This window comes from Rhodamnia argentea, chromosome 6 (genome assembly GCF_020921035.1).
Source record: "Rhodamnia argentea isolate NSW1041297 chromosome 6, ASM2092103v1, whole genome shotgun sequence".
NCBI lineage: Eukaryota > Viridiplantae > Streptophyta > Magnoliopsida > Myrtales > Myrtaceae > Rhodamnia > Rhodamnia argentea.
The window spans coordinates 3,934,054-4,035,052 of NC_063155.1; the positions used below are offsets into that span (position 1 = coordinate 3,934,054).

Consider the following 100,999-nt stretch of genomic DNA (forward strand, 5'->3'; position numbering starts at 1 on the left):
GAGCCATCTATGGTCATGAGTCCTTTTAAATATACTGATATGGATTCAATATGGTAGTGTGGCAAACAAATAACACCTCACAAAATAGTGATTCTTTATGTGTTATCTCCTTTATCAGTCATATTCTCTCTCCTTAAGTGTCACGAGACTTGATGTGCTACTTGAGATTATCCTTATAGTTCCAATGAGCTTACATATATCTTATCATTATGGTTAACTTTACTTTATGTGTGTCAAGATATAACCATAAGGCTAATAACTGAATGGCCTTGCCATTACTCAAGGTCTTCACATACCTTGAGATTTTCACTAGATACATGTATTCATAAACAATTTATTAAATGCAGAAGAGTTTTTACATATCTAAATGCTATAAAATGCAACGAACAAAGTTATAAACTTCATTAGAGCAAAACCAAAGCAACTCCCATTAACAACAGCATCCAATGGTGCCACAAAACCCATGCTAAGGACATGTCATCCATATATGCGAGGGTGAAGAGCTTCAGTCAATGGATCTACGACCACATCATTTGTGGAAATATGCTTTATTGTAATATCACCATTTTGAGCTAATTCCTTTATGGCAAAAACATTGACAGCCATGTGCTTAAACACCTTAAACCTCTGTTGTTTTTAATAAACAACACAGTAGAGTTATTGTAATAAGTTAACTCTATAGTCCTATCCACAAAATCTAATACGATCAACTCGCTAATGATGGTCCAAAGCCAAATAACCTGAATAGTAGCCAAAAAGCATGCTATAAACTCCGCTTACATGATAGAGGATAACATAGATTTCTTTTTATCGATTTTCCATGATATCACACCTCCTACTTAGATAAAGATGTACTATATTGTTGACTTCTTGTCATCTTGATAGCTAGCAAAATCTGACTCTAAATACTCTACTAGTTGCAAGTCTTGAACTTGTTTGTAAATTGGCATATAGTCTCTTATCCTCTTTAAGTACATCAAAACCCTTTTGGCAACGACCCAGTGATTGTGTCTTAGATTTGACTAATATATGCTAGAAGTCCATTTGCAAAAGCAATATCTAGTCTAATGCAAGCTTGACCATACATGATACATCCAAGTACACTTGAATAGGGTATATTTTTCATTTGGAAATTTTCAATATCGAATGAGGAACTCGTGACAGACTTTGTTTATCACCCTTAATGATATGAGCAATTCTTGGTTTGTAATGTTGCATACTGAACGTTCAAACATATGATCAGCATATGCCCTTTGAGACAAACCCAATATATGGCGAAAATGGTCCCTATAGATATCTATGCCAAGGAGAAAAAAACACCTCACCAAGGTTCTTCATGTTAAAATGCTTCGACAACATCTAGTTTGTCTCATGCAAAAATCCATGATCGGTGCTCGCAAGTAAGATATCGTATACATAAAACACGAGAAGAATAAATTTTCTCCCATTGACCTTCTAGTATATATGTTGATCCACTTGTTCTCAACAAAACCGAATAAAGTGACAACACTACGAAACTTCAAGTACTGTTGTCTAGAAACTTGAGGCCACAAAATAATTTTTTAAGTTTACACACAAGCTTACCTAAATTATCTACTTAAAGCCTTCCAATTGTGCCACATAGACTTCCTCAACAAGATCTCCATTCGGAAAGGCAATTTAATATCTATCTAGTGTAACTCTATATCAAAATGAGCTACTAATGTCATAATCACTCTGAAAAAATATTTAAAAGAGAATAGCAAAAAGGTAGGGATAAGCGGTTCCAAGTTCTAACCCGTCGGAATAGGTTCCTCCTTGTTTAAAACCTAAAACTTGCCATGTAGACCTTGAAACTTAGAACCTACACTATCTTAGGTTCTAAGATCGGTTTCGGGGTCTATACAAGTTTCACCTATAATCTTAATTGAACGATTGCAATGAACCATCAACTTTAATGATCACCATTTACTGCTACCACCGCTAACCACAACTCATAGTTAGACACACAAATAAATATGAAACATTAAAAAAGTAAAAGTCTCAATCATAAACATCATCGAAAATGGAAGCTCGGACTAGTGATTCCAAATTACACACTCATTATCAGACGCCATGGAATACTGCGGGATCATACGAAGAAATATACCAAGAAAAAACACAATAACTTATTACATATTACATAACAAGTTACAAGTTCTAAGTTCTACCTACCTGGAACTTGGAGCCTATCTGTCGGGATAAGTTCCCTAGATTTTGGAACCCGGAACCTACCCTCCATGTCTTGAAACCTCGAATTGGACAAGTTCCCTACCGGTCCAATTCCAGGTTCCAGATTCTACCTTGGAACCACGCTCACCCCTACAAAAAGGTGGCTTCATAGTCCGCTCATTTTCTTTGAGTGAAACGCTTGGCGACCAGCCTGGTTTTAAACTTCTCAATCTTTCTCTTAAAGTCCCTTTTAGTCTTGTACACCCATTTACAAGTAATGGGCTTATGATCTTCAGGCAATTTAACAAGCTCCCAAACATTGTTATTTTTCATAGATTATATCTTGTCTTTCATCGCATCCAACCACAAATCTGAGTAAGGACAAGAAATAGCTTCTGCATAAGTCACTAGATCAACCACATTGTCGATATCGTAGTCATGCTCTTCTAGATAGATTAATCGTCTCTACCTAAGGGACCTCCTAAGTGGAACAACTTGAACCTCATTATACGCCTCAAGGGCCTGGGTAACTTCTTCAAGAGTTGTCTCAATAATAGGATCCAGGATCTCAACATACTAAGTATGTAGTGTAGGAGGCTCTATAATCATCTATATAGGCAGCCACCGAATTGTTATCCTCAATAGTTTGTGAGTAGCTCATCTCTTTGGCCACATTAAACTCTAGAAACTTCTCTATTTGTGATTCCACAATTATTGTACCTCTAGTGGGATTATAAAATCGTTATCTTTTCGAATGATCGGGGTAAGATATGAAGTAACATCGAGTGGTTCTGGAGTCAAACTTACTTAGCATTGGATAATATAACTTCACTTCTACTAGACAACCCCTAATCCTAAGATGGGTCAAGTTAAGTTTAAGTCCAATCCATAACTCAAAAGGAGTCAATAGAGCAACTTTGGTGGGAACACGTTTATAATGTAAAGGGTTGTTTTCAAAGCTTTACCCATAGGAAATCAAGTAAATTGGTCCTCTTAATCATACTCTTCATCATATTCATAAGGGAGTGATTGCACCTTTCAACCACACTATTTTGTTCTGGACTGCCAAGTATAGTGAATTAAGCTACAATCCCGGAATTCTATAAGTATTTGGCAAATGGCCCTTTAAGCTGTCAAGCATCGCCATGCCTACCATAATCGGACGACCCTAGTCGAGATCGACAACCTTTATGACTTTTCCCAATTGTTTCTCAACTTCGATCCGAAAATTATTAAACTTGTCAAGAGACTTAAACTTTTCCTTAATCAAGTACGGATAGTCATTTCAAGAATTGTTGATAATAAATGTGATGAAATAAAAATTTCTACATACGGTCCCCATATAGGGTCCATTGTTATTAGTGTGAATAAACTTCAATATATCAAAATTACGGATTGCGGTTTTCTTCTTTATTTTAGTCATTTACCTCTATAACAATCTACGCAAGTTTCAAGTACACATTTAAAAGCAGGCAGAATGTCGGCCTTTATCAACATGTCCACTCTTTCTCTAAAAATGTGACCAACTAGTTTATGTCACAATGCATAAGACTGTTCTTTAGATAGTATTGATACCTCATTTTTAGCCGACATCTCATTAAAGGTAAAAATTCAAGATTTGGGTTTTTGATCGCAATAGAATCTATTTCTTTGTAAAAAAAAAAGTCATTTACCACTTTAGATAGTTTTAGCATTTCATTTGCAAGCTATTTGCACCTTTATTTTGAAAAGTCAATGTTGACTTTTCAGTTGTCTTTTTGGTCAACTTTGACCCAAAAGCCAACCTTGGTCAAAATTTGCTTTTTGGCACCAAATCATCCAAAATAGTGTCAATTTCACTATTGCATTTTCAATTTATAGAAAATTGACCTCACTGTTGGTTAACCTTTTTCTAAAAATAAAAATAAAAAATGTGAAAATCTCAAGATCAACCCTTTTACCTTAATTTGACTTTAGCATTGTCCGTCTTACAAAAATCGATCCCAAATCAACTTTTTCCAATTTCAGAATTTCGATACCTCATCAGCAAAATTCAAAATTCAATCATTTCCAATCATTTTTTAGGTTAGATTCCTTCATAACATTTGATCTAGAGGTCATTACACATTCATTCCCAAACCAATTTGAGATTCCATGCCAATTGCAAATTTTTCCCAATTTCAAGGCTGTACAGTGATCTGATTTAGTCTTCATGATCAACATACAAGTTCTGGTGTTCAATATAATTGAGTGAATAGAGCATGAAATCAATATTAATTTTAAGAAAATTCACAAGAATGCAAGTTCAATTGACTCAGTTTAAGGCAAGCTTAGTGCAATTGACTTGATTTCACTCAACCCATGCTAGAGTATCATCTAATTTGAGTAATTGAAGTTCAATATGATCAGTTATACATGTTCAAAATTGGTCACATGGCCCATGAGGTAATTCTAATAGAAATTGACGGAATTAATGGATTGTATGTCAAATTCACCATCACAATTTAATTAAATTCAATCAACTTGTGCTCAATTTGATCTAATTCAATTTAGAACTTTTTCATTCAGCAGAATTGGATAGACATTGGAAGATTTGAGCAAAATAGAAGTCAAACTGAACCGGTTTGACACCTGGTTCGACTGGGCTAAACCGATTCAACCAATCTCACTCAGCCGGCGATCTCCGGCCATTGTCCAATGAATTTTCAGCAGCCAACAATGCCGTCCAACCATCTAAGGCCATGGCCAGAGTCCCTCTCCTCGCTTCATGAGATAGAACAGGTGCTCATACACAAATGCTTTTATTACACGATATTTTCTCAGACAGAGAGTTGGTCTAGGACACGGACACTTTATTATGCATAAAAGAAAAGGCACGTAACTCTTTCTTTGAGTTTAAACGTTCCATGAGAGGTAAAGAAATGCTCAAGGCCGAACGGTGAAATCGAAGTTTCCACATGAGCTCCCGAAGGAGGACAAGGAAGAACTGAATCCCAATCTCGACTGGACTAAATCAAATTGCAACATTATGTTCTCCATTTGGTATGTCCCGATCACCACAGCATGCTCTGCTGAGTCTCCTCCGTCAACGAATGCCAAACATGCCACATCGTCGTTCACTTGTTTCAGTAAATTAGATTCGTGAATTGTCCAGTGCCCGCCGTCGCCTAGCACTAGATCGATTTGAGGAATGCTCTCGTCCTTCTTCTCTTGCGTGATGTTCGTCTTGAAGCAAAAGTCGAGCGGACTCATCCTCTTTCCTCGAGGGATGCCTTTCAGAGCCTTCTTGAATTCGCTTATAAAGACACTGTAAATGTCCCTCCTTAGGGTAGTGTAGGGCACTGTAGTACTGAGCTTCACACCTCCATTAAAGTCGAGCGCAAATGCGTTCGCTGGAACACTAATGGCCTGTTGGTCTATGGATATCCCTGTCACGTTGATAAAATATCCCAGTGTCGTGGGATTCTTTATGAGTGGAGTGTAGGAAAGTACACTTGAAGCATCAAAGTTCGCTGGAGGTTCAATATAGTATGGACCATCACCGAAGAAAATGACCCCTTGGTCATCACTTGAGCTTGAGAGGCAAATGGAGAATTTCTTTGCGACGTCGAGGAAAAATGGGGTGAATTGATATAGTAGAGAGAGAGTGGACCATGACAATGAAGCTACACCGATTGCTTGTGCTGGAAGAGATTGCAAGAGAGACGATGGAGCACACGATACGTACCGATTGAAGTACTGTATCCTGTATGTAGAGAGAGATCTACCAGCGGTCCAATATACTGTCAGAACATTGCCACTTAAATAAGATGGGGCACATGACCCGGTGATTGGGTTCACAGGTGTAATATAGCAAGAGTAGCCATATGTGTTATTCGCCTCGGGGCATAGCGGAGAGATGTAATTGCGAGCGGTCGAGCACTCGGGATCATCAAAAGAAACCATGGGTTGCGGAAAATCGCATCGGTTCCAGATGAAAGGGGCGTCGAGGTCAACGAGATATTGCTCAGAAGGGTTCAGTGTGAGGGTGACGGTGTGAAGGGAAGTGTTAGGGTCCTTGTGGAGGGACGTAACTAGAGTGTGAAAAGGTTGAGCCAAGACTTCCAGAGACGAAAGACCCAAAACGAAGATGAGCAAAGCAAGTATAAGATTGCACATTTTGGTGAACTTTGGTATGTCAATTAGAGGACACATGAGATTGATGATTGAGAAGTGGAGATTTTATAGAAGAAAAGCATCGTCTTTTCAGCTTCATCAAGGGCTCTATAATGCTTAATTTGAAAGTTGATTGAGGATCAAGATATGAATTTTCTAGATTTGAGTAAAGTTCAGACATCAAATAACAAGTACAATTTGAATTGATTGGATCATGTGCTTTAGTACACAATGTATGGGAGACATTGTACCTTGGACTAGATTTCCTCGAGATCGAGAAGGAGCTCGCTGTATTTTTGCCTTAGCCGTGTGCAATATGGAGTTCTTAATACTCATGCATTGCGTTGACCACCCACTGAAGAGTACAAAGTACAAATTAAAGGACCAATTGCCCAAGAAGACTAAATCCAACTTGAAACTATTACTAATAGTAACTTTTTCAGTCTAAATCCAAATGCATGGAGTCACGATAGAGCTAGTCAAACATTCGGCAGACAACATTGATAACTTTGAGTTTCTTTTTTTTTTTTACCAACTTTGATGATTTTGTGATGTAAAAGATGCATTCTAAGTCAAATTTGATGTGCATAAGAGGATAAATACTGTTAGAATATGTATCGAATTTGAGCCCGAAGTGAAAAATCTAAATTACGGAAATTAAAGAAAAGTTAGATATTTGGATATTTTGCAGATGTTCAAAAATTGTTTCTTCGTTGGCATTGGCTTTTGATATTTTGGTGTGAAACTCCTAATTTGGAATTGCCGTGAAAAGCAAATCTGTTATTGATAATGTCAGAGAAAGAAGAAGCAAAACAATCCGTGTTGGATTCACTTTCCTAACGCAAGCTGAAGTCACGGTTAGGAAAAGAGAAGTCCACGTGGAACTTTGTTGACCAAATCCTATTCCTAATTCTCTGGGCGGTGGCTACTTAAAAGGATAATGATGGAGTCGTCTTTTGTGTCTAGGAGACGTAACGAAGAGAGGAATCCTTGAAGCGCCATTTTCAAGTGAGTGCTTGGCATTGCGTCTTCGTTTTATTCGTCATATTACATCAAGCAATCAAGTGTCGAACCCGCTTAAATTCTTGTGGTAAAAATTTGTATATAATTCCTTCGTGAGATTAAGAGATTATATCGTGAGGAATTGGAGTTAAATACTATGTGCGTTATTGGTTGTATTTGGAGCTGGAAAATACTGAGAGTGTTTGAGTGACTCGAGAGTGGTTTGTAATCTCCGATTGTATCGCTTGTTCTATAGTGGAATTGGTTATTGCTCTTCCCGTAGACGTAGGTCTCTACGACTGAACCACGTATATTTGATATCCAATTTATTTTATTATTCTATCTATTTATTATTCGATCGCTTGCTCCATGCAACAAATAGTATATCCCCAAGGTTATCCAAGACAAGTCTTGATCGGTTTAACGGCGTGTGAGCTGGTCCAAATTTGGAGATACCACCATGATCTGGTCAAACAAGGGTTAGTATCCATTGTGTTGCATGAAACACACTATCAAACAATAAAATAGATAGAATAAGAAAATGGATCGGATACTAGATTTATGTGCTTCAATCATACAAACCTACATCTACGAGGAGAGCAGCAATGAATTCTATGATAGATCAAGTGATACAACGAATAATAAAAATCATATTTGAAGCATTCAAATACTCTCGGTGCTTCTCAGCCCCCAATTACATTGAATAACCCACAAGTGTTGAACCCACAATTCCTCACGAAATAATTTTTCAATCTCACAAAGGAATTTAAAAATTTTACCAACAATATTTAATTGGCTTCAAACACAAGGGATATAATTCAATAGCAAAAGCTCCTCTTTGATACTCTTTACAAAGAACATCCACTTTTTATTTATAGGCAAAGGTTGGATCCAAAATAAGCAACGTTTTCCAACTAGGAAACCATGAATTAGGAAACCTATTCAAAGCAGGAAACCTAATTAGGAAATTTACTTGTCGGGCTCAAATCCAAGACATATTTTCAACAGATTGTAACCTGCATCTACATTCATTAATGTTGCTATCAACTCGATTTGTTCTATTTTCATCTAATTACCTTAGTTGTATGTACTATATAATTTACCAGATGCTTGTGCTATAATGGCAAACCACATTTTCATCTATGTTGCTTGAACCTTTGCTTCCATTGCGTACCTCTGAAAATTCCTCAGCTCTAACTGTCTTATTATGTATCTCGAAACATTTCATGAATCATTTGAACTCACATGAGAAATTCAAAGTATAATTAACAGACGTGTCAAGTATGTTTATTACTGATTCACCTGGAGAAAGATTCATGAGACCAGATTAAATTTGTGTCACGCATTACATCTTTTTCTGACCAGTTTGTTTTTACCAACCCTTACTTTTACCAACTCATTTCCCCTTTTTCTCTCCTCTTCCGATTGCGTAGAAATATGAAAAAGTGAAGAAAATCCGGTTTGAGGAGGATGATTTCGGGTGGGGGAAGCCGGCGTACGGCAGCGTCGCCGGTGCATTTAAAACAAACTACATCACTACCTTCCTCCTTGTCGCTGAAGGCCTTCTCCTGTACGTACTGATTGAAGTTCTTCTTGCCTTTGAAATTTTTCCCTTTCTTGGCCTTGTACAAGCTCTTCATCGTCCTCTTCATCTTTACCTGGACCTGTTTCATCATAATCAATATTGGTTCTCAAAGCAATTAACGTCTTACCTTTAGAGTCTTCATCTTTATTTATTCACTCTATCTCATATTGGTTGAATGGTGCTAATGAGTTCATCAATAGTAAGTAAATAAATTCTCTGGGTTTCATGGGTGGAGGTTTTGATGTGATTCCAATCCTTTGAAAGTCCCCGTAATAATTTGTTCATTTTCATTGGTCCTGTGACTGAATGCCTTCGATAAGAAAGACCATTTACTATCTTAGTGAATCTGTTGGATATCTCCTTCACTGGTTCATCTGGTTTCATCTTGAAGGATTTATAATGACCAAGAAGAATATGAATCTTGGTTTCTTTGACTATGTATGTTTCCTCATAACTCACTCGCAATTTGTCCCATATTTCCTTTACTGAATCACATTCAACCCCTCATTTGAATTCAAAAGGAGATAATGCACAATATAGAGAGTAAATAGCTTTAACATTTAAAGTATCTCGTTTTATCTAATTCTGTAGTAGAAAGAGTAATAGCTAGAGTGTTGTTATTGTTTCCTTCATTGTTGGCTGTTGCATTTGTCATGGGATTAACTCCTCTTCGCACAAATCCCACATCTTAGTGTCTTGGAATCTGATATATGTGACATCCTGAAAATTCCTGCGTTAATTAATATTATGTAGGAATTCGTAGGCCATAAATGTTGCAAGTGAAAATTTTAGTTAAGTGATTTGCATGGTAATAGCGGAGATAGGAAACATATTTTCGTGTCCATAAGACTATAGAAATATGTCTAGTAGAATTGGATTGCCGAATATCGTTTTCATATTAATTTTATAGAGTGGCAGTTAAACACGTAACGCCATCGAGTTTATGAGTGATGTTAGAAAGTTACTGAGTTAAATATTTTCTCGTGCTCAGTAAGTTTTACGAAACGTTTGATGACTTTAAATATTTTTCTGAATTACCAATATTTGAAACAAACGTTGATTTCCTCGTGTACGAACTGATTTATTTGTTATCTTGGGTAATGTATCAAATATCAATTCTGGAACTATTTGATTAAGCTATTTGCATCTCTTATAAACATGGCGCCTCTCTTAATTTCTCACCGACAATTCAACTCACATGCTCTTGTTGATATCAAGCCTTGCATCATCTAGTGCATTTAATGCACTTAATGATTCATTCCATTGGTTTACCGATGAAACATTCATTCCTTGACTTGCCGATGAAGTTTTGTATTAATAATGTCATGGTTTACTTCATGAACTTTGGCTTGAGTAATTTAATGCATGTAATGATTCACTTCTTACTTGGTCGATGGAGAACCACTCTTTTTTTTATTTGACCCAAATATCTCCTCTTGTGGCGAATGAAATGAAGCCATATGCACCCCAGCTATAAACATAGGGGCCACTTGAAGCGATTTCACTGGACCACATACCTCCGTTAATCATTAGTTTAACCCTACGTTGAATCTCTTTCACTCTTCTTACTGCCGAAAGGGAAGGAGCTCTAGGCAATGAGGTCTCCACTCCCTTCGCTTCACTCATTAACTTTAAATTACTCTCTTTTATCTTTCGCTTTCAATTCCACGAGTAAAAGAAAAGGCCCCATGCTCTATGATTAAAGTTTCTATCTTGGTCGTAATATTTTAGACAAGGTATATCTTGATTCTCATAACTTTCTGTAAATGTGTTTTTGTCGTATATTCAAATAAAATATTCATTGATTTTCGACTCTATTTATCTTGTTTGAAGGAAACATAATCTTTGAATTTTACTTAGGTCATTTTTAAGGTAAGTGAAAACTCTAAGCGCTAAGTTAGCATGATTTATTTAGTGCTCTTGAGTTGATTGATTAGTGGTTGCTATTTTTAGTTGCACTTAATGGTAAACGTGAAAATGGATCAAGTTTGGAAATTGAAGTTAGTATTCTGAGTGGTTAGGTTTTGATTTGTGTTTTTTAGTAAAAATGGATGTTTGACTATCTTCTACGAGAATCGGTGTGACATTGGAAGAAAGAGTGAAAGATGAGTGAAAACTAGCTTTATTGTTGATGTAAAGACTAAATAGTGCTGAAGTCACTAAAGTTTTCCATGAAAGTTTTCCATTTTATTCACTGGAAGTCGCAGAAGGAGAATTGGTGAAGTCAGGAAGTTGCCGACTTAAAACCGGTGTAGTATGATTTGCTGATTTGTGGTTTAAAAAAAAATTTACCGACAAAATGAACTTATCGATTCTGTGATAAATCGTTGGTCAAAGAGTTGAACATCGGTCCACACTGCTTACCGATTGTTATAAAACAAATATAATATTATATAATATAATAATATAATAATTTTATATTAATGAAATATCATTATATATTAAAAAAAGAAGAAGGAAAGATAAAAAAAAAAAAAACCCTTCTTGCTTTTTGGTGTTGCCGACATGTGGTCTAGTTATAATAATAATAATAATAATAATAATAAAGTACCGATTGCATGCAATTAGTTACAACTCTGATGTGCTCATTTCTTGGGTTGCCAAAGTCATGTATGAAAATGCATATGCTTACTGAACTGATGCACGAACATGATTATGCATGATGAATTGAGAAACATGATGTGACAATGTGGAATTTGAACATTTTCATGAGCAATATCTTGCATGATAATTATGTAAAAATGATGAAAGTATTCTGCCGTCTACATGATGGTGGCAACGATGCCGTAGAGTTGCAATGCCCCTTCGGTGTGATCCGGGATGCTCTGTGGAGTGTTTTAGGATGCCTAGGGAGTCGAGATGCCCATGATGTGCGATCTTGGATGCCCTTGCTGTGTGCTCAGGGATGCCCCGAGAGAATTCGGGAGGAGAAGTAAAAGATGATAATGCATGTTCATGTGCATACATATATTCATTTTGATAAAATACTAGGTGATACCGGTGCATTGTGAAATGATTTGCCAACCGATTGCCTTAATGAGCAATATCATGCAATACTACTACTGACATGAAAAGAGATCATGCGTATGCTCATGCATTTATGTATTACTTTGAATGCTTGTAGTTGTAAATGCCAAGTTGAGCGATAAGAAGATTACTTACCTTAGACTTAGAGATTTCATTTACTGGGCCTCGGCTCACCCATTTATTTTTCAGATATGTAGGATGTCCCTACTACCGCCGCCGCTATTTGGAGTACCGATGCATGTTTATTACGCATTTGAAGATGTCAAGTTTTACCTAATTTAGTTTTTGTTTATACCAAGTGTACTACCATAGTATGGGTAAACGTAGGATTCGTCAAGTGGGTTCTTCATGGGTTCGTAGCCTAGTAAGCGATGTTCGATAGTGATATGCTTGGACCACTTTAGGATTTTAATGGTCCTCGCGGTGTCGGCGATGATGACCCATCGATGGGTGAAGTTATCGACCCTTAGTTGTAGCCGATGTTTGTACATGTAGGTTTTTGGTGTCGCTGGAACAAAGTAGAGGAGATAGGTGACCCGAACCCTCTTCCCAAGACTGTGTTCTTTTGTATGTGGTATGATGTTGCCGACTAGGCTTGTAATATAAAGACTATGTTATGTATATTTGGTAAACTAGTGGTACAAAATAAATGATGCACATGTATTTAGTAAACTCGTGCGTCAATGTGTCGGGGATGATGATGTGAAAAATTTTATTACGTTTCCGCTTGCTATAAAGTATATAAAAGATAAAGATAGAAAGGATACATATAGCGCGTGACGTTCCGGGTCGTTACAATATATGCTTTCATTTTTACTTTCCGATTGTTGTATTCCTTTCCATCAAAGTTGGGAGGTGTGGTATTGCTTCCTCCTTCAACGACACTTTGTCCAAGATTAGTAGCCACAACAGATCGTTAACTCATAAGTAAAGCACTTCAAATATAAAGAACCTTGCTCTGACTCCAATTGCTGTTATTAGTAAAATCGCCTAGAGGGGGTGAATACATGAATTCAAAAACTTTATACATTATTGCAAAATTGAAATTACAAATTTTAGAACCAAGTTCGAATTAATGCATGAACAACAATATATTCAGATTCGTGTATGTGTAAAGTTCATCAAATGCAAAATGTAAAAGTTCAGAGGCAAAAAAAGATTGCACACAATATTTATAGTGGTTCAACTTTAGATCAAGCCTACGCCAACTCTCTATGCTGACAGCCTACTGACTAGATTTCACTATTCAATTGTTCAAAGGTTACAATGAGTGATGATACTCTTGTTGAGAAATCGTACTATCTAACACAATCACTCTAACACCAACCTCTCAAAATTATAATTTAAAGCTCAACAAAGACAAGTATAGGATCGAAACTCTCTTCAAACTTTGGAATTTTAGACTCTTGATTCTCTATTCTCTTTAGCACCTTGACGTTCTTTTATACTCCTCCACTTCCAAACTCCCTGTTGGACAGTGTTAAGATGATCAATCTCCAATCACTCCGTTGGAAAGAATTGCCACAAGAAGATAAGATAGCCATTGAAAATTAAGATTAGAATCTCCCATTGATCACATAGCCCATGCAACTTGAATCTAGGTTTCCATAAGTAGAGTTTTTCGTTTGGAAAATAATCTCGTCTTTACCAGTTAATAAAGTCTAACTGTGAGTTTGGTATCTCCCTGAGTCAAATGTCTTGAGAATGTACGTATCTCACCTTTTGAGCATATCCTGGAAGGCTCACAGGACCATCCTCATCATGTATGATAATATTAATGAGCATACTGTTGGGGTGCATAGGTGTGTATCAAACTCATAAAGTTTGAAGTCACAAACAGAATTGACATTTTCCTTTCTTCTGAAGTTGTCGCCTGCATATAAATATCTGGATGCATTTATCAAATTCATATGATAAGGATTATTTTGTCATTGTCAAAACCTATTTGGCAGTTTTCTTCAACACAAAGCTTTTGGGTAAAAGTTGCCCCAAACGACTCAAATTGAGATCCCTAAAAATAGGTCTCTTCGCTTTATGAGATGGAACAAATGGTCATACACAAATGCTTTTAGTACACGGACACTTTATTTTGCATAAAAGAAAAGGCAAGTAACTCCATAAGAGCAAAGAAAAGCTCAAGGACGAACGGTGAAATCGAAGTTACCACATGAGCTCCCGTAGGAGGACAAGGCGGAACTGAATCCCAATATTGAGTCAGCCCAATCAAATTGCAGCATTATATTCTCCATTTGGTGCGTCCCAATCACTATGGCATGCTCCGCCGTGTTTCCGCCGTCGATGAATGCCAAGCACGCCACATCGTTGTCCATTTGTTTCAGTAAATTAGATTCGTGAATAGTCCAGTACCCTCCATCTCCTAGCGCTAGATCGATTCGAGGAATGCTCGAGTCCGCCTTCTGTTGTGTAACATTCATCATGAAGCAAAAGTCGAGCGGACTGACCCTCTTCCCTCGATGGATGCCTTTCAGAGCCTTCTTGAATTCACTTACAAAGACACTGTAAATGTCCCTCCTTAGGGTAGTGTAGGGCACTGTAGTACTGAGCTTCACACCTCCATTTACATCGAGCGCAAACGCATTCGCTGGAACTTTAATGGCCTGTTGATCGATCGATATCCCTGTAACGTTGATAAAATATCCCAGCTTTGTTGGACTCTTTATCAATGGAGTGAAGGAAAGTACACTAGAAGCATCAAAGTTTGCGGGAGGTTCAAGATAGTATGGACCATCGCCGATGAAAAACACCCCTTGATGGTCACTTGAGCTCGAGAGGCAAAGGGAGAATTTCCTTGCGGCAAGATTGAAAGGAGGGAAGCATTGATCTCGTAAAGAGAGAGGGGACCATGACAACGGAGCGACACCAATTGCTTGTTCTGGAAGAGACTGCAAGAGAGACGATGGTGCACATGACACGGCCCGTTCGTTGTACTCCATGCTGTATTCAGACAGAGACCTACCGTAGGTCCAATGTATTGTGAAAGTATTGCGAGTCAAATAAGATAGGGCACATGACCCTGTGATAGGGTTCACAGGTGTGTCATAGCAAATGTAGCTATACGTGTTGTTCGTCTCGGGGCATAGCGGAGACATGTAACTGCGAGCGGTCGAGCACATGGGATCTTCAATGGAGGACGTATAATGCTGCGAATCGCATCGGTTCCAGATGATAGGGCCATCGAGGTCGACAAGATATTGGTCGGAAGGGTTTAGGGTGACGGTGATGGTGTGGAGGGAAGTGTTGGGGTCCTTGTGGAGGGATGTAACTAGAGCGTGAGGAGGTTGAGCTGGAGGTGGAGCCGGAGGTTGAGCCGAGACTTCCAGGGACGAATGACCGAACATAAAGATGAACAAAGAGAGTATAAGATTGCACATTTTGGTCAACTTGGGTATGTCAACTAGAGGACACGTGAGATTAATGATTGAGAAGGGGAGATTTTATAGAAGAAAAGCATCGTCTTTTCAACTTCATCAAGGGCTTTATAATGCTTAATTAGAAAGTAAAGTAAGGATAAAGTTATGAATTTACTATATTTGAGTAAAGTTCAGGCATCAAATAACAAGTGCAATCTGAATTGATTGGATCATGTGGTTTAGTACACGATGCACGGGAAACATTGTACCTTGGAGTAGATTTCCCCGAGATCGAGAAGGAGCGCGTTGGATTTTTGCCTTGGTCATGTCCAATTGGAGTTCTTTGTACTCATGCATTATATTGACTCATTCCGGTTTTTCTTCATCGCTCATGTGCAAGATGAAGTTCATAGTACTTGTCTAAATAGTACCGATACCGCCACGTGACACAACACGACACGATACACCGACATGTCATTTCTCAAAAAATAGAGAATTTCAACATGTTGGGACACGTTGTATATTAAATGTATATTTTTATATATACATGATAAATTATGATTATTTCAATCAAATTAATTTGATTTAAATTCACAAATAAAAAAATATCAAAAAACGTAGAATTGGCCTCATATCGATGGTGAGGGAGAGAGACAAAAGCAAAATGACTTAAGAGGATACCGGACACCTTGAAAACAACATCTAACGGTACCACATTTAATCCGGACGGCCTAACAAACCGATCCGCAACAAAAGAATGCGTAAAACTAGGGTTAAATAAAGCATAAGCTATGCTATTGTGCAAAAGGACCGTACCTGTAATAGTCGGCAAATGCTTCACCTCTTCCCCGTGTGACGGTAAACACCTATCCTTGCGCCTAGGATCTATTTTGGTAATTACGTGGTGCATTCCTTCCAACTTGGCCTTCCAGTGCCCTGGTCTGTTGCCTCTACGGGCAGTCCATCACAAGATGGCCCTATTAGCCACATCCAAAGCAAGCTCCACGCATTAAACGCGGAGCGCACCCATGCATCCGGTTACATAGGCGACGGATGTCATCTCGACGGGACATTGGCTTACCGATCGCTCCTTGACGATTGGGTGAAATGGGGTATCTGTTACCAAGCATCGGCCTCTTTCCTTGCCTCTTGTCAAACCTACTCGAGGGCGCGAACATCGATCCAGGAGCGGCAGCCCTTTCAGCCAAATCTTGTTCTATCATCCGAGCTCTCTCATTAAGATAATTGTAGTCCTTTAGGTTGAAAGACACCAGTACACTCCTAATCTTGGGCTTCGGCCCATCTCTAAACCTTCTAGCCCTATCCATAGTGTCTTCGACCGGTCTCGAGGCATACTTAAACAGCTCAACAAATTTGGCCTCGTACTAATTCACTTGTCGTTGATTCCGATGCGATCGAAAGAACTCCGCCATCTTTTGTTACCTTGTTGTGTCCGAAAAGTACTTTCCATTAAAAGCTCCCACGAAAGTATCCTACGTCGAGACCATTCCCTTGAAAATGGTATACAGCTGGGGTGACCTTATCCTCATTGGTGCACCTTAGTAAGTCAAAAGCTTTCTCTAGTTCCTCAATCCACGAAGTGGCAGCTTCGGGATCTCCGCACCCGGCGAACTTAGACGGGTTGCAACTTCAAGAATTGCTCCACCGGTCTTTGAGCCCGGTGCCCATCAATCACAACTCCAGCTGGTGGATTCACAAGTGGGGCTTTAGCAGCAGCTGTGACACTAGCGTTTTGATTCATCACTTGCTGCCCCATCAAATCCCCAATCGTCTCAAGAGCTTGCAGAATCCCAGCCATGGTCGGCTATTGCCCAACCGGCCCGGCGGCATGCGATGCTCTTTCTCCTTCCAGAATTTCCTCTATTGGCCCGACAAGCCTAACTCGGAGTCCTCGGAGTGCTTTCCTACTGCATTCGCTCACCTTGTAGGTAAATTTCGGAGTCCCGCCCACCCCATAGTAAAAGGCGATCAGAAGGCAGCCCCACAACTCAAAGCACATATATCAAACGCATATATAACGCTCAAGAATCTACTATCTATGTCATTTCTCATCGCTCCTTATTACTATAGGTCTATGACCGGATGGATCGAGCTGACCTTGCTCTGATACCACCTTGAGCGGGGTCGCCACATCTCGATCCTCCAGCACGCGACATCCCTACCTTTTCACCTCAGGTCACAAATGATAGCGTCTTAGATACATTATTGACCTATGAAATTACGGCGCATGCGGAACGTGCAACACTCCCAAATAACAAGGAGAGTTATTGAAGTGGGATGCACCTTATCACACAAGCCACCACTAAAGTCAAAATTTCAAACCTTCCCCCGCTTCCCCCCCCCCCCCCCTATCTTCCTCTTCACGCTACTTCCCCTCCCCACCCCTAAAGATTTTTGGTTTTTCTATGATTGCAGAGATTCTGGTGCAATGATGGGGTTTGATGTTGCCAATATTCATATATATAAATTTTTCGTGAGCAGTGCTATTTTTACCCATATTTTGACTAAACCACTCCTTTTTCTAATCAACAGACCAAAATACCCTCCTTTCTCTTTCATTTATTGTTTTTTATCATTTTAATCAGCATAATTGCCTTTATTTCTATTTTCTCTATTAAATTATCAATTTCACAATAGAAATGCCAAATTATAGCCGACAAAATATTATCTTATCATGCATCATGTTATCACTTTGCCCAGAAATAGTAGTTATTTTTAATTTATGTTCCCATTTTTGAAATTACAAAAGTTATATGAAAGGTTAGAAATTTCTAGTTGTATAGGCTTATCAACACAATATTAATTGCTTATTTTTTCATGAAATCGTTTGAGGGAAATTTTATTTCAAAGGTTGAAAATTACAACTGAATCTAATTATCTAGTAGATGTTGACCTTGTGGGTGATTTTTTGAAATAAATTTGAAGGTTTTTAAAGTTAAACATCGCTAATTTGTGCTTTCTTTTGAGCTTTTCACATTTCAATATAAATTGCAAGATGGGGTTAAAAAATTATTTACATATTTTGCACTTTTAAACTCACGTAAGATTTTTTCAGGGGAAATTTTAATTATATTTTAAAATTTTGATCCATTTGCTATTGTTAGTTACTTTCTTTAGGAGTTGAATGATAAGAAGTTTCATGTTATTTGCTTTATGCATTTATCCTTTGTTAATATTCAGATATGGTCCAAAAATAAGTATATTTGACATTGATCTTGCTTCTAACTAATTAATTTTTCTTTTCAATCTTTTTATCAAGATCGGATAAATAATGAAATTGAGTTTAATTTTCAAATTTGAAACATAGTGTCACTCACACTAGTCCGAAAAAATGCACTCAATTGTGTGTTTATAAGCTACCATGAACAAAAATTTCTTGTGAATGAAAATATGAGACCACAAATTACATTTGAACATATTCTCTAGTAAAAAAGACAATGAAATATGGTAAATTAATATCTTGATGGGTGTAATGGAGCATTTATATTATGAAATTAAGAGAGATGATAGAAATAAAGAAAGTTTTGTGGATTATCCTGATAAAAATAAAAATAATAAATTGAAGAGAGAGGGGGAGGGTGTTTCGCTAAGTTAACTGGAAGAAAATAGTGTTTTAGTCAAAATGGAGTGAAAAAAAGCGCTACCCTTACTTTATTGTCCAAGATCGATAAATGACCCTTCACAACCTATGTCAATTGAACCAATACATCAAATCTAAATTGCATTACGGTTTGATTTCCTCCTTGTTCATTTCATACCAACGTTGAACTTTGCCTAATGGACATGAATGCAGACCTACTCTTTTTTTCTGCTAATTACAGTCATGAACGAATCTTAACATATAGACGATAATCCAGGATGTGGACGTGGAGATTTGTTTTCGAAATGCTTTATTTCATGCAAATAAGTCTGCATATCGAACTTTGTTTGTTGTTACAGACCAGACCAAAAAAAAAAAAAACAAGAAGAGATGAGAGACACCTCTATTTGTTGTCCAGAGGAGTAAACATGCATCACAAATTAGATTAAGATCTCAAACAATGCCTCCAACCGTAAAATTGAAGCCACCGCATGTAGTTCCGTAAGGCAACAAGGAAGAGCTGAACCCTAATCTTGATTGATCCAAATCAAATAGCAAGAAATTATTTTCCATTTGATACGTCCCGACCACGACTGCTTGCTTCACTGTCTTCCCTCCGTCACCAAACGCCAGGCACCCCACATCGTTATCGACTTGCTTTATTGAATTCGATCCGTAGATCGTCCATTTCTCTCCATTTCCTAGAATCAAATCAATTTGAGGCACGCGTAGCCCTTGCCGGCTCAATCCAATGGTGCTCGTATTGAAGCACAAGCTAAACGGATCGACATTCATCACTTGAGCGATGCCTCTGACAGCCTTCGTAAACTCCTTAAGAAATGCATCGTAAATGTTGCTCCTAAGAGTAGTGTAAGGTACTATGGAACTAAGCCTCGCGCTTCCATTGACGTTAAAATCAAAGGCATCCCAAGGGACGTTTATCGCATTTCCATTGATTGTTATACCAGTGAGGTTGATAAAATATCCCAGCGATATGGAATCTCCACGCAAAGGAGTGTAGGACAATACACTTGCAGCGTTCGTCGGAGGAAGAAGATAGTATGGACCATCACCGATGAATATCGTGCCACGAGCACGGCTAGAGCTAGGGAGGCAAAGAGCGAATTTCCTTGCGACCTCAAGGCCAGCATTATAGGTGAACAGGGACAACAGAGCGAGAGAAGACCATGACAAGGCACCCACGCCGATCGCTTCTTTAGGGAGAGATTGTAGAAGAGACGTTGGAGCACACGATACATACGAGTGACTGAAGATTATAGCTGTTATGCGAAATCTTCCATTCGTCCAGTATATGATGAGATCGTTGTAGGTTGACTGAGACAGGGCGCAAGACCCAGTGACCGGGTTCACCGGCGTGTCGTTGCAATAACACTGGCCGTATTTGTACGTGTTGTTGGAGATGGGACACGAGGGAGAGAGGTAACTCCGAGCAACGGCGCACTCGGGTGCATTACAACCAACAGGAGGGTGACGCAATTGGCACCGGTACCAGTTGAAAGGAGCATCGACGTCGATGACGTAATGTTCGTGATAGTTCAAGGTGATGCTGTAGAGAGAAGTGTTTGCGTTAGTGTGTTTGAGGATGGGAGCTACAAGAGTGTGATAAGGAGGTGGAGCTAAAACCTCTAAAGATAATGTCAAAACAAGAAGGGACGGAAGGAGGAGAAGATTGGGCATTTCGTTCTTTTAGGACGATACAATATTTGAAGGTTGTGAGGGAGATTATATAGAGAAGAAAGCGTTGACTGTTGACTCTCCAGCTGCATCAAGGACTTCACACTTCACAAAGCACGATGGCTTTTTTGAAGTGGGGAAACGAATAAAGAAACGAATCACGAGACTATATTTGTCTACTATGGTTGTATATATCATTCCAATGTGCAAGTACCTTTGAGTTTCAATCTCATTCAATTGATGCAATTGGATCATGTGCATTTGTACAAAAAGTAAGTAGAGTACTAATTACCTTTTTTTAGTTTAGGCAAATGGACAAATTTTTTGATAGTCGAACGAGGCAAGTGGGCTGAATCCTGGTTGCTCTTTTATAATATTGTTGGCACTCAAAATAATTCGCTCGTGCTGCACACATGAGAGATCTATACTCACGTAGATGACGTGAGAAATCAACACATGTGCAAAGCACGTGAAGAGTCAACACTTGAGCAGGATATGTGAAAAGTCGACACACGTGATAAACACGTGAACAGTAGGCATTTCGATAGAGAATGAAGAAGGCACATGCAGAGCACGTGATGATGCTAATAAGCATCGATTGATGTGGTCATTAAACTAGCTAATAACTTGGGCGCCAACAAGAAGCAATTCCACCAAGGTTCAAAAATCTTTCAAGGAAGCGCCAAGGAATGCGAAAGTTATCCTCTCGAATTCTTTGGCGGGAGGACGGTTTTGAAGCGAATGGAGTTAAAATAAGTGCCTGAGAACATGTCAAAGAATCCGCGGAATACGGAGGACATGGACATAACCTGCACGATTGAAAGAAGGTCAGTGGATGCCTTATCCACAGTTACTGGGATTTTTCAGCTTCAATAACCAAAGAAGTGGAAAACGTGGGTGTAGCTGACACTAATGAAGATTAAATAGAGGCGCCAACATCAAAAAGATTTGAAAAGACCAAGGAACGCAGCAATTGTTGGTGCACTAAAACTACAAACCGCTGAAGAGCAATTACCACTCTAACCATTATAAATACCACAAGGCTACCACAGAGAAAGCCCCGGAACAAATCATCAAATTTACATTATCTTTACTTATCGCACTACATTTTATTTTCCTGGGTTGTACCTTTCAAATTCTCGTCGTCGAGTCAAACTCTAGCATTTGTCTTTATCCCAAATATTACGCCATCGAGTTAAACTCTAGAGTATTATCGAAGCGTGTTCAAGGCTTAGACATCGAGTCAAACTTTGATATTGTTTTAGGTGCATTGGTTCATTGTTCTTGGGAGAAATTGTGCTGGCTAAGCCAACCCATCAAGTCAAACTTTGGTTTGGTCTACATCTGTGTACACTACAAAAAAACAATGATTTAGCCACGGATTTTGCTACGAAAAATTGACCAAAATTCGTCGCTAAACTAATTTGCGACGAAAATTAGCAACGGAAAAATATTCGTCGCTAATTCGGCGTCGCAAAATTTCGCGACGAAAAACTAAAGTTAGTCGCTAATTAGCAACGAATTTTGCGACGACTACTTATCCGTGGCTAATTAGCGACGAATATGTTTCGTCGCAAATTAGCCACGAATTTTGCCACGAATTACTTTTCGTGGCAAATTAGCGACGAAACTTATTCATCGCTAATTAGCCACAAAAATAAATGTCGTCACTAAATTTAGCGACGAATTTAGTGACGAATTTTCTGTTCGTCCCTAAATTTAGCGACGAAAAAATAATGTTTCGTCACTAAATTTTGCGTCGCCAGATTAGCCACGAATTTATTTTCGTGGCAAAATTAGTCACAAAACCCAATTAGCAACGAATTTTGCCAAATTTTTTGTGGCAAAATTAGCTACGAAATTGTGATTTCGTAGCTAAATTTGATCAAATTTAGCCACGAAAATATGATTCGTCGCTAATTTGCCACGAACATAATCGTGGCAAAATTCGCCGCTAATTTGCCCGAATTCGTGGCAAAAGTCATCGCCGATTACGAATTTGAAAGTTTAGCATCGTCATTTGCAACGAAAATAGCCACGAAAAATATTTAGTGATGAAATTTAAAATAATTTAGCGACAAAATTAGCAACGAATTTTTATTAATTCTTTAACAACGAACTCTCCAATGAATATTGTTTAGGGACAAATTTAGCGACGAAATTTTATTTTTTTCATGATAAAATCATTTCTTTTACTTTTCGATCTTAAATTTAATTAAAAGTAAAATTAATTTCTACAATTTATATTTAACATTGATTAAGCACTTAATAATATCAAAATTTTATAATAATATGAAAATGAGATACATCCATCTACATTTTTCACAAGAATGACATAAATATTTTTCTTTAGGGAATCTACACATAATTAGTTCCTCATATTACAGTAGCTCCTCCATAGATGTGACATTCACTTGTTGACATATAATGCCATACTGAATCAGACCATCCTTGGCAAATCTCCCCCTCCGCATATCAACACATAGCTCAATGTATTTGAACATAATCCTCTCAAGGGTATTTTGCCATGCTCGGGATCTCTTCGAGGTAATGAGATCGTGAAGTTCTTGCATAGCACCTTGCTTCTGCCCAATATTTATTAGCTCTGCATCCACACATGAACATTGTCAGCAAAACTCCATGTCGCATAAAAGGATTGCAACAAAAATGATAACTATTCTCTTATTGTAACTGTACTGAATATGAGCACAATGTGGGTCAGCTCAAGCAATAGACTAAAACTGGTCTCACAACTGACTTTCGCAATTTCTATGCCAATTGCATGTAGTTACTTCAGGACATTCTACTATGTCTCTGCGCAACTAAAAGACAAATACATGATTAAATCAGACACATTTAGTCTTGACCTAGAACATCAGTAGACAACATATGCATCAAAATTCAATGATTATTCACTGCTATCATATAAGTAATTCACTTTCAAAATCACAACTACTGGGGAGCAGTGTATTTGGCTAATTGTCATTGTGATCGCAAGACATAGCTCAGCAGCTTCTCCTCTAACTGGTCTTACAACGAGTTTCTTTGAGATGAATGATAAGAGAAGATATATCTAATGTTTAAAAGACATCTAGAGAAATAATAATTCTCCACAAGACATAATAGATGGCTAAAATCGTGGATGCTTTCAGATATGCTACTCTTGCCTATAAATATACCCAATCTTACAGTCGTAAAGCCAAAAACAGTCCTGTTCTGAAAGCATGAAAGAATCTACTCTCCATTCCCGATTTGGTAGTCTACCAGCATTCTCCAATACAATAAATGCACACCATCTCAGCAAAGAGTTAAGAAGTCCAACTCCTCCAAATTAGAGACAACGATGCATATTTTACACCATGACTGAAAAAAATGCCTGATATAATTGAAAACTGAAATAACATAAACCTAAGAACATGATTTGCCTCTGATACGACCGTCAGATAAACTTTTGATAAATTACCTACCTTGTGATGGGTTTCAAAAAATTTAATCACTTCTTCCATATGATTGCGATAGAACCTCTGCACACACGTGTAACTACTTAAAAAATAACCAACTTGATATAAGAGTACTCATTTATTCTACTGGAAATAGTTCAATTACCGCTACATATCCAAAGAAACCAGAGCTCATATCCCCAGCAGAGAAACCCACAGCAATGATGTTCTCAGTGATATATGTCATATCCAAATCAAATCCTCCTTCCTAAAGATAAAAAACATTGTCAAGCTCGTTCACATTTTATTTCTATTAAAAGCCAAAAACACTCAACCACACAGCTACAATCAAGGCTGGTAATGCTTAATCAAGACAAAACTTCATGTGAAAGCAAAACTTCGTAAGCTTCACAAAGCATTACAGATGTTGCCCACTTTCCCTGCTTTTCTATTATCTTTTCATTTCATTTATTGACACAAGTAAAAGCTTAACCTGAAAAGAATTAAAAAGAATACAAGGCCAATAAATTAACTCTTGGATTAACATTCATATGAGATAATATATTGATGGAGACGGTCTTTCTAAAGCTTTGATGAAATTTATTTCTTAAATATTAAAGGCTTCACTAATTTCATTGAAAAGGAGAACTGTGAAAAAAAAAACATAATCAAATTTTCAAAATTGGAGACAATCGCAACCCCAAACCACTAGTGAATCGTGCAAAAGTGGATTTACCACCATTGCTACTGGCAGAGTCATCTTGTGCAGTTGATAGAGACAGAGGAATCCTCAAATTTTTAGCCCAAGAAGAAATGCCAGCAGCAGAAAGCCGAGGTGATGACCCATCTCTGGCAGAACTATCCAGTGCGGGATCAGTGGCAGGAGGAGGTTCCACATGATTTGCTGCTGCGGGAATGGATGCTTCAGCTGACTCCTTGTCCATTTCACCAGTCTTAGAGCTTTCCATGGAAACTTGGAAGAATATGAGAGTGCAGCATAGAATATGTCACTATCGCATGCAGCAAGCAACGCTGCACAACTGGGAGTCAGAAGAAAGAAGAAAATACTTATGGATAACATTTTTACAATGCTTCATATCACATAACATCAAAGAAGAAAACCACCAAGCTAATTATGCCAGAGCCAAACTACTTATTTGTCTTTAATATATAAGAGCATTGAGAACCATTGAGGGTACAATCAATGACAAACCCTTTGATGTTCTTCAGATTACCCATGACTGCAATTAGGATTTAACATTAATTAGGGGGGAAAAAAGCAACCCAAGAAGGTTTTACTGGTTCCAAAGAGCAACAACCACCAATGCAGACCCCTAAAACCAAACCCAATAGGTAATTTGGAGAAGATAAAACAGAATAGTTTAAAAGGCTAATCAAGCCACTAAAACTGAACAGACGGGAGCAATTAGCCAACACTTATCCCAACTCAACAAAAGCTAAGAAAAACCAAGCCTGGCCAATCATCCCAAACTACACAGCGGACATAATTCTCCATTCCGTCCCACCACGATTCCAGCTATCAATCGAATCACTGATACCCCTCATTCACCGAAATCTGCGAGGAGTGACGCAAGAGCGCGAACAAACGGAGATCCCGAAACAAGATATAAAGATCCAAACGATGCACCGAAAAAGATTCCAAACCATTTGAGCTTACTGTTACAAGCTCGACAATTTGGGCAAAGATCGCTAGCAGCGACAAAGACCCACTTAGGGTTTCTGGCAAACGAAGGAGAAATTGCAGGAATTTTCAATTCGGGGCTGTAGGGGAAATGAAGGAAGGTCACAGTTTCACGTGGTTTTTCGTGGAGGTCAGCCAAACCAGGTGCTGATCAGCCGAGCCTAGAAGTGTGACGGAGAGAGAGAGAGGGAGGGGGGTTCGATTTCACCTTGAGGGAGAAAGATGGACGGTTCACCACCAAGTGAACGTTCCCCGGCCCGCATTTCTCGCCGCCGTAGCCGCAGGAGCGCTCCCTCTTGTCCTTGAGCACCCGGAGCAGGTTCTTCAGCTCCGGCAGCTGGAGGGCGAAGTCGTCCCGCCTGAGGGAGTCGGGATCCGAGCCGGAGGAGGAGGAGGAAGAGGAGGAGGGGGAAGGGAGAGGAGTCTGGCAGAGAGAGTCGCTGTAGAGCCACCCTTGCAGGCTCCCGTGGGGCCTTTTATCTTTTTCCTTCATCTTTCATTTTTTTTAGCGACGAAAAAGCTAATTCGTCGCTAATCAGCGACGCAAAAAAAAAATCGTCGCTAATTTGAATATTTTAATTTTAATTTTTTTAAATTTATAGCATTTTAGCGACAAAAAATGAATTTCGTCGTTAATTAGCGACGAACGGAAATTTTCGTTGCTAAGTTTTAAGAAGAGAATTTGCGACGAAAAATGTGGTTCGCCGCTAATTAGTGACGAAATAGGTATTCGTCGCTAATTAGCAATGAAAAAACATTGCTCGTCGCTAATTTTTTTTATTTTTGTTTTTATCTTTATTTTCATAGTATTGAGACAAAAAACAAATTTTGTTGCTACGGTAGCGACGAAAAAGCTAATTCGTTACTAAATTGAACATTTTCTTTTTTTTTTATTTCCATCATATTAGCGACGAATAATACATTTCGTCACTAATTTTAATATTTTCTTTGTTATTTTTATTTATAGTGCTAATTTTGTGACAAAAATAAACGTTCGTCGCTAATTAGCGACAAATATTTATTTTCGTCGCTAATGAGCGACAAATATCGATTTTCATCGATAACTTTTAATAAAAGAATTTGTGACGAAGAAAGACGTTGGTCGCTAATTGGCGACGAAGACCATATTCGTCGCAAACGATATAGCGACGAATAATCATTTCCTGGCCATTTTCGTCGCTAATTAGCGACGAAATTTTTTTCGTGGCTATTTTCGTTGCTAATTAGCCACGAAAAATATTTCGTGGCTATTTTCGTCGCTAATTAGCCACGAAAAATATTTCGTGGCTATTTTCGTCGCTAATTAGCCACGAAATATTTTTCGTGGGCATTTTCGTCGCAAATTTGCGACCAATTATTTTTCGTCGCTATATTCGTCACTAATGAGCGACGAATTTTTTCGTCGCTTATTTCGTTGCAAATAGCGACGAATCTTGATTTTGTCGCTATTTTCGTTGGAAATTAGCGACGAATTTTTTTCGTCGCAAATTTTTCGTGGCTAAATACGTGTTTTTTTGTAGTGGTAATTTCTTTCAGTTTTTCATCTGTGTTGATTACCTTCGAGCTGTACTTGTGAAATCTCTCCATCGAGTCAAACTCTAGACGAGATAATATTTGTGTAATTCTATTGGAATCTTTGCAAACTTCACATGTTGATTTTTTTATTCTTAGGATCTCTTCTGTCCAAGATTATCGCGGGACCTCTTATCACATTTAAAAGCTGAAAAACGAATTTCGATGAAAGATGTTTTGTTGTAGAGAAATTTCGGTGAAACAAATATATAATATACCTTGGGGTGGAGCTATTTTCACCTTCATATGATTAAAATCGCCTTATTGAAAATATGTCTAGAATTTGAGCTCGAAAAGAAAAATTTTCTAATTCAAGTAAGTTTCCTATTTTAAATAGGTTTTCTAATGTATGGTTCCTAGTTGGAGAAAGTTTCCTATTTTGGATCCAACCCTTGCCTATAAATAAGAAGTGGGTATTTTTTTACGAAGAGTATAGGAGCTTCTGCTAGTGAATTACATTCCTAGTGTTTGAAGCTAATTAAATCTTGTGAGTAAGATTTGTGAATTTCTTCTTGAGATTGAGAGATTTTTTCTTGAGAAATTGCGGAGCTAAACACTTGTGGGTTATTTGAAGTAATTGGGGGTTGAGAAAAATTGAGAGTGTTTGAGTTATTCGAGCGAGGTTTGTAATCTACTTTGTATCGCTTGATCTATAGTGAAATTCGTTGCTTTTTTCTCCGTAGACATAGGTCTCTACGACCAAACCATGTAAATCTAGTGTTCGATTTATTTTCTTGTTCTATCTATTTTATTGTTCGATCGCTTGCTTTGTGCAACAATTGGTATCAGAGCTAGGTTTGCTTGAGTTGAAGCCAATCGATGGTGACAAAAGAAGGTAAAGTGAAAATCAACAGATTTGATGGGAAGGATTTTGTTTTCTAGAAGATGCAGATTGAGGATTATCAATATCATATGAAACCGCACTTACCTTTGTTTGGAGAGAAACCAGAGTCGATGAAGCAAGCCGAGCGAGAATTGCTGGATGGACGAGCAATGGGTGTTATTCAACTAACGTTGGCTAAGAGAAAATCACTGCGAGTTTGAGGAAATCCCTATCAAATATGTACGAAAAGCCCTATGCGATCAACAAGCTCTATTTGATGCTACGGCTGTTTAATTTGAAGATGATCGAAGGTGCGTCAATTGCTAATCATATCAATGAATTCAATGTGATTATTAGTCAATTGAATTCAATTGATATCGACTTTAAAGATAAGGCATGTGATTTGATTATATTATCCTCATTACATGATAATTGGAATACTACTATTAGTACTTCCTTTGGGTCAACAAGTTTGATGTTTGACGGGATTCAAGATTTAACTCTGAGTGAGAACATCCATAAAAAAGAATCTGATGAATACACACACACACACACACACATACTCCATTAGTAGGTAAAAATAGAGGAAGAACCAGAGGGGGAAGGATTTGGGATTGGACCTAAAGTTTGGGATTTTTTCTAAGACAATAAAAAGTTCGGGGCAAATTTGAGACTGCACCTAAAGTTTGGGTTTTTTTTAGACAAAATAATTTGGGACAAATTTGAGACTAGACCGAAAGTTGGGGTTTTTTTTAGACAAAAAAATTCGGGATAGATTTGAGACTGGATATAAAGTTGAGAATTTTTGGGGGAATTATACCTATTTTGTATTGATTGAGTGGGCTTACACCTATAAGTACAATTATATTTCTATACTTTCTTCATCTTCACTTTAATTATCAAATATACCATTTAATACCTATTGCTATTAGTGAAGCTTCTGGAGAAATGTACAAGGGTATATTGAGATAGGTGTGAAAGAAGTCCCTCATTGAGCATAAATGAAAGATTTCTTTTCTTTCGGGTCAAAAAATGAAATAGTTGAGTTAAGAGTATTGTTTTATCTTAGTTGACATATCCTTCCTGGTGGAGGAGACAGTCGCACCCATGCCTGAAATACAAATCTCCGAAAACACTCCTATTGTTAAAGATGTACTAGTTACCTTAACTCAATCTACTTCTTTTTATAAATTTGATGCCTCCAAGATCAATTAGCTTTATGAGAGTATCCTACCTTAATGAAGCTGAAAATATCTCCCCTACTCCCCTTTCTCTTGTAAATTCTTATGTTGCTTTTGCTAAGCACACATCTTCCGTCTCTCCCATCCGCTCTATCAAACAACCGATCCGTTACACTCCAAAAGAGGTGAAGAAATATGTACAATCCACCTGGTTTGACTAGCATCCTATTCCTACTACTTAGCAAGAACAGTTTGCAACTCAAATTCCTTATAAATTTCTTCGACAATGGACTCGGCAAGGATACACTCATCCGTACTATGGTGTAATCTAACTTGCTTAATCCTTCCATGGTTGAAAAGGTATTCCTGTTATTGCTCGTATGACTCTTCTAGACACAAGATTTCTTGAGTATTGATATGCTTGTATTGGGATAGTTGAGACTACCTTGTATTGGTGTTGAAGTTGTTGTTGTCGTCCCACATCGCCTTGCAATTAGTCTTATATACTCTTTATATTAATATGGTCTTCCTTCACCTATAAGCTTAAGTTTTTAGGTTGGACTTTCTAACATGGTATTGGAGCCAGTGTTGTCTGCATATGTGGGCCCACCCTCCATTAGTCGGCTTTTACGTGCCACTCATAATTCGGGTTACACGTGAGAGAGAGAGAGAGAGAGAGTTGGTGTTGAAAATGTCCTTGATCGGACCCTTCTTTAAAATAAAGGACACTTCAAACCCTTATTTGAAAAAATGATAATATTTCGGATCCTTAATTGAAATTTTTCCTTATAACAATTGTCTATATTGCCCCCCTTAATTACCAAGTGCCTCCACTCTCTAACTACAAATCGAGGACTAGCCACCACTACAAACTAGTAGCTAGTCACGACCGCAATAGGTGCGTAATCATTTCTACCACATTTGCCGATAGGCGGTCCTTGTTGGCTATCGATCAAGGCTATCAACTGTTGTGATGATTGGGTGTCCCAAGTTATGGATCTTGAGAAGTGACGGTTAATCATAGATTTTGAAATGGTATTGCAAATCTATCACTATGAGTTGTGATTTGACACATTATGATAGTATTTCATGAATAGATTTTTTTTTTCATGAATAGCTTTCTTGTCTACATGTCAATTATTGAAAATATTGTCAAATACCTATTTAAAAAAAAACAGTTATTGATGATTTTGCATTCCAAAAGCAAAGTGCAAATAAACGGACAAAGCAAATGGATATAGGAGTGTGAATAATAACCAAATCGACCCAAAAATCGGAACGGATTGAATCAGCCAATTATGAGAGATTCTCATGAGAATCGAGAATAATCAATTTCTAGTATCGGGTGTGGAATCGAACCTGCTAAATAGATCAAATCAAATTGATATATGTATTTTTAACATTTTTCCTTTTAAAGAGTAAAAAGAAGAACATTGCCAAAACTCTAGATGAGACTGGTTCAACTCGGTTTGATTTGGTCCAGTTCTCGACTCTTTCTATACAGCTTTGGGTTTTACGATGGATTTGGCTGGCTAGAGAACCGATCACCCTAGATGGAGCAGCCCACGAGAGAGAAAACGGAGGTCTCTTTAGTCAACTTGCCATTATCGCTTGTGGTATTTTACATTCTGATCCTCGATTCGCACTATGTAACGTTTCTTCATTGCCTCGGGCTTTCCTCCTCGGAGTGAACCTGAGCTCGCTCGCTCAAAAATCTTTCGATCAGGACTCCGACAGATCGCGAGAGAGATAGAGAGGATGCACACATTTGGGTACAGAGCGAACGCTCTGTTGACTCTGGGAGTCACAATCTTGGCATTGATGTGTGCCATGGCTTCTTTCTCTGACAATTTCAACCTTCCCTCTCCTTCGGCCCAAGTTCAGGTACCATGGCTACCGCACACTTGCCCTGATTTTCATTTTCCTTTGCTTGATTTTTGAAATTGGGCGGTTCAGTATGGTGGTTTTTTCTCTGTTTAGGTCCTCAATGTGAATTGGTTTCAGAAGCAACGTAATGGGAACGATGAGGTAAAATTTTCTAACTTTCACCCTTTTTTCGACCCCTTGGTTGATCTTTGTTCTTGGGTTTGTCTTGTTGGAATGCGGGGTATCAGCTTTCGGGGTTGTTAAGGATGGTTCTGGCCAATTTACCAAACCCTAAGAGTGCGAATTTTGTCAGGGACTTGGTAATTGTTAGTTCCTCTCTAATCACGTATAATTAAATGAAAAGACGATTTTCAGTGCCTGTTTGTGTTGCTTATTGGAATTTCAGTGTGCGAGTGTATGTTCTGTTGCTTAAAGCTATAGTTGGTGCTGACTTCGTCCAGTATAATGCAATGCAGTTTATAAAATGTACAATGAGAAAACGTGTTTTGTTTTAATCTGCTTTTCAGAAGGGCATTTCAATTGTTATGTCTGTAGTTTTCTTCATTCTCTCTTTTTGAGTCAGTACCTTTCTTTTGGATCCTGCAGGTTAGCTTGACGTTGAACATCTCAGCTGACTTGCAGTCGGCATTTACGTGGAACACAAAACAGGTTAAAGTAACTGAAGCCTTTACTTGCTTTGTGTTTGTGCAGATGACATTGTGTTTTCGCAGAGAAGAGGAAATATTTTGACCTCCTTTTAGAGTAGACAACTGCAGGATCTTTTGACAACTTTCAGGATTTTACCTTTTGCGTTTTGAAACTGCAATGCAGTTGAGTGGTCATTGTTATCTTTTTGTGGTGTAACAGTGTTAGTGTGTGAGTTAGCTTCTGGTTGTTACGTCTTTGCTGTGGAATAGGCATCATTACAACATTAAGCTTCTCGTATACTTGCTTTTTAGATTTTGATGCTTTATATGAGGAGCATTATATGGAACGTGCTGAGAATTATGACTAATTCAGTATCTTTTTTTTTTTTTTTTTTGGTCATCCTCTCTTACGGAGTTGGGTTGGCCCCTCTTTGGAAATTGGCTCCTTTTTTGTGTTATAAACTCCGGTTTGTAAATGGGTTGACTCGCCTTGGTACATCAAGGAAACTTTCATTTTACTGGGAATGCATGTATATAGCCTCTGACCTCTTCCTAAATCATGAATATGCATTATTTGAGCAAAACAACGTTGAAATTTCAAAATTTAGGGATTATTTTTTATATGATCCAATCCTTAACAGCCTCCCTACAATCCTCCCTAGGATCCCAATCCTGACAACCTTGCTCTATTGATGATTCTCAAATTATTTGTCAGTTAGATAATTGTGGATGATTGCTTGTTCCATCTAGTTGGGCCAAGAAATGGAAAACTGAAACTCTCTTAGTCTAGGCCATCAAGTCATTTTTTACTATTGTTTTAAACTGTTTGTGGAAAAACTTGCAGGTATTTGTCTTCCTAGCAGCTGAGTATGAAACAACTCAAAATGCTCTAAATCAGGTAGGCTTGATATTATACATTCAGTAATTTTCCCAATGTTCACATGTATTCTTGGTGTTGGCACTCGCACTGCACATTGTATTCTTTGTGGTGGAAAAATACGGATCTTCGCTCTCATGCCTCTTTCATGGGATGAATGTGCAAGATATGGGCTTTAAAATGCTCCTACTAGGGATAATTTTCCTGCTATGGCATCAGTGTGTGGTGGTGATTTTGCAGTTCATTTTCATCCTCTTAAAGACAACTGGTTGTCATAGACTGCATCATCTGGATATCCTAGTGGCCGATAGGAGATAAGAGTACATTACCACTTCATTATGGGTATTGTAATTCGAGTTTTTTATTGTAGGTAATTTGGTAGAACTCTGCAGATGTAGGATGAAACAATTTATTAAAAGTTGAGGTTCGGCTTGATTAGACTAGTCTTGATACCTCAAAGTACTGGTCATGCTTACGTCATCTCTTTCCCGACCTCCTTATGCTGCCCATCATTTCAAAGAAGAGGAGATCTAGAGGAAGTTATTCCAACGGTCAAACATGATAGAGATCTTGATTGCTGGACTCGATAGGTTAAATCTCAGGAAATTGTTGTCAGTGCATCAGATGGATGGTGTTTTTGTGGCTTTGTGGTTGGGACAGCTATTAAATAACCTGAGTGTACAGGCTGTTTAGGTGTCCTAGTGTCAATGGTTCTGCAATCTGGTACTGAAACATGTTGGGAGATGATGATGCCTTTTTCTGTCAAGAAATCCAACTTTCTCGTTGGTCACTCTCCGTTACTGATCTTAACCTGCGATGCAAGACTTTTCTGACTTTAGAAAGGTTATCTTTCTCACATATGATGCTTATTAGGTTGAAAATACTGTCTAATCTAGATGATTTATCGATGTTTTGGCTTCACTGAGCTTGCGTTTTTTGAGGAATCAAAGTAAATGTTGCTTCTTTTACTGCTTAACAGATCTCACTTTGGGATGCAATCATACCATCTAAAGAACATGCGAAGTTCTCTATTCACACAACCAACAAGTACCGACTTACAGATCAGGTGAACTCATTACTCTTCTCTGTTTTGCCTTGTCTTCCCTGTTAATGGCCATGGCCATGGCCAATACTGAACTAGGGCTTCTGGTTTTCATCATCGCACGTAATTGTTTCCTTTCCTCCATTTTCAGGGAAGCAATTTACGGGGCAAAGAATTCAACTTGACATTGCATTGGCACGTCATGCCCAAGACCGGCAAGATGTTTGCTGACAATATAGTCATGACAGGATATCACCTGCCCGAGGATTACAGATAACGTCTCTGAGCCTCTAATCGTGTGTTTTAGTGTTACCATAGCCTCTTCTACTCAGAGGTATACAAAAAGAGGATGTCTTGGTTTTTGGTTCTTGGTGAAGAGTCGAGACTTGCAATTGATTGGATTTCCATGGACAGATTTGTTTTTCCTGCATGACAATTCAATTGAGAGATCAAAGAATTGAGTCATACAATTTTTGAAGCAGCGTGGTCAATCAATGCAGCAAAGAATTTTTATGACAATGTTTCACTTGGGTAGACAAATTTGATGAGATTTGGTATGGGGAAAAATACCTTCCGTTTGGTCCGTACTGCCTGTTTATCCTATTTCCTCGATCAACTGAAGTCAATGTGGCATTAGCATTATACAATACAACAAACGGAGCGAATGGGCACCAGATCCATCACTCACTATCACACACACTCTCTCTTTGATTGAATCGAGACTTCGGACCTGGGGTCCCTTTCAATCGATTCAAGTTTGGTCGCTCGATTCAGTTCATTCATGCCTTCGTTCTCTCTCTAGATCTCGCTCATGCTTTGATTGCTTCGATCGTGCGAGGCTGAGCTCGGTCCCTTTCTCTCTTTTGCTCGACGCACAATTTGCTCGACTGCAGTCGATGCACGCCCGGGTCCTATCTTTGCCTGCAGTGTGTTGAAGTGAGATTCTACTTTCTTTTTTTTGGCTAGTCTTCAGAATTACTTGCTTGTTCATCTATTCTTACTTCTAGCTTTTGCAGGTTCACTTTCTTGTCCATGACAATTTGGTTTACGAGCCATTACTCCTTCGGCATTATAGTAGGCCCAGTGAGAAAAGTTTACGAGAGAAGACTGAAATATAGCTGGAATGTTGTGATATTAAGGTATCACGTTACACAAATTAAAAGTTCCTAATCAACATTATACATAGAGTTAAAGTTAAAAAATTACATTAAATAAATTAAATATTCTGGGATTATATTTCACATTGAATCAAAACTTTATACCATTATTTAAAAAAAAATTGGAAATTCTTTCATTGGTAATTAATGATTATTGATTTGATCAAAAAGATTATGCCTTCCCGGGGACATGCAATAGATATGAGCATCCCACCCTTGGACGATGTAGTGTGGGATCGATCCAACGGTCCCGAAAGCCTTGAACAGATGTTCAAAAAGCACTTAAGGAAATGACCTTTAGGTCCCCACAAGCAGCTTTTCTCGTCTGATCTTTTGGAGGTACAAATTGGAGAAAATATTAGGTAACCAAAAGTGTCACCTCATTTTTACAATAGCCCATATATTATGTGACAAGTGTCCCTCACTTTTTTGAGCAAATAGATTTAATATAACGAAATGACCTAAACTGATATATCTATAATAAAATACCTCAAATTATTTTTTTATCACGAAAAATTTCAACTTGGTACACTTATGATAAATTTATTCCAAATTATTTTTTGACCATGTAAAATCCCAAATTGATATATTTGTGATAAATTTTTTTGAAATTATTTTTTAACTATCGAAAACCCTAAACTGATACATCTGTGATAAATTTACTCCAAATTGATATATTTGTGGCAAAATTTACCCCCATTATTAATTTAATACATAAAAAAAATTTCAAATTGATATATTTTTTACAAACAAAGCGTAAAAACCCCGAACGGATACATGCATCAATTGTCACGTGTTATCTAACTCAGCAATTTGACGGTAAAATTTAACGAAAATTAACATGGATAAATTTATCATAAGTGTACCAGTTATTGATAAATTTTTAGGCTTTTTTATGGTCAAAAAAAATAATTTCAAATAAATTTATCACGGATATACCAATTTAAGGTTTTAAATGGTCAAAAAAATAATTTGGAGTAAATTTGTCATTAGTGTACTAATATGAGATTTTTCGTGATATTAAAAAGTGCCACCTCATTTTTATGATAGCCCATTGATTGTGCGACATGTGTCTATAACGGGCCCACTTGTCAGGATTTTTCTCTTCTTCGTTGCCCTCTCTCCTCTCTCCATGGTAGGACGAAATAATATTAGGTACCCAAAAGATGCCACCTCATTTTTGCGGTAGCTCATTGATTATGCGACACGTATAAGCGCCTCACTCATCAGAATTTTTCTCTATTCTTCGTTACCCTACAGTACAAGCCTTGGACTGACAACGGAGTTCAATTTCTAAAGAAGATCGACAAATGGCGAGCTTGCATTTTCATTAAAAATAAAATGGCAAAGATGCATTATTTCACACACAATTTGTGGTCTCCCATGTCAAATGGGAACCACATATCTTGAATATAAAAGAATAAATTTATGACATATTTGATTCTATATTTAATATAGCAAATTATCAAAAAAGTCATAAATTTATTATAATTATATCAATTTAGTCCCAAAATTTTTTTGCCAATTAAGTCCTAAATCTTTTGAATTTGTGTCAATTCGGTCTATTTAGTTAATTTTGACAGAAAAATTATTGACGTGGATGCCTGCTATCCTCGTGGTCCCGTTAGTCGTGGGCAAGACGGCCCTTGCACAAATTTAGTGAGGGCCGCGACCCTCGCCGGCCAAAATGAAAGGAATAAAAAATGATTAAAAAAATAAAAATAAATAAATGAAATTTAATATTTAATAAAATTATTAAAAGAATGTTCACATCGGCCTCGACCGTGCCACGTAAAACAATCAACGTTCACGTCGGGGATTTTCGGCTAAAATTGACCGAATAGATCTACAAAGATTTATAATTGAATTGGTGCCAACACAAATGTTTATGATTTTTTTTTTTGTACTTTTCTCATATTAGAGGTAAAGTTTGTGTCTTCCATGATTTCAGATATAAATCAGTCTAGTCAATTCGAATTCATGTTCATGGCTATTACATGTACCACTTTACTTGTAGATTGTCAGATATCTTCATCGACGGATTCTAGACTCACATGTATAAAGAGGAGATCCACTATGTGGGATCACTTTAAAAGAATTCCATGTGCAAACAAGAGCCAAGAAGAGGTTGAATGTTTATATTGCAAGACTCATATTGGTTGTTCTAGTGCTCAAGAGACTAGCTCGATGCATCATCATTTGGACAGATGTAAGGAATTCCCATATGCGAACTTCGAGAAAAGGCAAAAATATGCCTCGGGTCAACCTGATGGGGTAGGTATTTCATTTTGGTCCATGGAAATTTGACCAAGACGCTAGTTGAAAAGAACTGTCAACCGTGTCTATTCTTGCTTAATTACCTCTTACGTTCATAGAACATGAGGGTTTTCGGCGATTTGTGAATAGAATCCAGCCAAAGCTCTTAATCCCCTCACGCAACTTATTGAGGCGTGATTGATATGATTGATACATGGAGGAAAGAAGTAAATTAATGAATATATTTTTCGACACATGTCTTGAAATTTGTTTGACAACCGATACATGGACCTCTTGTCAAAATATGAATCACTACTCATTTTATTAATGCTGATTGGAAGCTGCAGACTAAAATCTTTAAGTTTTTGTTAAATCCGGAGTCATTCTTTTGAGATAATAGGAAAGGCAGTTGAAGAATGCTTGATTGGTTTGGTGATTCACTGAATTTTTTTTTTTTTTTTATCACCATGGATAATGCGACCTCATGGTTTAGGAATTTAATACTTGAAAAGGAGGCTTAACTCTCATAACTCTATAGTATTGAGAGGTGAGTTACTCCACATGAGATATTGTGCTCATATATTGAGTTTGATTGTGAGAGAAGGGTTAAAAGACATAGATGACTTCATTGTTAGAATACGTTTGATTGTACGTTATGTGAGGTCTTCTCTTGTGAGGTTGAGTTGTTTTAAGACATGTATTGAATGAGAGAATATTGAGTCCAACAATCTTGTATGTTCGGAAGTGGAGACTCGTTGGAATTCGACATATATGATATTAGAAGTGGCTTTGAAGTTTCAAAAAGCTTTTTTCTTTTTGGAAAGTTGAGACGGCAAATTTGTTGAAGAACTGTCCAAGAGGAAAGGGTTGCCTACTAGTGAAGAATGGGAATATGCCTATAATGATTTGGCAAATGATGTCCATGGGCTTTCCAAGATGAATGATGAATATCGTAAGAAAGAGGACAAAAGTATGCATGACATGGCCAAAAAAATGAAGACCAAATTCAATAAGTATTATGGCAATTTGAACAACATCAATCTTACTTTGTTCATTGCTTGCATACTTGACCCTCGATATAAATATGAATATCTTAAATGATTGATTAGTTAAGTTTATGAAAGCAAGTAGACATAAATTTTACATGATAAAATAACATCATATTTGACATCATTGTACGAGCAATACCGCACCAGTAGATGCCCCCAAAGCAACTTGAAATTAAAGGATAGAAGGACAGTAAGGGTGTCAAAATCTCCTCTAGTTGGTTCGGACTTTAGGACTGCAAAGTATCTTAGCCAAACAGGACAATAGATTTTGGAGGAACAATATGAATTGGATAAGTATTTAGAGCAAGGATGTGAACGTTTTAACTCTGAATTTGATATCTTAACTTAGTGGAAAGTAAATTCTTTGAAATATCCTATCCTCTCTTCTATTGCTCGAGATATTTTGGTTGTGCCCGTATTGACTGTAGCATCAAAGGCTGCATTCAGCATAGGAGGTCGTCTACTTGATGTGTTTCGTAGCTCCTAGACCCCAAACATGGTGGAGGCTCTTGTATGTGCTCAAGATTGGCTACAATCCGCGCCACTTCCATTTTCGATTGAGAACTTAGAAAAACTTGAAAATTTTGAGTCAAGTGAGAAAACATAATTGTGACATATTTATTCTCTTATTTATAAGAATGGATACTTAAGTTCTCATTCTCATTGTGAATTTAATGTAGAGTTGTCAACTACGAGCATGGAGCCTAACTCAGTATCGGTTTCTCTTTATGATTCATGAAATTGGAAATTGTTACTTGTTAAACCAAATTATACTGTTTGTGTTGTACTGTTTTCTCATCATGAGGAAGTTGCAATTGCTCTTTGTTTGATTGAGCCCTATTGTTGTTCTTTCTGTGCTTGATTTTTTTTTTTTTTTATGTCTCATGCATTCCTCTTATCTCTAGCAGGTAATCAGGGCTATTAACATGGGTAGCAACTGTGGATATCACATGGTACTGGAATTTTGCCTTCTTTGTCCCCATAGTTTTTACTTACTTCTAAATATTCCTTCTAGCTTACTCATCTAGCTCCTTCTTATCATTCATCCCTAAGTTAGGAAGATAACAATGGACCATAGTCACATGGCCCTTCCTTGTCATATAAATAACAAAAAAATGTGCTGATAGAGTTTCCTGACTTGTTCTACGAATGTTAGGTTGGAAACTTAGAATTGTTACTCAGTTGCATTAGCACTTCATTTTCAATGAAGATGGTTCTCTCTTATTTACTGCGAAGAAATGCTGATAGCTTGACTTGATTTGGCATTTCTATCACGGTATTTTCTGGAGCTGAAATTTGTAGTTTGAAATTATGTTGTGTTCCTCATCTACTATAGAGGTTAATTGTTATAGATTTCTAGCACTAGTTGGTGGTAACATGATTCCACTAAACATTATGGAATCACTTTTCTTGAACATGCTCCAAACTTAGTTTGTCGACGTACATTTTAAGTGAGATATAGAAAGAACTATAATATCTCATTTGCAGCAAAAGATGCTTCTACCATCAACAAGATGTAGAAACCTCTCAAAAGATTCTCCAGAAAAAGAAGAATTTTCAATGGTTATATTCACCCATTATTGATTTGACAAACTGCAATAAGAATAACCTTATGCTTCTCGAGCTTCGAATTCTTACCAAAGTTCTTATGTGTTGTTAGGCTTTAAAGGTTCCAAACTAGAGGTGCCTTCATTTTGTTCTGACATTTTGGCTGGTTTATGTGGATAAAATAAATGGAACTTTTTCTCTGCCTAAGTAATTTTGCTCCTCAAGGGTCCAAAAGTAAAATACTTACCATGCCATATATCTTGTTATGTTTAGCTATTTGCTTTTGTTAATATATTCTACCTGTTAGCTTCGATTGTTTCACTTGTTATAATTGCTATTGTTATATATGCTGCAACAAGGTAAAGTATGTTGAGCAAGAATCGGCAAAGAAAAGAGGCAGGAGCATTAATAAAAGTGATCAAGCTGACAATGAGACACAGAATATAGAAGATGAATTGCACAAAATTCCAGAGCATTTTAAAGTGAGTTGCTTGAAAAGAACTATATTCTTTTCAAATGAAGTTCTCGATGTTATCTGTCCTTCATTTTGGAAATAGCGAAGTTTCTTGATTGTTTGCTTCATTTCTTCCCCTTTCTTTGTGGTCTTAGTAAGAAAGATTGTTTTTAATGTTTTCGCAATTGAGCAAGTCACAATTGCTGATATAAAACATTTTGAGGTTGTAATTGTTGCCCAAATTTGTGCCGCAAATTGATACTTACGTTAGTATTTTGATGAGCTCGAAATTATATCAATGAGATGTTGCACAGTTTCAATTGTGATATTTTGATTTTCATTTGCAACTTGAAGAATTGAGAAGCACATCATATTATTTTTGGCGGCCTCAGATTTAAACAAAAAAAAATCTGGAACACGAAACCCGACCCGGACAGACCCGATCCGATTGTTCGGGTCATGTTCCGTTTGATCTTGGTCCGGATCGGGTCAAGCATATATGCATTGTGTTTCGGGTCGGGTATCATGAAAACCCAATCCTTTTGACATCCTTAGTTGTAGCCAGTATAAGTTGCATTCTCAGTTAGGTCTCTGCTTCAACCTCAGGCTATGCTAAAACTATGTGTACAGCAGCAACTTTATTTTGCAATAAAAAGCCTATGTAACCCTTCATGGGGGTGCAAATTTGAGATTTTTAATCCTTTTGTTTATTCAGTAGAGTTTCGTTCAAGAAAGTTGATTTGTTTATTGAATAAAGTTTCGTTCGAGAAAGTTGATCTTTCGTCCTGGCTTTGAAAACCAGAAGACAGATCTCTTGAGATTGTTTCACTTTGAACTGTTCGTATTTGCTTCTTTGATTCTCTTCTTGGTGTTGAATACCTTGTTAGGGGTTTTTTTTCCCTATATCACAACCTTGACAACCGATGACCGGGGGCAATTCATGAGGACTCTGCATTCAACATGAAAGCCATGTGAACTAGACTTCAAAGACAATACTCAAGTGTTAACAACTAGGATTCGAACAAGTATTCAAATTATAACCAGCTCCCCTCAACCTGAATTCCAAAATTTGAGTCCCACATTATTCTTTGCAAGGAGATGCAAAGAACATACCTCTTTTTTTTTTTCTTTGGGGGGGGAGGGGAGGGGGGGGGAAGGGGAGGGGAGGGGAGGGTTTAGGGGGAGGACGGGGGAATACTCTAGGAAAATGAACAGGAAAAGAACAGATGCATGCAAAAAACTGTACTTGTAAAAGCAGAGGCACCAAGAGGTGCAGCGAGAAATATTTGAGAAGGCCATCACCACCGCAACTTCATCATTGTCATGATCAACATGCGGGTGAAATTTCCTCCAAACTGCGAGAATGGAAGTTTCTGTGTAAAACTGTTTATTTTGCTACAGTTAAAAGCTCAAATCGAGGAGTCAGTCACTACCTTCTTCCCAATAACTCAATGATATCGCCGGTAAGAGTGGATCTTCTCTTGCTCGCAAAAGCGAGTGATGCGGCCTTCCTCAACAAAACAGATCCCGCCATGCACCCCATCACAGTTGGATTCATTTGGCTACAAGAGAAGATTATTCAAAGAGAATATTTAGAATGAGATTGCAATTATTGGAACTGAAATCTGCGAGTAAGATTGCTAAATACCTGGTCGAATCCATTCCGGTGGCTGAACTATGTTGACGAGCCCAAGATACAAATACTGCAACACTGAACAACATTGCAAGCATTTGGAAATCGTCAATCCACAAAAAAAATTTACTCCCCGCTCTCGGGGGACTAGTCGAGTCCAAATAAATAATTGATATTGTATCTATAAGGGAACATGATGTCGATGAGGTAACAGAAACAACTTGGAACCACAGCACATTCTTAGAATAAGACGTTACTGAAGTGAAAGAAGTCATGCACCTTCCAGAGAGTATATCACCCTGGCCACCACAGCGTCGAGGTGAACCATACTGGCTCACCGATTTAACTGCAAAGACCAACAAGGGACAACGTAAACCTTGCCCAAATAAAATTAAATTACATGCTAAAGAAGAAACAAAAGTTACAGCTCACTGCTTAGAATTTTAAAATTCCCAAAACTTAAGATTTACACTTCATTCTGTCATTGTGATAAGAAGCTCTAGATGATAAGATCACACTCAATTTCAAAACTTTCACAAACAATAATGATGTATTTTTAAGTCTTTAAGTTGAAGGTTCCAGGTGTAGCAGCACATCAAACTAGGCAAGGTATGTTCACATATTAAATCCTCTAAATCTATCGTATATTATTTAGTCGAGCACATCAAGAACTTGCACTTCCTAAAAATATAGGGGAAGAAAAAGGTACGACTTGTAGCTAGCTTCTCTGCTTACACAATATGGAGCATATTAGCAAGGATACACCAGTCCTTACGAACTTATGGACATGTAAAGTACTGGATATCCAATCCTAGCAGGAAAGGGATGGATATAGTTACTCAATTTCAAGTGAGAAAACAGAATTCCTTGTTAATCCGGGAATGCATGAACAAGTTCTAGACACCAGGCTACCATATAGCTTATTGTAGCACCCTTTATTTGTTGAGTTCCAGAAACAGGCCAGATCATATAAAATAGAATAAAAAATTTAGAGATTCGGGATTGAGGTGTAGACATGTTGCACACCCATTTGGAGAGTCCAGAGAGAATACCCAATGAATAAACAGTCTAGCATTTCCTACTGCACCCAAAGCACTATTAATGGAGGATCTATAAACGCATCCAAAAGACAGCAAAATATCACACCAAGAAGAATCATGGCGTACGGTTCAATCCTATACCTATGTCACCATCACTTATCAGATCAGATTTCCCCTTTCGCATGATAGTAACACTGCCTATCCTGAAAAAATAACCACTAATGTTAGTTCATTTTTCAAAACATAGTAAAATTTTGAAATACAATCATCAGAATATATGAAATTTCCACAATCTACAGTAATTAGCACAAACCCAGCAAAACAACCACAACATGGCAGTATCACTGCATCATATATAAATAGAATACTACCTATATTAGTTGATTCTCTCACAACTAACACGTGCCCACATAAAAATTTGATTTCAACATTTCAAAAGACTTTCCCTGAAAAGGTCGAAATGGGTAGATTGAACAAAGATCATTGTGTAAGGGGAAGTTTAAGCATTTTGGATGAGACAGACAGATATATATCTATATAATTTTCTAGCCACTCAAATACTTAGGTGAATGCATTGCCAACAGACAACCAATATTAATGTGCCTAAGCATATTACACCACAAAATTGGAATATACTAAACATTACATACTAAGACATTAGCTAAGCTTCCAGAAACCTAAAAGCAGACAAACTCCACGAATAAGCTTACTGTTTGGCAAGCAATTGCAATTCCTGATGAGCATCTTGATCCTTTGCTTCACAATTCAGTACTTTTTTTACCAGGCGCTTATATTCATTGATATTTGGAGTTAAGACAGCTAAGTGGTAACCAATAACAAGATCAGGATTGTCTGTAATAAGAAAGAGCCCATCCTGCCACAACAGCATAGGATCAGCTCAGAAAGTTAAAGGCCATCTTAAGAATAGATGGCAGAAATAGATCCATGACGAACGATTCCGAAAGGTGGAGATACATAGCAATAGCTCATTACCCCATCTACGACAATCGGAACATTGCGCTGTCTTGCATGACTCATGATCTGACCCACACATCCCTGGACATGAATAAAAACATGGAATGCTTCAGGCAGAGCTTTGGCAGGACGTCCAGTCTAAGCAAGAAAATAAGGACAGCACCGACGAAAAAAGGAAGATCTGCTTCCAGTGTTTCCACATCCAGTCATAATAAAACAGAAACAGGAATGACGTCTGTGTCTCCGACAAGTGTGGCATCAGTTGCATGTATCTTTTCATTCACTAAAAGACACTGTTATAGAGAATATACAGATCACTTCTCTATGTGGCTGAACTACCTCAAAGCAGTGAAAAAAACATATTTTCTTCAAGGTGTGTTTATTTTAATCCAGCATATCTCTTTTAATTGCATAGTTCACTGAAGAGTAATCATCTATGTACACTTAATTTGTACTGTGTTGATGCCTAACAGTTCTAAAAGATCCTAGATAAGATCTCTGGCTGTACTGCAGTTGTCTGTAGCTTTCACTCCATACACAGAGAAACGCATGTCAATTGTCTCAGTGCTACCCTTGGTGATGCCTATTCGTATGAAAAATACTCTCATAGGAAATTAAAAAAACTGCACACTGCACAGTTTCTCTTAATTATCAATGACAGTTTGGTAACCAAAGAGTGACAGGATATAAAACAATGAGAGACAAATTAAGTATCTGAGCAGACGGAATAGAAAAAGTCAGGCTCTTATGAATAAAAAAACTCTTGAGAAACAAAAGACCAACCACATGTGCTGCTGAGGTACAACAAAAGCTATTGCAAATAAAAAGAAAAGCAGACAGGGTAACTTAACACAGATTAGATAAATAATGAAATGAGATTGATAGGGCCAAAGAAGCATACCAGCAGAAATGGGTCTCTCCCAAGACCTGGACCGACTACAAGACAATCAAACCTTTCCAGCCATTTATCAATCTCTGCAAGAACCTTGCCTGAGATTTGTTCTTTCTCCTCATCCCTGAAAGAATTCCTCAAGAGGTAAAAATCTGCTCAAACATGGAATTTAGATCGTAAAAACAGAAGTCAACAATTTTTTCACCTTATGTTGTACGATTCTTCTAAAATAGGGTGCACAATCAATTCGGGGCTGTAGCTTTTTATAACCGGGGCAGCATCTTTTGTGCAGAAAACATGTGATAAATCTGCACCCTGCAAAATCAAGAAAGTTACACCACACCTAGCAAATACGAGCCAAGAATGAAGCAAAATTTGGTATTCTCCTAGCACATTACTCGTTGGGACATCATAACTGATGAAAACAGAACTAAATAACTTATAAAGTTAAACCAAATCGTTCGAGAGAACTAACAATTTTCAAGGCAGAAATAGCCGCAAAATATGGAGCGCCAGTGTACTCACGACATCCACCAACAATTGCTACCTTGCCTGGTAAACACGTCATAAGAGAATAATAGGACTAGTTTACTCAAATTCCTCGCTTCAGGAAATGGCCACGACTAAAAGCTCATAGCTAAAGCAGCCAACTGAGGATTATCAGATGCAAAAGTGTAACAAGTGAACGAATCTGTTATCCTATTATTAATCTGCCCACCAAGAACAAAGCCCAATTCATAATTAAGCAAGGCCATAAAGAACCCATTGTAACAGACAGATATATAAACATCAAGAATCGTTGTAGAGAACAAATTACACAATACCAAAGCTACAGACGAACCTGCCTGGCCTTTATATTTACTTGGGTCAAGCGGTGGAGTAATTTCCCTCAGAATGTTCTCAGCCTCAGTATCAAAAGCCATCGACCTTATGTCGTGCAATCTCTTGCGATTGCCGTAACCTCCCAGACACAGAGACCTCACCAAGAAATGCTGTCGTCGCAGAACGGACGAGGAAGAAGCCAACATACAACCTTTTGCACAATCACAGATAATCAACATTAGCAGCTACCACTTCACCCTTGACTCAAGCACGACCACGATGAAAATGGGCTGCTTCAAATGGACTCCATCGTGTCGTTTGCTTTTGAGGGATACAGCATCTCAAGAAAAGCAGAAATTAGAAGAAAGAAGAAGAAGATGATGAACAAACAGAGAACGGAACATAGCAACTACCAAGAAAGTCGAAACGACCCGAACCCATCACCATAAGGTTTTCAAAAAAAAAAGGATGAAGAAAGAACTGAGCTTGCCTTCAGATGATGCTCCGGTCAACAACGTCGATCATCGGGGAAGAGAAACCAGATGGAGGAAAAGGAGACCCACCGCTAGCAGACCCTGTCTTGGACAATGCTGCTGGGCCAAGAAGAGCAAAAATTTCAAATGGCTGCTGGTCTGGGCCTCAGTGAGAGGGCCAGCATTGAATTGAAGAGACAACAAACAACGGAAATGATCTCTGAAAGTCCGGTGAGAATGGGCACCCAACGAATGAGTTTTGGAGCTTCTTGCAATGCTGTATAGGTGGCTATTGATGACTAGGAGGAGAATTTGTTGGAGAGAGAAGAGAGTTGTTGGAGAATTTAGAGAGCGCAGCACGCCCGGTTCCGCGATCTTTAAGGCTGTGCATGGTAACCATTCTGTTCGAAAAACTGATTCTCGATTAAAATAACTTTTTCCGATTATGTTCCTAGATGAATTTTAGAGAATCAGAACACGTTTGATAACTGCACAAAATTTCAGTTCAAAAAACTGTTTCTTTTCCTATTTTTTGTTATTTAAGTCAAATAACTATGTAGTTACTTTGTAAAATTTCATCCTAAATTGAAGACCAATTTTCAATGCACACTAAAATAATTTAAATTACATTATTTTTTTTAGCATGTCATAAATGAAATACAAATTTTAATACATTGTGTTTGAAGTTCGATTGAAGCATGGAACAGTTCCCATATTAAGAACTCATTTTTTTCTTTAAATGTTGCATTGTCCAAAATACATACAAACATGGCAGCTGAATAATCAAATTATCCACTGACAAAAATAAATAAATTATCCTCCTTGATACGAAGTACAAGTCTTTCACTATCATTTTGCAGCTTCTGTCTTAAATTCAAGTGGGTGTTAGCTTCAGCTCCATGTGCGGATGTCTACATTTTGTGACGCACGGCTATGAATATATATGTCATCATCCACATGTTGGATGTCATCATCTTATGTGACATTTTTTGCAGAAAAGTAAAATCTATGAAATCTAGGAAATTTAGGCCCAAATTGATGAAAATGAAGTCAAACTAGCCTAATATAAGCTTATTGTATTTTTAGGGATTTTTTTAAATTTTTTGAGATTTTTTAAAAAAATTTCATTTTTTTAAATTTTTTTTAAATTTTACTTTTATTAGGTTGAGAGAAAAGTGATGAGAGAACTGAAAGAGAAAAGTGAAAGATATGAGATTTCATTTTGTTTTGTAATTCTCAAAAGTGATTCTTTTTTCCAAAACCAACTTTTTTTTGGTTCTGAATTTTGCTCTAAAACCGATTCTGATTCTCTAAAACCGATTCTGGGAACAGAATCAGAATCAAATTTATTTGCGTTACCAAACATGATTCTCATCTTTTTTTGTTCCCGGAATCAGAAACAGAGAATGAGAATGGTTATCATGCAGACCCTAAGTGTCTAAGCTCCGTTTTATCCCGTTATTGCTACTTATGCATCGAGTAATTCTCATATAGAAGATAGTCTCATTTCTCATCGTACACGACTATCGGCAAGTGCATATTCTCAATTTGACTTTTTGTTACTATTAACAAGCGATAGATTTAATCAGTGAGAGTAGGATTTGGTCATTTATGAATAGAATTATCGATAACATGGTGAATGGACAACTTGAAGGAATCAACAAAAAGTGGAGTTAGTGATCTCGGATGCAACTGTAAAAAATGTTACCGCTAACGTTGTGGAATAAAGCAACCGTTAAGATAGTGGAGTCAAGAAAATCGTTAAATTAGTGTAGTGAAAGAAACGATTATTGTTTGCAACCTCTGTTGTGAACTTTCCTATGTAACTTTTATTGGTAACCTCATTTGTAACCTCCGTCTCTTGTGACATCCTGTTTGTAACCTCCACTTGTAATATCTTGTTTGTAACCTCTATCAATAACCGTCGATGTAGCCACATCGCACTCTTCGAAGGGCCTCCTGCACAAATCAATCAAATTTACTATCTTTATCTTTACTTTCAAAATATCGCACTTTATTTTCCTTAGTTGTAACTTTCAGATTCTCACGTCATCGATTAAATTCCAGTGATTATCTCTATCATGAGTGTTGTGTGGTCGATTAAATTATGCATAATATCATTACGTGATCAAGCTTTGTCGTCCATTAAATTCCTGCAGAGTCTGTCTACGTTTGGTTCATTTGTAATAATTATACTTTCTAATCCTTGTAGTTGATTAAATTCCGATACGGTTTATGTTTGTAAAACACTATCGAAATTAAAGTTGTTGATTCTCATGTTTGCCCGGATATTTCCTATCCAGAGTTGGCACATGGACCCTATCATTTTCAATTAAGAGCCGAAGAACGACTTCCACTGAAAAATATTTCATCGTGAGAGAAATTCTGGCGAAACAGCTACCAAACTCGAAACCCTAATACAAGCAATCAAGTTACGAGAACAGGTCTCTCGAGACTTGTCCTGTTGCGAGAGGTTTGAGATGGCCAAACTTCGAAAGAGAATATTCCATCGCAAAAGGAATCTTTTCGGGGGGGATTTTTTGTTGTGTTTTTGCATAGCATTTCAAGATGAATTTTTCTTACAAACACGAAAATAGTAGAAAATACATGATCATCAGTCCATTTCTGTATTGTGTGCCTATTCGACGCACGAGTCTGGCTTTGAATAACCAATCAACCCATGGGTTGGCTGCGAAAATTAAATTTAAGTGTATACAGTGTATAATGTGACCATTCAAATCTCAAGACCCGAACCAACATCATGAAATTGCAAGAGCCCACACCATCACCCCAACAACCACCCACCCCAACAGCCGCCAAACCCCCTGCTTCATTGCAGAAAGTTCTTGAGGGAGAGGGACCTCCCTCTCCCCTTCTCCCTTTTCCTCTCTATATCCTTGTCGATCTCCCTATCTCATCATCTTAAGAATTTTCAAGACTTCTTAGCTGATTTCGTGAACATCATTCAAGCGCTTTGCTAGTCTCTAAGGCTGCTCTCTCACTGCATCCAATGGTAAATTTATCTAAAAGTGTTTCGATCAACTATAACTATTTGATAGCTTCTCTCCCGATTTATATTTAAATCTAAATTTGAGAGTTCTTCTATTCCGATCTAGATATAGATCTAGGGTTTACAAGACATTATTTTTGCTTTTTCAATGTATTAGTGTTGTTGTTATCTATATACGGTGATGGTGCTAGGAGAGTCGAATCTGAGCGTGCACTGCCTAAAGATTTCAGCATGTGCTCATCAATGGTGATGATGTGACTTTCATTGATTAGCCGCCAAGTATGCTATGAGGTTATGACAACCCATTCTTGTGGAAGGGGGGAGTAGCTGCAACTAGTACCAAGTTGATAAAGTTTTCAGATTTGCACTTGATTGTAACGTTTTGTCATTGATTTTGTCTCGAAGCCACGTACCCTTCTTTTAAATGAAATGAAAATTTTCTTCTAACCCAAAAAAAAAAAAATTCTTAGGAAATCTTTGTAAGTGAATTTCGAAATATTTTGAATTATGTTTCTATAAATTGTGAAATATTTTTGGTGACCTATAGGTAAAGGAGGCAAAATGGGTCTAGAACTCATATTTGATCCATATTTAATGATGTTGGGCTATAAATGGATTGTTTATTTAAAAGTGGGTCATAAATGAGTTACTTAGAAACTCAATAGGTCCAAAATGGATTTTTTAAATAGGTTGTAAATGGGTTAGCGATGGTAACTATTTTAAGTGAGACATAAATAAGTTTTCTGAATATTTAAAAAAAAAATCATAGTTTTTAATTTTTTAATATTTTATTTTATTTTTTATATTTTCTTCTTTTATATTTTTTGTTTTGTTTTCTTCTTTTTTCTTTTTTCCTCCTTACCCTCCTACCTCCGTCGTATGGCCACCGACGAGCCTCGAGCTCGCCAAGGATCTAGCGAGCCGCGAGCTCGCCGGTCTCGGAAGAGCTTGATATCGCCAGGATGCAGCCGGTTGTCGGGTTGCCGGTCGTCGTCGAAGCCCTACGATTGGCGAACGGAGGAGGGAGGAGGAAGGAGGAAAAAAGAAAAAAGGAAAAAGAAAAAAGAAAAGAGAAAAGGAAAGAAAAATATTGTATGATTTGGTTAAATATAAAAATGTATTAGAAATATGAGTTGGGTATAGGTCGTTAAATTTGTACTGTATCAAAATAGGTCAAAACGAGTTAAATGGGTCAATATGGATCGGACCATATTCGATCCGACCCAAACCCAACCCGACCTACCTATTTGACACATCTACTTATTGTCTAGCAATTGACAAAAGGACACTAATAATGTCATAACTTTTTTATTCAATTCATTTTGATATTAAAATTTTTTGCCAAATCACTTAAAATGAGAGCTTTAGTGTATCTCAAGAAAGATAAAGAAACCTAAATTTCCGCATTTCTTCGTTCACGGTGCTCTGATGTTTTCAAAAGCTCACTGATATCATCTCCACGTTTGGAATCTCTTCGCAATTAGCGTGGGGGTGGGGAAATGAATGCTAGGGACTTCAGCGAAATAAGGACATCAAATGCCCCCAATTAGCTTACGGCGCCCACTTTATTTTCACAAACTTCCAAACCATTATTTGTGTTGGGGTTATCTCACATCGGTTAAGGAAGGGGTTAGTAGTCAATTTTGATTGTGGAAGGGGCTGGTGGTCGGTTTATAAGTGTGAGGAAAAGTCTTGTCCTTTTGGCTAACTTTTGAGATGAGAGAGGCTCAAGATCACACAACAATTTGAATGTCACAATTTTGAAAAAGCAAGTAGTAAGTGATTCCAATAACAGAAAATCCGACTTAGCTCATCGTAATCACTAAAATAGATACTTTTAAAAAGCTTCGACCCCATTAATAGATTTTGAGGTGGTCCCCATGTGAGAGATATTGAATACAACAGTTGTGTCACGTCATATTTAAGATAGTCTAATCGGAGTGCGACAAGTATCTACCTTGTAGAAATTTTGAGATTTCTTTTTTTCTGTCTTTTTTCCTCTTGGTTTGCCATGGCTCGAGCTCGAGCCCAAGGCTCATGGCCGCTTTGGCCATGGAGCTCGACCTCGAACCTAAAGCTTGGGGTAGCCTTGGCCACTTGAGTTTCGAGCTCCACCTTGAGATCAACGAGCGTGTGGCAATGGCTACTTGAGCTTTGAGCTCGTGGCCATGGCGGCCCGAGCTTTGAACTCCCGTCTATGGCCACTAGATTGAGACACTCCTGGGCATATACACTCAATTTGGAGTCTCGCAGCTGCCATGACCACGGAGTTCGAGCTTGAGCCTAAAGTTGCTTGCTCGAATTCGAGGTAGCAGCAGCCATAGCCGCTATAGCCACGGTCACCTGAGCTTTGACATGTTGCTGCCATGGTGTCCCTTGAGCTCAAGCTCGCAGAAGACATGATCACGGGAGCTTTAGGCATGTGGCTGTGGACGCTCGATGGGTAAAAGAAACACAGAAGATGAAGAGAAAGTGAATGCTAAACACACACAGAAGAGAGGAAATTTCAAAATTTTCACAAGATGAGCCTGACACGATACTTGTCAAGCTCTGAATGGACTATCTTAAATATGACGTGGCACAACTATTGTAACCAATATTTTCTCGTCCCGAAGGCCCCCTCAATCTTTTAAAATATGTGTAGGACCCAAATCTTCTAAAAAAATTCCATATTCATTCAGCAAGTGGTATTTGGAATTTTTAACAGAGAAATGATTTTGCGAGCTCCGTTATCATGCTTTGGCATGAATGGGACTATTGAACTTTAGTGTTATGTACTCGGTAACATTGACAATCTATTGAAAACTTACACCCCAATGACATTTGATGAGACGTTCTTTAGAAAGGAATTCTAACGTGTTAATAATCCTAAAATGTCAAGAACTAGTGACGCAGGGGAAAAAGCAAAGAGCTATTCCTCTGCTTAAAAGACTATGAAGTTACTCACACATAAATTAGAAATGCGATGCATCCTTTGCTTTTTATTTTGTGAAACATTCTATATGAGTAAAATATAAAAATTTTCTCGCATCACATATCTCTATGATTTAAAAAAAAAATGAGCTTCGATTTTCTTAAAAATTCTCTATTGTACGTTAGCGAACGATATTTGGCGCCCCGGCATGTTTTCTCTAGATCCGTCCCTATTTGGCATTAAGTTGATTCTTAATTTTTTAGCTCAAAGCATTTTCTTTAATAATATATTCTCTTAAATATTTTCTAATGATATTCATTTTTCCTTAAAATAAATAGAAGATAATGTTATTATCATTTTTTTTTCGCCTACCTAACTTGAAAGTCGTTATGGTAACATGAGATTTTCTCACCGCCCCTTTATTCCTCTTCCCCACTACCTCTTTGTCGACCGCACAAATCTCTCTCTCTCTCTCTAGATTTTTTGCCACCGTACACTTTATAATATTTTTAGTATCTATTCTCTATTTTTAATTGTTTTATTTTTGTGAAAAATGTAAGTAATATAAAACAGAATAAGTACATCAGCTTAGAGGCATCCCCCAACATTACAAAGAGAGCTAATAATCCGAAAAGATGGAGGTAGGAAGTCTCCATATAGTAGCCAATACAATATTCGTATGGGAGTGTCTGATTTTTTGGTTGAGCGAAGCTCGATCTCTTATATTTTTACGCACCTTAGCCAAAATAATATGAAAGTCAGTTGACTTGAAGTATCTATTCTTTATAATAGGGCCTGTCTGTTCATGCCTCGACGAAAACAAAAAAGAAAAGAAAAGAAATTCTTGCCAAAATGTGAAATGTAATTCGGATCTCAACTAATTATGAAAATATCAGATGTAAATTTCCGCATAAATACATAGGGTTAAGGGATAGAAACTAAGTCTTCATCTTTCTGATGAAACAATCAACACTTGAAGAATCGCTATGGACAAAGGTACGTTCTTCATATTTATTGATCGTGAAAATCATGAAGATCAACGATTTCGTATATGATGAATTTCCACGTAAAGTTTATGTTAATCGCTTACAAAATTCATGTGTCAATATTTGTATATTATGAAAATCTGCAATGCTCCGCTTTTAAAATGTCAAAATACGTAATCCGAAGACAAAAAAAATCTGAATCAGGCAAAAATATTATACAAGAGTTGTGGCAAAATGAGCTTATATCATGATGAGGTCCCATGGGGATCGGTCCCTCGAGGCTTTAATAAGACATCGGGAGAATTGTTTTTTTGTTTGTTCGTTTGTTTGTCTTTTTTATGTTGTTAATCCTGGCATGGCGGACAAGCTATTCAGCTACAGTGTCTTGTCTTTGCTTCCCCCACTAAATCTCCCCAGACAAGGGGCATGTGATTCTCAGACACTTCCTCGATATTCCCTTTTATCTTTACTTTTTTTTAATTGGAACGATTTTCCTTTTTATCATAAACAACTCGCACGACTACATTTTTAATGCAAATATTACTCAAAAATGTAAATTTGGAGAAGTACATTAAATGTGTAATTTCATGGTAGTTTGACATTCCATGTACTCGACTTAACATGAGAGCAGCTCCGCAGCTCACCCTTTTATGCTCATTAATCTAATTTCGAGGGTAGTCTCGAGTTACATGTTGATTTTTATTTGGTTCAACTTACGCAAGGAATGATGACCCACGTTGAAAATTTATGTTCATCAATATTCGACTAATCAACAACTCATATGATTTCTTGTCAAATCATCATACGCTTTAAAAAATAATCACCTAGTAACGAGGTTACACAATTTTTTTTTTATGCTTTAAATAGTGAAAAAAAAACCTCAAAAAACAATGATATTAATTAATGTTATATAACAATTAAAAACCGCAGCACAATTAGGAGACGATAAAATTGCAAGTAATAAGCATAAACAGAATTGAAATAACTTATACGGGATGGGCCCCGCCAATTCGTCATTCTCCCGCCATGCTCTTCCTCACGACGAGCCGGCCAAGGGCCATCGAGGCGGGGCAGGGTAGGACAAGGTTAAACGGGGGAGGTAAAATATTGCCATCTTAATCCACTAATATGTGGAAAAAGGCCCTTTTTTCAAAATGTTGCCCATGCTTAGGTCCTCTCGGGACCTTGGCGGACATGCCCCCATGCCTCAAGATCGTACTCGAGTCCCTCAAGATTGGGCTCAATCCATGGCACTCGGCTCAAGTCCTTGGTGCCCAAATCCGAGATTCGGGTGGTACACGAGACTTTATCTCGAATATGTGTTTTATAATTTTCTCGTGACAATATGAAAAAAAATGACTTTCATATTATTTACAAAATAAAATCAAACATAAGGAAAATGAAACTCCCCTTGAAAATATGTTCTTATACAAATATGTGTATATATTTATTTATCTACATAACGTGAAGGTCAATATCACACTACGAGACTTCCTCACTACCCGTTAGCCCTCTATCCCTAACGGCTCTCTCTCAACCACACAAAGAAGCGCCACTACTTTTTTGGCCTTCCAAACCTTTCATAATAGTTTCAGTACGTTGACAAGCAAATAAAGAACATAAAGAATACACGAGGTTCGGCAATATGCCTAAGTCCTCAGTCAAACACCTCACCCTTTCTCTTTTTTTTTTTCGTTATATCATCAAGTATGTACAGATCCATAGATATGCAATTAGACGAACTTCTTCTACAAGTCAAGTCTCTACAAATTACGAAAAATAATTCCCCAAGGGTGTCAATGGGTCGGGTCTCGGCCCGACCCGAGTCGGCTCGAAACCGAACAGTGCCAAGCCCGTCCCGGCCCAAACCCTCTTCGGGCCGGGTCGGGTCCGGTCGGTTTCTTTATTTTATTTTATTTTTTTATTTTTTTGAATTAAAATCACTTGACATGTCCGTCGAATGAAAGAATATAAAAAAATAAAAATGAAAACAAGATAAATTAAAAAGAAAATGTGGGTGGAAAAAAAAAGGGAACAGGGCCCGCTCGACCCGGCCGGATCTTAACAATACCAAGTCGGCTCGAAAGGCCCGAAAATTTGGGTGAATTTTCGGGCCGGCCGGGGTCGAGTGGGTCCGGCCGGCGCGGGCTTTTTTGACACCCCTAGAATCCCCTACAAATTAGGAGGAAAAATAAAATCTCCTGCAAATTAGGAAATTACAGCTCACACCAACATTTATCCCTTATAATAGGCTAGAAAGTAAGGACACTCTTTGAAGGCGTTCGTATCGTGTCGAACGCGTCCAACACTCCGCCACACGCAATCGACATATGATCAACTGGTGTCAAACATCTTACACTTGATCAGCGCTTCGAACACGCCAACGACATGCGAGCCCAGTATCCCGATATTACATTCCGACACGCATAAGATCAATCTTAAATATTTTCAATAAATTAGCGGTTAAAATGTAAATGTATCAAAATTATATATACTTGCGTCATATATTGGTTTCCCTAAAGTTAATATACCAAATCAGCCTAAAAAAAAAACTAATCGCTGATTCCTAACGTAAGAAGAAGAAAAAAACTCACAACCGATATTTTACATATACACCATTTAATATGCAACGTGTCCCAATGTGTCAAAATTCTCTATTTTTTTTAGAAATGACGTGTCGGCATATTGTATCGTGTTATGTCGTGTCACATGTTGTGTGTCGGAGTTGTTGCTACTTAGGTATTAAGGCATGCTTGTTCGCGCTTCAACGAAACTAAAAAGGTCCGACCAAGATTTGATATGCAATTTGCATCGCAACAAATTATGAAAATATCATATGTAAATTCATGTACCCTATGAAAGTTTAGACGTTCCAGATTTAAACCGTCAAAAGTATCTAAGTTTGAAGGATTTAAATTGAGCAAAAAAATAAAAAAAAATAAAAATAAAAAGTCAATTCAAGTCCGTGATTGTAGTAATTATATCTTTTGAGCACGTGCATTACGTTGTACTAGTTATAGTATTTTCAAACAATATTTCCTTATTTTGGGAAATTTTTTGTGGTCTCTTGATGATCAATAAAATATCATTTATACCTCCTCGTGATCAAGGTGCATTGCATCATAACTCTTATACAAAAAGATCGGTACACGCATTTAAATCTTGGAATGGCGGGTACGCTACTCAGTGTCTTGTCCTTAGCTTGCCCTAAACCTCCCCAGACAAGTGGCCTGTGATTCTCAGACTCGTCCTTCGATATTCCTCTCATCGAAAACCACTCTCACGTGTTCACGAGGCTATCAATTAAGGACACCGACTAAATCCTGTACTATGGTGCGGTTGGTTCGACCTTAGGGAAAGTCTTTGGAAAAATGCAAATGATTTTAGCTAAAAGAGGATTTCCAAATTATAAATAGTACTTGGTAAAGTGTAATTTAAAAACACATTGAAAAGCAACTTTGACTTAAATATTGTTTGGAAAAAAAAAACTGCACTTTGTAAATGAATTTTGCTTTTTTTTAAAAAAAACACGAACATTTTCAGCAAGGCTTTGGTCGGCTGCCAGCAACCTCGCCTGAGGTCGCGAGATCTCCAAGCAACGATCGCTAGCCTTCGTTGAGATCCTCTATGCAAATCGTGGGGAAGATGAACAATGCAAGAGTGGATAAAAAATTATTAGACTCAATACTTACATTCTGAAATTGCAGCATTCCAAAAAATTATTAGACTCAATACTTGCATTCTGAAATTGCAACATTCCAAAGTACCCTAGGACCTGTTTTGAGCTAAATCCTTTGGAGAGCTTTGGAAATACATCATTTGCATTTGTCCAAAGCTAAAGGACTTTGGTAAAGTCGAACCAAAGGCCCCAATATGATATGAAAAAGGATTTAAAGGAGTAAATTACATAGATTAATATGTACACCAAGAATGTGAAATAACTGTTCTTCTGCTGTATGATTTCGTAGTACATGAAAGCAGTTTCTGATTTTCGTATTTGATTTTGCGTTCCGCAATTCCTGTTTAATACTTGGTTATCCTCACGTGTTGACACATAAATTTTGGCTGTCATATTTTGTCTTTTATCACATAAGAAAAATAGGGGCCGACACATAAATAAACATATCATTAACATGGATCACATACTAACGTGATTGTGTGGCACATAGGATGGGCGATGATGATTGAACCGCCACATTAGCGATTTTCGGCATTAATTGACCGGAAGAACTATATTGGAATCCTGTATAAATTTTAGAATTAAATTAGCCAAATTTAAAAGTTTACGATCGAATTGACATCTATACAATAGGTTTACAAATGGTTCGGTAATTTTTTAACTTTTGGCAAAACTCCAAGAGACACACTCCACATTCTTGTTAAGGAAGCAGAAAAAATCTTCAAAATCTTCTTTATATCTAAGTTAAACCCACCCTTTTTTTATTTTCTCAATTTTCATGTTTCCGATTTTACCGTCATAGATTTTTTAGCCAATGGTTAAGCTCTTTCTTAAGTTGAATTTGGCGTTTAACTTCAAGGGCATCCTTGAGTTACATTTTGATTATTGGTTCAACATAATTACACGCAAGAAATGGTCACCCCAATTGAAAGTTTCTATTCATTAGTTTTGAGTCTTTTGAGTAATCACGCTACTTTATTTGCTTGCCATATCTTCGCTTGGTGTCTATGGAATTATTACAGCAGGTCGGTCTAGTAATTAGGGGGCGGCCGGGTGTTGCAATGGTCGTATATTTGGATTATGCTTAGGACTTAAATGCAAATTATCACAATTATCTCAACTACTCATCCACTTTATAAACTATTTTTCTTTTGACAATCACACTTCTTACATTGAGTGAGTCGTTAGATTTTTACCGGGGTCACTTCGTAGAATCGACTTTGATGAACAAAAAGTATTGCGAATTGTTGTTATGAAGAGAGAGATAATTATCGGGACCTCTTTAAGCACCCGATTAACGGGGAAAAAAATTACTGGAGGACATTTGTGGAAGTCCATTACTAAATTTGATACACGAAAACCATTGACAAATTGTTTTTTTATCTCAACCAATAGAAAGATAGGTAATCAGAACCCCTTTGACCACCCAATTCTTCTTTTGGATTATTACAACGAAAAACTTCAAACTGGTACATCTATGATAAATTTACCATAAACTATGTTTTTATCACAAAAAATCACAAACTGGTATACTTATGATAAATTTACCCCAAACTATTTTTTTTTTACCATCAAAAACCCCAACCTGGTATACATGTGACAATTTTATCCTAAAATAATTTTTTAACAATCGAAAATATCAAATTGGTACACTTGTGCTAAATTTGCCATTTGTTAATTTTTATTAAATTTGGTTAATACCACGAAAACCCCAAACCGATATACCTATGATAAAAAGAGAGTAAAAACCCCAAATTGATAGATCCGTAAACTGTTACGTGTCATCCAACTCAGTAATTTGACGGTAAAATTTAATGAAAAACTAACGGATGGTAAATTTCTCACAAGTATACCAATTTGGAGTTTTTGGTATTGTCATATGTGTACTAATTTAAGATTTTTTGTGATCAAAAAATAGTTTGATCTAAATTTATTACAGGTATACCCATTTTAAATTTTTTGTGGTCAAAGAAATAATTTGAAGTAAATTTATCATAGATATATTAATTTAAATTTTTTTGTGGTATTAATCCAACACGCAACGAATAATTACCAATTAAAATAGGTCTGTAGCAAAACAAAGCCATATATTCACTTCCTCTTCTTTTTTTCCTCTGCCTATGCGCACTTCATTTACTGTGAAAAGGAGTGGGAAACGGATGTCTAGAGATGGCAACCCTCTAGGTAGGGAGCTTGGTTTCGTCAGCGAGCCATTAGATTTGAATCACAGTAATCGGGAAAGAAATCAATTCAAGATGGACTAAGGTTTTATTAAACCCGTCAAACGGGTGGGTGGGTAGGGTCGGATTGAAAATGGTGTGACTCAAAGTGACCAATTTTTTTTATGCAATATAGATCTAGCAACCCATAATCGACCCAACATATATCCGACCCACTTATATTGCTAAAACACTTCCATTTAACTGAATTTTAGGAAAATTCATACCAAAATCGAGGAGAGAGCGTAGATTGAGCAATCACGCGATCGAGTAAATGTGAGAGAGTACAAAGAGAGCCGTAGAGATGAGTTTGTTATAAATATATTGTGAACCCATTTAATACTCATATTATTTCGGGTTCTATCATTTTAAACCCATGATTTATATAAGAATTTAGCCTATTGTATATGGATTAAGATATGTGTCTATAATCCTTTTGACGAGTCTAAGTTTTACATTCGAGATAAGCGAGCCTGTTATTACAACAGTTGCATGGAAAACAATCAATTGAGCTGCGTCCTAAACTGAAAAAGACAGTTCTAGGCATGATGAATCTTTAGGCCGACCATGAAGTTGCTCTTTTTCTTGCTTCACTAGCTTGTGCGCTAAGTGAAAATTGAAATTAAGCACCGGCTAGGGATCCTTATTTGCTGTCAGGACCATGAACAAGATATCCACGCGCTGTTGGGACGCGTGCTTCGCACGACCCAATCAGCCCGCAGGGTTCCCAGTGTTACGTGGCACCTCCTGTCGTGGAGAGTTGCCGTTCAGATTTTCTGTAGCCGTTAACCTATTAGAATTCTAGAGATTGTTTTTAAATAAAAAATAAAAGAGGAAAGAGAGAAATTCCACTTTACAGCAAGAAGCGCTCTCGCCCCCACTTCCCCACGAACCCCCATTTCTTTGCCACTCCATTTTCATCATCGATCGTCATCTCTCTCCACTCCTCCTCTTCAAATCTCTCTCTCTCTCTCTCTCTCTCTCTCTGTGACAGAGAAGGAAAGTGTGTACAGTTCAGCCATGGAAGCTTCTTTGCTTCACTGAGGCCCCCTTCTTCTCTTCTCTTTCTGCTTTCTTGCCTTTTCTTTCCCACCCCATCAAGGACTCGGGACCCGAGTACGTACCTGACCCACCAAGCAAAAAGAGCGAGACGGGAGCAACTGAACCCACCCAGTGCAGAAACAAGAACCGGCCTCAACACGGCCGCATGCCATGACCATGCCAAGCTCCGAGCTCTGCCACAAGTTCAAGCGCCTAAGGCTCTTCGAGCCGTCGGTGGGGGTGCTGGGCTTCGTCCTCGTCACCTTCTGCGTGGTCTGCGGCTTCTTTTACTTGGACTACAGGAGAGGGTACACTAAGTTCTCTGGGAGATCAGAGCGGTTCGTGTGGCTGCAGGTGCGCGACAATACCAGCAATCGCGAAGTTAAAAAGTTCGACTTTTTGGAGAGAAATGGCGGTGATGGGTGCGATTTGTTTGATGGGGATTGGGTTTGGGATGATAGTTATCCCTTGTACGAGTCCAGAGACTGCAGATTCTTGGACGACGGCTTCAGGTGCTCTGAGAATGGACGGCCTGATTCGTTCTACACCAAGTGGAGATGGCAACCCAGAAATTGCAATTTGCCCAGGTTCTTGAAAATTTGATTCATTTCACTTTTCTGTTTGCAGTTCTTGCTAGAGAAATTTTGGTTTTGGTCTTATCTGTGGGAACGATTTTCGGGGGACTCAAAACAGTGTTGTCTTTTGGATTGTATCAGGTTATGATTACCTGGGACTACTTGTCTGGGTGTCATTTTTGTTTTGTGGATTGGCTGACCCGTGGGGCATCTTTCAATGGGTCTTGATAAGATGCGTTTGAAATTGAATTGAATTGAGTCCTCTTGCACGAAAGTGACTAATTTTGTTAGATTTTCGTAAGTATGTTAATCGAAATATTCAGTGGAATTTAATTCTTTTTGTTAGAATTTTTGTTCTAGCACTGGCCGGATAAGTTGCTGAGTTTTTTGTGGATATAAAAATTTTACTTTTCAAGCATCGTCACAGTATTTTGCACCTTGCATTTTGTTTGTTTCCTTCACGCCGATCTTGCTTGGAGGGGAGTTCCACATTACTAAGCCCCTCCCGTGACTTTTTTCAAACTGACCTGGAGCTTTCAAGTGATGAAGACAAGCTCTCTAACTGACCTGAAGCTTTCAAGTGATGAAGACAAACTCTCTCTCTCTCTCTCCCCCAACCTTCAATTGGTCCACTTTTTTTACCATGTTTGTTACTTTACATATTGGCAGCTTGGAATTTATCTTGAAACCATCTGGCTGAATGGTAGATTTCCTGAGCAATTAATATGTTTAGATTCATTTCTTTTCTTTATTTGTTCTTGTTCTTGCTTTATGCTAATGAAATGTGGATGTGATGAAAATTACAGAAGTTGAGTTTCTCAGCACTTCAAATTTAACATACTGGATCATGATGTGAATGAGATGTAGAAGCATGAGATGTTCGATGTAATGCTAGTTGGCGATGCAGTTCATGAATCATTTGCATGACACGCTCTTGGTTTGATATTGATGTTGCAAAACTTTGGCCCACAAACATTGATAATGTCTTGCAACACCAGATTCGATGCGAAATCGATGCTGGAGAAACTGCGGAACAAGCGGCTTGTTTTTGTGGGGGATTCTATCGGGAGAAACCAATGGGAGTCTCTCATGTGCATGCTCTCCTCTGCTGTTTCTGATCAGGACTCGATCTATGAAGTGAATGGCAGTCCGATTACAAAGCACAAAGGCTACTTGGTGTTCAAATTTAAGGAGTTCAACTGCACTCTGGAGTACTATAGAGCTCCGTTTCTGGTGCTGCAAAGCCGGCCTCCTCCGGGATCGCCTGATAAGATCAAAACAACCCTGAAATTAGATCAGATGGACTGGACCTGTTCCAAGTGGAGAGATGCGGACATGCTGATCTTCAACACTGGGCATTGGTGGAACTTCGAGAAAACCATAAGAGGGTGAATGGATCTTCTCATGCAAGTTCTTTGTTATTAATTATCTATCTCAAATTTAAATAAGAAGAGGATATGTACACATGGATACATACATCATTCATGCCGGCATATCCATAACACTACTGCTGCTAATTTTTTATTGGGAGCAAGGAGACCTTATGTAATACCTACTTGATAGCGATCATTTACAGATATAAGCCGGTTGGAATTAGAATGGCAGAGGTTCTTTCCTAGACTTACACAAATGTACTCATAAGGGAAATTACTAGTGACAAGTTTAATGTGCAAGTCAGGGACTTTTTCTAAAATTAGAATGGTTGATGAGGTGTATGGTTTGCTACGGATTAGCACCACCTCATTATGATGGAGAAGGGTCGTTATAGGTTGGTTTCTAGACATCTATTTAGCTGAGTTGGGAAATATAGCTGGCCTTTATGTTATCCCTTTCTTGATCAGGTAGCCCTTAATGTTCTAGACAGTGCTGTGACGTTCTTTGATTAGTTTGTTGATGCACACTCCCCAACTTGCTGTTGCAAATTCTGGACCAGTCTGGCCATCCAGCATCTTTTCATAGTTTGATTGACATGAACATAAGGAATCGGGTTTGTACGGTGTCTGTTGTTTTTCCGGTCTGGGCAAGCATGTTCTTTGAGTCATGAAAGAGCTAGTTGTTAGATAAAGCATGCAGTAGGTCATGTTTTGATCTTTCATGCCCTAGCAACTGTCTCATATCAAATTGCACTACCATCTGTCAGTGGTTGTTATTTCCAAGAAGGGTCGGAGGTGAAACCGGAAATGGCAATAGAAGATGCACATAAGCGAGCCATCGAGACTGTCTTGCGGTGGATGCGCAAGGAGGTCAATACAAACAAGACACAGGTTGTTTTTCGCACATTCGCACCGGTGCATTTCAGGTATATGTGCTTCCTTGATAAGTTACTATGCTTAATTTATTCAGTTGCTCAAGCTATGTGATCCAGATGCCCCATAAAGCATCGTAATAAGGAATATGAATAAATAGACCCCATTGTTATTTGCATTCAATTAAAAGCATTTAGTTGACTCTCTACTTAGCATAGTTCACGAGTTCTGACATGTCATTGTACTTTTTGGTCCTTCACCAGACTGGTCCTATAAAGCTCTTGTGATCATATCATGTCTGTTTATTGAATCGACCACTATTTAAGGTGTAAGAGCAAATGATATTCCTACGATACTTTCTTGTGCACCTGTTCAAAGTTTAGCAATCTTTTCCACGCCCGAGTTTGACTTGCGAAGCCATACTTAGGGGACTGTTTCCAGGTTGCAGTGGATCACTCTCTCTAAGTTCTTATGCACGTGGGCACTTGATATTAGGTGGCTCTGTTGTATTAGAATTGGCTACTGCAATAAAATTGCCTCGACATTTGACGGTTAAAATACAGAATCTTTCTGCAAAAAATGACCCATTGGTAACAAATTTTACAGAGGGGGTGACTGGAGGAATGGAGGAAGCTGTCACTTGGAGACCCTACCGGAGTTGGGCTCCTCGTCAACTGCACCGGAAACATGGTCTCAATTCAAGGTTGTCTCTGACGTATTATCGGCTCATTCAATTGCATCGAAGGCAATCAAATTCGATGTGCTGAACATAACTCACATGACGTCTCGGAGGAAAGATGGCCATGCGTCTCTTTATTATCTGGGCTCTGGTGCTGGTCCAGCGCCTGTTCATAGACAGGACTGTAGCCATTGGTGTCTGCCTGGAATCCCGGATTCGTGGAATGTGCTACTTTACACACTGTTTCTTAAACATGAGGCTAATAAGGATCGACGATCGACAAAATGAAGCTGCAATTTATGCACAAAACTGGACGTCAGTCAACCACAGGATCACTGCAATATAACAGATGAACTCGCACTGTCTAGTGAAGGAGATCAACTACAGTATCCCGGATTGACAAACAGAAGTTGCATATCGAGCGAGCCGGATGTTCTCTGTACATGATGCACATACCAAATGATGGCCAGCTGAATGGTGAAGACATGTCGGGACACCGAGCGACTAGTTGTAGAAGCATTATAGTGATTGGCCAGATGCGCGGTTGGATTAGGCGGAATCGATCTTTCCTCATGCAGAATCTGTAATCATCAAAGCGGTTTTGGTTTATCCCGGTTTCGTCTTTCCTGAAACTGAACCTCTTTTAGTTCCATTGCTGCTGCTGAAGAGCAAATACACATACCGGCGGCGAGCATTTTACTCGTCTGTCTTGAATTCAATGCGTATACTGTACATACTAACCCGTCGCTGATAACTTGCCGGTGAAGTGTAACAAGAGGGCAAAGACATCTTCCTAGGATTCATCCTCATGAATCGGTCGCACCCATTTCCGACAGTTTAAAGATATTCCAAAAAACCAATATCTGCTAAAGCGTGTAACAAATTGTATATTCAAGAGCAAAAAGAATGTCTATTATGAAAGAACAAGCAAGTAGTGTTAGAAACTTGACTTTCCCTTTTTGACATTCTTCTAGTCTCTCATGTATGAAATCATTTTTATTTTTACTCTCTCTCTCTCTCTCTCTCTCTCTCTCTCTCTCTCTAATGCAACACATATGCGAAGATACTAATATAGGAAGTAGAATTAAATTAGGAAAACCGGGTAAGATAGCCTTTTATGATAGGTCTAATACCCTAATTAACTCTCAACTTTAACTCTAGTCTCAATTTTAGCTCAACTGTTTTTTATCCCATAAAACACCCCCAACTGTAGGTCAAGTCTCAATTCTACAATAATCTTTTTTGTCTCGTGAAAAACATCGACTTTTCCTTAAGTCCCAAATCTCAAGCTTGAAAGCAAGTGCAGTGAGAACAATTCTTTCTGCTATGCCAGAACCTACGTATTGGGAAATGCAACAAAGAGAACCACCAAGTAAAGTAGATCTACGCCAACTTATTGAAAGTTTCAAAAGCTTGCGAATCTTGGATCTACATGCAATGAATGTCAAGAAGGTCCCAAGGTCCATTCGTAAGTTGAAACATCTCGCGTATCTTGATCTCTCTTGCAATTATCCACTCAAAAGGCTTCTTAACTCCATTACAAGATTGCAATATTTGCAAACACCTAATCTCTGACGTTGTTATGCCCTTGGCGAACTGCCAATGGGCATAAGAAAGTTTGCCGACCTTAGAGATCTAGACATAGTTTATTGTTGGAAACTTAGTTATGTGCAACGTGGTAGGGCAATTGAGCTAACGTTTGCATAGGCTAATGTGCTTCATTTTGCCTGAAGATAAAGCTCTTACTAAGAATTTATTGCGCACTTGGGGTGCTAATGGGATTAATAACATCCGGGGAGGCCGCACTCAAATCTGCAAAACTGGATAATCGATGAATATAGATAGAGGAGAGAGCTTTTCAATCCAGAGTTCAAAAGTCAGATGATTGGCCTCAATAATCTCAGAGATGGAGTCTCTAGAATGTTTGCATGAGGAGAGCTTGCAAAAGTCTCACTTCACTTGAAATCCTTAGCATCTACCATTGTCCTTGGCTAACTTCCCTCTCGCTCGGTATGTGACATCTATCGAACCTTATGAATATCTCTTTTCGGTGTGGTGAGGAGCTCGATTTATAGGAATGACGAGAACACCAACATCTCGGATTTGCAAGGACTCGAGAACCTCCGGTCCGTGGACATCCCATGAAGTTCCCAATCTAGCATCTCTACCAAATTGGCTTCTATAGGCCAGCAACCTCTAGTGCCTTCATACTAGAAAGTTCTTCAACTTGGAGGCTTTACCGAAGCAGACGGAGGCGCTTCGATCACTTCAACGGCTCGACATCATCCAGTGCCCTTTGGTTGGCATCATTACCTGAAGGAATGCGAAGGCTTGCATCCCTCAGTCACCTAAGAATCGCAGCTTGCCCAGAATTGGACAAGAGGTGCGAAAAAGATGCAGGCGAGGATTGGTACAAGATTGCTCATGTCCCGCACATTGCTCGCCAGCTCAAATACTCCGATGGAGTCGACTTCCGACTAGGAATTCTCCACTTTTCTTTCCGAATGCATCTGGACCTCTTTTTCCAAGAGACTAAAGACTAAAGGTTGCACGAAGTGCACGTCCAATAATCCTTAAGCAAGTCATGTTCTATTGGCCTGTCACTTCTAGTTTTAGCTGAACATAGTCATCTAAGTAGAGGCCACACAACTTTACCATTAATCCATCAAAACCATAAACACCAGTTTACTCCCCAAGATACATCGAGGCATAGTTTACGTGGATGGCTTACCATTTTTTATAATGCAGGGGCACGAGCATAGAACTCGACTTAGGAGGCACATGGCAACACTTCTGCTTCATAAATCAACTTCGAGCCAGAAGTTGATTTTCCTACTTCTACTTCGGAAGTTGATTTTTTATCGGAGAAATTCGTTTGGCAACGGTTGAAAATTTCTACTTCTGAAACATTATTAACACAAAATCTTCTATGAAAAATTATTGTTGGCGGCCGAAAAATTTCTACTGCATTTTTAAATTTTTTAAAATTTCTTTTAAAAATAATTTTCATTTTTAAAAATATTATTTGCTTTTTAAAAATAAAAAAATTATTTATTTATTTTACTCTGGCAATCGAAGACCGCAACTTGGTAATAGACTGCGGCGGTGGGCGGGGCGGTGGTCAACTGTTGGCGGCGAGGGGCGACAATGGTAGGCGGTTGGCGGAGGTCGACGGTGGCGGTGGTCGGCAGTTGGCAGCAGGGGGTGACAATCGCAACCGGTGATGGGCAGAAGTTGGGCGTGGGCAGTGGTTGGCAATTGGCGGCAGCCGGCAAAGGTCGGCGGTGAGCGGTGGAGGTCGGCGGTGGGTGGTGGTTAGCAATAGGGGGCGATCAATGGATGGCGGAGGTCCGTGGTGGGCAACGAGGGGCGATGATCGGCGGTGGTTGCAAGAGGTTGGCGGTAGGTGGAGGTCGGCAATGGTAGCAATCGGCGGTAGGTGGAGGTCGGTAATGGTAATGTCCGGGAGTGGTGGTCGGCGATTGGCGGCAAGGGGGCTATAGATGGCGATGGTCATGGGTGGTGGTCGGCAGTGGGTAGCGGCGAAGGTCGGTGGAGGTGGGCGTGGTCGAAAAGAGGGTAAGGGTGCAATGAAAAGATGGTGATGCAAGAAATATTTCTTGAGTTAGAAGCAATTTTTTTAATTTCTCAAAATAGAGGAAAAACAACTTCAGAAGTGAAAATTCACTTTATAAGTAGAAATTTCTTTCAAAAGTAAAAATTTTTACCAAACGAATTCATACTTTAGGAGTTACATTACCAAACGGATTTTCGCTCCAGAAGCACTTTTGGAGCAGAAATCCACTTTCATAAGTATTACCATGCGCACCTAGAAACTCAAGAAATACCATGAAAATCTCATAAACTGGCTAAATTCAAGCCATTGGTTGGTTAGGTGGCATTAACCCATAGTAGTCACATGCAGTTGGTGGGATTCAAACAAATGATAGTTCTTAAGCTGAACGATTGTACAAGTTTGCATTACCTTCCTGTCACGTGATTTTTTTGACAATGGTCTACCACTAACAGATGCGGCATGCCAAAGTTCGAGCAATGAAGAGAGTTCCTCTTGCTTGCATCCTATTATGTGCGGGAAAAGAGAGTGTTCAAATTAAACCAACAAAGCCAAATTTACACAAGTGATTGCACAAAGGAAATCAAATGTGCCCATCTCGCTCAAGTATACCTAGGTACCTCGACCATTAATGGTGATCGTCTCCCATACTTTGGCTTATCAAAGCATCGCATTTCATGCTTCTCTCCTCTTTATTGATTCGCAACGCGATGACATAGATTTCATGCCCCTCTAAAGTAAATTAGCCAACTCATTTTTACTATTCAAAACAAAATTTACCGACCAAGCTAATAAATTACAAAGGTCCTAGCAATTTGTATTATATATTTTGTAAATGCTCTTCAACGAAAGGGAAATTTTGAACGGAAAATGGTCCTCAACTTTTTGCACCCTTATGAGCTTGCACCCCAAGTTTTTGAAATCCACACCAGTTTACAGTCTTTCAAAAACTCCCTATCCTCCAACTACTCAGTAACCCCAGCAGCCAAACGCTAAACAACTATTGCCGCCGCCATGTCCGCCGCCAACCACGACCAACGCGCTACCTACTGTCAGTCTCGTGAGACGCTTGCCCCACTCTCTCTAGTGCGACCCCGAGCGTGAGCTACTGTCCCTCGCTCACCTAAGCTCAAATGCTAGCGCTGTCAGAGCTTGGCCACGGGAGGTTGTAGCCATGGCCTGCTCTAAACAAAACTAAGAGGTTATGGCTAGCTCGAGCACATCATTAAAGCTCAACCATAATGGAGCTCCACATCTGGATGGAGGCTGAGCCGACCTCGAGTTGGATTGTAATTAAGGCTGTGTCGAAGCTAACACGATAACCTAGAGGAGGATAAACAAGTTACATTAGATAGATTTAAACTTTTCCGTGGAATGTTTGCAAGAACACTTCAATGGAGGCAGAAGCAGCTTCCATGAAACAATAAAAATATGAGTTAAAGAGATAGAGGTTTTTGCAAGCAAATATAAAGTGGTTCAACTAATAACCAAGTCTACATCGGCTTCGTTTGGTTCAGCATTTGAAATGGGCTTTGAAACTCTAAAATCCCTTGGCCAAATGCAAATAACGTTTGATTTGTTTTTTGGAGAAGTTGAGAGAAATGCAATTACATTTCTAAAGCCCTTTGGCCCAAGGTGTTGGGATATGGTTCATACTCCCTAACGACAAGAAAGCATGTGGGTCTCGCTCCACGTTGAGTGGGTGGAGGTCCCGAGGAGTTGCCCCAGCATGGGTCTCAAGGGAACAGTGTCCCATGGACACTAGAAGGCTATATAGTTTAAGCTCATGTTTTTTCCACTAGTAGTTTGAGATTGAGTTCATGAATAGCTACTGATATATATATTCTTTTTTTTTTTTGTAATCGAGAGATGTAACGAGAGGTGCAAGGTGCTAATTATAGTGGAATTCTCTGCTGGACTTAGTCCTAGTTTAAGAGTGAATCACGATAAAATCCGGTATCTCAATTTTCTTTTCTTGCTTAACGCTTTACTTAGTGGTGATTGTTCGTTGAATCCTAACACAAGGTAGGTCCAGAGGTACTTTGGAATACCGTATTTCCGGAATGCGGATAGACTTTTTTTTTTCCTTCAAATCTTATTCTAGCTTTACTTTTGTAATTACGAAAATGTTCTCGAAAAACCTAACCTTGCCAACGAAGGCCCCAACTACTGCGAGCAATCGGCGAGCCACTCGCGACCTTGCCTAAGGTCACCCAACCTCAAACAAGGCAGCATGAGGCCGTTAGTCCTTGCTGGTTTTGAGTTTTACTTTAAAAAAAAAAAAGGGGGGGGGGAGAGGGGTAATACCATAAAAAGCCTCAAACCGGAACACTTATACCAAATTTACCCCAAACTATTTTTTTTAACTACAAAAAATTTCAAACCGATACATATGTGACAAATTTACCACAAAATTTTTTTTTTTTACCACTAAAAACTCCAAACTAGTACACCTTTGACAAATTTATGCCAAATCTGATACACTGTGACAAATTTACTTTCTATTAAATTTTATAGTCAAATTGCTGAATTGAATGACGTGTCAATTGTCGGGTGTACACATTTGGGGTTTTTACACTCTATTTATCACATGTATATCAATTAGGTATTTTCCGTAGTATTAACTCAATTTAACAATAACTAACGGAGGGTAAATTTGTTATAGGTGTACCAATTTGAGATTTTTTGTGGTTAAAAAAATTAGTTTATGATAAATTTGTCATATGTCTACCAGTTTAGGGTCTTTGGTTGTCGAAAAAATGATTTGCCATAAATTTGTCATAAGTGCACTAGTTTGGATTTATTATAGTAAAAAAAATAGTTTTAGGTAAATTTATCATAGGTGTACTAATTTGGCGTTTTTTGTGGTCAAAAGATAGTTTGGAGTAAATTTGCCACATGTGTACCAGTTTGGTATTCTTCATGGTGTTAACCCTTAAAAAAAATAAAATGGCTTTGCAAAGTATGATTTTTCCAAACACCATTTAAATAAAAGTTGTTTTCCAATATGTTTTTAAAGTACACTTTATCAATCAATACTTGTATTTCGAAAAACCTCTTTAGCCCAAAAAGCTTTGCATTTTCCCAAAAACATTCTCCTAAAGTCGAACCAAGCATGCTCACCCACTCTTCTAAACTAATAGTCAAGAATTTGGCCAGAATCCACTAATAATCTTCAAGAGGTTATAGATAGCAACGAGTACCGCTTATACTCAAAGCTACTTGATAACTCTGCAAAAAAGCAAGCACCTCTATCGCTATTAATGCTCTGTGACTACGTATTAAAATACTCAAGAACCCTTCTAGAGAGAATAAATCAGAATACAACAAGCAAACACTCATGCGCATAAGAGATAAGCACGACGAATATGGAGCAGAAGCTTTCTCAATCCGGCCACTTCCCAAAGCAATCTTTTAATCCCTTTTACAGACTTTCAAACCTTCAATTAACCGCTAGAGAATCCCTTTTAACTCTCCGAATGCTTGCGTCAAAGGGTAAATACTGCCTTAATTTTTCTCCGGGCTGCCTATTGGTGGACTCCAAACTTTGAAGCTGGTTGTCAACCTCTGATTTGAATTCTACGTCAAATCCAAAGGAGGTCCAAGTCTTATTATTCATGTAATAGAAACACTGTCACCCATCCTCCGCTTCATCAGAGAAAGGAGCTGCTTTCCACAAGCGGTCATTCTAATCTGTCCTCGCTCTTGTCGTTGAAATTTGACCGTTCACCAACTATCACATGGTCCTTCTAAGCATATTGGCAACTCTAAGCTTACTCGGTTGTTCGACTTTCCTTGGTCCATCCAAGTCCACAGAATTCCTGCTCTATGACTTAATTACCTTCTACTCAGGTCTATCCAGCCTTTAGGCGCCATTTGCGCCTAGTACCTTGTTCACTCTTGGTAGAGGCTGAGGACTCGTCGTTTTGGATGAACGTGTGGGGGAAATGACAATATGGTAAATAAGTGAACATGGGATATGGTGGAAGATACAACTTGAAATTTATTTTGAAAGATTCCTGTGAATCTAAATTGGCCAAAAAGTAAAAACTCTGTGATTCTAAAGATAAGGCTCCAACGACAGAGGAATTTGAGTGACTACAGACTATATCCTCAAATTTATTGCAATAATAATATATATATATATATATATATATATATATATATAATATGTGTATGTATATGTATATATCTCTTCAAGGGTCAAGATCAAGATGCTTTTCTCCATTTAATTTTTGCTTTAGCAATTGGGACGGCGCATTCTGCAGCAAATTGTGGCTCAACTGGGGCCCAACAAAGCTTGAACTACAAGTTGGTGATTTAACATATAAAGGATAAGTACATGCTGCTGTGAGCTTGCTGTAAACCTCTCTCCTAGAGGCCACAAGTCCACTAGCTCCAGTGGGTTCTAATTCCATGGAATTTATACTATTAGCTATAGTGTAGTGGCCAAGAGGCTTTCCATAAGTACAATTGATTGCGCAATCCATGTGATGGAGTATAGATTTAGCTTTGACACTAATCGATGCGAAATAGATTTAAATCCGATACCACATGATGAAGGCCCCGATACCAAAATTAGTGCGGGGCGGAAGTGTGCCGAAATTCTAATAGAATTTCTTTAACTCCAGTGTTTTTCTGGCCCTTCAAACTCTTGGAGGGCTGCATGTGTTCTCAATCAGGATTTGATCAATGTCACCAATGGCAATTAATGAATGAATGAATAAATGGTCCCACATCAAAGTGAGGCTAACAAAGGATTCCACCGTCCAGCAGATGAGCTTCGACCGACTTTTCAAATGCTTATAGACCCTGGACATTTATATTGTATGACAACCACTAGAATAGCCAGCCTGCAAGGGGGAATCAGATAAGGAGCCCTGGGACACAAGCTCTTTTCAGCCAAGCATGTGTCTGTGGACTATGAATCATGAGCAAGTACTTTCTTCTGGTACTTCAATTGAAAATGTCAAACAAAAAGAAAAAGAAAAACAAATGAAATTGAATGAACATAAGAGTGAATGCTTTATGTAGAAGGGATAATGTTATATATGACTACCTTACTTGATATGTCATGGCAACTCTATCCAATGAAACCTTATGGCCTATATTTAAAGCTATAATGACTTCAAAGAGAGTCACTATATGCATTGAAACCGTATTAATACTCATTCCCGTCGGATTCGACCTAAGAGTTAAGACATCGCAGTCTATCGATCGGAATGAATCATGAGACCTTGGCCTTGGGAATGTCCTAATATCATTGACCCGGGATGGGACTAATCGATATCCTCTTCAAAAACCGTCGCGTAATGTTGTTTGTCGTCCATCCAAAACGCACCTATGGAACAACTAATTAACTTTATATTGTGACCCATAAGTTGGGATGCACTCTTGATTATTATTGAATGCTTTCCTCGAGCTCAATCCCTGAGTGTGCGCGAGCTATGCTTGTGTGTGGGGTTCCCAGGGAGAGAGAGATCCTAGATCTCTCATCCATTCATGGATGGCCCGGGCAGCATGAGAATAAGAGATTTGAGTCTATCTTGGATGAGATATCTGGGAGTAGGTTGTTTTCCCACCTCAATCTCTCATATTTCCTTCCTTTCCACTCCAACTGGATAATATCATAACTTCACTTGTGATTCTTGTGGGGCTCGGAATCTTGGGACAGATTGGCCCAACTGTCACTCATGACCCATCATCCCACATGCCCATGTACTCAACTTCCTCACCCTATTCCTTTCCCTTTCCACTATTTAGAAACACCCTTCAAGTCCCCCTCAGCTGGAGAGGGAAAGAAAATAGGGCCAAGTGACTGAAAATAGCAAGTTTCTTTTTTCCTCTTGGACAACATATGATAGAGAAGATAGCTAGAGAGCCTAGAGAGTAGAGAGAGTGTGTCTTGAACATCAAGCTCAGACTTTTTGGAAGAGAGATAAAAATGGAAGTGGCAACTCTGGATGTGGAAGATGATGTGTATTTTGCAGACTTGAGCAAGCAGATTTCTCTTCTGATCATGGATGAAGATGAGCACTTGCCTGTTGCTCAATGGAATCCTGCACCTCTCCAGGTATTTTTTCAACTTCCCTTCACTGCTATGTTGATGTTATCTGCCTCTTCCCTTCCTAGCTCAAAGAGCTACGTCGAATCACACTGAATTAATGCAAATGGGTCGTTGCTCATGATATTACCTTGGAACCTTTCTCATATTTAGATTTCACGTTAGTTCGATTCGCTATATCTTCCTAGAAGGGTTTTGCTGCAAACATCTGCGAAGTTCATTATGGAAGGAGGATTCATAAGATTCACCCGGATTGTTCTATGCTGCATAGTTTCTTTGATATTTTGATAAGAGTGTTTAGACCAACTCTTATGCAATCATTTTGCAATACCCATCTGTGAGTTTTCCTTGAACATTGCTCCACTTAATTTGCAAATTCTCCTTTAGTTGCCAAAGCTTAAAAATTTGGGGAACCTTGTGCAGTAGTTGTATTGCTGATGAAGCAAGCAATCTATCACTTTTCAGCAAAGTAACTGAAGCACAATCAGAAAAATATGGTATCTGAAAATGTTGAAAAATCTCAATTCTGATTGATAATGCTACGTGAAATCCATGATTTTATTAGATACTTTCTACGTGTGGTTTAGAGCTGTGTCATCATATACATTCTTTTTCCAATATCTCAGGGTTTCACAAGATTAGAAATCAACTCATCATCCCCGCCATCACAGTCGTTGCACACCCAGGTCTGCACGAGGGAAAGCAAAGGGACCGGCGTCTTCATTCCCAAGTGTTCTCAACCAAGAAGAAGAAGCAGACATGGAAGACACAGCTCGAGCTTCAGCAGTAGCACAAGATCCTACAGGCAAACTGACAGCACAAGAAGGATCTCTGAAGCTCCTCAGAACAATTCTTATAACCCCAGGACAAAATTCTAGGGCAATGGAATCATAGGAGATTATGGTAAAAACACACGATGAAATCAAATGGTTGGTGCTTGGCAAGTGGGTCTAGTTACTAAGGAAGAAGATGCTGATGTCATAATCCGGATATGAATGGTGTTGTGTACATGATGTGTTCTCAATTTTCAGGTGTGGTGAGGCCCGTCAATCAAATGGTCTTGTGGGTCCCCTGTAAAGACAATGCGCTTGCCTTCTATAGCTAGTTTTATTCATTGTTGGTAACCATACTGCATGTACTTATAAATATATTTATTAATTTATTTCCACAAACCAATTAATTTCTCTCCGTGTTCTTGCGTTCGAATCTTTATTTGCATTTATCGGCGTTTGTTTGGAAAAAGCAATGTGATTTCAATATTAAGAGAAAGTAAGGACGCAAATAGCAACACTTTTGCTCTAAAAATTTAAGTCCGGTTAGAAGTTGATTTTTCTATTTCCGCTATTTCTGAGCAGAAGATGAATTTTCTACTTCTAAGGAGAAGTAAATTTTTCTTTTTTTACTTTTCAAATGGCTCCAAAACTACTTCTAACGCGAAAAATAGTGTAGAAATAGAAAAATAAAGTTGCGTAATCAAATGAATTTCTACTATAAAAGTTGCGTTACCAAACGAATTTCTGCTTCAAAAGTACTTATGGAGTGGAAATTCTATTTCATAAGTATTGTCATGCGCGTCCTAAGCAATCGATATAAGAGATGAAAGTAGAGTGTAAAAGATTTCAGAATTAACTTCATTTGTATTTATTTCAGTACAAGTTGCAATCACCTTACCATCATGCTTATCTTTATCTATATTTTTTACCGACAGATTAACCTTTTTGCACCCAAGAAAGTAGTAGTCGATGCAATAATTATAGCTCAGGACATCTTTCTACCTAGTTGGTGATAATTGATGAACATGTCACTAAATTAACTCGGTGGTGAAATCGGTCGTGTCATAACTCACAATGCCGCCCAATTTTTTGCAACCAAGAGTTAAATAAATTCTAAGTGTTTTGGATGGGTCGCATAGGGAGACAAAAGATTCCCCAACTTGGAAAGCCAGCCTAAAATGAAAAAGACTCTTTGATGAGGAGAAAGATTGTTCTCTGCCGTTATTGCTGGCCGATTAATAATAACCAAAAAATTTTTTACACTCAATTTACGAATAATGTAGAAAATATTTTCGTAAAAATAATCGCTTATATCACTTGAAATAATCAATCAATGAAAAATAATTTCGTTGGCGACAAGAATTTATGTCTAAATATTTTCGTGAAATATGGAGATATTTTTTTCATTGATTTATTTTTGTAAGCAATTTTTTAGGAAAATATTTTTAAAATTATTCATTTTACGGAATGTTAATTTAAAGGGTAAGTGATTTTTTTAGGTCACTAGCGAAGCTGTCCTAGCACATGAGATTTGGCAATCTTATCGACAAAGCTTGTCATTTAGATCACAGTTGAATGTCCAATCCATGATGTCACCGCCCCGACACTCAAAAATGCTTGGAAGGGGATGTCTTCGAGAGAGACTTCCAGTAAAGACAACGATCAAATGGCTTCGGATGCCAATTTGCAAGACACACTCCAAATCTGACTAATCTCAATTAAAGTTGTTTCGGTTTGAGTGGCTGTGACATCAAATTGAGCCGGATTTTTTTTAGCTTACCAATAGTGATTAAAATCACACACTCCCGATGCCGATAGTACGCAATCTCGAAAGATAGATTGATTCTTTTTTTCACTAAATAAGGCGAGTAACGCAAGATTAAATATGTCAAATGTCCCGTGGCTTAGTCTTGGAGCTTCAAATGTTGAAGTATAGACCAGTCTTCTGCAATAAAAATTTGAGTGCTGTGTGTATCATACGACTTTCTAAATCTCTTTCTTCTTCTCCCTAAGTTGATGACATTATCAAATTAGAATTATATTGTCAACTTGCTACGATGACGTGATTGTGAGCATGCTCTTCACTTGTCATGATATGGATCCTGCGAATAGGAAAACTTATGATCCTTGAATATATATTTAAGGATACCTAAAATTGGAAGGTGCCTCTCTCTGGAGGAAAGCCGTAGCTGCCTTCACATATGCGAATCTCATGGGTTGCCTCAGGTTTCAGTCATCTTCAGCTTTTCTTGTCCCGTCAAATACACACATTCCATGAGGCTGGCCTACAGTTTTCTCGGTAGTGCTTTCACAAAATCTCACCCTTACTGAATTTCCCCAAGTTGGGGGCAACCCTTGATTCGGATTTCAACTCGCGACATTGACTTATTTGTTAGGACAATGTGTGAGAAGGGGCCATTCACGGAAAAATATCAAAAAAAAAAAAGTCATAAACCTATTGAATTGGTAAGAACTCACTTCATTTCATAGAGATAAACCAGATGAGTTCCGCAGAGTCAGGCCGTTACGACCCAATCCGCCACTTTATTTTGGTCTCTACAACAATGGGCCAATTGTAGATCGGATAACTTGGTAAGCCAATTTGAACCCTCCTTCATAAGCAAAGCACTTGTTCATCTCACCAAGCATGACCTGCACCAAGAAAGTGTTTTAACTAAAGTCAAGCTATTTGTAGATGTGGGTCTAAAGACTAGAACAAACTTTTGTTATTGTTAGATTGTGAGGAGTTGCTATCGAATTTAGACATTTGCAAGTCTCCTTTATGATTTCTTGCTTAAATGTATGTCGAAATAAGAATGTATTCACCAATTCCTTATAAGAAAATATTGCTGAAACTTTTCATCCAAGGCAAACCAGGGCGAGGCCCCACGGGGCCTTGTGGGGTACTGTAGGGCCATGCAGGATGCCCCGCGCCATCTCCTGCTCTACCTGGCCCATGTCCATCCCCACTTAACCAGGTCATATTTGGGTCGGGTTGATTCAGTCCGAACCAAATATGACCCGATCCAAATCCAAGTCGAGTCACCCATTTACCACCTCCATTCAGAATCCAAAAGAACCCTTTCTAGGCAGATTAAGAAGTTCATATGCAGTATGTAATACAAGTTTACGGGTAAACAGCCAATGCAAATCCAAAAGCCATAGAGACCACTTGTTTTGGCGAAGTTCCTCAAAGCATTCTCAAAACATGACTGACAAAAAACAGTGACTAAAAATTCTGGTGCCATTTTGTGTCCAACTTCATTCATTATGAGATTTAGCCACATAGCGAAAACAACTTGTAGCATCTCTCAGACCAGCCCAAAAGAGCATAAATTCATCTGTGAAGTGAACCTAAGCATTTAGACCGGAAATACAATGTTGGTAAATCATTCTTTATGCGAATGTGCAGCTTAAGTAGTTTGAGAGGATACCGGCAAGCTGAATTCTAGGGCTCTACTGTTGAAACCTGGATCCACTCGCCATCGACAGCTTCGTTCCACAGAGTGACATTGTTATTTCCATCTGCCACTGCCAAAATGTTACCGGTCAGGGACCAGGACACCCTCCAAACGGGAGTCCTAAAATCGCGCAAAACCTTGCCCTCCCATTGACCCCCTTCCTTGGCCACAGTCCATATGATGACCCTCCCATCCTGCGACGCGCTCGCGATTGTCGATTTCGGAAGGCCCAGGTTGGGCGCCCAGGCAACGTCCCTCACCCAATCAGTGTGCATCAGAAGCGCCGGAAAACAATCCAACTTCCAGACCCCATTGTAGAGCTTCCACACCTTCACGGTGTTATCACAACCACCCGAGCACAGCTTCTGAATGGGCTCCATCATGCCAGAACCAACAAGTGCGCCAGGGGCAGTCGACGGGGCCCACGACACGGAGGTGACCCCGACCGGATGAGCCTGGTCGATCCTTGGAGTATCCCAACCGCCATCCGGTCTAGCAGTGAACACGGAAATATTCCCGTCGGACGAACCACAAGCCAGACAAAGGCCGAGCTCATGAGGAGCCCAAGCGATGGAATTGACCGATGATTTGTGCTCTTCGAATACGTGTGCCTGGGTCCACTCATTCGGATTACCTTCCCTCCATATGATGGCCCGTCCGTCGTACGAGCACGAAGCAAGCAAAGACCCGAATTTCGGATGAGCCCAAGATATCTGCCAGACGGGTCCTTGATGGCCGGTTAGGGTGGCAAGATGCTGAGATCCCGAGTTGCTGACTCCAACAATGTTAATGGTGTGGTCCGACGACGCCGTGGCCAGCCTCTTACCATAGTAGTCCATCGCCACATCATGGACGGTGTCTTTGTGACCACTTTCAATCTTTTGTGGAGGCATCTTTCAAGCAATTCTCTGAAATGAAAGGAGACACGGAACCAAATTATAGCTCCTGTTCGCTCATCTCCCACTAAAAGGGTCCTCAATCATCAGCTAGAAAGGCTATGAATCTATTAACATTGGCACAAGAGAAGAATCAACAGACCTAAACCAAGTTCTAGCGTTTGATTCGCGTTTCATGCAACAATTAAGTACAAGAGTCTTTCGGAACCCGAAGAAACCGATGACTCTACTAATTCATGTCAACTTAAACCAGTATAACCAAATCACTAGCCATTGATGAAATTCTTAGGATGAAAGAAGAAATTCCAAAGGGAAAAGAAACCGTCCAACCGAGTGCATGACAAGATGGCGACTTGTAACGACTTAAGCTGAGATCTAACGATCGTTAGAGCCTCCGATAAAACTTTCGCCAAACACCTACAACCCCGAGTAAATCTGCAGCAGAAATTGAACCAAAACAGGGGAAAAAAAAAAAAAACCCCCACCGGCTAAATGTGTGGATTACTCTCAGAGGATGGAGATCGTGGATGTTGTCTCGCAGCCCCGGCCACCGCTTTGCTCCGCCGGCGTCCACCCCAAGAGTCGCCGTGCCTTGACGCAGAGAGAGAGAGAGAGGCGGGGAGAGAGAGGGTTTAAGACTTGAATGATATAAAAACCTCGTGGGTTTGACTTTTATTTTTCACTTCTTAAGTTGGTGGTTTATACCAAAAATAATAAATTGGAGGTTATCATGTTTTGAATTCTAAAACATAAGATGCAGGTGTTTTCCCTTTTTTTAATCAAAATTTAAGAGATGCTGCAAAATAATTTTAAATGAATATAATTACGTGTCAATATTTATACTTAAAATCAAACAACTTTTTGGTTATAATTGATAAGTGACAGAATTAGTCGATAACAATAGAGTTTAGTAAACTATAAAAGTTATCGATGAACAGAGGACACTGGATTGCATGCAAAATGATTGTAAATTTCAGCAAATCGACTGATTCATTGACAAGCGGCTTATTATGAATGTTTATCAAGTATGGAAACACGAAAGCAATGATGATGAATTGACACGATATTTGAGTAGTTACATCCATAGTTAACGATTTAAAAATTTTATAATTTTTTGCGGGTAAAGCATTGTCAAATAATAAGATATCGTGCAATTTTTTTTTTTTTTGCGACCGTCGACAAGATTAGAAAGTTAAATTTTTTTTAATTTAATAATCATCATATGTAACCGTCAATAGAGAGTTATAAATGCCCAAAAAATGTACAGGACCTCTCAATCAAATCGATATGGCTACAGAAGACCGGCATGCTTTTTGGAAAATATATCCTGATGAAATCGATTAGTTCATAGAAAATTATGCAATAGATTTTTGTCTTGACATAATGATTAACTATATATTTAATCAAGAAATCGTCATTTTCACGGAGAAAATAATAAAAAAAAAATGGTAATAATCGCATCGAGAACGAGATTAGTTGGACAGAAACCGAAATGGTGGGTCCCCATCCCTCGAGATTTCCCCTGTCGGATTGATCCTCAGTGAACGCCCTCGATCTCATCGAACGGTAACAGCCCAATCGAGCCCACTACTCAGAACAAATCAGCACCGTCCGTCCCCTCCTCATCGGTTCTGCTTCTGCCCCACCATCGCGAGCTCCAGCTCTCCAGCTCCGAAGTCCTCCGACCATGGCGGCGCTCTCCCTCCTCTCCCTCCTCCTCCTCATCCTCCTCCTCCCTCTCTCCCTCCTCCTCCTCCTCTCCCTCATCGTCCGCCCCCGCCCCGTCAAGATCCCCCTCAAGAACCGCCACGTCTTCATCAGCGGCGGCTCCAGCGGCATCGGCCTCTCCCTCGCCCTCCGCGCCGCCGCGGAGGGCGCCCGCGTCTCGATCCTCGCCCGGTCCCAGGACAAGCTCGAGGAGGCGAAGCAGGCGATCCAGCTCGCCACCGGCATCGACGTCGCCACCTTCTCGGCCGACGTCCGCGACTTCGACGCCGTGAGTCGCGCCGCGGAGAAGGCCGGGCCGGTCGACGTGCTGGTGGTGAACCAGGGGGTGGTCGTCCCCGAGGAACTGGCCAAGCAGGAGTTGGACGAGATCAAGTTCATGATAGACGTCAATCTGATGGGCAGCTTCAACATGATCAAGGCATTTTTGCCGGCGATGAAAGCTAGGACCGACCGTAGGCCGGCTTCAATTGCCCTCGTGTCCTCTCAGGCCGGTCAGGTAATTACTGTTATAGCTCAACGTGAGAGGATTCTAGTTTTGCATCGTCTCTATGCTTCTGATAGGGAATTGGTGATTGCTGATTGCTGAAGGTGGGGATCTACGGTTACACTGCTTACTCCGCAAGCAAATTCGGGCTCCGAGGATTAGCAGAAGCACTACAACAAGAGATCATTGCCGATGACATTCATGTTTCGCTTGTTTTCCCATCAGATACCGATACTCCTGGATTGGTGGAAGGTATATCTTTGTGAATTCGCCTCTTGCAGATTGGCCCAGTGTAGTGTTTTTTAGTTGTACTGCTTTGCAATTGTGAGGACCGAATGCTTTACCATGTATTGCTTGTGGAATCTGTGTAGTTATCTGACTGTAATGGAACAAGATAATCTGAATTGGGTAAAATTTAGGTGTAAATGATACTCGATTCACTAGGAACTTCCGGAAATGATCGAAGGAGAAGCAAATCACTTGCTTTCCAAATCTTCAAAGGCATCGCCACCTATTGTTTTATTGGACATCTTTGAACAGACATCATCTCTCTCTATCAAAGTTTGTAAATATGTATCCCACAGCTTCAATGACAACTGCTCTGGCACATATATTAGTACCCCACAATGTATCTCTGTTTGTATGACTGGCCTTATGTCCATAAGTGCTTTCAAGAATCAAACGCCGAGGACATGCCAACAAATTGTCTATTTTTCTTCCCTATGGTCTTTGGATTAGTCCATCCTTTTCCTTTTCTACGGGCAATTACTTATACATCACTTTCTGACTACAGAAAATAAGAGGAGACCTCCGCTAACGAACATAATAGCTGCTTCTTCTGGTACAATGAAAGCGGATGAAGTTGCAGAGAAGGCTTTAAGTGGGATTAAATGTGGCAGTTTTATTGTGCCTTGCAACTTTGAGGGCCAATTGCTAGCAATTGCGACTGCTGGTTTGTCTCCTCAAAGATCATACATCATGGCATTCGTGGAAGTGGTTGGTGCTGGTATTCTCCGTCTTGCCGGTCTGTTCTTCCAGTGGAACTGGTATAGCAGTATAGAAAAGTGGCATGCGCAAAATAAGTAGTGACCTGTAAGTTTCCTGCAGCGAACCTCCTCGATGCCGGGTTGTTTTGCCTTTTGTTGCTGCTGTCATTGCTTTGAGTTTTGTTGTCACGATGACCATATATGTGATGCTTTTAGTTGATCTCTGTATTGCCTGAGATACCCTTGTCATTTTGTAATATGATGAGAATTTGTAGAAAGTAGATGAATTCAGATGCTCGATTGTTTCATTTCGTATCTCTTGGATTGCTAGATAAAGAGAAATATGCCATGTCTGTAGCAGGATGACCATATGATATGCTTTTTCATCCCAAAATAAATCGTCAAAGTTGCTTTCTGTGGTTTTTGGCTGCCATTTGCTTTAGTCATGAAGCAAATCAGCCAGAAAATTTGTCTCAATCTCATCCAGTCTGGTCCTCTAGCATTAAGTTCCCATGAACTTTAGATATACTCTCTTTAGAGTTGAGACTTCTTGATGTGCTTGGAAAGCCTAAATCCTAGGAACCCTATCATGTGATCTCATCAGTATTGTCGCGACCCTCCGAGAATTTTCCTTCTATGCGAGATGAGGTTAACGAGCCGATTCTTTTGTAAGCCCCGGTTGTCGGCGGGATTTTTAGGATCGCGGGTCCCTCCCAAGACCCATTACTCGAATCGCGATGTGAAAAATTTTATCAAAATCGACCTTAATGTGGTCGGGTGGCATGTGCATAGTGTACATGCATTTTGGAGTCGCCACCGATCAATTTATTAGAGGGTATGATCGGAAAACCCTACCGAGCGGTCGGGAGAAACCATTCGGTTCCATGAAAACCAGAGATTTGGGTCCGAGGAGTTGGTTACGCTAAGATTTACAATGACACCCTTTCGGTTACCGATGTCGAGTGATTTTCTAACCTAAGAATTCATGCAGACGAAATTTCGGGTGAGGTAGGTTCTAACGATCCTAAGGTATCATGCAGACGGGAGTTTTCTACCCTGGCGATTACAATCAGAAATTGAATGCGCAATCAAGATAATCTCAATCGGATCAAGCAATCGGTGAAATAGACGTATCTAATACGGCCCTATCGGCTCACAGAAATGTCAATTTTGGATTTCGGGATGGTTCGGGAAAATTTGAGGCGGAAGGCCCAAAAGGGTAGAATGGTCATTTTTGGGGGTTCGGGACCCTAAAATCACAAAATCGGGGTCGGGCCAGCTGAATGTGACCATTTCCCATTTTTTGTGATTTTATAGAATTTTTCTAATTTTCTAATTTTTTGGAATTTTTATTTTATTTTAAAAAAGAATTGGGAATTTTCCGGATCGACACAGATTGACCCCTAAAATCTCGAAAATTCTCGATCCAAACTATAAGAGTCCCGAATTGATCTAGGAATTTTTAGAAATTTTTTGGGAAAATCTGGGAATTTTTATGAATTTTCTAAGTATTTTTACAAATTTTTTGGATTTTTGGAAATTTTTATCTATTTTTTATTATTTTTTATTAATATTTCTGGACCGGGTCAAACCGGTCAACCAGGTCCAGACCGCCCACAAACTCGTTCCACGTAAAACGACACCGTATATGCATTTATTACCTATTTTTTATTTTCCTAAAATATATTTTCTAATACTCAAATATACCAAAAATGATGGACGGCTGAGATCAATCTTCAAATCAATCTCATCCGTCGGCCCTCTATTAATCAAAACGACGCCACATCAATCTAATACACGGACGGCTGCGATTAAATCACAAGGCTCGATCTGAGCCGTTCACTCCTTCTGCACACAAAACGACGACGCTTCGGACCTATGAACTCAACGACGTCGTCTAACTAAACCAACGGACGGCTACGATTCAAAATAAAATCTAATATGGGCCGTCAAATCTCTTAAACTACAAAACGACGCCGTGTGAATTAAAACGTTGAACGGTCACGATTGATCCTAGAACTAATCCGGACCGTCTATTCCTCATTCAGCCTAAACGACGACGCATTATCTAGGAAAAACGGCACCGTTTTCATCATTTTTATTTTCTGCCTAATATAAACTAATATTCGAAAATACGAAAATCGGATCCGACGGTTCTAAATCAAACTCAGCTATTTATTTGGGCCGTCGGATGAGATCTGACTCAACTCGTCCGCGCCAACGGCCTAGGCGAGTCGGCGACGAGCTGGACCAACCAACGCTCGACACGTCGGGCGCTAACCCGTTGACTGCGCCACGTAGACTTCGTCGTCTACCTCTCGCCAATGACTGAATGAACGGCCGAGGCTCCTCCGGCAAGATCTAACGGTGAGATCTCGCCGGAATGGCCTCAAACCAACGCCGATCGACTCGACTAACACTCGGGATCAATATATCACAAGATCAAACAAGTTCATCGGCTAAATCACGAGAAACAAGCTATACACGATCACAGCATCTCGGACTTCAATCGAGCAATATCGAGCATAACAATGCAATTCAAGCTTGAGGCACGTTCAAACCAAGTCAAGAACACTTACCTCGGGCTCTGATTAAGCTCGCAGTTGCTAGATTTGCCTGGCCGAAGTTCGACCGGACCGCGAGATGTTGGAGGTTCAACTCGGGCGAATTAAGCGGAATCGATGCATAAAAAGGATGCAATTATGGTCGGTGAAGCTCAAGGATGAAAACGCACACCATAATTTCACTAATCATGCTCAGAACAAGAGGATGCCATGATCGCACGGAGAGATGATCGAAGAGTGAACTCACCGTTTACGGAGGTCCGAGGCCGATTGAACGTGTGCGATCGCTCCTCCGAGATGACAGGAAGCTTCTAGAAGTGGAACGGCGACTCGAGACGGCCTGGATTGCTCGGACGAACGGCTCACGGTCCGAGCTCCGGCGAGGCCGTAATGGTGCTCGCGAGAGCCTCTCTCTCCTATTCTCTCTCTCTCTCTCTCTCTCTCTCTCTCTCTCTCTATTCTGATGGTGGACGAGCACAAATGAGCTTCCCTCCGCTCCGGAATCTTCTCGGCCCTTTTATACTTGGTCTTCAAATTCGCGCGCGCACGGGCGAGCTTCACCGACTCTCCCGCACGTGCCCCCACGTGACTTATGGCTGCCGGACGGTGATGGAATCAACTAGGATTCCGTCCATGTCCGTTTGGCCTCCGTTGAACCTCGGACGAGCATGAATTATACTCGGCCTTGCAGATGTTGACTTTCTCGAGCGCCGGGGCTTTGACCGTCGATTCCGACCATCTCCGGCGGCCATTGGCCGTGCCGCCAGTGGCAATCGACGGAGTCCGACCCGCACATCGAAACCCCCACATCAATTAGCCTAATTAGGTTCGAATTGGTCTTTAATTTGACCATTGAATCTCGGCCTTTAAATCTGCAATTTGCGCGAGTTACGTGAAGAAGATGATATCTTGTTGGACCGGTTCGACCGGTCCGACCGCCCGGTCAGACCGATCCGAACCAGGTCAGGCCGATCCGAACCGATTCGGACTTAGAATTTTCAAAATTAATCAAAATTCATGGGGAATTTTTGAAATTAAACCTCAAAATTTGCACTTAAGGGCCTAAATATTATCTAGAAATGTAATTTTGCCCAAAAGTTATCATCATTCTGCAAAAACCCCAAAATTTTCAAAATTCCCAAATTAGGGATAATTTCAATTGAAGGCCTAATTGATTAAATTGGACCAAACTAACCTGCCAATCGATTTAGAATGTATGAAAACATAGGGGAACGGTTCAATTTTGCCACGAAAGTCCCTCAATTAAAAGTAATTTCGAAAATTGGCAAGTAGAGGGACTAAATTGCAAAGAATTTAGGGATTTTTGTGCAATTCGTGCAATTCGCGCAATTGAGGGTGCAATTGATCAAATTGAAACTTGAAAGGATTGTAATTGAATGTCTAGACTCTAAATGTACAAAAATTGCAAATAAAAAGACTCAATTTGTATTTTTTGTGCAAATTCAACTCTAGGCATTGTGAAGAAACACCTAAAATTGGATTCAATTTTCGATTTTTCTTGAGGTCAATATGAAAAGGGAATTAAAATAAAAATATTGGACCTTTTTCTATATTTTTGTGACCTCAACAAGTATTTTTTATGAATTTTCTAATACTTTTCTATTTTTCGAAAATATTAAAAAATGTGAAAAATATGAAAAATTATTTTTGTTCAAAATTGGTTCCTTATGCTTGGCCAAGGCTCCCAAACTTGATTTTTCAATTTTTTGATTTTTTATGAATTTTTGAGAATTTTTAGAAAATAAAACTAAAGGAAAATTGATTAAAAATCAGGTGTCAACAAATATTACATATATTTCTCTTGGAAATGAGCTTGTCGATATTCCATGGTTCTCTGATGTAGATCTTACGGGAGAAAGGAGTGATGTTTTTATCGATCTGTATCGATCAAAACGTTCGAAAAATATCAATCGTTAGTCCTTTCTATTTCGACCCGCACCTTTCGGCATATCAAAAGTAGGAAGTGGACAATGCATAGGCATGTTCTTCCCCCGCCAAAATGGAGGCAAGACTGAGTATCATTTGACTGACTGGTTATTAATCCGACAACATCCTTGAATTTGGGGGTTAAGTTTCTTGGTTGGATATGTCTTTGGTATTAGGATTAGGCGCACAATCACAACGAAATAAAGAATAAAGATAAGAAAGAGAAATCGAGACACAAAAGGTTTATCTTGGTTCACTCTTAAGCTAGGGCTACATTTGGCATAGGATTTTACTATAATTAACACTTCTCAACTCTCTGTTACAACTCGTAATTACAACTCTTTGTCAAAGGAGAGTATGAAACACACCCTAATATTTGCAACTTCAACAAACGATGAATAATGTCGAATATACTATCACCGCATTTGCCATTTTCTCGAGCATGAGTCTGTTTGTTCGACGTTGGGGGATCTGGGCACGGCCGGCCCGCCCTTGGGACCCAAGTTCAAATGTCTTGTCCTAGGTCAGAGCATCAGGGCCTTGTCGTATTTTAGAAAATGATTTCTAATTCTCCGTAGAGAAAGTCATTTTCTTGAATTTAAGTACAAGTTTTACGTGATTATGAAAAGGCTTTCTATCGGCTTATTTTTCTGAGCGATTCGACTGGTCACAAAATGAGAACAAATATTCTTCGAACATAAATTTCATCTTCCAATGATGCGGAACTGAGAATGAAATTACTGAATGATACGGAAAACTATATAATGAGAATTGAGAAACCTTTAAAGCCATAACTAAAGGAATGCTAACTAGCTTAATAAGTAGTGAAGAGACATTTCTAAAAACCAACAGAAATATACATAAAAATAGACCTTAGTATAGAAAAATCTAAATATTTGACTTGTCTTTGACTCCGTTGCGATTGGCTTGTGAAGGAACTCGAGCTTGAGCTCGATCCTAAAAATAGCCCGGAAATTTGGATGTGTATTGTAGTTGTGAAGACTTTATTTGTCTATTTTTGCAAGTAATTTATATGTCTACAGAAGAATAATAGAAATTTGATTAACCTCGTGAGTTTGGCGAGCTGAATATCGACAAGTCTAAGCTCGGCTCAATAAGTAATTAAGTCATTCGAGCTCGAACTTGATTCAAAATTAGACGACTCGATCTTGAGTAATCATTGAATCGAGCCTGAGTTATTCGTGCCCATCTCCACTCAAAGTCGAGTGTTTTAAGAAAGCGAATATCAACAATTAGTTTGCTTGCGAATCCTCTTATTTCTGGTTATATTTTACGTAAGAAGTTGCTAACCCGATAGTCTAACAATACTGTCAATTATTTATGATTATACAATCTCACAATCAATTAGTGTTTCATGCAAAACACGCGATGATGGTGTATAGATCTACTATTGAGATTGTACCACGGCTGACCGTACCGTCAGAGAAGCGTTTCCCATTTACATGGTAATGCAATTTCCTTTTTTTATATTTTGGTTAAAATATATTTTCCTTTCTAATCGGGGAACAAAAAATGGTCGAGAAGGAACCACACCAATCCACATTACACGCCCACACCAGTCCACTGCAAACCTCTGAGATGGCGTCGACGATCGCGAAGTGCTCGACCTCTTCAAGGCAGTCTTCGATTTCTCACATGATTGTTTCATTCTCGGTGGAGGTTTAGTATCCGAAATTGAATTCTTCTGGTAAAATTTTATGGTTTGATTCACGTTGAAAGCTAATCGTCTTTGCTTTCTCCTTTCTTTGTTTTGGGCTTTCATTTGGGCATGGAATTTCAGGGCAAGATGGCTGCGATTTTCGGTCTCCCGGTGAGCGGATTCCCCACTCTTTCATGTTTGTAGTTTACTACCTTGTTATCACTTCCTACCAAAATGAAAAGAAAAGATAAAAATATTTTGGATTTTAGACAATTATAAATAAGTTTCACGAGACATTTAATGGTAATATTCACGTACTTTTTTATATCAATTTTTTTGGGAAAGATTGCGCCCGTTAAGGGAAAAATCAATATCTGACTTTATTACGATAATTGATTGCAATTAAGGGAAAAAAAACGGCCGCCGGTTCCAAATCATGCATCAAGTAATTCAATTCATAGGGTCTTAGTTGTCTTGAGGCATATGCAACCACTTTTCCGTGTTGCATCAAGACGTAGCCTAAACCTTTGTGTGACGTGTCACTATAAACCACGAATCCTCCGGATCATGACGGTGTTGTTAATATTGGGGCAGAAGTTAACCTCTTCTTGAGTTTTTGAAACCTTTGCTCACACTTCTCTGTCCATTCAATCTTGGCTCCTTTTCGCGTTAGCTGAGTCAACGGACCGGGGATACAAGAAAATCCTTCCACAAATTTTCGATAATATCCTACCAACCCTAAGAAACTTTGGATTTCTGTATCTGTTGTTGGTCGAGGCTAATTCACTATTGCCTCTATCTTAGCCGGATCAACCGAGATTCCGTCTCCAATTATCATATGTCCAAGAAATATGACCCGATCCAGCCAAAATTCACACTTGCTGAATTTGACATATAACTTGTACTCTCTTAGCATCCGTAGCGCCATTCTAAGGTGTTCCTCGTGTTCCTTAGGTCCTTTAGAATATACCAGTATATAGTCGATGAATACTATCACGCATCGATCCAGATAAGGCTTAAATACCTTGTTCATTAGATCCATGAATGCAGCTGGAGCATTTGTTAGACCAAAAGGCATGACTACAAACTCATAGTAACCATATCTTGCCCGAAAAGCTGTCATAGGAATATCCTCTTCCTTAACTCCAAATTGATGATAACCCGATCTCGGATCGATCTTCGAGAAGACCGAGGCTTCTTGCAACCGATCAAACAAGTCATCAATTCTCGGTAAAGGATATTTATTCTTTATGGTCACCTGATTTAGTTGTCCGTAATCGATACGGAGACGAAGCGTTCCATCCTTTTTCTTGACAAACAACACCGGCGCACCCCATGGTGACGTACTTGGCCTAATAAAACCTTTATTCAGTAATTCTTGCAACTGTACTTTTACTTCTTTAAGCTCCGCGAATGCCATTCGGTACGAAGCTTTAGAAATCGGTTCCGTTCCTTGAGCTAGTTCAATCATGAATTCAACCTCTCGCTTAGGAGGTAAACCTGGCAATTCTTCGAGAAAGACATCTAAAAATTCTTAAACTATCGGAATATCTTCTATCTTGTCTTCCTTTTTAGACGAATCTTTAACACACACCAGGTACCCTTGACACCCATCGCCAAGGAGTGTACAGATTTCAATTGTAGAAATAAGAGGTAGCGGCACCTTCGCTCCTCTTCCTAGGAATTCAAAGTTATTCTCATTTGCAAGACTAAACCAAATCACCCTTTTAAAACAATCTACAAACATCGAAGTCAGCCGGATCTATCATTACCAAGTCAATCATATGGTCCCGCCCTTCTATAACAATCTTACAATCCTGGCATACTAGAGTGGTTATCACTTTATCCTTCATAGGAGTGGACACACTAAGCGCCGCCTCAAGTAGTTCGGACTTTAATCCACATAACTCCATGAATTTGGTAGATACAAAAGAATGTGTCGCACCCATATCAAACGGGACTTATGCGTTTTTATTGCATAAGGAGACCGTACCTGTGATTGTTGTCTTGGAGGTCTCTGCCTCCTCCCGAGTCATTGCTCGAATCCCGCCTTGAGCTGGGGGCCTTCGTTGAGCTCCTAGAAATTTGGTTCTACCTCCTTGGGGTTGTTGGGCATGTGCAGTATGCTGAGGCCGTTGCTTCCCTCGTGGGCAATCCCTTATCAAGTGTCCTACTTGTCCGCAACCAAAACATTCCCTTCCTATAGGACAAGGTGCATTATCATGTGTCTTGCCACATCGACGACAGGCTCTATTCGGGCGTGGAGCTTGTCCTGTCTCCCGACCGCCTCCGGTCCCTCTATAGTGTCCGAAGTTACGCCTCTTATTAGGATCATTGAATGTTCCGCCAAATGACCTTGGCCTCTAATTATCACGCCTCATATAATCCCGCAAGGTTTGGTGACTTGATCCCACCTTCTGTTCGGCCTCATTCCTTTCTTTCAATAACACTTGCTCCACTAGCCGAGCTTGTTCATAGAGTTCGTGGTACTCTCGAATCATCAGAGGAGCTAACCGCTTATGTATCTCAATCTTAAGCCCATTCAAAAACCTCTTACACCGACGCTCATGTGTCTCAATCAACCGAGGAGCAAATATAGAAAGCTTAGAAAATTTTGCCTCTATTGAACCACAGTCTTGTCATTTGAGTCAGATTCATAAATTCAGCTATTTTTTGATCTCTAGCACAATCAAAAAAATACTGCCCATACCCTTCTAGGACAATCTCTTGTGTCCTAGTCGGGTCAAGGTTTTTGTGTTTCGACCCTTTCTTGTAACTAAGTCGTTTGAAAAGTCTATACATACTTACCTTACCAAAAAAAAAAAAAAATACTGCCCATAGAAGGCATTGACAAAGGCATCCCAAGTTACCTCCGCACCTTGGGACAATACAGTGTCCTTGCTCGTATACCACCAATGTTGGTCGTTGTCCTCCAATTGATATTCGGCCAAAGCTACTCTGTCCACATCATTGCAATTTAGCAACCTAAAGATCTTTTCCATACTCTTCATCCACCTCTCGGCATCCTTGGGGTGTCCTAATCCTGTAAACTTTGGTGGTGTTAACTTTAGGAACTGTTCTACTAACCCCTGCAAACCGTATTCACCTCCTCCAACATTTGTACCAGCTTGTGGTTGCTGCGCTTGTGCTCCTATCGCTGCGCCCAAATTAGCCAAAGCTTGCAAGACTTCGTCAATCCCGTGGTCCGCTCCCCCGATCTTGCCTCCACCAATTGATGACCCTCCGGTCCTTACCATTGTGAACTTTTAGTCCTCTGCATATTGATCCATGCCTAATCATGATCACTATGATTAGCCTTATAAGTAACATATGTTACTAAAGCCTATGAGTAACCTAATGGCTACTTATTTCGCAAACAAATACAACAATCACAAGCATTAGTGTTTTAATCGTGCGCGCGTCTTAGTACCCTAAAAGCTTTCGCACCTTATCACTCCAGGTAAACCTATGCTCTAATACCAAACAGAGCTATGGCGTCCTAGGTCGTCACCTTCTAACACGTTATGGTTTATCCACGATTAGTCAAGCTTAGGATAAGATAGCACATGTAGGATTTATAACATTTTGCGGCATGTCATCCGACCTATGTAAACTATATGGACTCAAAGCTAGAATTCAAAGCAAAAAGGTTCTATACATAAATAAACCTTTTATAATCATAACTAAAAGGGAAGTCACAGGCACGCGCTTCGTGTGGTAATACTTCTGAAAATTGGTAATGCAATTTTTGAATGAGAAATCCGTTTAGTTAGCAACATTACATTTCTACCTCTAAAGTAAATTTTTACTTTTAAAATTATTTTTGAGTCAATTCCAAAAGTAAAAAAGAGTTACTTCTATTGCAGAAATAGAAATCCCTTAATATCTATATCTCTCTTACTTCGACTTCTTTTCATTTTCAGCGCTTTTATATCTCAACTACGCCTTTGCTATCGCCGACCACCACCGCCCATCGCCGACCACCATCCACCTCCGCCCCCTACAAATCGTTCTTTGTCACCGCCAACCACCGTCGCGACCATCTCCAGCCGCTACCGCCCAACACCGCCGCCGCCAAGTCGTCATTTCCGATCACCGGAGTAAAAAATAAATAATAATTTTTTATTATTAAAAAAATATATTTTCCTATTTAATGGGTCGAAAAAGATTCCACTACTTCTTCAAGCCGTGGAACAAAACCGGTCGAGAAGGAAAGGAACCACACCAGTCCACATTACACCCGCACACCCCCACATCGAAGGAAGGCGAGTCCCACTGCGAACCTCTGCGATGGCGTCGCTGATCGCGAAGGGCTCGAGCTCCTCCGTCCTCGGCGGCCTGAGAGTAGCGGTGTCGACGGCCAGAACCTACGCTTCGATCGCGGTCGGCGGCGACATAGTCTCCGCTGCGCCGGGCGTCTCCCTCCAGAAGGCTCGAAGCTGGGACGAAGGCGTGTCCTCCAAGTTCGCCACCACCCCTCTCAAGGATATCTTCAAGGTAGGCTTTTGCGACTGTTTCATTCTCGGGGGGAAGTTTAGTATCTGAATTTGAATTCTTTTCGTAATTTATAGTTTGAGTCAAGTTGAAAGCTAATTTTCTTTGCTTTTTTCTTTTCTTTGTTTTGGGCTTCATTTGGTCATGGAATTTCAGGGCAAGAAGGTTGTGATTTTCGGTCTCCCGGTTAGTGAATTCTCCACTTTCTTATGTTTGTAGTTTTGTGGGAAATAATCTGAGGCCTTCTGTTAAAATTGCAGTTGATTGATGTGTGTTAGTTGCAATAAGCAATGTCTTCCTTACTTAGTGCTAACTTAGCGGCAAAGATTGCTCCTTTTTTCTGACATCTGAAATGGTTGAATACAACAGAGGAGATGCGTCTGAATTGTCTAATGGAAATCATTTCAGTTTTGAATGGCTTGTTTTTGTGTTCTCGCCTCCTTGGTCAGTGTCATTGTGCAGAGGCTTGAATAATCCAATAGATAATGAGATGTAGCTAGACTTTACCTTGAGAGAGTCGTGTTATGCTCTTTAATTTATGGCGTTATTCCTGGCCTGTGTTGCGACAGAACTTATTGTTTATTAGATAGCAAGAGTTGAAATCTTTCTTTTGAACACTGCAAAGTTCTTATTTCTTAAAAGCTGGAAGGGGGATATAGCGATCTGAATAAGAGTGTAATAAATGACATCGAATTGGAAACCAATAGTTCATGCTTTTATGTGGAGTTGACCCATTCTTCGATGATTTGTTGTACTTGTAGAAAAATTAGGTGCTGGGTTGCTAGCGGAAACTTCAAATATGGCTTTGCAGTCCAGAATATGAGAGTGCATGCTAGTGCACCATGTTTAGGTGCTGTGGTTCGCTTTCTTCATGATTCCTAGCTGCAAATTAGAATGTTTTGAGAAGACTTTGTTGTTGTCCGTTGACAATGTCATTTGATGTGATGGCTTATTTAATCTTCCATCTTACCTCCTATGGTATTTCTAGTTTTGTCTACACTATATCTCTATTTGTTTAATTTGACCCAAGTCCTTGATACGGAATTCGTCTTGCATCTAATACCACTCTTGTCAAGAGAAACTGTAGTGTCAGTCTCTTCATAGTGGTGTTGCTTCAGTTTTCTTGGAATGCAATATCCAGCTATAGTCCATGATGTGTATTGTCTTGCCATTTTAAACTCGGAAACGGAGACAAATTAAATGTGAGAAGATTTGACGTATTGAAGCTGTAGGTATAGCAAGTCAAATAATAAACAATAGAAAGTCAATTGGAACATTGAGGGTTTTTCTTTTTCTTCTTTCTCTGGTGCTCTTTATTCAAGTTTTCATATTTCATGTCTCCCAGGGTGCGTACACAGGAGTTTGTTCACAGCAGCATGTGCCTAGCTACAGGAATAACATTGATAAGTTCAAGGCTAAAGGCATAGACTCTGTCATTTGTGTGGCTGTTAATGACCCCTACACCATGAATGGCTGGGCTGAAACTCTCAAAGCGAAAGATGCTGTAAGTTATAAACTTGAATCCCAATTCTTTTATTCCCTTTAGAGATGAACTATTGTGTCTGGCTTACATATATTCATTATTCAAATATTCTTTTGGCAGTCTTCTCTATCTGTTAAACAATTATGAACGGTTTTGGAATGTTTGAGTTGGGTGGTTGATTTTCTTGTCGGTCTTTTTGATATTTTTCGAAGAAAAATTTGTTGATTGTTGTGAAGATTTCTGGCAACTTGTGGAACTACTTTCTTTTGGTTTCTGTTTTTCAAGAACTAACTCTCCGTTTTGTTCCAATATTCCTTCTGCAAAGCTGTGAATGTTCGTAGTTAGGATGTGCAGTGATTACAGTCAGAGGTGAACTGGTAGTAAAGCATTGGCTCAGTTTTATTGTGAGCAACATCTTTAAAGAAAGTGTACTACTACAGAAGTTTCCGTCGGCAAAAGAGTCCATTTCCAGAGATGCACATGATGCTTCTTTATGATAGTATGTGTATGACACAGTGAAGGAATGTGGCTCACGTATCTATCACCATAAGGAAAGCTTGATTTAACCTTGTTTGTGAACATCTCTCGTCTCTGTCTCCCCATATTTTAAAGTGAAAGAAGGCTCTGACGTGAACTCATGCTTGTTTTGTCCTAAACATAATAGATTGAATTCTATGGGGATTTTGATGCTAGCTTCCATAAGAGCTTGGACTTGACTAAAGATCTCTCAGCAGCATTGCTTGGACTTCGCTCTGAAAGGTATACCCTAGGCCCTAATGCGTTAATATTGGACATCAAACATCCTTGTTGAATCTTCTTCCGGCTGTCATGTTTACCTTTGGACCATAACGTTATGAATGAAATGTCTAACTAAACGATCATCTTGCCCTTGGATTTACTTTTTTCATGAAATGGGTGCTCTGGTGTAGATGGTCAGCTTATGTGGAAGACGGGAAAGTGAAGGCTCTCAATGTGGAAGAAGCTCCATCCGACCTCAAGGTTTCTGGTGCCGAGATTATTCTGGGACAGATATGAGGCTCATTTCCTTGTTTCACGATCCTCCGACAAGCACTTGCTCACCGATAAGGCGCAACTCAAGAGAGTGCCGTGACTAGCTGCTGTGTCCTTTGTTGCACAAGTTACATGAGGTTGTCTGCTGGTTGATACTGTTCTATCAGGGCTAGGGTGATCACTTGCAGCTTGACTCTCAGGTAGCATAAGAATAAGTTGATTGCGAACAATGAGAAACGAGTTTTTGTACTCCTACACCAAACTTACAAAATATTATCAATGCTTTTTCACTGTAAGAAGTTTGACTAGCCTCAAAATGCCTTGTGGCTTCACCCTAGGAAGTACCGACACTCTTCAGAGGTCTTTGTGTCGTATCCGACACTCCGATACTCTCCCAACATTCTTCGACATGCGATCCACATGTGATTAGTGTTCTAAGCATGCCAGCAACATGTGAGTATAACATCTCGATACGCTATTTCAACACATACAGGGTAAATTTTTAGCATTTTTAAAATGAAGGTTGGCTGTTCATTGATACTCTTTTATCAGGGTTAGGGTGATCACCTGCACCTTGACTCTCAGGTAGCATAAGAACAAGTTGATTGTGAACAATGAGAAACAAGTTTTTGTGCTCCGACACCAAACTTACAAAATGTTATCAATGCTTTTTCACCGTAAGAAGTTTGACTAGCTTCAAAACGCGTTGTGGCTCTACTCTAGAAAGCACCGACACTCTCCGGATGCCTTCTTGTCATATCTGACACTCTGTCACTCTCCCGATACTCTTCGACACTCTTCGACATGCGATCTACACGTGGTCGGCGCTTCAAACATGCCAACGACATGTGAATCTAACATCTCGATAAACTATTTTGACACATACGGGGTAAATTTTAAGCATTTTTAAAAAAAATTGCGGGTCAAAATGTAGATTTATAAAAAATATATTTAATTCATATATCCAGCCACCTCAAAATTAATATACCCAGTCAGAAAAAAAAAAAAAAACACTAATCACGATTCTTAACGGAAGAACTCACCGATATTTTTATATAATCATGAATTTATAAAAAAAAATATACATTTAATATACGTGTCATAACGTGTTGAATTTTCTATTTTTTTTTTAAAAAAGTGTTAGCATATCATGATGCGTGTATCATTTTGGTATCGGTGCCACTTAGGCATTTGTCAATTACTTTTTTTGGTCAAAGAGGTCAATTGTCCTTTACTTTTTTTTGGTCGAAGAGGTCAATTGTCCGTGATTAAAGCATTCTGCACAATATGTGGCCTTTGACAGTAGCAGCCTAACTTTGACCAAAAAAAAAAAAAAACCAGTAGCGACCTGACTTTGACCCAGAAAATAAAAAAACAAAAACAGTAGCGGCCTGACCAGAATTCATTACTTAGGTGTGACCCCAATCGTATGTGTGGCTCGATGCTAAACTCGAATTTGGACATGTCTTCTAAGGTTCAAGCTCAACTTGACCAACTTTTCATCAGGCTCAACTCGGTTAGTCCAAGAAATATTGATTCCCAGTGAAATCCAATCTCAAGCTCGAACAAGAATTTTGGAAGTGTGCTAATGTTGAATCTGTTCTGCTTTTACCATCGCTAATTAAAAAGACAGAAAGCGGGGATGTGGAAGTACTTTTTGATGTTCGCCGCAACGAAAGATATTCATCAACTTCCTAGCTCAAGCTCGACTCAATCAGTTATTCTAATCCAGAAAGAAAAGGAAGCCGAGTCTGAATGATCGTCAAGTCGATCACAAATAGGTCAGTAGCTTGACTCGACTCGCAGGCTCCAAACATAGACGAGCAGAATCATCGCTAAGATGAGCAATGCAGAGGACAGTGGTGAAAAGAGGCACCGTGGGAAATCGTTAAGGCATTCAAGAACTTACAGAGAACAAAATGCATCAATATGCTAATCAACAATCTCAGAAATAAAAACGACCAAACAAAGAGATCTGGCAGTCCTGGACTCAGAACAACCTTTTACTTATTCCAGGTCTCTTTGAACTCCCATATGCATGTGTCGTTACCCAATCGCAGTCCATAAGACTTAAACCTTGGAAGCCTTCGAAAAATTCTCTCTTTTCTAGCACAACGATATCGGGATTTCGTTTTCTTTCCTCTCGCGCCAGTGTTATGCTTTTACCAGTGCAATAAAAAAGCATGGGATGCCACGGCTTGGAGAAGTATTTCTGTATCATCCCCATAGTGATAGATATACTGCACTTGGCCTGTCCATAGTACATTGTACGGGAGGAAACGGAAATTTCTTTGAATTCCCGAAGGTGCAAGCCACTTTGTGAATAGAAACATAAGTAAAATGAGAATTATCCAAAGATCCTTCTCCAATACCCTCAAGTATATAGAAAGAATGTTTTCATATGTAAAACAATCAGCTGATAATTCCTTCAGCTGAACAGTGGATGCAGGACGCAGAAACCAAATGAGGAAGCTGGTTTTCCAACAGTACGTCACTTGCTTCACATGCCTTCGGATGAGCCACAGTAGAAAACGCGATATAACTCAAGGCCAACCCACGATACAGCAGTGTTAGTGTCTCTCCTGCAGAAATATAAGACGAAAATGATTCATCATGCTTCTGTGTGCAAAAATAAATCGCCCAAGTGATGTGGCACCGCATCACTTTTTGTTTTGCCAGCTTCTTTTCACCTTGGGATACTAGCATTACAGTACTGTATCATGGCTGGTCATGCTATCAATTTTTTTCACATACTTCAACAATAAGAGTCGGACTTTTTCAAACAAAAAGTTTTGACTGACAACTCTAAACCCAAGTGATGCGGCGCCACATCACCTTTTGTTTTGCCAGCTTCTTTTCACCTTGGGATACTACCATTACAGCAGTGTATCAAGGCCGGTCATGTACTATCAATTTTTTCACATAATTCGACATGAAGAGTAGGACTTTGTCAAAGAAAAAGTTTTGACTGACAACTCTGGATTCTAATTAGCCGTTTCCATGCTACACAAACAGCTCATCCCAAGTAGATTCCGCAAGAAAATCAAGCACATAGTCAAACTACAGAAAGGGTGTTTGCTACCTGGGTTGGAATAACTTCAAGTCGACCTGGGATATTACCCATGTCATGTAATTCCGCATCTGGACTTACGTTGTGCACTCTTTCTGTACCATCTCTAAAAGATTGACTCAGAAGATCCTCCAGAGAACTCTTTTCCCTGGTGGAGAAATCCGAAGATACCGCGACATGACCGGGGACGGACGCAGAGGTTCCAGATCGCTTAGGAGTCAGGTCTAAGCGCTCGATAATGCGGGCAACACCAGCAATTCCAGCACTCATCTCACGCTGAACTCCCTTACTCAGCTCCTTGACTGAGCTGTTGCGTGCAAGTATCTTCTCCTTCAAACCTCTAGTGCCCTTTGAGATTGACTCCTTGTATCTGATACATAATATATCATAGGTTAGGGCTCTTCACAGAATTACTATGACAAAAGATAATTCTCCAACATTATCCAGTTGCAAAATACTTTTACCTGGCAGTTGCAGAAGAGAACTTAGATTTTAAAGACTCTGAGAAGGAGGAAATTTCAGGTGGACTAGGTTCCTGTGGGCTCTGATGACTGTTGAATTGTATCTGGCTATGAAGAACTCTGTAAATTAAATGTCGATCATAAGAACATCTTTGAAAACCATTAATCCACAGAGGCACAACTCTGAAAATCAATCCCGCGAAGAATACCCATACCACATAGGACATTTTCCACAGTTGTTTAACATATATGAGAACATCCTACAAGTGATTGCAGTTATCACTAGCACGGATAGGATGACAAGCTACAGATAAATATTTCCTGAGATGTATCATCCTGCTATTAATCAAAATCGTGAAACAGCATAAGTTAAAGAGAGATATACCGATAATAGAAAGAGAGTAGATTCATCAAGGAGGCAACTCTGAAAAAAGTACTCTCAAAAGATTCAATTTTAAACTTTCTACCTGCTACCAAAAGTTCCTCGGTTGACTGCAGCACTGGGAGCCATGTTTGCAATAGGCAGGGACATTGGGGATTGAGGACGAATGTTTAGACAGATGGGAGTTCCAGAAGTTAAATCGCTACTAGAAGATTCAACAATGAAACCTTCCTGCCCTTCTGTATTTTCCTGGTGCGAATGCCGCATCCTGGGTGAATTGTCCGGAGAGCTAGAAACACGGGTTCCGGAAGAACCAAGTCCAGAGGGTCTCTGTCTCTCCCTTCTGTGTAAATAATGAGCCCTACTCACTGCAGCAGCTAAATGCTGCAGAACACGCTCATCAATATCTGAGACATCTTGTGAGGAAAGATCCTGAAGGAGCGAAAAAGGACGAAATAAATACACAATCCTCTAAAGTGCCTCTAACAGCACTTGTGAAAGCATAAGAAAATCACTCTTATGTGTAAAATACATGTCCGATGCCAAAATCCTCATGGAAACTGATGACAGTGGTTGGTGAAGTGGTAGATCTGCTCCTCGACCTTCTCTTTCTTTCCTGCTCAACAGCACTGAGAAGCTCTTGGCTACGGTAAAAGGAAAATATCAATGAGAAGCGGTGCTTGATGAAACAACAGCTTGAATCAATATGCAAACATCCTATTTGCTTGTGAGCTAGGTTTCCAAATTACAAATGCAAGAATAAACCCAAGGAATAACCAGCCACTTTGACTGCATACCTGCCAGGGTCCTTTAAGGAAAGTAACTGCCAACAGATTGGGCATTCTTTGCTTCTCTGTGACCTGTGAGAAAGTGGTCTCAATTATTCTGACTGGGTGATTGCCTGGATGTAATAGATTCACCACAAACAAGGTGGAACCAGAATCCCACATGGTAGGAAACTTGGCAAGAAAACTATAAAACTAGTATCAACTAATATTAAGTTAGGCTTTACCATTCAAGAATGCATTGAAGGTGATACTCATGATTGCAAGTGGTAACCTGTCACAAAAAAAGGATAGAGACAACCCACTTAAAAAATAAGTCGGTTACACAGTACTTCCCACATAAAAAAAACAAAAATCATAGGCTGAACAAAAGGAAGTTCAATGTGAAAATTGAATAATTGACGCATCCAAAAGAGAGCGGCGCATTCATAAACAAGTAGTTTTTGTCTCATCCACTAAAGAATAGTTAGGCTATTGAAACTTAACATTTCCCAAATATGCATCAGGAATTACAATATTTGCACCCAAATCAACAGGGCCATACTAAAAGACTGTACAGCAACCTCAAACAACCAGGCACAGTGTTCCCCCATGACCATACTTTGGGCCGACCAAAGAAAATCAAAACCTATCCTGCTCACACTTGCTAACATAAACTAACCCATATTTCAATTTGAATATGGCAGAGCAAGAAGAAACAAATTAACTCATCAATGATCCCCAAAACTCCCAATTTCCACATCCTGTATTGAAGTAGACGGTGATTTTCATAACATTGCCATGATATCCTAAATTAGAGGTAACAGAAGTACGAATCTATCGCATACAACAACAATTCAACCAAATGAAATTCATCTTCTTTCCTAACAGGATCAGACATGTCGACAATTCCAACATCATAAAGCTCCACCACGCCCCATTACGTTCCCAAAACCACAGAAATCACTTCCGCTACACTGATCCACCAGCGATACTATCATCAACCACACTACTCTCGCCGTCACGTATAACCACAAAGCCCCAAAAAAAAACAAAAATCGAGCGCCGAGGAGCGATACAGCGACGATGATCATACAGTTGCGGGGTCCTGGGAGGTGAAACACTCGAGACAGATGCTGCAGCCGTCCTCGAAGACGTCGTCGTCCCCGCCCCCGCCGCCGGCAGCCGGAGCAGAGGAAGACGAGGCCGTGAAGCTCGTCGGTTTCTCCAAGGAGGACGGGAAGGACGCGAAATTCGCCATGGGAGCTGAGGTCATCGCTTCACAGAGAGAGAGATGTGAGGAGTGAGGAGTAAGGAGAGAGGTTGTGGAGAAGGAGAAGGAAAGAACCCTAGAAAAGTGGAGAGAGAGAAGAGAGAGAAAGAAGAGAGAGAGTCAAAGAAGAGAATTATGGGGGAGAAGTGCGACGAAGGAAAGGGGAACATCCGATTCAGACGCTTTGATGGAATCAAATCCCACCTTTTTCTTTCATTTACTTCATCTTTCTTTCCATCTCACTTTTTCATCAAATCTTCAAAAAAAAAAAAATTAATTATTCCATCGCCTTTTTTTTTTAAAAAATCGAATCTCAACAATTAGATCCTTTAATTTCAATTTAATGGAGGGAAAAAAAAAGGAAGAGGGGGACAATTCAAACTTCAAGTTTGAGCTTAATTTTGATTTTGGCTAAAGTTTCGAGTTGAGCCGAGATGAAGCTCGTGAAATACATCGGCAAGTCCAATTTGAAATCGAAAAGTTAAGTCGGGTGATCGAATACAGAAGAATGCTAAATTGCA

General features: G+C 39.1%; 11 protein-coding genes and 1 long non-coding RNA gene across 19 annotated transcripts; 5 read left to right on the forward strand and 7 right to left on the reverse strand.

Annotated features, from left to right (window-relative positions):
• Positions 1 to 5,094: 5,094 nt before the first annotated feature.
• On the reverse strand, positions 5,095 to 6,327 carry LOC115744848 (gamma conglutin 1-like). The gene has a single exon (XM_030680238.2). It carries the CDS (start codon positions 6,325 to 6,327, stop codon positions 5,095 to 5,097), a length of 1,233 nt encoding a protein of 410 aa, XP_030536098.2.
• A 7,746-nt stretch (positions 6,328 to 14,073) lies between these two features.
• On the reverse strand, positions 14,074 to 15,330 carry LOC115744849 (chitinase CLP-like). Its single transcript, XM_030680239.2, has one exon. The coding sequence runs from the start codon at positions 15,328 to 15,330 to the stop codon at positions 14,074 to 14,076; it is 1,257 nt and encodes a 418-aa protein (XP_030536099.2).
• Positions 15,331 to 19,363: 4,033 nt separating this feature from the next.
• On the reverse strand, positions 19,364 to 20,608 carry LOC115744850 (chitinase CLP-like). Its single transcript, XM_030680240.1, has one exon. The coding sequence runs from the start codon at positions 20,606 to 20,608 to the stop codon at positions 19,364 to 19,366; it is 1,245 nt and encodes a 414-aa protein (XP_030536100.1).
• LOC115744836 (signal peptidase complex subunit 3B-like) lies at positions 20,345 to 34,274 on the forward strand. Of its 3 annotated transcripts, XM_048280939.1 has the most exons (8): positions 20,345 to 20,350; positions 29,985 to 30,001; positions 31,066 to 31,207; positions 31,304 to 31,351; positions 31,796 to 31,858; positions 32,681 to 32,734; positions 33,693 to 33,779; positions 33,907 to 34,274. In XM_048280939.1, exons 3-8 carry the CDS (start codon positions 31,082 to 31,084, stop codon positions 34,030 to 34,032), a joined length of 504 nt encoding a protein of 167 aa, XP_048136896.1. In that variant the 5' UTR covers positions 20,345 to 20,350; positions 29,985 to 30,001; positions 31,066 to 31,081; the 3' UTR covers positions 34,033 to 34,274. The 3 variants fall into 3 exon arrangements, with proteins under 3 accessions (XP_048136896.1, XP_030536086.1, XP_030536083.1); XM_030680226.2 differs by lacking the exon at positions 20,345 to 20,350 and having other exon boundaries at positions 29,985 to 30,002; positions 31,069 to 31,207; XM_030680223.2 differs by lacking the exons at positions 20,345 to 20,350; positions 29,985 to 30,001 and having other exon boundaries at positions 30,921 to 31,207.
• LOC115744837 lies at positions 23,823 to 24,359 on the reverse strand. The gene is made up of 2 exons (XR_004015858.2): positions 24,212 to 24,359; positions 23,823 to 24,129 (listed from the first exon to the last, which is right to left on the reverse strand). It is a non-coding gene; the product is annotated as an uncharacterized LOC115744837 (long non-coding RNA).
• Positions 34,275 to 41,376: 7,102 nt separating the features above from the next.
• Positions 41,377 to 46,224, reverse strand: LOC115744835 (ATP-dependent (S)-NAD(P)H-hydrate dehydratase). 2 transcript variants are annotated; one of them, XM_048280931.1, is made up of 12 exons: positions 46,072 to 46,224; positions 45,601 to 45,792; positions 45,235 to 45,311; positions 44,965 to 45,074; positions 44,769 to 44,883; positions 43,886 to 43,948; positions 43,603 to 43,766; positions 43,034 to 43,095; positions 42,132 to 42,198; positions 41,868 to 41,930; positions 41,653 to 41,781; positions 41,377 to 41,574 (listed from the first exon to the last, which is right to left on the reverse strand). In XM_048280931.1, the coding sequence occupies exons 2-12, from the start codon at positions 45,785 to 45,787 to the stop codon at positions 41,547 to 41,549; spliced, it is 1,065 nt and encodes a 354-aa protein (XP_048136888.1). In that variant the 5' UTR covers positions 45,788 to 45,792; positions 46,072 to 46,224; the 3' UTR covers positions 41,377 to 41,546. The 2 variants fall into 2 exon arrangements, with proteins under 2 accessions (XP_048136888.1, XP_048136887.1); XM_048280930.1 differs by lacking the exon at positions 46,072 to 46,224 and adding an exon at positions 45,995 to 46,037.
• Positions 46,225 to 59,794: 13,570 nt separating this feature from the next.
• On the forward strand, positions 59,795 to 64,303 carry LOC115744866 (protein trichome birefringence-like 10). The gene is made up of 4 exons (XM_030680254.2): positions 59,795 to 60,490; positions 61,477 to 61,866; positions 62,619 to 62,777; positions 63,331 to 64,303. Exons 1-4 carry the CDS (start codon positions 60,075 to 60,077, stop codon positions 63,689 to 63,691), a joined length of 1,326 nt encoding a protein of 441 aa, XP_030536114.1. The 5' UTR covers positions 59,795 to 60,074; the 3' UTR covers positions 63,692 to 64,303.
• A 5,276-nt stretch (positions 64,304 to 69,579) lies between these two features.
• Positions 69,580 to 81,786, forward strand: LOC115744868 (3-dehydrosphinganine reductase TSC10A). The gene is made up of 5 exons (XM_030680257.1): positions 69,580 to 69,600; positions 75,725 to 75,732; positions 79,851 to 80,395; positions 80,488 to 80,635; positions 81,177 to 81,786. The coding sequence occupies exons 3-5, from the start codon at positions 79,859 to 79,861 to the stop codon at positions 81,467 to 81,469; spliced, it is 978 nt and encodes a 325-aa protein (XP_030536117.1). The 5' UTR covers positions 69,580 to 69,600; positions 75,725 to 75,732; positions 79,851 to 79,858; the 3' UTR covers positions 81,470 to 81,786.
• LOC115744872 lies at positions 70,901 to 74,151 on the forward strand. Its single transcript, XM_030680267.2, has 2 exons — positions 70,901 to 73,050; positions 73,668 to 74,151. Exons 1-2 carry the CDS (start codon positions 72,922 to 72,924, stop codon positions 73,917 to 73,919), a joined length of 381 nt encoding a protein of 126 aa, XP_030536127.1. The 5' UTR covers positions 70,901 to 72,921; the 3' UTR covers positions 73,920 to 74,151.
• On the reverse strand, positions 76,448 to 78,837 carry LOC115744869 (protein transport protein SEC13 homolog A-like). Of its 4 annotated transcripts, none has more exons than XM_030680260.2 (3): positions 78,657 to 78,837; positions 77,249 to 78,183; positions 76,448 to 76,466 (listed from the first exon to the last, which is right to left on the reverse strand). In XM_030680260.2, the coding sequence occupies exon 2, from the start codon at positions 78,166 to 78,168 to the stop codon at positions 77,263 to 77,265; it is 906 nt and encodes a 301-aa protein (XP_030536120.1). In that variant the 5' UTR covers positions 78,169 to 78,183; positions 78,657 to 78,837; the 3' UTR covers positions 76,448 to 76,466; positions 77,249 to 77,262. The 4 variants fall into 4 exon arrangements, with proteins under 4 accessions (XP_030536120.1, XP_030536119.1, XP_030536122.1 ...); XM_030680259.2 differs by lacking the exon at positions 76,448 to 76,466 and adding an exon at positions 76,990 to 77,155; XM_030680262.2 differs by lacking the exon at positions 76,448 to 76,466 and having other exon boundaries at positions 76,990 to 78,181; positions 78,681 to 78,837.
• Positions 81,787 to 91,736: 9,950 nt separating the features above from the next.
• LOC115744870 (peroxiredoxin-2F, mitochondrial) lies at positions 91,737 to 94,824 on the forward strand. Its single transcript, XM_048280937.1, has 6 exons — positions 91,737 to 91,770; positions 91,817 to 92,037; positions 92,191 to 92,220; positions 93,380 to 93,538; positions 94,182 to 94,276; positions 94,447 to 94,824. Exons 2-6 carry the CDS (start codon positions 91,831 to 91,833, stop codon positions 94,550 to 94,552), a joined length of 597 nt encoding a protein of 198 aa, XP_048136894.1. The 5' UTR covers positions 91,737 to 91,770; positions 91,817 to 91,830; the 3' UTR covers positions 94,553 to 94,824.
• Positions 94,825 to 96,391: 1,567 nt separating this feature from the next.
• LOC115744867 (E3 ubiquitin-protein ligase RHF1A) lies at positions 96,392 to 100,643 on the reverse strand. 2 transcript variants are annotated; one of them, XM_030680255.2, is made up of 9 exons: positions 100,521 to 100,643; positions 100,302 to 100,490; positions 99,454 to 99,500; positions 99,239 to 99,301; positions 98,974 to 99,085; positions 98,527 to 98,873; positions 98,063 to 98,179; positions 97,611 to 97,968; positions 96,392 to 97,110 (listed from the first exon to the last, which is right to left on the reverse strand). In XM_030680255.2, the coding sequence occupies exons 2-9, from the start codon at positions 100,479 to 100,481 to the stop codon at positions 97,099 to 97,101; spliced, it is 1,236 nt and encodes a 411-aa protein (XP_030536115.1). In that variant the 5' UTR covers positions 100,482 to 100,490; positions 100,521 to 100,643; the 3' UTR covers positions 96,392 to 97,098. The 2 variants fall into 2 exon arrangements, with proteins under 2 accessions (XP_030536115.1, XP_048136883.1); XM_048280926.1 differs by having other exon boundaries at positions 100,302 to 100,620.
• Positions 100,644 to 100,999: the final 356 nt, after the last annotated feature.

Excerpts from the sequence above, each read along its gene's own strand:
- LOC115744870 (XM_048280937.1), top strand. The coding sequence starts at position 91,831 with ATGGCGTCGCTGATCGCGAAGGGCTCGAGCTCCTCCGTCCTCGGCGGC. Across the intron at positions 92,221-93,379 it reads TTGTGATTTTCGGTCTCCCG|GGTGCGTACACAGGAGTTTG; the intron begins GTTAGTGAATTC and ends CATGTCTCCCAG. Across the intron at positions 94,277-94,446 it reads CTTGGACTTCGCTCTGAAAG|ATGGTCAGCTTATGTGGAAG; the intron begins GTATACCCTAGG and ends GCTCTGGTGTAG.
- LOC115744872 (XM_030680267.2), top strand. The coding sequence starts at position 72,922 with ATGGAAGTGGCAACTCTGGATGTGGAAGATGATGTGTATTTTGCAGAC. Across the intron at positions 73,051-73,667 it reads GGAATCCTGCACCTCTCCAG|GGTTTCACAAGATTAGAAAT; the intron begins GTATTTTTTCAA and ends CCAATATCTCAG.
- LOC115744868 (XM_030680257.1), top strand. The coding sequence starts at position 79,859 with ATGGCGGCGCTCTCCCTCCTCTCCCTCCTCCTCCTCATCCTCCTCCTC. Across the intron at positions 80,396-80,487 it reads TGTCCTCTCAGGCCGGTCAG|GTGGGGATCTACGGTTACAC; the intron begins GTAATTACTGTT and ends TGATTGCTGAAG. Across the intron at positions 80,636-81,176 it reads TACTCCTGGATTGGTGGAAG|AAAATAAGAGGAGACCTCCG; the intron begins GTATATCTTTGT and ends TTCTGACTACAG.
- LOC115744836 (XM_048280939.1), top strand. The coding sequence starts at position 31,082 with ATGCACACATTTGGGTACAGAGCGAACGCTCTGTTGACTCTGGGAGTC. Across the intron at positions 31,352-31,795 it reads AACGTAATGGGAACGATGAG|GTTAGCTTGACGTTGAACAT; the intron begins GTAAAATTTTCT and ends TGGATCCTGCAG. Across the intron at positions 32,735-33,692 it reads CTCAAAATGCTCTAAATCAG|ATCTCACTTTGGGATGCAAT; the intron begins GTAGGCTTGATA and ends ACTGCTTAACAG.
- LOC115744866 (XM_030680254.2), top strand. The coding sequence starts at position 60,075 with ATGACCATGCCAAGCTCCGAGCTCTGCCACAAGTTCAAGCGCCTAAGG. Across the intron at positions 60,491-61,476 it reads AGAAATTGCAATTTGCCCAG|ATTCGATGCGAAATCGATGC; the intron begins GTTCTTGAAAAT and ends TTGCAACACCAG. Across the intron at positions 61,867-62,618 it reads TTCGAGAAAACCATAAGAGG|TGGTTGTTATTTCCAAGAAG; the intron begins GTGAATGGATCT and ends ACCATCTGTCAG.
- LOC115744849 (XM_030680239.2), bottom strand. The coding sequence starts at position 15,330 with ATGTGCAATCTTATACTCTCTTTGTTCATCTTTATGTTCGGTCATTCG.
- LOC115744850 (XM_030680240.1), bottom strand. The coding sequence starts at position 20,608 with ATGCCCAATCTTCTCCTCCTTCCGTCCCTTCTTGTTTTGACATTATCT.
- LOC115744835 (XM_048280930.1), bottom strand. The coding sequence starts at position 46,028 with ATGGTGATGGGTTCGGGTCGTTTCGACTTTCTTG. Across the intron at positions 45,075-45,234 it reads CTATTTCTGCCTTGAAAATT|GGTGCAGATTTATCACATGT; the intron begins GTTAGTTCTCTC and ends TTGATTTTGCAG. Across the intron at positions 43,096-43,602 it reads TTGCAATTGCTTGCCAAACA|GATAGGCAGTGTTACTATCA; the intron begins GTAAGCTTATTC and ends TTATTTTTTCAG.
- LOC115744867 (XM_030680255.2), bottom strand. The coding sequence starts at position 100,481 with ATGACCTCAGCTCCCATGGCGAATTTCGCGTCCTTCCCGTCCTCCTTG. Across the intron at positions 99,302-99,453 it reads CTTCAATGCATTCTTGAATG|GTCACAGAGAAGCAAAGAAT; the intron begins GTAAAGCCTAAC and ends ACTTTCTCACAG. Across the intron at positions 99,086-99,238 it reads TCCTTAAAGGACCCTGGCAG|CCAAGAGCTTCTCAGTGCTG; the intron begins GTATGCAGTCAA and ends CTTTTACCGTAG.
- LOC115744848 (XM_030680238.2), bottom strand. The coding sequence starts at position 6,327 with ATGTGCAATCTTATACTTGCTTTGCTCATCTTCGTTTTGGGTCTTTCG.
- LOC115744869 (XM_030680260.2), bottom strand. The coding sequence starts at position 78,168 with ATGCCTCCACAAAAGATTGAAAGTGGTCACAAAGACACCGTCCATGAT.